The sequence below is a fragment of the Motacilla alba genome, chromosome 2, assembly GCF_015832195.1.
Source record: "Motacilla alba alba isolate MOTALB_02 chromosome 2, Motacilla_alba_V1.0_pri, whole genome shotgun sequence".
NCBI classification, from domain to species: Eukaryota; Metazoa; Chordata; class Aves; order Passeriformes; family Motacillidae; genus Motacilla; species Motacilla alba.
Genome location: NC_052017.1, coordinates 123,227,902 through 123,363,131, shown reverse-complemented (window position 1 = coordinate 123,363,131; position 135,230 = coordinate 123,227,902). Strand labels below are relative to the sequence as shown.

The window sequence follows — 135,230 nt, the reverse complement described above, 5'->3', positions numbered from 1 at the left end:
TTTGACACCCCTCACCAGAATTAATTCTGGTTGGTCTTTGGCTTTCCTGTGTCTTGCCTGCTTGGACAGCATCTCTATGTCCTCCACAGGTCTCCTGTCCCTGCTTTCACCCTCTGTAGACTTCATTTTTTTGTTTAAATCTTGCCAGAATCTCCTTGTTCATCCATGCAGGTCTCCTGGCATTTTTGCCTGACTTCCTACTCCTTAACATGGACTCCTGTTGACCTTGGAAGAAGTGAAGCTTGAATATCAATCAGCTTTCTTGGATCCCTCCAAAGCCTTATCCCTTTGGACTCTTTCAAGCAGATCCCATACAGCCACCTCATCCACCAAATAAGAGGATTTTTGCGGAAAAGTAATATTGTGACCTTATTTGCAATGACTTTAGTTGCTCGATGAGGTGAGGGGTTTTTGCCCACAGAAACTGTCTCAGTAGTTGTAAGCCTAACAAATAGGACAAACCTGTATGAAGTATGTGAAGGTATTTGTAAATCTGAGGTTTCTTTCCCTCCAGATTTTGCAGCTTAGGTAACACTTGAAGGTTTGGAACATGATTGAAAGATGTTGATTGCCACTTGTCTGTGACATGTCTGCAGCTGACACTATAAAGACTGATAAGTGGAAGGATAAGATGACAAGGATCCTGTCCTTTATAATTTGCAGCTAAAATACTCGTTGGGCAGATGAGTGCAAAGTGATGAGTGAGTGTAAAGTCCATTCTCTGCTGTTCGTTGTAATAGGTTTTTTATGATACTCTAAACAGTGAGATTACTTTTTTCCATGGCTCCCAAATTCCCACTAGGTCCTCCTATCTACAGTGTTCTCCAAAACACGTGGTGTCTGGCAAGCCTCCTAGCCCAGGCACAGCCTGCTTCTGCAGCTCATGTTACCAGAATATACAGTCAGCTCTGGCACGTGGGGTAACATCCCCTAAGCTGCCTCAGCACAGCTCCAGCCTTGCTCCTGGCAGGTCCAGCCCCAGGTGTCAGCTAAGGAGTCTGCACAGAACCACACAAGCCCATGGAGCTCGTGTGTCTCTGCACCAGCACTGCAGTTTGACCACAGCCTACATAATTACCCCACAAAAGGGAGATAAATAGGTGGGTGTATTTCTTTCACTACGTGTATGCATGCATGTCAAGGGGAGAGGAGAAGAAAGAGCATCACAGGTTTGAGATGACATAACTTCCCTTGTCAAAGCTCCTTATGCACCTTTCCAGTTGGAATTGTCTGAGCAATGCCCCTGTAGTGAAAATTGGCCAGAAACTCAAGACAGAAAGATTTCAGGTTGTTTGTGGTCAGTTGTGTGGTTCACAGAACAAGAGAGTTTGGAGGTGAGAACTCTCCCACTGGAAATGCGTGAGCTGGAGGCAAGACCACCATGAGGTGCCATGCCACAGCAAGAGGAACCCCTTCAAGAAGAGAACATGGCCTGGAGGTTATCCTGCACCTTTCAGCCACATATATGACAAAATGAAAGCCAAAATTATTGTCTTGGTGCCTGGGGTGGCTGTACAAGCATGTTCTTAATAAATTAAGTAATTAAAGACTCCTTCAAAATACAAATTATTCTTTTTGGACCCAAGCTGAGTACCTTTCTGTTTGCTTTCAAAAAAAAAAAAATCCCAAAACACTTTAACATGTATGGAGGATACTTGTGAGGCTATTATAGCCCTAGATGGTTACCACAAAGTAAGAGCTGAGTGTTTGGGTCCCCTGCAGCACTAAGGGAGTCAGGTAACTTCAAAGGAGTCTCCAACAGGCAATCTACTGAGAACAAACTGCTTGAGGTAGTCACTGAGGAACACAGAGATGATATTAAGGGTTTGCTCACACAACGTAGGATAGGCAGGTACTTCCTGGCAGTCATCTTTCACAGACACAAAACATTCCAGTATGTTCTGACAGCTTGTGTCTTGAAACCTGTGTGTTGGGTGAGACGATGACAACTACTATTTGTAGCATGAAAAAATTAGCCCGAAGAAATACTTCACACATGTTCTCTTCTGGAGAAGTGCAATATGAACTCATTCAGAGCCTAAGCAACCACGACCGCATCCGTATGGGGAGCACATGTCCTTTCAGCTAAACACAGCTCTATTTGTGCACCATTGCCCTCTTGGCAAATCTGCATAAATCCAACACCTTAAAGCGTGTGTCATCTCCATTACAGTATGGTGGGAAATACGAAGTGCTGGGTACACTTTAGGCTGCACTCAGAACTGATTTAGAGGAGTGCTTGAACTCATTTGAGATCAATATCTGGTCAGACAAGGACATCTCTCATGGATAACACTGATGTCCAGATTTCCTTTTGCTATTTCAGAAATAACCACAGAAACTGAATCTGGAGGGATTTGTCTCCAGTGATGGACATGCAATTTTCATACTGCAGGAAGAAGAAAGTTGCAGCACTGATAGCCACACGGTGCCATTCGAAGTGTAGTTAATTCATGATTAGCTAATTCATTTGTTCCTCTGTAAAGTACATTTGCAACAAAGGAAAAGAATGAGAATGCTATCACATCACAATGGGTTCTTGCTACTTATTCTTCACTGACACAGAGCCAGTTTAAGGTAGGCAAAAAAATTACAGGAATTTTCATTAGACAGACTTTGCCAACATCTGCCATGATACTACATCCAGCTTGCAGATTTGACACCAAAGGCCTATTAAGTAAGTGCTCTTGCATGTTTGCTTTTCCTCATCATACATAAAATGTTCTCTTTTTCCTAGAAAGCTGCAAGCCCTTGGCATGATTGGCTCTGAATCCATCAGTGGTCTCCACAGGTTCCAGAACTTCAAATGCTCTTCTTCCTTGCATGCAGGTTTCGGGGCCCTCTCCTAGCTTTTCTCAGGGCTGTTTAATTTATGAATTGTACTCCCTGTTAGGGCAGAAATAAAAACCTTGCCATTAAGTTGCCCAATTCCCTAACTCATTTCTGTCTCTGATGAACAGATTCAGTAGCAAAAGGATGTGAAGAGAGGCAATCCCCAGAATCCATGGGCTTGGACAGCTTTAGCATATACTTACTCTTTGTACAACATGCATCCACTTGTAGGAAGAGCCACTAGTGAACAACTTTTGTTCCTGCTCATTTTACTGGGTAATATTTGTTCTGGAAGGGATATGCCCCTCACTCTAGTGACCACAAAAGGAGGCATGTGTCCCAGAGACAATTTTGGGCCAGCATGGGTATCCAGGAAGATTGCCAAGTGTTCTGTTCCTAATGGGAAGAAGGTGGGTTCTGCAGGGTACAAGAAACTCTACTGTTTGTGCCTGATGGGGTGGAAGAACCAGAAGGGGAAGAGAAATGATGGGAGACAGAATGCAGTTGGGATAATTTTCATTTCTAAGACTGCAAAGCTAAATTTCATTCTTGGGTTCTGGCAGATACGCAGGGCAGCAAGCACCCTCCATACAGATGTCTCAGAGTTCCGGGAGGTTTTAAGTTCAAAACAGTGACTTCAGCATTCAATAGCCCTGGCAAGCATTAAGAGGAAAAAATTGGCATGTGTTAAGGATCTCAAAGAGAGGGGGAGGGAGACTGCTGCCAAAAGCTCTCCATTTTGAACTTCGTTTTTCTCAGAAACTCAGTTTCTACTGCTGTTCATTAAAGCTGCAATTTCTATACCTGAGGGGAAAAAAATGAGGTAAAGGATAGGGAGCGAAAGAGGCTCTTAATTTTGAACAACTGTTCACTTCTTGCATTCCCACCCTTAGGTTTTTGACAGTATATTCTTAATTGAAATAATTATTGACTGTGCTTCCCAACTTGAGTTTGGTTTAGGCAGTAACAAAGGCATTTTTGGCAATTAGGCTTAATCTAGAAACTGAAAACAAAGCTCAGTGTTTCTTAAAAACAAACAAGGTTCTTATTGTTTGTTAAGGGAGATTGTTTTTTTTTCTTCTGGTGCTATTTTGAGTTCTAACATGTCTATTGTACACAGGCTGGAGCGTTCACTCTGGTTGTTTACAACAATTTTGCTGGTGTTGCCAGGCTTTTCTTCTATGAAGCATAATTTTGTAGGCAATGTACAAAACAAGCTGCAGTGTAAATAAACGAAATATGTGTGAAAAGTGTTGGCTCAACACCCCTCAAATTTGTCTCTAGCCCTAAAACTGTCATGAGGTCATTAAACACTCATGACAAGTCGAAAGCACAGTAGGTACCTCCTTGGATTAAATTTTAAAGGAGTTTCACTTGTGCAAATTTGGAACTGAAAATATTTCTCTAATTTCCGTGTCTTTAGGGTAGACTTTGGCAGCTGTCCAGATTTCATTTTGGGTCTGCTGAGCTCACTTGAAAAAATTCAGCAGCTGTTGTTGCTACCAACATGCCTGAGACCACTGATTTTAGCACTGGAAGGAGACTTTTTTGGTGCAGTAGCTGGAAACTGTTTTTCTGGGGCAACCACATGTGGCTGACCACATCTGGGAGCTAACGGGACAGAAGCACTTTGTACCATTACATCTTCATGTTCCACACAAAAGGTCTCCCTCCTGTGCTTGATGCACATCTGAGAGGGCCACGTGGTTGTGGGACAAAACCAACGTCTTTTTGACTCTTATTAAACTATTGTGGGAATGGGTTAAACACTACAGCATCTTACTGTGATGTTGCTAGTGTGGAGAAACAAGCAAAAAGTGAAACAATGGGGAGTGCTCTTATTGTCAGTACCCTCACCCTCAAAGACGGCTTGGTACGTGGCTACAGCACAGCATCCCCCCAGCCATGTAATCCATCACACGCACGTCAGACAATTTGGCATGTGCATGCAAGTTTATATGCATAACATAAGGGAGACTCACAGAGAAAAACTTTGCACAAAATATTGAAAAAAATACTTAAAAGCACTGAATCATACAGTTATATTGCAAATTCTCCCCACTAGCTTCATGATCAAAATTACCTCCTCCTCAGAGGAGGAGCTTGTGTCACCCTGTGCTGTGTCCCTTTTCACAATTGTCACATGCTCATTCCTGCAAGCCTGGGGACAGCCATTGAAATCCTGGCTGATAGCTATGGCACAGACACATTTTCATTTCTTGTCATAACCAGACTGGTGTAAAAGTTAGCCAAGAAACACAGCTCTTGTGAATGGGTGTCTCATCTCTTCCACGTGCTAACGCACACCTTCCCAGCATCAGTGAAAAATCTGATTCAAATGCACCACCACAAGTGGACAAGAACTCTGTCACATTTTTAAGAGCTAGGAAATTAGTTACAAATCATGATTTAAAAAAAAAAAAGTTATTAACAAGGCTTATAAATTTCTCACTTGTATGGAGGCCACTGGTAAGGACTACCCCAGCCTGAGCAGACTCAGACTTCTCTGTGAGCAGTTTCTGATGCCCAAAAGTAGTCATTGCTGGAATTACCTTCCTCTGGATCTGCAACAATTAAGCTGGACCCCAAAATGGTTCAGTAACTCAGAAATGGTGTTTTGTTAGACATCATAGAATGTAAGATCCCTTCCTATTTATCAGTTGCTTAAGACATGGTTAATAACACTATCCAGTTTCCCCATGAGCTGCTGAAAAACTGTGTTCAGGACCTCTGAGGAGTGGCAGTTGTAGAGCATCTTACACTGCCTTAGGAAAGGTCAGCTGCACCGTGACACCTAACATTAGAAAGAATCAGGGCTGCTGCCCGTGGGATTTCTGAAATAGAACACGACCATGTGCAATGTGGAACACAGGCAAGATACATCCCAAACTTTATGGATTACTCAGATTTTCTGAAAGGCTGCAACAAATCCTGTGGTTCCTAGAGGTGTCAGAGGCATTGTGTGTGCCACATGGCTGATCCACCCATGTGCTAGATATAGATGAGTTTGACCAAAAGAAGAGTTGTTTTGTTTAACTCAAATTGACATGGACTTTTCAGTGCATGTTTTCTCATGTTGGTCCAGTTTCCTAAGCAGAATTCCACTCATCTCCCCAAATGAACACTGGAATTTACTTTCAATATGCACTTTTCCTCTTCTATGGAAAGCTAAGAAGGGTGCTTTGCTTCTGGAGAGGAGGAAGCTTTCCAGGAAGGAATTGCAGTGAATTGCTTGAGGAAGCCAGGGGCCTGCCAAACTGGGGATTTCAAAAGTGAAAGAGAAATGGATTCCTCCTCCTTCTCCTTTTTCCTTACTGCAAAGTCTAAACCAGAAAGTTCAAACCATAGTGAGACACATTTTAAGACTTATTTTAAGTCTATTTTTAAGCACTGAATCATTGTATTCTTTTTCAACTAAAAGAACTATTCAATTAGCAGAGACCTGGTAAAACAACTTTATTTCTCGAGGTAGCACTTGGTGCAGTTAAGCAATACAGTAAAACTGAGACTAATTTGCTGTGAATGCTGGAGCACTAGACCATGAGGCTCCGTGTCAGTAGAATGCTGCATGTGACACGCAGATTACAGGCTATTTTTATTGTCAAACTCAATTCTTCATTCAAACAAATACATTGTCAGAACCCTAATTATTTCTGTTAGAAGCATTGCAGCTTGTTATAAAGGGGCACAAAGTCTTTCTCTGCAGATTCTTGATCACCGCATTACAATTCCAAACCATTTGCGAAAAACATTTTGGTGAAATTTAATTTACAGCCTGTTTCTCTCTGTGTGGGCTCTGATTACAGAATCATCAATCATTATAGAGTATTAGCCCTGTGATGAACCATATGCTGGTTTGGTTGGTTTTTTTTTTTTTCACTCTGGTCTGAAATTAATGCCATTAGTTTTTTCCTCATTATCTCCTGTTCCTCATAATTGCTGATAGGCAAACTGGAAAATCTTGCCTTCTTTTCAATCATCTTGCTCTTTTCAGCAGTGGGAATTTTGGGCAGATACAGTAACAATTCTGGCTTCATCGAGTATTACAAAATTTCATGGACAGGTTTTTCAATTCTTCATTACATAGCAAATGCTCTGTGCATGCATTGGAAGCTGCTTACCTGACTGTAACTGTGCATGGAATTCAAGTTTGATCAATGGAAAAATTTCTACAGGCCTAGCACCTGTTGGTGCATGTCTATGTGCAAAACTTGTGGCTTATAATTATGGTTTGAGGGAAGAAACAGGGCAAAACAGTAATATTTTTTCCATTGCTGGCATCTTCAGGCCAGGTCAGAACACCGGAATCAAGGTGGTTGGAAGATGATTAGAACTCTAGGATTAGAGGGCTGTGGTTTTTTACGCAGAATGGAAATGCTGACAGCTGGAAGGTGTTTAAACTAAATCTAAATCAGCAAGGGTGATGGGATCCCTGTGGAACACAGCTGAAAATAGGTATGTGGAAACCCTGGATCTGGTAAAAAGAGCTGGAGGTGGCTACCTGAGAAGAAAAGACCAGGGTCACACTGCAGCAAAATGTCTATTTGAGTACAAAAACAAGAGTCAGTTTTTTTAACATTTTATAACAATACAAATCCCACCAAGCAAGATTTACTAAATCCCTGGGCAAGTAATGATGCAGGGTGACCTCACATTGCTGGGTGGCAGTTTGGACACCACCTTCAGTGAAACCTTGCCCTAGATTTAATAGCCTGAGGCCAGGTATCTTTGTTGACCAACATCATGAACAGCAGGTGGAAGTGATCAGAGGCTTACAGCTCAGGCTGATCTGCAACTTGGGCCAAGAGAAGTGACACCAATTCTTTCAGGCAGGCTGCTCCCCCTAAACGCAATCTTTGGGGCTTATTCCTGTGAGTGTAGCACAGCACTGGCACAGCTTTCTTGAAAGGTTTTCATGCCACCCGTTTTGGTTTTGTGTTGCTGATGGGTGTTATGTATAGACGCAGAGGCCCTGGCTGATCCACTGGATTCATCAGGTTGAATTTGTAATTTAGAGGACAGTACTGGCCTTTGGAACACAGGTAAAGATACTGAGTAGGACAAACCTTCAAAGATTCACATAGAAAAAGTTTCTGAAATACTATGAATAATTTATATCCTTTGGTGTGCATGGACTGGGAGTACAACAGCCAAATCCTGAACAAGGAGCAACTTCATTGTAGAGAAACTACCACCAAGATAGGTCTATTTAGATTTCTTCAGCCTTTCTTAATACTTCTCTTACCTATTTAATGTCTGTGTTGGTTGATCTGAATTTTCTGTTAACTGAGCTCTGAACACTTTTGTTTTTACTCTTTTAAGGAAGTCAGTTTAGTAAATTTCTTTAGTTTAATAAGAAATTCACTGTGCTCATCCCTTTTCTGAAACCAAACCCAGCTTTGGAGATTAATTGCTGTTTTCCTGGAACAACTAAAAGAGAAGTCTACTGCTTGATCTGGCAGCAACACAAGGCTTTTGGAATCTGTTCACTTCTGGAAAATTTAACCCAGTAAAGGTTAATCACTTTCTGTCTTGTATATCATGATAAAGTAATACTCCTTGTCTTAAGAAATTTTCAGGAAAGAGAAAAAGACTGACCAACAGTCTTGGAGAAAATGTTTAATTTGTGATTTCTGGATCCTGCTGTATTATACAAGGTTTTGTCCAATTCATTGACAGAAGCAATATGATAAACATCAATATAAGACATTGTTTAGCCACAAGGTATTTCTTAGTAATAAGAATGACACTAAACCCCAAATTGCAAATAAAAGCCAAGAGGTGAAGGAGAGTTGTATTCAAGGATTAAAACCACAAACAAATCTGTTTATGTATCTCAAAGCAACAGCATATGAGTAAAGAGAAGCTTTGAATTTAAACCCTTCTGAATGAAATGGAGAATCTAATAGCAACGGGAAGCAGAACTGCTAAGGTATTATCCATTCAAAGGCAGGAACATGCATGAAAATTACTACTAAATCCATTGTCACAAATGTCTTTGAGATCAGTGAAGCAGAGATATTTAGTGACTTGGCATTGCTCAAAACCCACTAATCTCCATGAGCAGACTGAGATTCAAAGCAGACCAGAGAGCAAGCCTTTGTTCATCATAATAAAGAATTTGCTGTATTCAAATGAAGTCACAACAAAGTGGATGGGTGCCAGTGCAGCACCAGTGTTCCAAGAGAAAGGCAAGCTAGGAAATTATAGACCCTTCATCTCAATGTCTGCAATTTGCAAAATAAAGGGTACAACCAGGAGAACATTTGCAAAATGCATGTGCAAAGGAGTATCATTCTCTGTAATCTACTTGTAGATAACTAGCAAGATGGGTGGTGTCAGTTAACTAATCTCCTTTTTTGAAAGAACTGTGTTACTATGTGTTACTTTAGTTACTAAAATTAAAACACTTGAAATAATAATTCATGTATCAGGCTGTTCACCTAATGCTCTGTGGCAGAAGAGGTTAATTCTCCTCTAAAATCAGTGCTGTTATTCTATAAGAACTTGACCAAAATGGTAATCTAGGTCCCAAGTCTCCTAAATTTGGGTTTTGCACACAGCTGAACTGAGCAGCACAAAGAGCAATGTTACCACGAAATAGAGACACAAAAGGAAAACTTTTAACAACAACAACAAACTTTTAACAACAGCTGTATCAGGTATCTTCAGTACACTTACCCGTGTCATGTGTAATTATCCCAAGCCTCTTTCACAAGGGTGTCTAGTCCTCTTCTTCTCTGTCCCAGTAAGCTGTCCATCAAGAAAAGTTGTGTTCAAGGAGAAATTGTGAGTAAATAAGTATTAGAAACAAAATTCTTGGCTTCATACACATCTCTGCTATTATACACTGCCTTGGGGCTAGCCTCCCATTCCTACTACTCAATTCCCCTGCCCTTCCACTCTTCTTCTACTGTCCTTCCTCTGTGACTAGAACCATCCATTCCCATTCCTTCTTTTCTTTTTTGTGCTTCCCTGAGCTGCTTCACTCTGCCTTTGTTTTCCACTTTTGTGTTTATCCAAGTAACATGTTCCAAATTACTAACTCAGACAAGGCAGTAGATGCTTCACTAGCTCTAGCTCAAGTGAATTTTTTTTATCTTGCCATCTACACCAAACTTGTGCATTGTGTTAGCACCTTTTGGCCAAATATCTTCAATACCAACAAGACAAAAAGCCTCCAGGAAGACTCGTGCTGGCTTCTCCTTCTGCTCTGCTCCTTCCTGCTGCTCCACTCCTCCCACAATAAAGCCTGACTTGACAGTTCATTTAAATGTGAAAAAAATACACAAATAAGTTTGTTCTATAAACACTTGAATCCTTTGTATTTAGTGACACGTTAGTACCTGCAAGGCTTTCTTTTTGCTTACATAAATCATAGATTAAAATACAACACACCTCTACCCAAGGAAGCCAGCAGAAGAGAAGAGCTGAGTGTTTCTAAACAAAGCCCAACCATTTAGAGACCAAAAACTGAATTCAAAAGATTTAGAAATTCAAGCCAAAACATTGAACTTGAAAAGATAACCACCAAAAAAAAAAAAAAAAACAACCAAAAAAAAAAAAAAAAACCAACAACCCCAAAACAATACAATAAAAAACACCCAAACCCAAAAACTAAACCAAAAAAAAAAATCCCCATAAACTTAAGCCACTACCACTTTAAAATTCAGTTTTGGTTTTACAACATCTTCCCTTTGAAAACAAAGCCAAAGCCCTAATCTCCCGGAAGAGAAATGAGTGAGATGTAGATGGAATTTAAGACCTTTTCTTGTTTCCCAGGGGGGTTGCTGCAGTTGAATTGAACTCGCCACAGCTATTAGCTGCGACCTTGACTGCATTTCGCATCATGTGTCTTGCACCCAAATCCCACCGCGTGTTCAGTCGTACACGCTCACACGTGTACTGTGCCTGTAAAGCAGGCAACTGCTGGAGTATGAACTGTCCCAGCCGCGCTCATGTCGCAGGGTCCCCGGTCATCAATTTCAGCTCTACAATCATGAGGTGTGACAGATCCAAGTTTGGATCGTTTTACACGTTTGCCGATTTCTGAGCTCCGGTATAAAAGTTTCTGAACTTTTTTTTCCCCCTCACAGAGGAAGAGTATAATGGCTTTATTTGGATATTTTTTAAGGAAGCCGAAAGTCTTACACAACCCTCCGACGTGAAAGCAGCGCGAGCTTTACGGCGTTTATTTATAGCCCGCTGTGGCACCGATTATTGCAGAGCCCGAACCGCACGGGGCCACGGAGAAGGGCAGAGCGGAGGCGGCTGCGGGCGGGAGCCGCTCGGAGCCGGGACCGGCGCCCGCCCCCGCCACGGCGTAAGAAACACACAGCAGCCACCGCTGCCGGGACACGGCCCCTTCCCTCCCGGGGGCCCGGCCCTCGGGCCGCCCCTGCCGGGACACGGCCCCTTCCCTCCCGGGGGCCCGGCCCTCGGGCCGCCCCTTCCGAGGCCCGGGCGGGGCGGGGGGCGTCCCTCCCGCGCGGCGCCGGGCGGCGCGGCGGCCCTGCAGCGCGTGTTTACGCGCCGCGCTCCGCCGGCAGGAGCAGCAGGAATCCGAGGCAAAAGCCGAACAGGATCGCGGGCGGGAGCATGGAGCGGCGGCTGCCGCGGCTCGGCCGGCCCTCAGCACCCGGGGGCGGTGCGGAGAGCGGCCCGTCAGCAGCGGCGTGACAGCGAGGGGCATGGACCTGGCGGGGACAGCCCGCTTCCATGCCAGTCCGCTTCTGTTGTGCCTGTCCGGCTCCGAGCTGGGTGACTTGTTTGTTTACTCGGGATTTTTCTTAATGGAGGAGAGCAGGGTGGGAGAGGCGGGAAGAGGTCGGCCGCGTTTCCACTTGGAGAACGGGACAGCTTGATCCCGAAGGAGGATGGATGAGTAAAGCGGAACAAACAGTCTGGTGGGGTCTCGTTCAGCCTTTCAGGGAAAAACGGGCCATCAAAACTGTCCATATTTCTGGACACTCCCAAGGAGTTGACTGAGGAGTTACTCCAGAGTAGCTGCCATTTTTTTAGGGAGCTTCCCTGAAAAAACACCAGAACAACCAAACTCAACCAAACAAAAAACTCCACCAGCACCAAAAATTAACTTTTAGGAAGCACTGCACTCACTAGAAAACAAGGACATGTTCAACACAGAAAATGTCTCCTACCTCTCCGGCTAGTGAACTGGCTTGCAGCTGATTGATGTTGGAATCTTTGATGCGATCCTCAAGTTATCTGGCTATTTGGTGTTTCCCTTAAATTTTGGTTTGTGGTGTTTACTTGGAGCCTTATCAGTGTGGTATGCAAGTAAAAAAATGTGGAGTACCTTTTTTCAAAGGAAAGTATTCATCTCCAAGAAAAAGAATTTATGCAAATAAAACAATTCAATCTTATAATAGGTAGAAAGATGATAAAAATAAAATTGTACCCATTGCTAATTTATTGGTGTAAATATTTTTATTGCTGGTGTTGATTTGGACTTATGTAACATATCTTTTTTTTCTTGCTTCCACAAGATTTATGAAGGAGTTTCCATGTAAAGAGTGAGTCTAAAAGAAGTTTTATGGGTCCTGTAATATTTATATTTTTCTCTGTGCCTGATCTAATTTGTTCATTTTGAAAGGAAAAGCTAGTTATTTTCTTTGTAATTGCTACCTCTGCAAATTCAGCTTTGACTTTCAGAATCAATCTGAACTCTTTGACACTTCACTAAGAGAGAGGAAGTTGACATGTTAATTTGCAGGGGAAGTTCCACCTGAATTAAAACAAATAATGAATACATTTGCTTAAAATAGCATTTCAATTATCATCTTTCATTTCCTATATCCTTCCTTTAATTCTGGTGTAATTTCAGGGATTGTTATTCACACACATTGCTGTTACCCCACATGAATGAGTACAAACAACACGGAAACTGCCTCAAATAGCTTTGTGTGTGCATGTGTGTCTGAGTATAAGAAAACACCAACTACAAATATATGGTTATTTCTGTTTTGTGCTCGAGCATTTGCATTTCAGAGGCCTGTGTGTCTTGTGTGTCTGCCCTCAGTGTAGACTGAGTTTTTTGCTCCTCCACTGCTTTTGTTCAGAAAGTGTTTTCTCTCTCTGCTGGCTTTCTTTTTCATGTTTAGTAAGCTAATTTAGTAGGAAAATGTTAGTCTTACCTTTTTCAAGTTCATCCCTTTGTTTTCCTCAGTCTAGTTAATTTGTAAAAAGGGGAACCACAGTCATTGTATTAGCACTAGCCTGAAACTCCAGCGAGCTTCTTTTTTCCGGGGAGGAACAAAACCTTTTAAGAGACATAAACACATAAATCACGTTAAAGTACTAATGGCAACAGGAAGACTTCTGGGGAGGGGTTTTTAGAAAGCCGTGCAGGTCTGTTTTATCCTTTCACAGTCCAAGGATGGACTGTCTAGAATTCCTTTCATTTCTGTACCAGTAAGGTTATTCAGACCTAGTCAGTATTTCAGGGTGGTAACTGAAAAGTAACATGTAATGTCTGGTGAATTTTTCCACTTCATTCCAACACATGGCTGGCACTGGGACCTCCTTCACGCAGCAGGCACAGCCTTGTCTGCAGGGTGGCATTTTACTGCACAACAGGCAGACGCAGAAATGACCCCGTGCTCCCCACTCAGCTGACAAGTGGGGCAGAGGCGTGTCACAGAAGCGATGATTTCACGTACTGAGAAAGGGGTCGGAAGGTTGCCACCTCTCTTTTTGAGCAGCATCTGGTAGACAATTTTCTGCCTAATATTGTCAATCATTCCCTTGTTCTTGAAGGTGCCTGGCTGTCCTCCCAGCTGGAGTGAGAACTTCAATGATCACTAGAAAGCAAAACAAATGCAAAGTTTACAAAGGGAGTGTGGAGAAGGCAGGTCCCCGAATAAAGAAGTTGGCAGGGGCTCAAATGCCTGGGATTATGAGGAAAGTGGAACACACACACAGTTAATGCACATGCTGCTTTGAATACCAGAGCTCAAACAAATGCATTTGTTGCACACTAAAAAGTGAAAAGTGAATGACTCCTTGATTAGGTTATATTTGAAAAAAAAAGTGATTAAATGTGCAGTAAATAGAGGGTTTCTTTGGTTTGTATTGCTGCTAGATTTTTTAAAGGCAAGAACTGAAGCATAGCATCAGTCTGGGAAAAGGCAGGAGCAGGGGCGATCTTGCCTCTAGTGATAAAAAGCTGGCATTCATGGACAAGGGAAAAAATATTCAGATATTAAAGAAAATAACAAGAAATGTATTCTTTCATTGAAGGCATGGGAAAAAAAAGAGAGTAAAAGAGGAAAAAAAAAAGGAGAGCTAGCTGAGGCAGGATTTGGGGTGGTCCAATAAAATGCCTGCTGTGATGTAGCCACCTGCTCCTATGAGGCAAACTAAAGCACACCCATACCAGTGCTTATTGGCTGTGGCTAGTGCTCATCCCTGCTGGAAGCTGCATTGCTGAGTGATGGTCCCTGGTGGAAGCAGTTCTGAGACCAGCAAGCAGGGAGGTTACAGAGTAGTGCCTTCTTCAGCATTACAGAAAAATCTCTGCTTTTTGAAGTAGAAGGAACTTGTTCCCTTGATGTGATGTCAGGCAATCTTTGCCTGCAGTCATGATCACAGTAGCAGCTGCTGAATAGAACAAAATGTCAAGCAGATCAGTAAATAATTATATTAAAAATTCGAGGAATACTTAACAATGGACTAAATTAAATGTTTGTGAAAAAGATGTATCATAAGACAACTCCACCTGATGTTAAACAGCACAGAGTAGTTAAAGCAGTGATAGGGAAAGCCAGATTTTTTTTCTGTGGCTAGTGCAAAGGGCTGGGGTATACTGAAAGAAGTTAGACAATAATCATTCAAGATGAACTGAAAAGCTGTCAGTGTAATTCAGCTTCACTTGCTCTAGAAGAACTTCTAGAGGGAGATATATATGCTTATAGTACTTATTCAAATTGTCTCATATGTCTTTAGAGAGAAATTTCAGTTTTGGAAGTATGAACTAATTGTTAAGGTTACAGGCAAAGAAGCATCTGAAACATTTCTGCTGTGTTGGAGAGCTGTGTACACAAAGGGAGTGTGGATGTGCACATTAACTTTTAATAAGCTTGGAAATCATTGACATGCAAACAGCTCCTATTCCAGCCAGAGCCTGTACTTGCTTTAGAGGCATATTATGCTGTGGTACAATCATGAGATATCTCTGTTGAGCTAAGTGATACCATATTACCCCATATATCACAAGAATTTACTTGATATCAGGCCATGGCTATGGGCCAGAATTGTTCAGCAGATCACCCCAAGAGTGCAAAGACTGAGTCTTGGGCAAAAAATGTTGATGTGTGATAGTGGATTATGACCTGTGTTTAACTCTTAACTGTATGTGAATGTAAAGATATAGAAGAAGACTGTATCTAGGACTCCCTGACTTCCTCCATAATTTAGCTCCCCTGGGAAGCACTGGAAGGACAGCAAGGGTTCAGCTTCAGCTCCATTCATACTGCAAGTCAGGCAGACTGGAAGAAATGGAGCGAACAGTCATTTCTATCTTTTGTTTGTATCAAATATTGTGAGAGAAGTTATTCCTACTGCAGCTCCAATCTGGCTCGCCTGAGAAGTGCTAGAAATCTTTAACCAATCTGTTGTAGCATTGTCAACACCGGCTTCTCATTGCATTTGATAACCCAACGGGAGTAAAAAACATTAGCAGCTCAGATTACTAATGGAAAGTCAGTCTTCTCTAAACCCCTTCCTGGGACTGACCTGGCCATCAGCCTAGTGAAATCTGGATTGTCATTCCCTCTGGATCCCAAAACTATTTTGGCACCTCTCCCTCCACCAGAATTTGGTTACACTTTTCCTCTGTCACCCTGACCAACTCTTGTAGGGCTCACATGCTGTCCTGCTCTGCTTTGAGATCTAATGAGCCATGATCTGGTAGAGTCCTGTGGAGAAGAGGCAGCATTTTGGGGGATGGAGAATCCTCCTGCAGGCTCCCAAACCAGAGAACCCAGCTAAGTAATTCTTGAAACAGTTGTTGAACTGACATCTAAAAGCCTGATAATTGGTTAACAAGCTCTGTTTTTATATTCACCCACCAAACCTCAGGGCAAGAGGTGTTAAGTTAGCTGTACCTTACCGCAAATCCCGGAACAAACCTGGCAGAAAAGGCTGAATAGGGAGTTCAAAGAGAGGCTGAAGTGTGAGCTGTCATGGGAGTTAACAGATGTGTCTGTACAAGCCTAGCTATCCTTTATCACCACCGTTTTCTGCAAGAGATCCTTTGGTTTCCATTCTGTTATTTGTGGTGTTCATGCTAGCACATATAATCCAAACATATAACATATTACTGTTATTCAGTAATAACACACTTGCTGCATATAGTTTCTACATTTGTTTCTTGTTTTGCTGCAATTTAAACATACAGGACTTTGAAAAAGTTAAGGAAGTCTCTTAGAATATACCCCAGCATGTGGCAGATAGGAATGGGATCCTTAGTAACACAATTATAATTCAGATAACTGTGAACACAGGGCACTAGAAAAGATCACAATTAGATTCAGGTGGTGTTCAAATGACAGAAAACATTTCAAATAATTTGAAGACTAGCAGTATTGGAATGATTATATTTCCATGCCTTTAAGGTATAAAGAACTATGACTATCATTGAAATTCATGTTAAAATTAATGTTTAAGGTAAAACCTAAGCATAAAAGGAACTATGACTGTCATTGAAATTCATGATGAAATTCATGTTAAAATTAATGTTTAAGATACAACCTAAGCATAACTTAATTATGTCAAATCTAAGCTCTAAATATGAACATTCAGCTCAGGAATAAAACCAGAAAAGCATTTATCTCTCTTTTTTTTTTTTTTTTTTTTCTTCCACAGATCTCTCCTTTACACAACATCAGCTTCAAAAAACTATGACTGATCCACTCAGCCAGCTGTCAAGAAGCTAAGTACACATGTAGTGGCAGGGAAAAAGACAGAACATCTTGTGGCAGCATGTACCAGGAGTTTTGGCTGCTGTTCTGCTGAGATGGGCAGAGCAGACAGTGCAATGCAGCTGGTCAAAGCACTGGCAAAACATCTGGAAAAGGCACTTTTGGAGGGGTGGGGAAATACTGGAAGCCCTGATATGCCAGAATTTGCCAGCAATTTTGTTGCAGATCTTGACCCAGATCTGTGGGAACCTTGAAATAGTGAATGCAAACAACTGCTTTGTGGGTTGGGTTGAGAGAATTCAAACAACTTACAGAGTTGGACATGAAAAGTAACTTCAGTATTTCTTTAAGAATGGGTACTGTATTATGCATAATTTCTTGCCTAAAAAATGCTGTATGCTATATTCCAGCATAAAAAATACCATTACTTTTTGAAAGGGATGAATTAACCTAGGGTGAAGCTTGGCACCATGCTGACAATATGTGTACATTTGGCCTGTTGGCAGGTCTCTAGAACAGAATGTGCAGGGAGAAAAGCACTCAACACTGAGAAGGGAATGACTGTAATTTACTTGTAGATGGAAAAGATTTTACATATGGCTCAAAAATAACATGTTAATGTAGACTTAAGACTTATAGAGGAAGAGTTTAGGAAAAGCATGTGACAACCTTAAGTATAATTCAATCTCAGGAGGCATTAATGAATGGCATAGAAGCCTGTAGCAAATTTAAATGCTGGCCACAGTAACTTCAGACTGTTTGGAAACTATTTTAATTTTTTTAAAAGCTTTTCAGAAAGGTATTTTAAAACTTAAAGCACATAATTTAAACCAGAAAATACTTTCCTAACTGTCCCAGATGATTTTCTTCTCAACAGGGTATAGATATCACTGCTTCAGTTATTGATCTTGAAAAAAACAAATTTCTTCATTTCGGGTTTTTATTTTTTTCCTTCAAAAGTTCCATTTCCCCCCCATTTATCTTTTTTGGGGGTGGGGGGAGAAGTGAAATAATTTTATTTTACTGAGGCCCGAGAAATCTGGCAGCCTGTCCTGCAGGTGGAGGTTGTTACAGAATCCATTAGGTTGGAAAAGACCTTCGAGATCATTGAATCTGACGTATGACTGAACACCCCCGTGTCAACTAAATTATAGTATCAAGTGCCATCTCCAGTCTTTCCTTAAGCACCTCCAGGGACGGTGACTCCCTCCACCACCTCCCGTGCGCAGCTCAGTCCCATGTCTAACACCCTTTCTGTGAAAGAATTCCTTCTGATGTCCAACCCAAACCTACCCTGGCGTAGCTTAAGACTTAATCCTCTCGTCCTGTCACTGCTTATCTGAGGGGAAAAACCACCCTCTACCTGGCTACAAACTCCTCTCAGGGACTTCACTAAGGTCCCTCCTGAGCCTCCTTTTCTCCAGGCTAAACAACTCCAGCTCCCTCAGCCACTCCTCACAGGACTTGTGCTCCAGACCCTTCTCCAGCTTTGTTGCCCTTCTCTGGACACGCTGCAGCACCGCAATGTCCGGTCGGGCGCCCCTGGCCCTCCTGCCGTGTGAGCAGAGCCCAGGCGGGCAGGGCCGGCCCGGCGCGCCGCTCCCCCGGCAGGGCGCACCCGGGCGAGGCGGGCGGGCGGCGGGGGCCGGCCCGCCCGGCAGCGAAATCCGCCCGCGGCTCCCGGCGAAGGCAGCGCGGCCCCAGCGCCCCGCGCCTGGCGGAGCCGCGGCCGGAGGGAATCCAGTCCGGGTTTTGGCGCCGGGGACCGGCGGCGGCGAGGAAGGGCGAGCGGGAGGGGACCGCGCGCTGCGCCCGACAGCCGGGCCGGGCCGGGCCGGGCCGGGCGGACAGCCGGCGGAGAAGGAGAGCGCCGGGAGCAGGTGGGCGAGCGGCGGGGCGGCCACGCCGGCTGCGGGCCCGCCTGGCCGCGGTCGCGGGCCCCCATGGCCGCGGCGCGCCCGCCGCACACACCCACCGCCGCCCCCCGGTGAGCGCCGCCGCCGCCCCTTGGGCACCTCGGCGGGGCCGCTGCCCGCGGCCGGGGCTGAACGCGGCGGGAGGCGGCCGGGCCGGGCCGGCCGGGCGGAGGCACCATGCAGGCGCGGCGCTTGGCCAAGCGCTCCAGCATGGGCAGCCGGCGGCTGAGCGCGGCCGCGCCGCAGGTGGACGCGGTCCGGCCCCCCAAGCCCGAGAGCGCCTGGAGGCCGCCCCGGCGGGAAGGCTCCGCTGCGGCGCTGGAGGAAGAGGACGAAGACGAGGACGTGGTGGTTGAGGTGGAGGAGGAAGAGGAGGAGGAGGAGGGCGGCCTGGGGAGCGCCCCCCCGGCGCTGGCCGGCCACGGCAAGGGCCCCCTCCGGGGGAGCCTTAAGGTGCGTCCCGCGAGGGAGCGGGACGGGGGCGGTGGAGGGGCCCGGGCCGGGGTGCAGGGCCAGTGAGGCGCGCCGGGCCGGGCCGGCGAGCGCCGGGGGTGGCCTGGGGCTGGCGGCGGGGCTGGGAGCGGGCTGGCACTGGGAGGCTGCGGGGGACTCCGACGCCGGGCGGGCGGGCCGGCCGGCCCTCCGCAAGTCCCAGGCGAAGCGGGCGGCGGGGTCGGCTTGCTAAAAGCGGGCGGGGGGCGTGGAGAGCCCCCGGGTCTGAAGGAGTTGGAGCACTGGGAGCGGAGACTTGGCTGGGTGAAGCGCGCTGCTGGCAGGGTTGAAGGATGTTCAAGGCGGCCGTGTGCGCAGAGGTGCTCGGAGAACCGTGCCTGCGGGGCGTGCGGGCTGCCGGGGCCGGACAGGGCTCCTGCGAGCGCGGGTGGCCGCGGTCAGGAGGCCTGGGTGGGCGACCTGTGGAAAGTTTAGGAATGCAGTCCTGTGCAGAGGCCCGGTTCAAATCCCATCGAAGCGTGCGCGGGCAGTGCGCTGAAATCGGTGCGGTTTGGAACAACCTGATGAACACACCCACTGGCTGAGTTCCCGCAGATTTAGGCTTAATGATTTTATTATGAAGCGTTTTCTGTAATTATTTTTCTCTTGGGATAACCCGGGTAGTAGCATTAAGTATATGTATAGTAGTGTAGAGGATTCGTGTGATAGATGTGCACTGGTTATGGAAAATAAATGTGTATGAAAGTTTAAAGGGTACCCATTTGAATTGATTTTTATTTTTTCCAATCTAGGTAAGAATTCTTACTTAATAAGAGTTCGGGGTTGGATAGTTAGGAGTGCTGTATTACCACTGGGGTCTTTCTTGAAGGAAACAAATCCAAAACAAACAGTACAGAAAGGAAAATAGCAGCAGAAATGTACGTTATCCCCATATTACTTCAGAGCAATTTTGTTACAGCACTGAGAAAATCAGTCTGGCACAGCTGGATCATCGGACTGTAGCCCTTCACTGAGTCTGTCAAATGCCATGAGTTGTGGTTATGGTGTCTGGGTCAGACCATCCATGGTACTGAGGCCTGACAGGCTGAAACAACTTTGTTGCTACAGAACCAGCTCTTGACACTTGAGTGGTAACCTTAGGATGAAGAGCACCATGATGGGCTTCTGGTCCCATCATTCTCCCCTTCGTAATGAAAGTCTTAAGTGGTAGAAGAGGCTTAGAGGAACTTCCTGGGTGTACCTAATAGGAAACAAGAGTGAAATTCTCAAGTGGAGCACAATGAACTGAAATATAACTGCATTACATAGGTATAATCTGCATATAATATGGGAATGTACTGTCCTCTTTGTCATCCCTCAACATGCTTTCAAGTAGCAGAACTGTTAGAGGTTGCTGGTATTTCTGCCTTACACCTAGGAGTATGCGTACATACGAAAATATTGTGCTTGCATGTATTTACTTCCTTGAATAGTAAACCTGCCTCATAGGTGAGATTAGTGTAGTAATGCCTATTAGGCTACATTTAGTGTACATAATAAACTGTCGAGTCGCTGTTGATAACCAGGTGCACATATTTACCCTCTGGAGGAATGTTTCTAACTGTCATTACCTGCTCGGTTTCTGCTTTCTCTGTTTATACTTTTGAGTATTATAAACTACTAAGGCTTAAAATTTAACATTGTAAATAAATTACCTTTGGTTTCTGTGTATTTCTTTAGAGATTGTGAGTGTGGGAGTTCTCAAAGCTTAATGGGAGGGTTCTTCCAAGTAATTTTTAAGCAACAGATTAAACTTCTCTGCCTTTGGCATTGTGTTCCTGAGTGCTTTTAAGCCTGAAGTGACTGAACTGCAGAGGTGCTTCCCAAAAGTAGCTCCAGCTATATGGCCCCGAGTGTGTCAGAAGGTGGGTTTTCCAAGAAGGTTGTGTTTCTATTAATGAGAGAATCAGGCATAAAATGAATACTGAGGTTCAACTGCAAGGCACTGGGAGGGTAATAGAACTGGTGCAATCTGGTTGTGGCTTGTCAGCTGGAATTCCTTCCAAATGGAGAAGTGGCATGGAGTCAGCAGCATTTGACTCCCAGACACAGACTTCTGAACCGGGGACTGGGAGCAAAGTATATTGAAGGGGTGTCCACTCCTGAGAGATGGCATAAATTGTTGCATTGACCAATACTTCATAATAAGAGAAATCCTAAAGAGCTTCAATTTATTTGGACTTGAAAGCAAAGTGATCTGGGTTTTGCAGTGTATCCAGTTTGCAGTCTGGATAATGCAATTAATAAGCATCACACGGTGTTCTGGTGTGTACTCACATGTACACTTGATGTCTGTGTCCTTGGGTGGAATGGCACTTCAAAGCTAGAGGTTTCAGGGGCTTGTGACAAAGTCACTTCTGTGGACTGCCTGTGATACATGGATGAAAGCACCATAGGGTCAGCAATGGAATTAATATTGTTAAAAGGTGCCTGAGAATTTGTTCCACTAGTCAAAATCAGCAAAGTACTGGCTCTGTCAGGTCTTACAGCCATATTCTCTGCTTCAGAAAGAAGTCCACTGTGTGGCTGCGCCTTTGCTAGTCTAGTGACCCTCACTCTTAAGCATGGGGATAGAGAGGATGAAGCACCTTATAAAGATAAATATTATTTCTCCAATTTCCAAAGTCATGGAAAGAGAGAACACATATGACAAGAAAGAGAGACTGGTGGTCATGGGGAAGATACAAAAATTGTGTCTTTATGTTGCTGTAGCTGTGTAGCTGTCCAGGGGGAGAACACTGGAGAACGTTTTTGTTGCTTGTTCTCCCCTGTCTACTACCATGCTGGAAGAGGCACAAGTATGCTCTGTGTTGCTGGTGGGTTATGGCAGAATAGCCAATAGAGTCTTGGAGAGCCTGTAAAGCCTTGTTGAGAAGTGCTGTGTTTTCTTACTTTGTCAGAACTAGTTCATTAATCTCTGTATGGAAAGGAGTTACACCAAGGTGCTGATTATGCAGACTCATTTTGCACGTGAAACCCTTTTTGTGCAGCCCATATTTGCTTTGGCTGCATTTGGATTTTCAGCCATTTAAAATTAGATGAAAAAGTATAAATAGTGTAATTGCTAGTACTTTGTCTTGAAGCGTGGGTTAATTTGCAGTCCTGTTTAATTCATCTTTTGTATGCAGCCTAGTTCAGATATCACAGCCACGTTAATACCATGCTGGGGTTGATGTAGTCTGTGGAAACTGCTGAGTTTGATGATGGGAAAAGGAGTTTTGAAGTAGGGTCCATCAGCAGTCTCCAATGCTGACTTTATCAGATACTTAGAAGAAAACCCCACTGCAAGTAGCAGAATTATGCTAATTTGTCTGTAAACCATCAGAGTGCTATGATTGAGAATGTGGGCTAGTAGTGAACATGGGCTTGTGATAACATGCCAACATGTTGCAATATTTTCTCTGCTGTTATGAACAGTAAAGGGGTTGGTGATTTCTTCTGTTCAGCCCAGTTGAGTTGCCAGTTTATTTCCAGCCCAGTTTCTGTCCCTAGGCTGAGAGTATGGACACAGGACATTTCCTAATCCAGCTGACTATGGGTGCTGCATCTAGTCCTCACCCATGGAACTACCAGTTCCAGATATTGGCTTGTTTGTGAGCACCTCTGCATAGTTCAGAAGGATGAATTTTCCACAAGTGGATTTGATCCCGCTCCAAAATTATGGAAGATGATCAGATGAAGAGTCTGAAAACTAAAGGCCCAGAGAGCTGTGCAGTGATGGTAGAGGAATACAAAAGCCCAAGCAGTGTAAGCAAGACTTTAACTACATGCTTACACTAACATTTGGTTTAGTTTCACCCATCTTGTGAAGTGAAATTTATGACAGGTGCAAAGTAAGGAGCATGTACAAGTCTGATCCAGAGGTTTCAGAGTGGAGATGTCACACATTGGTTGGAGTTCATGAAAAATTTTTGTGGTTTGTTAGGTTTTGGGTTGATTCCCCCCCCCCTTTTTTTTTTTTTTGTTTGTTTATTTGTTGTGTTTGGGTTTTTTTTTTGTTTTTTAAAGATAAAGACATCTGTGTGATATCTGGGATGCAGAAGAATCCTTAGAGCTTGTGTGGAAGAAATCAGTTGCCTTTTAGTTATGTGTTGTTCAGCTGCATTGAATTCACTCTCTTCTCTTTTGCTCCTTCTTTCTAAAGGCAGGTGTGAATTCATTACTGTCCTTTAAATCAGACTTTCAGCTTTGCTGTTTGAATGGGCTATATACTGATTTTGGACAAAAAAAGTGGGTTTTCCTGCTTGATTAGCAAGTGTTATTTCATTTAGCTTTTGTGTGTGTGTGCAGATGTATTTTCAGAGGCAATTTGCAAAATACAAGCTTCAAATACCAAATTTGCTTACTGAAGGAGAGACCTTGCAAGACACATTAGGAACTTAAGAGGAAAATAAAATGTTTCCTTTCAGACTAATGATAATAATGTTATTTTTATAAATACTGCTAGTTATTAGAACACCAGAGCTCATGTCCTGAACTTGGAGCCTGTTAGGCTAAGCTGTGTACAAACTCAGAACAAGCATCATCCTGGTGTGCCCAGTTCTGCAAAGAGTAACACGAGACATGAATGGACACTGATGGACTGTGAGGAACAACTAAAGCGTGAGATGAGAGAGGCAGATAAACACCAGCAGCTTAGCCATATTTTAGTAAGTAGATAAAGTTAATTAATTTTTAAATTTCAAACTTTGTTCAGTTTCTTGTTCTTGAGTGAAAACCTGTAAAGTGAAGTTGGTGTGGGAAATTCATGGCTAGACTTGGGATTTTTTTCTTTTCTTACTTTTGAAAAAAGTTTAAAGTTTATAATACATGATACAGATTACTGGGGGCAGAGAGAAAAGACTGGTGAGACTGGTGAGAAAATAAGATAGTATTTTTTTTCTCCACTCTCCCCTAATAAAGAATGAATGGGACTAATTTGCTGGGGATTTTTTTTCATGTAATTTTGTTGTTGTTGTTTGGACACAAACCAAACAACCACTTTGCCTCTAAAAGGAATTGTATTAGAAAACTGTAACTATGTAAAAGTGAAGCCACTAACAGTTCTGATCTTTATATGCCATATTCTTTTTGGTCTAGAATGAGGTCAGTTGAGAGTGATCAGTTGACAGCCTTCAGGTATTCAGTATGTACCAGTGGATAGAGATGTGCTTCTCAGTCTCTGTCATAGAATGTTTGAGTTGGGAGGGGACCCTTGGAGATCACCTGGCCCAACCCCCCGGCTCCAGTAGGGTCATGTAGAGCTGATTGCCCAGGACCATGTCCAGATGGGTTTTGAATATCTTCAGGTAGGGAGACTCCATGGCCTGTTTCGGCAACCTGTGCCACTGCTGGGTCACCCTCACAATGAAGAAGTGTTTCCTGATGTTCAGAGAGAACCTCCTGTGTTTCAGTGTGTGACCATCACCTCTGGTCCTGGCACTGGGCACCACTGAGAAGAGCCTGGCTCTCTGTTCTCTCTATTCCTTCCGTTTCTAGACATTTTTAAGATTCCCCTAAGCCCTCTCTTCTCCTGGCTGAAGAGTCCCACCTCTCCTCACAGGAGATAATCCAGTCTCTTAATCACAGAATCATAGACCAGTTTGGAATGGAAAACACCTTAAAGATAATTTAGTTCCAAGCCTCTTGCCGTGGACAAGGATGTCACTCACTGACTAGACCAGGTTGCTCACAGCTCCATCCAACCTGGCCTTGAACACTTCAGGGCTGGGGCATCCACCACTTCTCTCGGCACCTGTTCCAGTGCTTCACCACCCTCTGAGTAAAGAATTTCTTCCTAACAGCTACTCTAAAAATGCCCTCTTTTCATTTAAAAACCATTGCTTTTTGTCCTGTCACTATCTGCCCATATAAAAAGTCCCTCTCCTTCCTTTGTACCTTGGAAGTACTGGAAGGCTGTAATAAGGTTTCTCCAAAGCCTTTTCTTTTCCATGTTGAAATCGTTCTGGTGGCCTTTTGCTGCACTTTCTTTGGTGTGTCCATGTCTTTCCTGTATTTGGGATCCCAGAACTGAACTCGTCATTCCAGGTGTGGCCTCTCCAGTGCCTTAGTAGGGGGGGCAGGATCGCCTCCCTCCACCTGCTGTCAATACTTTGTCTAATGCAGTGCAGGACATGGTTCAGCTTTTTGCCACAAGGACTCAGTGCTGGCTTATGTTCAACTTCGTGTCCTGGGAGCCCAGGACCTTTTCTACAAAACTGTTTTCCAACTGGGTGGCCTCCAGCACAAACTAGTACCTGGGATTGTCCCTCCCTGGGATTGTCCTTCCCCATGTCCAGGACTTCACATTTCCTCTGGTTTGGTTTCCTGAGGTTCCTGTTGGCTCATTTCTCTAATCTGTCAAGGTTTTTCTGGGTGGCAGCATGACTGTCAGGTCTATTACCCACTCCTCCCTGTCTTGTGATCCCTTCCCAGGGATCAAGGTGAGGATGACCAGCCAGCCTATTGTTCCCCGGTTCTTCCTTGGAGATAGAAGTGACATTTTTTTTCATCTTAAAACTAAGTATTGAGAAAGTGCTTTTCATGGGCTGGTAATTAACATTTGTAATGTGTCCTGTGACAAGTGCAGATGCACAGACCATCTGTGCCTTTGTTGATCCTGTGCTCTTCCAAGCTTTCTTCAGACCCAAAGTTACGGAGAAGTCTAAGAATCCTGTAAATCAGCTTTGAACCCTCAAGTCCTACTCTATTTTTCCAGCTGCTAAATTAGAAATTCCATTGTTACATGAGCACCAGAGAGGTCTTAGTAGACTGTGGGATAAATCGGTGCCTCAAAGATGAGAGTTTGGCTGCTTGGCCAGCCAGGAGCATGCTGGTCCTTGCTGGTGTCTGCTTTGTAAATACTGTGTGGATTGAGCAATGATTTTTTTGTTTTTTTTTTTTTAATTCTCTCAGAATGAGTCCACATTGGCTTTATAATACTTTCAAGTGATTTATTGAATTGCTTATTTCTAAAAATAGTGAGCAGCTTGACTAATACTGCAGCTTAAGGCCAGCCCAAAGACTACAGAAGGACAATAGGTCAAAAGAGAAACTCTTAAGTGTTTTTATTTATTTACAAAAATTGAACAGGAAATAGAAGGTGAATGAAAAGAACGTTCATTAGCTCCTCTGGGAATCAGCTTTAATTTCATGAACTTGTGTTCATGTTTTTCACTGTAGCATGTTGCCAAGCAGAGCACACAGGAATTTAATGTTACCACTGCTGCTGCTGAACAATCTGTGATAGGATCACTTTCACTACTCTGGCACCTTGCCAAACTTTCCAATCTCAAATGATTATTGCAGTGACATTTGTCGTATTGTATTAAAAAGTACATGTGTGGGTGGTATTTGTTGTTTGACAACAAAACTAATGAAGACAGGAAACTGAGCAACTTCTGTTGCTTGGACTTTGAATAAAAATACAGATCTTTTTATTTGTGTTTTTCAAAACATACAGAGTCTAATTTCCATAAAATCCTGACCCAGCTGAAGTAGATGGAAAAGTCCTGCTAGCTTAAGCAGATTTAGGATTTCAGCCCAATTAATTGAACACAAGTATAAATCTACTAGGACTAAAACCATTTCATAGTGGTCCTAATTATTGTAAAAGACTGTTATGATCACTAAACACAGAATCAGAGGGAAGGTAAAATGCCCCAGTGATCAGATACTGATGTGTGAAATTATGTAGCTCAGTGTTTTACCATCTTTCATGCATTTTTTTACATGGTGGATAAAAGATTGTTTGAACTTTAGACGGGCAGTGCTGTTAAAACAAGCAGTCAAGATTGGATGGTTACTTAAATTTTATTTTGTGCTTCAGCACATGAGGTGACTGATTCCTGCATCATACTGACATAGAGAGCAAATTGTAGAATCACAATTGTAGAATCACTTCTAGAAACTGGACTTTGTAAAGCTGGCAAGATAAACATTTGAGCCCGCCTGATCTTTTATGTATGTATGCATATACCTTTTAAATGGTATTAAAAAACTCTCATTGGATCCAAAATGCTTTTTACCTCATATTTCTCAACAGTTTTCTTTCTATAATGCAGTGATGAGAAATGTGAGTACCTCCAGAGGAAAAAATCCGATTTTTCTACTTTAAAATACTTTAAAGAGAACACTGTGATGCAGTCCTTGCTGGTCTAGGTCAGTGGTGATCCATAAGGCCATGGACAGCCGTTCACATCTGGTTTACCAAGCTATTCAGAAGAAGCAGTGAAATGAATAAGGGTGAATTGGTGGTTGCTAAGGATTTACAGTGATATTTTGTTTCAATATGTGTTACCAACACTGTTTCAGACAATTGTCCCTACTTTTTCAGAGCAGGAAAGAAGTGCTTGGTCTTGCAGGTGTTTCTTTCTCCATGCTGGTAGGTCCATCTGCTGGAGCAGCAACATGGGTAGCATAGAGCACTTTGTGCCTGGGCACTGGATGTGCCACAAACTGGAGTTTGTGGAGTTTATGTTTCATCAGTTCCAAAAAGGGTAAATTATTCCTTTCCTCCAGCTCCCTGTTACTCACAAGCAGCTTTGTGGTTGTGCCAGAATTCATTATGTGCTTTTGTGGGTTACTGAAACAGTGGAAAATACGTGCAGCAGTGTCTGTAGACTCTGTGGTGTCCTTCAGTTATGGTGGATCAAGGAAGGGCTTGCCAAGCATCTTGATAGAGCAGAGGAAAAGATGGGATATCACAGCTAGGACAGGCATATGGAGGAAAGAGAAGGTTAGAAATGGAGCAAGCCTTCATCCTTTAGAGGACAGAGGCCCTGTGGAAGTTGGACTGTACTTTACTTTGAGCCTGGTGGTCCTTCAGGTTCTTTGTGAAGGCTTTTCTCCTGTGAGATATTGCATCCCTGTAGTGGTTTGATAGAGGGCTATTTTCTGGAGCAGCTGGAGAGGGTGGCCTTTCACCTCTGCATGTTTTTACTGGTGTTATTCTGTTGCTTCCAGGGGTAATGAGTTGTAACTCTGTGATACTGTTTATTGTGTAGTCAGACACAAAAATAAACTCATTTTTTGGGCACCTCTCCTAATCTGAACCGAAAAACTGCTACATGATTTTGTCTCGAGCTGAACCCAGACTTGGGAGAATCTTCTACTGGAAGCAGTGTTTCTTGCTTGTTCTACTCCGCTGAGGGATCGTGCTTTCTACTTCCAGGCTCAAGATCTGTTAGAGGAGATAAGGACTTGTGCTTAATTTTAGTCTTGTAATATCTCCTCCAGGCTTTCACCATCAGGGATCAGCATTGGCCCTTTCGTTCACAGCACCTATTTCATTCAGAAGTTAAAACAGTTGCATACATCTGTGAACTCCCTTGGTTTAATTTCACTGAAATGCTGTAATTTAAACAAACAAATAAAAAAGAGCAAAGTTTCAGGATGTAAAGGCAAATGGATTGCATTTCCATACCCTTTTAAGTGATCTAAGATCTGCAGTATCTCAGCTGGCTGCTTTCAAAGTCATACAATAACTTTTGACCTCAGAAATCTCACACCTCTGTATCTTAATTGCAAGAGATCTTGAAAATAAAGCCAACTTGGTTTCCTTTTCTCTAAAAATATCCTACTATATATTTCTGTCCAGTCAAGAGGAGGAAGGAGGGCTTTCAAGAGGATGAAGGAGGGCAGATGTACCAATCAAGGGTTTTTTTGCTGAGGAGCAGTGAGGCAACATTTACAAAACCTTCTGCTAGGTGTGGGGAGTTCCCCACTGGCTCTATAGTTTGATTTTTGTGAGCTCTTCATTACTTGATCCTGAATGAGATTATAGAAGTGGTAGTATTTCTTTCAGCTGCTGCCGTCCTTGCTGATCCCAGACCACCAGCAGATGAAGAGAGAAACAGGTGGAGTGTCTTGTACATCTTCAGCGATGGTCTTGAAATAGTTAAAAGATATTTTATTTGCACATGAAATTCAGCTAGTGAAGGCCATATTGATATATCAGTAAGATAGTCCATACACACAGCTGTATTAAGCTACATAAGTTGTTGTGTACAGACAACAGCTAGACAATCTAGACAATCAAAATTAGGGGCAGCAAAGACAGTAGGTACTTTACCACTGGGTTCTAGGACTCTTTTTGCATCTCTTACAAGTAAAATCACCATTTCATGGAAAACAGATATTCATAGGCATACTATAAAAAATACCCTGACCTGAGGATTCAGAACTTCAGTCAGTGCACTGGGAACACCTGGTTTGATGTTGCTCACTACTTGCAGCTTGTAAGTACACCTAGTAATGCAACAGAAATAAGAACAGAATTCCCTACTACCCCACATTAGCATGCTTGGGTTTTTTTATCCTATTCCAGGGTTTTTTAAACTTCCCCAAAGGTGACCAGCAAGACCCAAGTGTATCCTCCTCTTTTCTCCTGTTCTTCTTGACCAGCCCAGGGCACACATTTCCAGGCCCTCATCTGTTCTCTGTGTGGCCAGAGGCTGCTCTGGTGGCACTGGACATTGCTTTCACTGCAGGAGAGATGAGAGAAACCTTCTGCCTGGCAGGAACCCTTCCTTCCCACTTGCAGGGGCAGGCACGTAGGTCCTTGTGAGAAAAAACTATGTGATAATTGGTTTAGTTAATTTTAAATTCGCTTTTTGTGCAACCAGTAATTGGGAAGGCAGTTATGACTGCCTGTTCCTGGCCTGCAAGTCCTGCTAAAAGCATGGTGGAGTAGCAAGCACTCAGTGGTGAGCATGCTTGGCAAAGATTGTAGCAACAGAATTCCTAAATAAAAAATTAACCTGGTTTTTGCAACTGTGACCCTCCACTTTCCTCCTGTTTAAGGCTTTCCAAGGTAGCATCTATATTTTTAGATGCTTAGAGATGGTGTGTTTCTCAGGCACTTGTTTTATTTAAGAAAAGGAAAACAGGGCAGAAATAGCTCTGTTGAGATCCATTGATGCCAAGCCTGGGGGCCAATGTCCAGCTGGAACCCAGGTAGCCGAGTTTGCAGGGTGGTCACTGCAGGTCACACCCCTGTGTGTACAGCATAGCCAGAACACAGAACACAGAGTTATTTCTTTGAGACTTAAACATTGCAAACAAATTTTGAATATGCACGCTTTCAGTAATTAGTATTAAAATTTGGTAACTGTTACTGATTGGTGTCTGATAATGTTAGAAGTTATGTCATGTACTTTTCTGTGAGGAACGTACTGTGCCTGCATATGGGATGGGAAAGAAAGCTACCATGCTTCTACATCTTCATTCATTTGTTGATGTGGTAGAGAGAAAAAGGCACAAATATCTCTGAATAATTTTTGTTCAGACCTGAAAATGCTTTATGGGAAGGACCATGAATTCCCAGTGTTCCTTGCTGTCTCCCCTTGTAATCTTAGTAAGACTTTTCTGTCCAGTTTTAATAACATTTATGCTTCCTGTGCCAGTTAGTGCAGTATTTCAGATGTCAGAAGTTGGTTGTTTTTTGGTGTATAACAAGTACCTGGCTGGGTACTGGATTTCAAATGTGGAGTGAAAGTTTCTGTCATTGATCTGGGTAGATTCTCTATAACTCAGAAACACCTTAAACTGGTACTGGGATATGTGGGTTTTGTAGATGAGTTAGGTTTACCCAGGTGGGTGCTGACATACACATGAGGATGATGGGAGGGTAGAAACTGCTTGCTGACTCCAGTTCTTGCTGCGTAACACTGTATTGTGAATCCAGGCAACTTAACATGCTTAGAATTGTGGTTTAATACATAGAAAATATATTCTATGGATGATTTTCTATGTTTGGTCTAATGAAGACAGGGACTTTGTCCTAGCCTGGTTGAAGATTAATAGTATATTACTGTACATTAATGTGTACTATATATTGTAAAGAACACTTACAGTGACCTTAAAATGCATTATGTTCTATATTGTTAGAGACCAACAATTTATAAATGCTTAGAGTGATTAGATTGACGTGATTTATGTGTAATGAGCAACTGCTGGTGAAGCAAGTAATTAAATGCAAAGTATACTCGAAAATGTAATAATACATTGAAATTCAGGGCAGATTATTTCCAAGCATCATTATGAGAATCTGTCTTATCTCTTTGTGTTCCAGTATGAATAGAGATTTCTGGCAAAATGGAAATTTGATGCATTCTTTCCTTCCAGTGAGGACACTGTTTTTGAATGTCAAAAATTAGAGCCTTTTAATGTAAAAAAAACCCCTCTGTTACAGGAACCTGAACTGGAAATATTGTACAAAGCAATATGAGTGAACCAAAATCTTTGTCCTTCCAGGGCTTTAATTTAAATATTTTTTACTTGCATTTAATTTTGGTAGCAGGTTTGGTGTTTCTCATTTTTGCTTGTTGTGTTTTGTTGTGAACTTCATTCCTGATTTCTTTCTTGTTGAGAAAAGTGGCTTATGTCTGTCCCTAGAGCTTCACCTGGCTGTTCAGGCTGGCCTGAAAAGGGCCTTGCATTTATTGAGCCCTTGTTTTGGCTGAACATTTTAAATGTATGTCATGTTACATATACACATCTCATTCTTGTTTCCCATTAACATGCTAGGCTGAAATATATTGATTCCTTCTTTCACTTCCCCATTGAGCTGCCTGTTTGTTCTGTAATGGATCAAAAATGTTGCTAAAGCCTTGTTTAATTAAAAAATCCTGGAACTTTTGTTTTCTTACCAGTTGGGAGTTTTATTGGCAGTCCCAAGCACTTAGGATGATTACATCTATTTCAGAAAATGGAAAGAGGTGGTCACAAAGCCAGAATCAAAAAACTCTTTATGAAAAGCAGCAGAATTATACAGCAGGTTGGCTGGTGCTAAGCCATCTCATAGCTAATCTGTCTAATCTGGTGTTTTTTAATTGGTGTTTAATCTAAAGAGTTTTTTGATGGAATTAGATCAGCTGATTACATCATAAATCGGATGGAAATCAAAAATCCACGTCCGAAATTGTGTCTTCTTTATCAGCTATGTAGTGTTAACATTGTGCATAGGCCTAGGACTCACTGTTAAAGTTTTTTATCTATTGACAATGCAAATAGCCAGAATTGGAGCAGTGAGTTGGGTGATTGCTGCTGGAGTGGGGTTTTTTGATATGTGTTTTTTAATTAGCATGCTACACCCCCACACACATACCACCACCCCTCAACCCTGCCTCTCCCACTCTGGAAAACAGCCTAGTGTGGCTTGTGAGGGATCCTGTTGTTTTTGGAATGAAGTGAAACTGGAGTTAAGTCCAGTTAGAGTGGTGTGTAGGTGAGGTAAAGGAAATACAGCTTTATGGATTGAGGGAGAAAAAGAAGTTTGTACAAAAATGAATACCTGACAATGGCTTCAGGATTATTAAGATAACAGTGGGATTACTCTGAGCTAGCTTCCCAAAATGTATTTCTACTAGTGTGTTTGTTTATAGAGAACTTGATGCAGTCAGGTTTTCTACAGATACTTGCCTTGTAAAATAGTTTTATTGGTTTTTAGAGGTACTTCTTTGCTTTCATTGTAAAATTAGCTTTGTTATCTCTATGAACAAAACATAATGGCACAAAATAGGCCACAGTTGGAAGATTGTTTCCTTTACACAATCCTCTAGGATTCAAAGTGTGTGTGGAAGGGACATGCTCAGCTTTCTCATATGTCTTAGTCCTTCCAGATGCCAGCAGACATTATGAGGAGAAGTAGAAGTTATCCAGTGTCCCCCCAGAAGGTTAAGGGGGCCTGCTGGGCTCTCACTGCTGTGCTGCCTGGCAGTGAGCTGCCAGTCTCTCTCTGCCGAGGCTGTGGTTGCAGGCCTGTTTCTTGGCAGGCAGATGCAGTCACACTTGTGATAGGATCTTCTTCATCTGGTGTAAATCGGCGTTGCTTTGTGGAAGGTGCTTCATCGAGTCACAGGAGTGGGAGGCAGTGCTCTCTTGTGCTGGGCAGCTGCCACGTGGAAATCAACCCTTGAGATGTTTAATAAAACTGTCAGCAAAGTAGGCATGGTATGTGGTGTGTCAATTCTTTCAATGGTTTGTTGTATTTCCATCTGTCTATGTAGTCTGTTACAAAGCCTGCTAAAAACTATGTTTCTCTTCCTGCTGTGCCCACCTGAATCCACAGGTACTGCACCAAAAAAAAAAAAAAATAGGAAATTTGAAAGAACATCGGTAGGAGTCAGTTTTCACATTTGAAAAATGTATTTCCATACAGTTGGGTCACAGTGCTAGTATTCTTGGGAGTTCAGTGCCTTCCATTGTATCGGAAACACAGACATCTTAATGCCTGTTAAATGCTAGTGAGCTATTTGAAAATAAATAACTCCAGTTTTTAAGCAGCAGTGTATCATAAGCAAGGGAAGATGATAAAGTCCAGTGAGGTTGTACTCAAGGGGTGACATACATGATATGTCAAATCTGAGTCTCTGTGTTTCCATATAAATGTGATAGGTCTACTGATTCTAGTGTTCGCCGATCCTTTGAATAGGCAATTCAGTGCCTGAATTGTCTTTTTGATCAATAATTTTTTGCTGTTCAGGGTAAAATGCAAGCTGAAATTTAACTGAAATTGGAGGAGACTGAGGTTTGACTGCAATGTCAGCGTCTTATCAGGATGTGCTCTTGGGTAGGGCAGAAATTGACTGCACATAAGTTAAGACGTAAACTACTAAAAAATTGCAGCCTGCACATCATTTGTAAGGAATAGTGAAACGCTTCTGTAAATTCCTCTGTTTGTGTCAGTGTCAAGCATGCTTAATAATTTTATATTGCTTAATAATTTTTAATATTAATGCTTAATAATTTTTAATATTAATAATTAATAATTTTGGACGGGACTTCCATTGCAACACGTCGTCTTGGTGAGGAGTTCAGGACCAGCAGTTTGGTTATGACAAAATACCACCACATAAAACTGTCCATAGGCAGGTTAAGATAGGGTTTGCAATGAAAAATTATTAATATACTGCTGAAAATAGTAACTGTGCTAATAACTTAGCTGCCACATGGATTATTAAACTTTGACGTTTAATAATAATGAATCAAGCTTTAAAGTAAAACCCTTAACTTAAAAGTAAAACCCTCAATCTAAATGTATATGATTGTCTTGACGACTTCGAAACAGAAATTGAAAGGCTTTCTTAATAAAGTTTTTACTTAGAAACCAAAGCTAGAAATGGTTTTCAGTTTTTGCAGGATGATTACTGAAGGAGTAATGCCACATCAGACCTCAGTTCTGGCACTGCCCCATGCTTGAGCTCCAGTGGGGAAGACTTGGGTAATACGGTTGTGTCCAAGAAGCACGGTATCAAAAGCCTCTCTTGCCCAATAGTGATGGAGGGGAAATTGACAAAGATGGAGGTAACTGCAGGTGGAGGTAACTGCAGAGAGAAACAAAACTAGTTTTTTTTTAATTTACAGTGGTTTATAGCTCCTGTTTCTGTGACTGAACTTCCAAGTGATGTGGTTGCCTGAGGCCAGGTTTTTAAGAACTCTGTTGAAAGTAAGCTGAAGGTTGCTAATGGCTTAAGGGTGAAAATACACAGTGAATTGCATAGAAAAACAGCCTATTATCAAGTGGCTTTTATGAGTGATAATTCATCAAGTGCATGAAAAGGACAGAAATTTTACCAGTAGTTGATACTGGAGGCAATTATATGGCAAATTTGGAGGGCAAGAAAAGCTGAACCATTCGGGAATAATGTAATCATGGAATTTGAGAACAGCAAAGGATGGAGAAATGTGAAGTATTGGAAGTAAGCTGAAATAAAATGGTATCAAAGTCTTACGTTCTGTCTGTCTGTGAGACAGGCCTAGGCAGGTTCGACTAGATCTTCCACAGAATTTTTGCTGAAACGTTCTGGACTTGAAGGACCACCACAAGACTCAAGTAGGTTAACGAATATTAAGGATCTATTAAAAAAAATAAAGTTACTGATAAAATATGACAGAACAGTTAACTGTCTGGAAAGATGTATTGGAAGTTATTTGTGTTATCTCTGAACTATGAGTGCTGGTGAAGCAGAGCTTGAAATCTGAGGTGTCCTGGTCATTAATCACTGTTTGCCAGGGAGTGAGGAACCTGATCATTCAAATGACTGTGGCCCTCAGCACTTCCTCACATCAATGGCTGCTTGTGTAGGTGGTTGGATTTCCAGCAAAAGACACCATACACTTCCAGACAGGTGTCTCAGGGGGAAGTGGCTTCCACAGACATTAAAATACAAAAATTGCACGTGGAGTAGGAGAAAGCTACTGGAGAAAGCCCACCAAAGTCTTGGCTTTCTCTCATGATCACCTGCTTCTAAAGCAGAGAAGATTCTTTACATGTAGTCACTGTCAAGGGAAAGTTTGGAAAGAAGTTAGTATTTCCAAGCATCTGTTGAAAACAGAAGGTGAGGAAGAGAATTAGTCTAAGCGTTGGATTTGGTCTTCTGCTTTTTCTGGCCATTGGCTGAAGAACCTGAGCTGCTTCTGCAACCTGAGCATTTGCTCTGTGGTTTTTGTCTTTCCTCACTTCCATATGCATGCATGGGGCTGACTATTAATTGTGGCATATTGGCATATGAAATGTGTTTGAACTGGATGTGGATAAATTTGATATATAAGAACAGATTACCTGGTATCACAGTGAAAGTATTCTGCTGTTTTTGGTTTTGGCTTTATGTTACAGCTGTAGTCTGAGCCTGTAACTTTCTGATGTCACTGCTTAGGTCTGTAAAGAAAACTCAGCAATGTATGGCACAATGTATTTGCTGAAACTGAGTAAAATCCTAAAATTTCATAAATAGAAGACAAAAATACCTTTTTTTTTCTTTGGTACAGTCATGCACTTAGTCCATTAAAAGATTAATTAAAATCATCCTGATGAAAACTGAGTTCTGTCTGGCATTTCAGAGTAGGAAATAAAGGAGGCTGTCCCTCTCCTGTGCTCTCATTTTCCACATTAAGGGTTGTAGAGGGTAAGGAGGCAACTGCTGGTGCTGCCCAGTACTTGGGCACATCAGCACCCCTGCCATGCACAGCGGGGGGAGCTGCTCCTGCCCTGCACAGAAGCCTCCTCTGCAGTGGGATGAGATGGAAATCCTGGGCACGGAAGAAGGGAAGTGTGGTCACGTAAGGGAAGAACATGCTGCAGTGGAGGGGATGGAAATCAAGTCTTATGTATACCCTTGTTTGGCGTTACATAATTTCTAGGGGCTGGATATTGGAACGTGGGTATTTTCAGGCTTTTTTGTTACTTCAGTGCATTGCTTGCAAGTCAGTTTTAATGAAAATTGAAGGCAACTCAGCATTTCAGTGATTCTCAGGCACTCAAAAAACAGCTTATTGTAAATCTAAGAAGTTTTTTTAAAAAATCATTAAATCAGAATTCAATTTGTGTTGTTTATATGTCTTCTCCTAATTCTGTGTGATCACATGCTGACTGTTTTGTCTTCCAGGCAGATTTTCTTGGTAATGTGTCATCTGTTTGTGTGTGAAGAAGTGTAAAGTGTCTAATTCTTTCTACTGTTTACATTCATAGAATAATAACTCTTGTTTTGTTCTTGAAGCAACTGCTAAAAGCCCCTTAGTGGAAGCACTAGAAACAATTAAATCATCAGTCCTAAATAGTTACGCATTAATGATGTGATACCCTTACAGAATACAGCAAAACTACTGTGGCAAGTATCTTTCCTGTGAACTTAAAATTGCTTGCACCATTTTTGTAACTGCCAAGGTTTGAAATTTACAGAGATCTGTGGAGAGAGGAATATATTTTACTGCATAAATATATTCACAAATACATTGATTATTTTTTTGGATGATGAAAAGGAGGAATAAGTTGGAAGAGTTGACATAGGAATTTCAGTTTAATGGTGCTGAGTACTATCCAATACAGCTTGGATATCTCCAATATGAAGATCTGCAATAATTTACAAATATTTTAAAATCCAGTTTGCCAGCTCTAGAAGGCACCTGGTTTTCTCTGAGCAAGTGCCTGTGGTGTGGAAGTACCTATGCTCAAGGCAGGAGAAGTGCCACTTTGTTGGGCCATATTTTGCTTGGTTGTTTGGGTTGGTTAGAGGGGTCATCTCACAAATAGGTCTGCCCCCGTGAAACTGTAGCTGGCCAGGGAAGTGTAACTAGCCAGGGAATGGATTTCACAGGAAAATCTAGGTCCTGTGCTTTGTTTTGCTTGCTGGGAAGATGGAGTGGGTTGGTTCTGATGAGTTTTCAGGGTCTTCCCTGCAACCCTGCAATAGTTTGCTTTGTAAACACCAGCACATTGTATTCCAGAGTGGTAATGTATTTGTTAAGACACCTGTTTGCTTGGGAAGTCTTTGCTTGTGGGAGGTGGCAGACCAGAAGATCTGGGAAGTGCTGGCAAAGAGACTACCTGGAGTTGCTCCTGGGTGTGTGTCCCTCTTCTGTGATGGCTCCTCACAGAGATCCTGCTGCCATCACTTGCTCCCTTTGCCTTCTGGCAGATGAATTGGATCACAGCAAATTATTTTTCTGCTCCTGGAAAACCCCTCATTTACAAATACAGCTTTTAAAGAATCCAGTATGTGGCTGTAGGAAGCGCTTTAATTTTTTGGTTATGTTTAATCTGAAAAAATTCTGACTTTATTTCCTTCAATTTTAGGAGAAAGGCAGCTAGTATTTCTTTTGCACAGATGTGTGTGCATTAAAGATATATTGTTTATAATCTGGTTTCTGACATTCTGATACAAATACCTTTTTGATTTAACATAAAGAGATTGATAGCTTTATCAAATGGACAAAAATTGCTTATTTTCCTGGCTAGTCTTCTTCTTCACATTTTTGAGAAATTGATGGCAGTTTCAGAATTTATGAAGGACAAAGAAATGGTATTCACTAATTCAAATAATTAATTAGAAGCAAATGCCTGTGGGTAGTGGGTTGTTTTCCCATTTTAGGCGAATTAAAGGAAAATTTAATAATTGCTTTCAATTTTTCAGGCAGCCAACATCAAGCGTGAAATGACCTTCCATGCATTTCAACAGGAGGATGTAAAAAGTGACATCAGTCGAAAACTGCCCGACCAACAGTTTCTCCTGTTCACCACAAAGGAGGAAGATTTAAAAACAGCAGAGACCAAAAAACTTAACAGAGCTCATGAGCATGAAAAGGAAAACACTCGTTCTGTTTGTCTTCTGGAACAGAAGCGCAAGGTTGTTTCTTCAAATATTGATGTGCCTCCAGCAAGGTGAGTTTGATTTTTTTGTTGTGTTTTGTTTTAAGCTTTATTCCTGTTTCTTCCCTGCATTTTTTAATGGGACATTAGATACAAGTTTGGTAAACTTTAGCACTATGAACTGCTAAGTCTAGTGTTTATGCCCAGGCAGTCAGAAGCCAAGCACAACCTTCCTATTTGAGAGATTTGCTAGGAAATTAAAAACACCAGTAGCAGAAAATGAGAGCATGTGCAGAGTAGGACTTGCTAGTGCTTTTGCATTGTTTTTCCTTTTAGAATGTGCTGCAGCTGAGGTACTTGGAGAAAAGGATGTGTCTTAAGAGGAGGAGATTGTTGACTCAGCTTTATCTTGAGAAGTAATCTTCTAAATTAGATACAAAATCATCTTACCTGCTAGCAATTTATTTTTCAAATCTTTTACTGTCATACTTGCAGACACTTTATACTCATTGGGTATTCTGTGTTGCAAGATGACAAGTGCTTTTTCTTTTTCTTGTTCATGTTAGTATCAGTCTGTCTGTAAAGATTTCTGCTTAATCTGCCTGGTAAATTTACTTGCACGTAATTCAGTAAAAGGCCTTTCAAGTTTATGATGCTATTTAAAAAAATTGTTGTCAAAACAGGTGGTTAGTTTGCTTTCTGAAAACCAACATAACCAGCAGGTTCTACCACATCATCCCTAACAGATTCACTTGATGTTTTTCTCTGGCTGTCATAGATGTCACTTGCACTGAGTCCATATATATGTAGTAAAATGCTATGTATTACAGCCTTGAAAATGTTAAGATACTTATTTGAGATTTTCACTAGTAATCAACCTTGCAATGTCTGAGTGCCCTTCGCATTCATCAAAGCAAATAGGATCACAAGAACATGTAGGTCAGGAGGTACCTCAGGAAGTCACCTAGGCTGACCTTCTGCTCAAGCCATATGTCGGCATTTCCACTTAACAACTCAGGCTGCTAAGGTACAGGGTTTAAGTGCATTTTTGTGTGACTTCATGCAGATAATCCACTTGAAGTAGTAGTCAAGCCCCCATTTTCTGTAGCTACAAGATCATCCTTCCTTGGAGGGATGGATATTTTTTCCCCAATGAGCTGGAAAAGAGGATGAATAAACATCTTTAATGCCTTCTTAAGGCTAATTTTGACACCAGTTGTGAGCACAGGATACTTAAGATGATAGGAAATAAGTTCACTTACAAAGATGTCTTCTAAAGTTGTTCTTACCATCTGCATGTATTTTGTTGAGAGCATAAAAATTACTGTGTTATGTTGTTGTGTCTTTTCAGACATGCAGGTTGAGCTCCGGCATTAGCAGAACTAAAGAATGAAGTAGGAAAGAAACCTGGAATTTATTTTCAATAGCATAATAAACATTTTGGTCATTCTTGCTACATATTTCCAGTCAAGCTCAAGTTTTGCTTTGAAACTGGGGTAAATTATTGGGCCATTTGTCCACAACTGACGGGAAGAACACTTAAACCTTTGCTTGGAGATCTTCCTAAATATTTGCTGTTGTAATGAAGGGGAGCGCCCAGTCTCTCTTCCTCAGCCGCACAGTTTGATCTCCAAGTCTCCAAGAAGACTCCATGCATTTCTTGCCTCTTTCGAGGCCCCTTCCAGTCTTCTGTCTAGAACTGTGCTGAGAGAGGTGCATGTTCCACAGAGGTTCCTTGTTCCTTTTCCTCCTGGCAGCACTCATTGGGTCAACTGTCCTCTCTTCTGTTGAGAAAATCCACCCCCCTTTGCAGATTTGTTATACCCAGTTGTGGAAGGTCATCTTGAATTAATCAGATAATGTTTACAATTATGTGGGACAAATAAGGGGTTTAGTATGGTCTTAGTTTCTTATTGCTACATATACCCTCTTTACAAAAAAACCCCAATTTTTTATTTTGTAAAGAGGGTGTATGTAGTAATAAGTGAAAGTGAAGCTTGTTATTTATTTTGTTTTAAAACCTTAGTAGAACTGAGCAGAACCCATTTCACTTCAGATGCCAAAGTGAAAGATAACATTTTGCAGTATCCAACTAAACCCATGACAATATTTAAGTGATTTTGAGACAGAAGTTTATCAAAGCTTTGGATTCATTACTAGCAAGGTCATATGAGTATGTCCAAAAGAGCTCTGAAAAAATGTTAAGAGGTGGATAAATTTACTTCACTTTTTCCACAAAATGAAACAAAGGCCATCCTTTCTTAACTGTTTTAAGGATCTCAATGAATAAGAATGGAAATCTTAGTGAGGTGCTGTATCTAAAGTAACTAACAGTTCAGCAAAACACCACCATAATGTTTCTTGGAGGCATTCAGCTTCAGGGCTTTCATTATTGCTTATGGACTCTGACATTTTAGAAATGTTAAAATCTCTTAACTGAGTCCTAGTGTTTTGTGCGCCTGGTAGTCAGGTGCATGGAAATTATAGTAAAATAAATATTTCATTGGATGCAGAATTTCTAAGTCTGTTGTTTACATTTTTATTTCATCTTGTGAAAATACTACAGATGTTTCTCTCTATGTTATGTCTTGTACTGGAAGTGTCTTTTGGATTAAGACAGGAGGAGATCGTGACATTTTCATAATGATTTTTATTTTTGGAATGCAAGAAATTAAATGACAGTTAACAGCATTAATTCTTCCCTTTTCAGATTTCTTCATTTGGTCATTTTGAACAAAATTTATCTGAGCTAAATTGTGTTCCTTCTTCTGAAAGGCAGATAAGCATAAATGAAACTGTTCAGCTTGAGCAAATGAATTATTTGAAATAATGAGGAAACTTGAATTCTTTATTTTTCCTTTAAATATTGAATTTATTGTTAGTTTTTATGCATTAAGAACTGCAGTCTTGGAAAAAGTGGTCTGGCTTTGAACTGCAGTTATCTCTGAGATGAGATGTTATCTGTAGAAGAGAGAAAAATACACTTTTGATTGTTCTCCAGTTCAAGCAGCAGCAATCAAACACATGGATCTGAGTAGTGAAAGGCCATTTTGTAAAGAGAGAGTGGTATCACTGTGGGACTAATCACCTTGTCTAGTGGGCAGAAGCAAGCCCAAGTTTGCCAGTATTTCAGACAGCTATGTCTGTAGAGGTCAAATGTAATCAGAGAGGTAGGCAGAGGTGTGGAAGTTAGCAGGACCTTCTTGCTCATTTGTATTTTCTTCAGTTACTTATCATCATGGACACAGAGTTCCGAAGCATGTCAAAAAGAAAGACATGAAAGAGCCTGGACTGCTGATACAGTGGGTGTGAGGATGGGAGGAGGGACCCAGTGCAGGCCAGGTACACAGGGAATGGCTTCTCCCTCTTGCAAGAAGGAGGATAGAAGGGTGGGTGGTGGAGAGCAGGGGATGAAGTTTCCTTTTTTAGGGTGAGATGTGAGAATAAATGTCAGAAAATGGTGGTGGTGTTAAAAGCCTTTTAAGACTGAAGTGTTTTGACCAATGGTAGCTGGAAACCCTTCAGAACTTAAATGCAGTAGTGTCAGAGGGGTGGTCCTTTCAGGTGTTCCCGAAGGTACTAGGCATGCATCACTTCTACCCCTCTGATGGGAAGGTGCATTTGAATAAATCAACAGATTTTCTTTTATTAGTCTTCTGCTAGATGACCTCAAAATATTGTGAAATTTGTATTATCTTCTTGATACATCATCCTCGTTTTCCCCAGCCCTCCTGTACTCTCTTGTCCCTGAAGAAAAGAACAAAAGATAAATTTTCTAACTGCCTAACTTTTTCTACATAGTTTCTGCTGCTAAAGGACAAGCCATAGCTAAACATCAGTTGCTTAAACACTTCCTTATAGTGTTAAAATAGTTATTGTGCAATAAACCCTAGCTGCTATGCTCTTCGGTTTCACTGCTGTTAAGCAGTGACATTTGCCATGACAGTAATATATTGGATTTTACTATCTTCTCATGCTTTTATATTAAAAAAGCTGTTCTATTACTGTGAAATTAATTTTTATTCCTGTACCTATATTTTATCTACTAATTAGTTTATAATTTAATGGAAAAATATATTAAATAATTGAAATAAAGTAAATTAAATACCTCTAGGAATTCTCTCCAACATTGTCTCTTTAGATCTTTGTTGAATAGCTACAGAAAGCTGGGGCAAAATGAATTTCAGCCATGTTTCCTGACCATCATTATAAAGAAATAGTACAGATGGTGATGTATTTTCATCCCTAAATGATTTTCTTGCCTAGTCTCTCCAGGAACATAGCTCTGGGCAGCCTTCTGATTAGAGTGTGATGTTGATTTGTAAGGCCTGCTGGGCATGATTGATTATGCACCATGCATTCCAATGGAAACATTTGCATATTTTCATAGCCAAAACTCTCCAGGAGCCTGACTTCAAGATCAAAAGCAGTATCTGTTTAACTATGATAACCTCACTGGAAGGACTTCCCAATCTGCTTGTAGAGGGAAAAACCTGCCGATCAAGTTGTGCTTTTCTGTTTATCCAGAGGTGGTGTTTATTCAGAGATTGTCTTCTGTTATTTTTCTCCATCTGTTTTAGACTAGTCCTCAGTTTTCTTGGGGGAGCTTCTTTCTTGCATCTCTCACAATTTTTGCTGAGGGGATTGATGGGTCAGCTTCAGAGGACATCAACTATTTGTTGGCTGCTGAGGATTTTCAGCTTAATTGAGTGAAAACAAAAGTCTATGAAACCAGGCTGTGCTTCAGAGTTACTAACTGTAGCTCTGTGAGCTTCTGAGCCCTCTAAATTTCCCTGCTAGCCCAACAGCTATTCATGTAGGTGTGATATTTTCTCCTATTTTTTCACAATACTGTAGGTTGAGTGCTCCTGTTTCTTAAGTTTCCTTTTCTGTACTCATGCTACTTAGAAACTTTGATATCAGTTGTTTTTATATAACAAAAACTATTCCCAACGTCATTCCTGTAATTCAGAGCTTCTGTAAAAAATCTGATAATTGGCAATACCACGCATTTAAAAATAGCTTCTCCAAACATATACACCAGTGAATTATGGAAAGAGTAAACTGTTGCTTTGTTTACTACACTTGTTTAGTTAAATATGTGTGCAGCTTGATTGAATTTTACCCAATCAGTCAGTAAAGCTTATTATCTTTGATATTGATGGTAGTAAACTGCTTGTCATGGTCTGCTACAAAATGGTGTGGTGCCTTCTAGGATCAAACTGTTGGAAGGCCATCTTCAGGTTAGTTGCCTAGGTGTGCATAGTGTTTGTTGCCATGATAGCTGAGCCAGCTTCTCATGATGTTGATACAGATGACAGCTTGCAAAATGCTGGAAACTCATCTTTCAAGTGGTGAGATGCATCAAGTCTCAAACGTGCTGGGGAGCAGAGTAGGGCTGTCCCATTTTAGGTGTGGCTGACCATTGGGAGGGTTAATCTTCCTATAAATAAGCTTGTATTTCCTAGCTGGTGGTATGGACTCAGGCATTACCGTTCAGAGTTCCCCACTGCCAGAGCGCCACAGCAATATGCTGGACAGGATTGTTTCTTAAAAGAAGTGTAGCATTCCTTGCTGTAGAAAAATTTGCTCTGAAATTGTGCATAATGTATCTTTATTTTTAGTGGACCTTTGTCAGTTTCCCCATTTCTCTCCTTTGAGCTGTGCTGTGTGCAGATTTGACACTTTCAAGGTATTTCATACTTGACTGTGTTACTGATGTCCCCACGACCATCATGTTCAATCAGTTACAGCTTCTAGAGGAACCAGTTACCTGACCAGTACAATTTATTTTCATCACTTGTCTTGGATATGCTGATGGGCCTATCCAGCAGGATTTTACCAGCAAAACTTTCTTGTCAAAGCACAGATTTTGGATTAGTTAACATTTCTCTCGAGGTATTTTTTTTCCAGTAATGTTTAAAGCAGAAGGAGTATTAATCTTCTGAATAAAGAAACATGCTCTTGCTATTCTTTACTTGAAATGTTTCATATTTGATAATGATTCTCACACAATGGGGCATAATGGCAACTATGTGTGATTGTGGGCCTGGTTTACCATAATTGATTCTGTGAGAGCAGGATGTGATTTAACAGGAATAGACCTAACAAGCTGAAGCTTACTTCTCATGAAAAAGTGACTCTCTTTGGTGGGACCTTTTGTAGCACCTGGTCATCCTTTCTGAGTTCATTGTTCCCAGGTTTCCATAGTATTAATGTTACAAGAGGGAACTTTAACACCAGCTGGTGACTTTGGCAATCTGGCTTTTTGGCCAGTGTTACTTTCCATTTTTTAACTGTGGACTTGCTATGCAGTGAAAAATACAATGTGTGAAAATTTGATGTTTCAATTAAGTGTGGTAAAGCTAAGTTGTTCTACAGCCTGACATTGGAGTCTGTATTACTTTAGGCAATTATTATCTTCAGATGGAGGCTTTGCTTGTGCATGTGTATATGTATATATATATACGTATAAATAAGTTTCCCATTTCTCTAGGAAATCCTGTATTCAAAGCACTGCTTTGAAGATCTGTCTTCATCTGTTGAAGTACACCTCCTTCTCCTAAAAACCTTCTTCCACTGGTAGTACAAAAGGCTACATAATTTTATCTGTGTGATGGAAATTGCCAACAGACAGTGATCTCATTACGAGGCAAATTTCAATGAATTCCTCAAAAGTGGCACAGAGGAAAAATGTGTCCCTAATCTGCAGCGAGTGTTAGGCGCTGGTTGGTGAAGAGCTGCATTCAGTCAGCCCTGCTGCTCTCTGTGTTAGCCATTGATGTGAATGCACGGCTTGTTCTCAGCTCTTCAGTTCCCTTAAAAAATGGAGTGTAATTTCAAAACACTCCTCAACAGCAGGCAATATTCAATAAGAGTAATTTCTTTGTGGTTTGTGTTAGCTGTGGCACAAAAAAATTCCTCTTGAAATGCCATCTGTGCTGAGAAAAAGAAAAAAGTCAATGAGTACATGGTTTGTAACTTGTGTATCTGTGAAAACCGTGCAAGAATGGGGCTACTTTATATATGGTTACACAGATTACACACATCATAGCTATGTTCATAGCTATAATTTTATTGAAATGCTGTAAAATTAAAATATTCTAGTTTTTTCAGTGGTATTTAATGTTGCATCACTGAGGTCTTCAAAAACACAAAGCCTCTCTTTCTGAGAGAAGTCATATCACTGACAGTTATTTGTAAAATATATTTAGAAGTTTTTGTCTTAACTCAATAAGCATCATAAGCATGAAAACGTTCATTTTACACATTTTGAAAAAAGGAAAGTGTTGCTTTTCTCCATTTATAGTAATATGCTTGCATTGTGTGTATGAGGAATTATAAATATTTTGTTTATATCCCTAAGACAACTACACTACAATGAAACTCCTATGACTCTTATTCATGTGGTGTGTTAGCTGTATAAGTGGTTTGTATAGAAGAAAGGCTATTTTAAGATGTCTTTTATTAATAACTATAAGAAATATAGATTATTTATATGCATCAGATACCTGTTTTGTCTAGTGCTACTTCAAGTTTTGTGGCAAAAAGGGTGTTGTCAAAGAAGAGAGCACTTAATTACTTAAAAATATCAGTATCTAAATTAGTTTTTTCTAAAGGGCTGTTTTTATTTGAAGCAGAACTCCATCTTCTTGTGGTTTTACTAATCTGCATAGTTTAATATAGTCTGTAACTCTTTCCTCTCAAATGCCTGATCATTTTGAGATCATGGTGAAACAGAACCTCTGCATAAAGCCTCTACCAGTTTTTATCAGCTGGTAGTCTTTCAAAAAAGATACAGTCTGATCTTGTTACTGAAGGAGCACTGCGTTACATGGTATTGCACCACACCTGTGCTACATGTGGAAAGCCTAGCTCCATACCTGGCTACACAGCTGCTCTTTGGAAGCTTGCAAAAGTTTAACCTGATCACAGTTTTGTCGAGCCAACCATAAAAAAATAGTTTCTGTTCTTCAAGTATGATAGTCAAGCTCAATACATAAACAGCTTTGCAATTTTGCGTGGGTCTCTATTTTATATTCTGCCATAAGAATTCCTGCAGGTGATTTGATACTGTGACCTCAGCCCATCTGTGCTTGGTACCCAGTGACCAGAACAGAGGTAGTAGCATCTTCAGATGGACTGGGGGAAACTGTGCTTATAATATGAATTTCTGCTACTAGTTGTCCCAGCAAAGAAGGTTCATCCCAAAGTACTTTGCTCTTCCATCAAATGAGTAAAATGAAATTAGATTAGAAATTTTGCTAAAAATACTTAATATTCCCAAGCAAATGTATTTTTACACTCTGCATAAAACCAATGTTTAGAAACATTTATTTGTTCTCATTTTGGGATAAAACATTCTCTCTTAGTGGCTGCATATGAGATAGCCTCCTTGGGGAACTGAGGGGAAGAGCAAAGAATAAAATTGCCAAAATACAGCAGCAGAGTTTCCTTAATTATACATTATACTAAATTCTAAGTATCTGAGTGTTGTCCTTCCTTTTCTCCAGGGGCCTAACCAGAAGCCCACAAATGGCTGGACAACCGAGCTGTGTTATCCTGTGGAAATAGTTGTCCACTGCAGCGTCAACCCCAGCACACTGCACTGAGGCTGCTGCTCTGTTGACATATGTATTTTTTATAGTAATGGCAATATTCCAGATGGTAAATGGAGTCAACAGCCAATTGATGCTTTTAGTAAATTATTCTCATATTGTAAGTTGTTGCAACTGCTGCTCCTAATTTGATTTGGTTTGTTACCCAAAACTTAATGTCATGGCTCTTTGTTTGAGGAAGAACAGAGGGTGATATTTCCACAAGTAGCAGATGTACTGTCATTATCATCAGCTTTATAATGCAGGGTAGAGCATGTGTTTAGGTAATGCTTTCCCCAGGAAAACCTCTTGTTACATACTTTGTAGTCTTAATCTTGTACGTGAAGGACATTTTTCATCCCATCCTGTGTTCCCAAGCTTATGCTCCCTGCTGTGTATGTTAATTTGGATCATGTCTTTTGTTTTCATTGTGTATATCCAGTTGGTTCCTCCCTTGAAGGCAAGCAGTGACATAAGGTGTTAAAAAAGGCACTTAGTACTTTCCTATAGACACACACAGTGCCACATACTGTGCTGTCACTGATGGCTTGGTGTGAGGAGATTCCTCACTTGGCTAGATGAGGAGGGAGGAGATGATGAAGGTGGTGTGCTGGGCTTATTTTGAAATTTCTTTGTAAAGAAAAGTGTCTGTGAAAAAAAGGTTTGATGTCACTTCCTTACAAGCCTGTGCTGATGCTTTAGAAAGAATGTTTTGGCTGCTCTTTCCTAGCTTAACTCCTCACGACTGCATCCTGAAGTCATGGACAGTTGTCAGTGCCCTCTTGGACTAAATGATTTGTTCTTTTCTCTCTAACAGAGAGGCTATTAGTATGAGGAGTGTTTCTGTTATCTCTTGCTTCCCAGTGTAGCTTAATTTATTTTGTATAATGGTGGTTGCTTTTGTGGGGTTCACTGGGCCCTTGGCTCCAAGATTACAGATGAATAGTTCTCACAGTAAGTGAAGAGTAGCTATTAAATATGTTTATGAATGTGTATACACACACACCTTTTTAATTGGGGGTAAGCATTTGTTTGGTGACATACTTGTGTGCTCATCTCTAGTATCTAGAGAAATGTCTTCCTGATATTTAATCTTTTGAAATTAATGTCGCTACTTCAAGTACCTATCTAGAGTACTTTTAGATCACAAGAATAATAACAGCAGTAATAAAGATCTAATCAATGTTGAAATTCCTTTAAAATATGCCATATAAAAAGGCTTGTGGTTATACTTATTGTATTTTGTGGTATATATTTGATGATTATGTTGACAGAAATCCAGAGTATTATAAAGGAAGATACATTACTCTCTTGCTAATCTCTGAATAAATTATTTGCAAGGGAATGCACAATTTTGGCATTTTATTATGTTCTGATCTCAGTAAGAAGCTTGAAGAGAAAATCTGCATTGAATGTATAGGATGGGTCTTACCAAACTAGATACGTATTGCGTGTATAATAAATCATTAACATTAAAGCAGTTCAAAACTAAGCTTTCACATCTTGATTTAAGACATAGTAAACATGTCTTTTATTGGTCCTACAGTTGGAAGCTTTGAATTACATTATGCAACAAACGTTCTTAGTTATCTTTGGTTGGTTTTTTTTTCCCCTTGGGACTTCTTATTTGGCAACCTGTTGTGCAGACATCCAAATTGCTCACAGTGTTAACTGAGTTCGCCTGTCATTATTATGGCAGAGGAATATGAGAGACAGCATTTCTTCAGTGAGGAGTTGGATTTGAGAGCCAGGGAAAAATACAGTTGTTGTGAAAGAAACCATGACGACTCAGTAGATGTCCCACCTACCAGTGCTACCCATCTGTCTGTGGCTTCATTCTTTGGAACAAGGATGGAGGTCTCAGCTGCTGCCCCTCAGTCATGGCTGCAGCTAAGCCTCCAGAGCAGTTGGAGATGTTGGCCTCATTTCACCCCCCGAAGATGGAGGGGCTGCTTGGGTACAGCTGGGGAGACTGGCTCCTAGGTAGTTTTTATTGCATATGCCCAGTAAAATACAGCCCTTATAACAGGGCTGCAGTTCATCACAGTTCTTCAGTGTCATTAGTATCTTTGAAAGAAATGTTGACCCTCGTTACTTGCCTCTCAGTGGTCTTAGAAGGATGGCTTGCTTACTTGGTACAAATGTATCAGAAACAGGAAATATAGAAGATAAAATCTTCAGTTGGACTTCAAAACTGAGAACAAGCTGTCCTTCAGTTCATTCCTATACTGGGGACAAATACTTAGCCATTCTCTGTGTTTCTGCCTTTCTTACCTACTTTTTAAAATTAAAGCTTGTCTGAGCTAAATGTATCCCTTGATATCATGGGAATTTAGAAAGCATCTGGCCTAGAGTGTCCTCCTGCTCTGTAAGATCGGGCTCACTGTGCTCTGCAGCCTCCCACCTTTTGCTGTGTATTCTCCTCATCCCACTTGCTCTGCCCAGGTTCCATCTGTGGGTATCCTTCTTCCCTAGCTATCCCTTAAGACCACCACTGACTCTCTAAACCTCAACTTCTTTGAAACACTTGACATTTTTCATGATCACTCTTCTGAAGCATTCCCTTCAGTTCCAGTAAGGAAAAAAATTTTCTTCCACTTCAAAAGATACACCTCAAATAATCTTATGCTTCTGTGATGTATTCTATAAACCATGTATGGAATACATTTATTATGCTCATTAAGGAATTACATAGTTCCCATATTTTGCACTAACTGTATTTGTGTGCCTGGAAAAATATCCAAGCAACCTTTCCCTGCCTCACCACATTGTGAAGGAAGGCTTCCGAGAGCTGTGCAAACTCATAGAGGGAAGGAAGTAGCTGGGAAAAAGCAGATCTGGCTAACTACATACATGAACCCAGACGTAATTTTTTTGCTACTATTTTCATGAAATAATTAACATTTGGGATATGAATATACCAAATTTTTATTTGGGAGAGAGCAGTGAACAACAGACAAAAGTTCAAAATTTGCTTTTGTTGGTGGGAAGTATCTTCATGTCTGTGAGCTAGCCAAAACTAACAGATTTTAATAAGCAAGGGCAGATGTGTATACATGCTAGGATATGTTTTTACACAACATTAAAACACCAACAGGATAATTAAAATTTGCTGAGTAACACCTGTGGTGAGACCACAAACAACATGCACATTATTTTCTTTATGTAAGCAGTGAGGGACAAATTGTTTCTCATTTCTGTAAACAGTACAACCTAAAGAAAACACGTGCCTTTGAAGAAGCTTATCCTTCTAACTACAAATAAACACAACGAATATAAAAAAACCAACAGACTAAAAAATGCCAGACGCAAAATCCCAAGCCCCACAAGCCAAGTGAAGGATACACCGCCAAAAAGCCTGGAGAACAACCATTATGAACACATGGCTAATTTCCTCTGTTCCTAAACCAGTTTTCTCAGTATATATTGCTAAGTCTAATGAGTTGGGTTTCTTCACACTATACTTGAGACAAGACACACACGTTATCTCTAGACAATGACAGGAGCCTGCCAGTCTGCCAGTTCTGCACAAATGTGAGTGGGTATCTGTTATGGAAATTATGTTTTATGGGCTTAAAGGGTACCTTGCTTCCTCCCAGCACAACAAACTAGGCCCTTTTTGGGCTATTGGCAAGTGTTGTTCATTGTAACTCAGTTGGGCAGCGACCTGTGGAACACGGGCTGGAGATGGGAGTGAGTGTGCCACAGCGTACATGAAGTGGGCTGCTCTTGATCTGCTGAAGCAAATGGACTCTGCTGCTGTGCAGCCTCCGTAGTTGATTTCAGTGAAAGCAAGGTGTGACCATCATCTGCAGTACCCAACTTGCAGAGAAAGGTTATGGAATTGATAAAAGACTTTACAGAAATCCAGGTGGTAATTGATAAATATTTCCCTTGGAACATATTCATGTGTGTGTGCATAGAGTAAAGTCTTTATGTTAGAGTTTATCTTGGTGGCAAAATGGATATTCTGTCATTGCTGCAGAGCCTTGCCTTGTTGATAGAGAGAACTGATGTTGTTTTAATGGAAAATATTTGAACAGATTTTAACAACCTTAAACTCATACCATCTTCTGTTTAAAAAATATGCCCAAACTCTATTGCTTAGGATATGCATGACTGCATATTTTATTTCTGGTATATTGCCATATTTCCTGTATCATCAGCTATGCCAAATAATTGCTCACTTACTACACTGGTAGCTTAAATACTGTTGCCTCAGAGATGTGTTTAGAAGATATGATAGATACTGGCATAATATGATTTATAGCAGTGGAATAGAATAACCACAGGTTAAAAATCCTCCATGGGGCATATAGATCATGCAAGATAAGTAATATTTCCTCCTTTTGATAACTGTTTGTCTAATCTGTTATTCAAAGTCTGTACCTGTTGGCATGTCATCATTAGGAAGGGTAGTCAGTTCCAGGATTTAAATATTTTTTCTGTTGTAATTTTTTTCCCATTATGGCTAAAACCTTCATTGTTTTTGCATGCATTGCCTCTTCCCCATGCCCCAGTGGGCATGAAAACAATATAACCTTCTCTATTTATTTATTTTCTCTGCCATTGTTTCACATATTGGAAGTGACACCATATATCCAATTGCTGTTAAATATAGGTTGCATGAATAAAGTTGAAAATGAGCATCCCATGGGTGATCATCCCATTTCATGGTGTCATAGATGTTCAGGCTCTGGCCTTCTGCCAAGGGCAAGGGATTGCAACACCCTCTGGGAAGCTGGGGTAGGTTGGGATGGGGATGGGTTGGAATGGGGATGAGACTGACACCAATCGGCACAGACACACAGTGGCAGAAACCCTTGAGCTCAAGCAGGAACCAAAGATGCCTGTGGTTTCTGTGTTGCTCATGAGGAATTTTGTTGGTCATGCCTTTTAAGCATCTGTATTTTCTGTGGTTTTATTGTTCTTTTTCCCCCTCTGCCTATTTTCTCCAGTTTTAACACAGAAGGTAAAATAGTGGTGGAGAGGATTAGAGGAGCTCCAGGACTGGTTCAGTACCTGTGTGAGGTTAGTGAGTAGAATAACCAGGTGAGATTGATGGCATTTTAGTGTACTGATAAAAGTAACCTGTTCTGAAAACTGAATCCAGCACTTGTTTTTCCACATTGATGGATTGTACGGGCACAGCTTGGACCTGACCCAATCTGCTGTAGTTCATGTATGGTTGGAAGCCAAGAAAAGCACTTCTATCCACCAAAGAATGGCACGAGAACTAGTTTAGAGAAGGCATATTTGTTGTTCACTTGCAAAGCAGTAGTCTTATCGCCACTGCTAGCTCTGCAATTTAAACTGAGTAGTCTCTTTTTTATAATGCCTGGTGTGCTTCAGCTGTGCTTTCTGCCCCCACCTTCTTGCTTCTGTGCCCCCCAAAATGTATGTAGGCTCCCAACAGGAGAGGGCTGCTGGAGTGAGGGAGGCGTGCTTTGAGGATTCAGTGCTTTGAACACAGTTTGTTTACAGCAGGTATAAAGCAGAAGCATTATTTTACACTCTGGAGGAACAGGGAAGTTGGCAACCATCCATCTGTGCAGCTTTGAAACTTGATTACTATTTGTTTGAATAGCGATGCACTAGATAGGTTTTGACAAACTCAGATTGCAAACAGTGTTGATGAAGCATACGTTTATGTAAGCATGTATATGTGCGTATAGAATAGATCAATATATCTGCGTACCTGTAAAGCCTCGTGAACACGAATTCAAAAAGTCTCTGGTTTACATGAGTCTCGAGGGTCACTTCTGTTTTCCCCCCATCCAAAAATACTTTGATTGTCTTCTGTGGGAACTGCGTTGAAGTTAGACCTGGGAATGACTGAGCAGATGACCCACTGTTAAAAGTGAAGGACCATTACGCAGGTATTTTCAAGTGCATCATGCAGTTGAAACTCATGTCCTCCAGAAATTAATTGCTCTGAGAATGGCTGCTTTACTAACTACATTTGCTGCAAATCGTTTCCCATTTATTTTCCCTTGTGTGTGTCTGCACAGGGTTATGTACTGCAGCACAGCTAATTAATGTGTGTGTAATTTAGGAGAGATGATTTTTTGCTTTTTAACTGAACTTCAGACAGGCACAGAGAAATGACTGTTTTAGGGGGAAAGGTCTGCTTCGGTGTGTATAGGGTAGCAACTGTGCTGACAGTAAAAGTAATAGCTCTTGTACAGCATTTTTATGATTCGGTGCTGTACAGACACTAACGTGCTTGAAACTGGGAACACTAAGCAAAACCACTTTAAAGATGTTCAAGAAGCAATACAGCAGGAGGAAGTGGCTGCCCAGCAAGGCAGGGGCTGTACTAGGATTAGAAGTGGACACTTTCTGATGGCCAGCCCTGCTCTCCTCTTGCTTTTAATTCCCAACAGCCAGCTTCTCTTTCTGACTTTTATGCCCCATTTACACTTTCCATCTAAAGTCCATTTTCAAAATTCTGCCTCAAAGTTGACTTGAAAAATAGGGAAAAACCTCTGATCCAAACACAAAGCAAAATACCTTCTACTCCCTATGAGGTCTTACACACTTATAAAAAAAATCTGTGCCATTCCTGCCTTTATGCCAAATGATCTTGGAAAAGCACTTGGTTTCTCTTATGTGTTAAATTACTTTTTATTTTCTTGTATTTGGTTTCAAACAATGGTCAAAAGCATGTATTCTGAAAACATCTTTTATTTATTTAAAACCTTCTATTTTTGGGTGTTTACGCAAATTATGTAAAGTGTGGTTTTAAAGCAAGTGAGCATCCAGACTTGCAGTTGTCCCAGGCATTTTGTGGTGAGACTTGTACATGAGTTTATCAAACTGAATCATCCACTTTCAGAAAATGATGGGCTAAGTGAAGTGTCTAGATTGACACAAGAGAGTTGCTAGCCTTGGTAGTACATTCTGACTCTCTGTCCTGCTGCACCATTGCAATTTTAGGTTATTGCCAGTGTCTGTGATCAGTCCACACAAGGTGTTAAATAGCAAATTTTAACAGTGGTCTGGCAATAAAGAACTGAGATGTTTATGTTTTTATCTGGTTTAAAGCCCATTTTGCGGTGATATTGGTCTTCAAACAGAAGAGTGTGATTCATAGCAGTTGAGATTTAAAAGAATAAAAGCATCATTTATTCTTTCATTGCAGCTTACTTTATGGAGAGCTTAGCATCTGTGACACCATCCCTTGCACCTCACCCAAATATAAAAGTAAATAGCAGAGTGTACATTTTCTAGGGAAGAAAATACATGTTCATGCGTTTGATATTCTCTACAGCTCAAGCCACCGGAATGAGCTGCATGATTCCTCTGCCTCTATGAGATGGGGGGGTTCCAAGCCTGTGTACTGTTCTCAGCAGTTACCCACTTACCAACCTAGGCTACATGAAGAATTACTAGAAGTGGGGAAGTTAAAATGGGGTGCAGAGCATGTATGCATATTTTAAAAGTGTATATATATGCTTCCTATATAAATAAACAGTACTACAGAGAAATACATGTCAATCACAGTCACAGTGCTAGAAATGGCTCTGTTACAGCATCAGTGCTTCCTACACTGTATGTTGCTGGTCTCTTGCAGTGCTTTGCTTTTGTTCAGCAAGACTCTCCAAATTAAGCATCCCATCATAAGGATTGACTAGCATGAAAATGCTTAAAAGACTCTAATCTCATTAGATAAACTCATCATTTTTAGTCCACATAATGGAAGCTTCTGAGACAAAGAAAACAAAATTGTGTTTGAAATATGGCTGTCTGCTGTTGGACAGAAAAAAAAGGGATAAATCAGCTGAAGAAAACATGGTAAATGACTGATGTGATGGTCTGAAGTAGTGTATTAGTGTCCTGCAGTTGTTTATCTAGCAGCAGATATTATATTAAGTTTGGACTAATGGTGATCCCCCAAACAGAGTATTGCCTTATCTTATTGAAACTGGAAAAGCTGCATTTAACCAATATGAACCTTCTTTTACAGCTGTTAGGGACATGCAGAGCTTAGAAGAGCAGAGAAAGCTTTCTCCTGATTATAGTGATGCTATTTCACTAGAGAGTAAGCATATTTAGAACCAACAGTAACTTGATTGTGTTTTACATTGAGTAGAGCTGTGCTTTGGTGAACTGGTGATTTTCCCTGTTTAATCAGGCCAGCACAAGAACTGAGCTGATTTTCTCTTTGCTCTTTTATCAGTAATATTTAATAGTGCTTCATTAGCACATTGAAAAGAAACTGTATAGGCAGAAAAACGAAGTGTCTAGTGAGAAGGTGCAATTTTGTCTTTTCTGATGGTTTCTGAAATCCTGCACTAGCCAGGGAGCCCTTCTGCTCTGCCGATTGGCATTTTAGCACCTTTGCTGGGGCTTCCATGCCTCTAAGAGTTTTGTCCTACAGATTGCATGTTTTGTTTCCTGGGGATCTCTTCGTTCCCATTTTCACATCCCTAGTCCACTGGAACCTACACTGGAGTGAAAATTCTGTTCTCAGCCATGATTTTACTTCCACTTGGCACATAGCCCTTTCTCTGCTAATTATCCTTCTTTGTTGTCCACTTCTGCTTACATCTAACCATCATAGCTCTTGAAGTCTTTCTGGTTATTTCATCCAAAAATCCTTTTCTTGCATATTCTGTGTATATTTCCCTTCTACCCAGCTGTGTGTTTTCCATGGCTTGCACAACCAGATCTTACCAGAGATCTTTAGATATTCCTTGAAGTGCCACTTCTGCCTCATGTTACACCACACGGCTTTCCCTCTTCTGGTTTTGGACATGCCTCTTTTTTTGCAGTTGGTATTGATGCACCTGCCCATCTTGCACCTTGTGGATTAGATCCCTGCCTGCAAGAAACTGGCAGCAGTCCTTGGATCTGAGCTTGTGTTATGCAGATCAAAGAAATGTAAATTAACACATCCCATTATTTAAAAAGCCACGTAAGCAAGTTTTGCATGCAATTATGGTACTTCTGGAAGGTTTTTTTAAACCATCCCTTTAGCCACTGTAAGGTGCATTTGCCTGTACACAGTCTCCAGAAAAGATGCTTTATATTCCACAGATTTTCAGAATAACTTTTACAGAATTAGATTATTTTTAAAAGATTAATAACAAGTAATGAAAGTGCACCTAACATTTTGACTGTCCAACTTGATGTCATTCTGTATCTCCTTTGAAAGCCACAGGAATAAAAAGTCTTCTATGTCAACAGAATTTTTGCATATTGTAATTCTTTATGTATATATTTTCTGCTTGAAGAGACTTACCAAGTACTAAGGGCTAAACATTTTTGCCATTAGTCACAAGATTGCATTAAATACTTGCTTTGTGCAGATGGAAAGAAAATGTGAAGAGCTTAGGTTAAATGTTTTTTTTCTGAATTACAAATCTAAAATTTCTTTTTTTAAGCAGAGGCATTACTGGCACATTTTGTTACCATCTTCTGGGGCAGAGTGATAGCACAGAGAGATCAAACAATCTGTTGTTTCATCTAAACTTTCTAAAGTTTCTCATTAGACTTTGTCCAGGTTCCAAGCATCCAAATGGGAGCTGGGGGCAGGGGAGAAGCTTGGAGAAGGGAGAGGTACAAGCTGTTTGACATTATGAGTAATGGAAGGCATATGTATGTTTCCTCAAACTGAGGTAGAATAAAGCTACAGAATTTGGATCTGGGGGCTAATTGCCAAAGACTTTGATGCTAACATGGGAGATTTCCAATTCTTCATAATACAGAGTCTGTTTACAAGATTCAAAATCTGCACTTGGATCAGAAGGGATGTTTTGGCTTTTTTTCCTCTGCTAAAATCTCATTTTCTGAAATCTTGAGGATATCAATGTACGGCTGTTTACATAGGAATGCTAGGCAGGATTCTTTGGAATAGAGATGGAAGGAAGATCCTAAGCATTTGTGCAGGCACTGTTTTACAGCATCCTGTGTTTGTACATGTCCCAAAGTCTATAGCTAAAGTACGGGTTCATTAATGCATTTGTTATTTTCTGGCTGTGTGCATTTTGGGTTTCTTAATCTCGTGTCTGAAAATATAATTGGGACTTGTATTAGTTTGGAATTACAAGGTGTCCTGCTTGTTAATGGAAGAATTAGTTCACTGTTTATTGAGCAAAGAACCTCTTCAGTTTTGTTTTTCTGTTGGTATCTGAAAAGGGTTCTAGTCCAGAATGACACCACTGTATTCAACACTAAAAATGCCATGCAAAATTGTAGTACTGAAGTTCTCTAAGCTAGAAAAGTCCTCTAACCTTAGAGTTGGCCTTTTTTACTCCTCTGCTTTCACACTAGGCAGGTTGTGTCAAGCTGTAATGGTCCTTTGCCCCTCTGCAACTCCTCTCCAACCCTTCTCTAACCAATTCCTTTTGGTTTTTTTCAAGTGCTTCTCAAGCATTTCTGTCACTTTGGAAATATCCCAGTTGTGTTCCCTAGGGAGCAGCCATGATTCCTGCATGGCTGGGAGACCTCTCGTGTTGTGGCATATCTTTTATCTTTTATCTTGGCTTAGGCCACGTGGTAATGACTTCTGGGTGCATCCTGCTGCCTTGCATCCTTCATCACTATCAAGTGTGCTGCTTCTGCAGTTTGTCTGTGGTTGATTTCTTCTCATTTTCTATTTTTCCTGTGCATTTAAGAAGCTATACTCTTTTCCTTCAGAGACCTATTTCAATTCTCCTCTGTATTGCTGTCTGCAAAGCTCTTCAGACATCACTGAGAATCACTGTGTGCCTGGTTTCTTTCCTCAAACTATTGATATTAGAGAGCATAGTTCAACGGGCAACATGAGGCACAGAAAATCCAGGAGTTTGGAAATATAATTAGCGAACCTGTAAACCTCCTGCAGCCACATTCTGTCATTCTTACAGGAAGCAGAAACTTGGTTTTGGTCTGGACTAAAAGGTGACACCGCTTGTTAAAGCTAAATTACATAGCTTTGAGTATGTTGACTTCAGTTGTTACAAGGACTTTTTTAAAAGGGAGAAAGAAGTGAGATTTCAAAATTGCAGAAAGCATACTTTTTATGTGTTTTCTGAGGAATATGTGATGATAGGGTTTTAAAATTTGCCTAGATTATATTTCTTCCCTACTATATTCTCATATGGGAGTTTATATGGTATCTCCTTGGTGAGAAGAAAGAAACCTGATCTTGGCGTGGGCTGTTTACCAGACCAGTGGATGCTATGAGACTGAGAGGTGTTCCCAATTTAGTTTCATTGAGTGGTATGCTGGCTGCATCAGACAGCTGAGCTGGGCTTTCTACTGCAATCACTAATTTTATAAACTTCTCCAGTAAATAACGACTTTAATTATTGAAGAGTATGAAATAGACCCAAATGAGCTTGTTAATATTAATGCTTACTGTACTTTCTGAAGTTACTAAGCTTGTTATGGACCTCGGCTAACATATTCGTAAAAGTAAACAAATGCAGCTGGCCCTTCTGCTCATGGACAAATAGGAAAACACCTTGGATTTCTGCAGGTTTGTATCAAAATTGTTCCTGGACCGTTTCTTTCCCGTGCATTATTTCTGTGGGCTTTTTGTTAACTGTTCAGTTTATCTGTAACCCACTATTAATAGGTTGTGATTATTCATCTGTGTTGCGTATTTTTATATCTGTGCCTTAAGTGTCTGACGACAAAATGCAACAGGGTTAGAGAAATGAGAGATTCCAACAGCATGGCTGTATGAACATTTTCTTTTACAAATACATCTCTTTGAGACCTAGTTTTGATGGTGTTTTTGTGATCCAATGGTCATCTAATTGCATGCTCTATAAGAAAGCAAGTAGAAGTGGTACTCTGTGAAGTACTTGTAGATCTTCTTCAAAGGCATGTCTCTAATGTTTTTAAGTGGTTTTTTTCTGCTGGACTGATAAAGACGCAGTTTCATTCTTCTCTAAATAGAAAGATGTATCTTTCTTGTCTGTGCTGGACCTGTGACAGATATAAGAGAACAAACCCCAGGATTTTAATGCAGGTCCTCCAGCTTCTGTTCCTTCTGCCTGCTTATATCATTATAATGATCTTTCGGGGGAAAAAAGCTGTGTGAAAAAGTAGAAGAAATCCTGTGCGGGGAGGAGGAGACAGGAGCAGGGTGAGTGCACCCGCGGCTTGCAAGCATGATGTCATTCTAATTTGCACTGCTAGGGGATGAGCTCATCGGGGAGGGGCCTTGCAGATTTACAGCTGTGCCAATTCATCTCTGGTTTGATTAACATTCTCCAGGCTCCCTCCTTGAACTGAACAACAGGCACTGCATTATGAATTATTTAAAGACCTAGGAGAGCTTCTACTAAATAAAAACAAGCATCAGTGCAAAACAAAAGAGTGAACTCTCAGTTTTGCTTCCACGGTGTTGTTAGAGAATGGTGTGTCTGCCATTCCCAAAAGGATAAGCAGGTTGTTTTTTTCTCTCCCCATTCCTGCCACTTAACATTTTTGCACTACTAGTTTTCAGCAGCAATCTGAGTTACCTTTCTGTGGAAGGTGGGTAGTAGACCTAATGTGTGTATGTATTTATGTTTCTTGTTTAGATGCAGTGTAGCTCTGGCAAAGCTGCATTATTCCCCTCAATAACTGGGTTTTAATTTCTAATAGGAGTTTAAATCTAAAACTTGGGCTGTTAGAAAAGAACAAAGATATTCTATTTCTAGAGTGCATGTTAAGACTAATTATTTATTGAACTTTTTTTTAAATAACCCACAAGAAAGTACCTGAGAACTAAATAGATTTGCCTTTCACTATTTTAAGGAATTTGGTGGTGTTTAATATGGATAGGGTAAGCTTTTCTGTACAGAAATTTAAAAAAAAATAAAAATTCTAAATCCTAAAATGTCTCGCAGTCCATTCTGGGTGTTTATCAGAAACCATGTCATTTTGCAAATGGGTCAGAGCAGCTATTTGAAAATCAGTTAAAGTACCTGGGAACTGCATCAGCTGTACTCTGCCTCCTGCCTGGCTGCAGGCTAGAGTATTATTTGTGTACTTAGAATCAGTGAAATCCTCCTCAGAAATGCGTTTTAACAGATATTTCTAAAGATTAAGATGTTAGGTTTAGATGTCATTTTGAAAGGGTGAATTGTACCTAGCATCTGAAAATACTTCAGGACGTCTCTAAGAAGTAAGATAAATCCTCAGCATTACTTTGGTTTCTTCTCCCTTAATGCAACACCTGCCTTCTGAGTTGAGGATGGGGTGAACTGCTGTACTTCTAAACTCTAATTATTGCTGCTGTCTGCTGTCTGTAGCAGCTTTATAGGATTATTCATTCCTGATGTAAGGTGATTTAGCCACTTCTTGTAGACGCATCTGTCTTTGTAGCTGTAGGACAGCAAGCAACACAAATACAGAGAAATCTGAAATAAAATAGAGGTAAGCAGTGGGGTTTGCTCTAAAAGCACTGTGTCCCCCTTTCAGATTTGCGTTCAGGTTCTGGGGAGAGACTGAATGTACTGGAAGTGAAGAAAAAGATGAATTATTTGCTGGGCAATAATACTCAAACTTGGGGGAAATAACTCAGTCCAAAGGCCAAGCTTGTTTGTCAGTCAGTTCACCAAAAAGTGGCCCAGTAAGAAAATCATTGTTTTCTAAAAATTACTGCAGCCTGTTAGAGCATGGCAGTTCTGCACTGGCTGTCCTCTTCTCTGAAGGGAAAAGAATATTTTTTTGTACATGAAACAGGTATTTCTACCTTCAGGTAGGTTTTTAAAAGAATTCTGCTACTGAAGTTGTGGAACGACTTGGGGTAATTCTTGTAGACTCTATAACTTGAACAGATGAAGATGCAGGATACATTTCAACTTCATGAAAATACTCTAGGAGCATGGGCAGCAGGTAACAGCTCTTCAGCACCTATAAAATGTTTCACTGGGAGCCTGCTAGTGCTTCCTTTCCTTCTCCCATTCCAGGAGCATTAGGAAAGTCTAGAGAAAAGCAAACAGACTTGCAGTTTAAGTGCTGGCTTCCTTGTAGTCAGCTTTATCTGTGACAGACAAATTGTATACTATGCCAGCTTGTATATTTTCAAAATAGTAATCTTTTAATTTCACACCATGAATGGGAGCAGTGCCAAAATACACTTATTCAGAAGTGAACTCAGAATGACTTCAGGACTAACAGCCCAGCATGTCCCTCTGTAAAATCTTCAATAAACACTTTTTAGTTTCCAGTATTTTACAGCATGTTTTGTACAGCTGTGTTCAAGGATGAACTTAATCTTCGCATTCAGAGACAAAAGCAAAAATAAGCCTGCTACACAGATGTAAACGTTTGGAGACAAGCCCACACCTTGATTTTGTGGAAGTAAAGTTTGATTAATTGTTTTGCTATGAAATGCTGTTGGTTCCAGGAGTAACAAAGGAGAGGGATCTGCTGTGGGTTTCACAACTGGATTGGTAGCACCAGCTGATTGTGGTGGCATAGCTGATGCTGAGCAAACTCCTTTGCTCTTCTGCCTTTCCATAAATAAAGTTAGGATATTTTGCTCTACTGGAAAAGCTAATTAAGAATGGAATCTTCCTTTCAGATGATTGAATAAAAGTCTTGTGTAAGCTTTTGTGGTCAGGATATCTCCTCAGTACAGAGGCCGTGGGAGATGGAGTTGGCCAGCACAAACATCCAGTGCCATGTTAGGGGCCATCAGGTGTTTGAGATGCCTGTGTGGAGCTCTGCGTGGCTCATGCAGCAGCTAATGACTCTGGTGGACAGGGGAGTATATGCCAGAGCATCTCAAAGATGCTGGATACCTAGATTTAGGCAAGCTCAAACTTAACCCTGCTGGTAGCATCTACCCTTGTGTTTTGCTAATTATTGTGACCAGGTTTCTGTTGACAATAACAGGAGTGCAGACATACAGCACCTGAATCCCACCCTGTCAGACAGCTTTGCATGTATTTCTAATGTGTCCTTTAACTGAAGCTCCATGTCATATATCCCATGTATTTTGGTTTTAAAAATCCTCAAAAGGACTATTTTAAACACACTTTGCTTATAGCGGTAGATTCTAAAACATAGTGATGCATTAAAGGCATTTTGTTTCCAAATGTGAAAAGGTTTCTGTGGAAGAAGAATTTCTTGAGAGAAACCAAGATTTTCAGTGCAGATCGTACAGCTGGAGCAGCCTTGGGTGCTACACCAACAAGCACACAGTTCTAAGCACTGAGAATAAAATGTGGAGCTTTCAGCAGGGGGGTGCAGAGGAAGAGGTACTGCTGCTTTCCTGCTAGCCGTGATAAAGATACAAATTGGTTTCAGAACTGTGACTAAAAAGCATCTTTCAATTACAGTAGTTAAGCATATGGAAACTACAAATCAAGTGTCATTGCATGTGGCTTGCGGGAGAGTGAGAATGCTCAGTGCTCTCAACCATACCCTTTTTGTACCCAGGAAGCTAAATAATCGAGCTGGAGGCAACATTTTACTACATTTAAAAGCTTAAACACGGGCATGGATGTCCTAGATTTGTTACCAAAGCCATCTGAATGTTTTTTTTCTGGGTTTTGCTGTATTTTTTAAGGTACTGCTGCGTATAGGTGCAGTGGGGGAAGATTGGTTTGAGGGTGGAAGGGGGGAAACCACCACTTGGTTTCATCTATTACCAAACTCAACAGGGTGCAGGTTTAAAATTCGGGGGCTGCGTTTTGATTTCCTGAAATGCAGCTGAGATTTCCAGATTCCTGCAGTTGTAAGATCTTTGACTGGAAGATAGGGGATGCAAGTTTGAACTTTATCTGCTGGCATTGTGCCCAGCGGTCCCTTGCCTGGGCCTACTCCTGAGTTGTCATGTTAATGGAAAGCAGCGGCGTTGTGCTGCCTTCTCCTCAGCACCAAACATCTTACTTAGGGGGACTTCAGCTTGTTAACTTGGAGCTGATTTGGGTGTCTGTGTGCATATAAATAAATAAATAAATAAATACTGTTATGCAGCTGTATTTTAATTTTGTGTTCCTATTTAGTTATTCTTTCAGGAGCTCACATTTTGAAAACAGCCGTTTCAGAGTGACCTGACATGCACGTTTGCATGTGGCCATTTCTAGTACTCGCTTTGCAGAATGGTGTTTTAAATTAATCGGAGCATTTTCTCCTGGTTCAGAAATGCATGGCAATTTATCCACTCAGCTGTTGCTTAATTCTGCATTTCATTTACCTAAATAGATAAATAAATAAATAAATTTGAAGTAGTTCATCAAACTCCCTTTTATAGGGCTTAAGTCACAATACTGATACATTTTAATCCTATAAGAAATGCCAAACAGGCATTTTCTGGGTTGATGGAGGTTCTGTTTTAGAGACCAAAAAAGGGGATTAATTTTGGTAGAATTCCTGGTGTGAACTAAATTTTGCAGGATTAGATCCTTGATATTTATGACTGCTTGAAGAAAATACATTGTTTTCATTAGCTGACTATTTGATTTTTTTAATTTGGGAACTTCTTGAGGCATTTCATGCAGTGCACCGCTGGTACCCTGTGTTTTGATTGTTTCCACAAGGCTTGGAATAGCCTGTCATGTGCAAAAACATTGATTTTAGCACATTTAACTTAAAAACAGCACAGGAAAAAGGATTGCTTGGGTAAAGGAGGCAAATATTTGTAGAAACTTCTTGTTGAATCTTTTGTGTTCCCTGCTGGGAGTTTCTCCGGTGGAAAATTAATGGAAATTAAATCAAGTAGCAGGTCACCAGAGCTGTCAGCTGATTTCTGAGTGGAGCAGGTATTTATTTGCAATTTCCATCAATAACTATATTCTTGTTCCCACTATAAATGGATTCTAAAAAGCATTATGCAATCAATTACAATTCTGCATTAGCAAGCTGAGGTTCACCTTGTTAAACTTCCCTTGTCAAATTCTATTTTAACTAAGAGAAGAAAAAGGCAACATATAACTTAATGGAATTTCTTGAGTGGAAGTATGGGGGCCAAAAAGAGTGCCCTTTTCATCATATGTGGTTTTTCTTCAGTATGGAGGACTGTAGGCTACTGAAACAAAATTTCAGCTACTGACTTCTCCCAGCAGTCTAATGTGGAAGAATGCAATCAGTAAATGTGCTGAAATCCTCTGGACTATGCGTGTATCTATTCGGTGTCATCTTCTAAGATGCATGATTTTCATCTGACAAAAACTTCCATGGGAAAAAAAAGTTGAAAAAATGGATACTCCAGAGCTGGATTTTAAAATACAGTAAAAATTCTGGCTGAAAAAAAGCTTCTCTAAATGTTTTTATTTTTTACAGATTTCTGTTCATACAAGTTGAAGCTGAAGTGAGGCTCAAGTTAACAAAAATAAATATTGACCCCACAGATTTTGTCCCTGAGGTTTAGCTCTGGGAACAGACGTTATGCAGATCCTTGCCAGAAATAATTAGATAAAGTCTCTCTCTCTCTTTAATAAGCAGTTTCTCTTCTACCACTTTTTGAAACAAATGCTGTTTTTTCTTGACTGTTATTGTAATAACCCCCAGCCCACTCATAACGACTCAGAAGTACTGGATATTACTTTTGCAAACATTTTGCAGTATTAGGGAATGTATTGCACACATTAAAGAAGTATGGTTCCATGTTAGTGAGCATACAGCCTTTACTTGCTGTATTTTACTCTAAACTTAAGTTACTTGTGAATGTTTATGTGAAGGCAACTCCTAAAGTCACATATTCTTTGATTCTAGTGAATCTTCTTTGATTCTTTCAATAATGGTATTTTTTTTAAAAATCAACTGAGGAATAAAAAATTAGGAGATTAGTCAAAAAACGAAGGCTATGATTACTTTGCTGATTACTGCATTCAATTGATCTGAAATCTTGGCTGTTCACCATGACGATAATGCCACAGCAGAATTGTGCAAGACATTTGGGCTTCCCTGAATAACTCAGATAGGCTGAAATGTGAAGCCAGCTTTACTTCTGCACTTTTTTGATTTAAGAGTGATGCATTAAGCTGTGTTGATCACATTGATTGCAACAACTGATTGCAAAGCCATTTTGTTTTTGCTTTTAACTTTTTTTGGAAAAGTTTTCACCTAAAGAGATTTCTGAAAAACTGGTCCTTACTATGTTGTGCTGGGTTGTGTGTCCCAAATTACTGTTTATTCTAGACGAAGCATGAGTGTGGGGACACATGCAACAGCACAGTTCTATTTTGCTTTAGATTTTCATTAGGTGTTTTGAAAAGATAATATTTTTGATAAAATGCCCACCATCAAGTGATTAAAGTGGTTCAGACATGGTCTTGAGTGGATACCAAAATAACATTTGTCTGCTGATGTTGACAGCAGAATATATTTAATATTAATATAAATATTTTAATATTGATGTTGACACATGAATGTGTTTAAACAGCCCAACACATGTAGCTTTGTGGTGCACATGTCTCTTCTCACATTTTAGATGTTTAAATTTGTCTCAGGTATGTTGCTTGGGAATGAGGTGTGCTGAAGGAAGGTGTGAATTACAGAAGTTGGCCAAAGCTTTTTACTTGTCTTTTTTTTTATTTGACTGTGTTTGCACCCAGCAATATCCAGTTGAAAGTCTTCAGCTTCTAATTATTCACCTTTGGCTAAAGTGTTGGTGTTACTTAGGAGTGTGTTTAGATAAACACCACTAAATTGGGGACAAATCTTAGCAGTTACCAGCAGTTCTGTTATCTGGGCAGAAAAACAGAAACCAGAGCAGTTCAAATGAGTGGGAGTCTTACCCATTCCCATGCTGGCATGCTTGGGCCACTGACAGACCAGTGGGAGCAGGAGGGATCAGCTTTCTCTTTCTCCTCCTGGCCTGGATCTGTGCTCAGCCAGAAACATGCTTGGTCATCAGATGTCAGCTTGGATGAAGACTCAGGTAGAATAAAATGCTCAGGGATGAAGCTGTTGCATTTTCACCTCCTGTTCTGTTGGGTGTTGTGGATTTTTTGCTGGGTTTCTGCTTTGGAAAGGCAGGATTTTCCCAGTTCCCAGAAATGCAGTCCCAGGGGACTGCAATTGGTGTTGTGCTGCCAGGATTCCATACATTACTCTTCACGAGCCAGGTATGGCAGCGAGGAGTCACACAAACGTCATCCTTGGAGTTATTTAAAGAACAAGGAGAGTCTTTACAAAGCAAGGCTGCTGACACTCTTGGCTTTCCTGAGGCGAGCAGTCAATGCCAGCAGAGGAACCACAGATGGACGCGTTGCATAACAGCCTTGCTGGTTGGCTGGTTGACGTATCTCTTGTGACAGAGCATCCCTTCAGCGCAGCAGTGGGCAGGGAGGGCAGGCAGGAGAGCAGGCGTACGGAAACTGTCACAAGCTGAATCTGCCCTTGAGTTTATCTTCACATCTTCAAAACAAGTCCCTGGTTGCAAACTGATACCAAGAGAAATCAGTCTGAAAGCATGTGTTATTGTTTTAATAATACTTTTGCTTGTGAAATGTTCTTTGGAGGCTGTGTTATTACAGATGCTTGCTTCTAAGTGATTTATCATGCTCTGCATATTGCTGTTTATAGCTGAATATCTTTTGTTAGGAAATCCATTTCTGGATCGTATTCAGAGACAAACACGTGACTATGATTTTTCTTCCAGCTTTGTAAGTTAGTGCTTATCTTTTTAAAATATTCCTTTAAAGTGAAGGATAAATATACATTGGGTGCATGATTCTTTATCTTATTTTATATATAATCAGTGAACAAAAAAAATTCAACTATAAGGGATTAGACAAGAGGATGGAATATGAAATGTAAAACAACAACAACAAAAAATTTGAGTCATAAAATTGTAGCTCTTTTAGTTTTATGTGCACATGCACATGTGCTCTTTTTTTTTTGTTCCCATTTTGCTCCAGTTTGATCATGTACATTATCTTGTACATTATCACAACATGAGTAAAAATGTCCAGCTATTGTAGTCAATGGCTGTGCCGTGTATTTCTTCACAGTTAGCAGTCATCCCTGAAGCACAGAAATACCTTTCTTTTTGCTGAATTTGTTTGTCACAAATATGATTTTAATCTGATTTAGTTGGCCAAGTTGCAAGACCCATGGTTCTCAAAGTTCCAAGTCAAGCAGTAGCAGTTTTAATAGTTGTGTCTGTATGGAGTAGTGCCTGAAGCATACAGATATTCTGGAAATGGATCTATGTGTGCTGTCCGAGATTAATACCTTTGTGACAATGCTGACCAAGGGATGAGTTGAACCTACTACTGAAGCTGCAGCCACAATGATCAGGGCTGTAAGAGTATCAGGCTGTAAGAGTATCATCATCTTTATTTGCAAACAGGAAACATCCTACTAAGATGCACTTGGTATCACTTGGGCTTCCTTACTCCCAGCATGCTCTAAAGAAAGATGCTGGCCTAAATTTCCTCATCTGCTTAGATCTGCAGTGCAAACAGTAAAATCCTGTCACATAAAGGATAGAGAGCATTTCCCACTGCCCAGGGGAGGAGCTCTTTGCTGTGCTAGTTGTCAGACACTTCTCCATAGTGACTCGTGTCAGATAGATCATACTGGGGATCCAGGAGTACTTTCCTACCTATGTCTTTTCCCTAACAGCATGTTATATGAGGACTTTGTGCTGGAGATGAAATAAGGCAAAAAGTACCTTAAGCTAGCCAGGGGAATTAGTGACCTGCCAAGTTCTGCTTGGTAGGGGAAGAGTCAAGGTTGTGTGTGGACAAGAAAAGATTGTTGAATGGAAGTAAGAGAGAAATAATATGGTTTATCTGCTTTTAAAAGCCAAAGGGTAATAGTAGAGATGAGACTGCTATCAGCTCCACTGGAGAGTTGAAGCTGCGTTGCAATTTTTACATCTGTATTGATATGTGTAATGGAGAAAGCATAAATTCAGTCACCTTCATTTTTCTATTGGGGAAAAACAACCAGAAATTATGGACGTTCTCAAGATGGCTTATTCTTTAAATAAAACTGGTAGATTTTCAAAATGCTGTAGTGTTCAGCAAAGATAGCGTATAGCTGCAGTGCTCCAGCTTGCACAAAATACAGTGTATCTGCAGGATAGTAATGTAATCCCCTGTGGAAGTGCTCATGTTTGTATTGTATTAAAACCTGCTGTCAGGTGAATGCTGCTTTCAGTAACTCATGAAGAAGTAACTCATTCTTCATGAAGGGTGTCTCTTTTGTCCAAAGCAGCTAACACACTAATTGGGGGCTCCACAGAGAGCAGGAAGGAGGAGGCTGTGGCTGTCCAGGACTTCATGAAAGCAGATGTTAAGCAGGCACCTGCCAGCTGCTCACAGGCTGAAGCTTCTTCTTTTCATCTGTTTTATGAAAAGATTTATTTATTTGTTAATGTCTTTATTTGCCTTATCCCTAGAATTTTCATTAAATCGTAGGGTTTTTTTCTCCCTGAAATTCTTTGATGGTTGTTGGAAAAGACAGGCATACTAGGGGCAGTCTGGTGTCAGGAAGAAAATGGAGTGTAAAAAGACTGGAGCAGAGCATCACAGAGGGACTAAGATGAGGGGCAAGGATGTTTGAATTTAAGAAAACTGTGGACAGTCCGCTTGAGAGTGTGCAGAGTGGGATGTGATTGCATTTACTGTTCTCCCAGCTTTCCAAGCCTGTGTTTCTAGTGGGTATAATTTTGAGAATAAACTAATAACAGTGCTCCTCTGAGACTCTATTCTGAAGGAAGAGGTGCTGTTGTTGCATATAGAAAAAAGTCCTTAAATAATTTAACTAAATGTTTAAATGTCAATGCCTCTCTGACTATAAATACTCTTAATTCATTAGTGGGGAACATTCCACATGCTTAGCCACTTCTACATTTGTGATCCGAAGACAAAGAAACTAGACCATTAGGCCATTGCAAATTGTATGAAAATAGAAAATAAAAGATGGGAAATGCTGTACTTTGTTGACTAATAGTGGAAAAGAGTCCAGCTCTTTTCTGAGAGGAAGAAGAGAATTTTGTAACAGAAAACTGTGCCTTCTTGTCATTAAAGTCTGTATTGTCTTTTATAGAGGGAACCAGAAATAAGGTTTGTAGTATCCAGTGTAACATGGATATTTCAGTAAGACTTTGGTAGATTTTTACAACATGCATCTGTAGTTTAATACAGAACACTGCTTGCATAGGACAGTATGGAAAGTGGTGAAGATGTTAATGAAGATCATGTTTTGTGTGATTTCTTTTGGTGACTGTTAGATTGCAGAAGTAACTTTATGGAAGTCTGAGAATGGATAACATGAGCATAATGCCAGACCCACAATAACTGACCAGCTGTTTTATATCGCTTGTAATATTTGTGAGAGCAGTGTTTTCCTAGATAAAAATAATAATGAAAAATAAAGGTGGTGAGCAGGTTTGCTACCTGATTTGAAAACTACCAGAACATATTCAGCCACTGAGTCTGTACAGCATTGTTGAATTTTGGCTTTCTAAACAGCTTCTAACACAAATACATACATTACCAAGGAAGTGTTTTTGTCTAGCAGACCAAACTGGGGAACAAGATGGACCTACTACTAACCAGAGGCTGGGTGGTGTATTCTCAATTTGCCTTTGTTACCTGCAGGCCACAGTTTTGGTAGTTTCTTGTAATGAAAAAAAGGTTGAATTCAGAGCAAGAGCACTAAAGATAACAGCAGAGTTAAGCCAGATGCATTCTTCAGCTACCACGTATTATGTCAGTGGTTTCATTCTTTTCAATACAAAGTATTCAAGTAATTAAAAAGCAAACAGAAACACAACAAAAAGCCCTGGACTCACAGAGCAAATATATTTCATAGCACAATGAATGTTTAATGTTAAAAGCATCTTGGAAAAGCATTCAGATCAAGAGTACTTATAAAGATTCCTGAAACCTCCCTTCAGTTTTATTCCATCTAAATTGACCATCTTGTACACTTACAATGCTTTATCAAAAATAAGTTTCATAGGACTTCTTAATCCATGTTTATTTTCGTATCTCCAGATTGTTTATGAAGCTCTGTGTTTATTTCACTCTAAATGTAAATATGTATTTTGGTTATTTCCTATAATGATATTACAGATCATAGGTAAATTGCTTGGAAACAAATGACAGGGAAGGCAATAATTTGCAGACTAATTTTTCCAAGTCTCCTACTGTCCCCATAGAACCATATGTGGTAATTGCTGCCTCCAGCTTTTTCTGCATCCTCTACCGCTTCAGAAGGTGTTTTCTGTATTGCACATTATTGAATATCAGCCTTCCTCTAGTCTCAGGTTGTGTGTTGTCCACCCTCTGCTTGACTGTGGAGCCTTTAATTGTTGATGATTTGGTATTGTTGTATTGCAGTTGTCTTTGTTACAAGGTCAGATTCTAACTTCAGGTCCAATTGTTTCCACCATGATTGTGTCATGTGTTTTGAGAACTTAACCAACATAGCTCTGAGCAACCTGGTCTAGTTAAAGATGTCCCTCCCTGTGGCAAGGGCACTGGAGCTAGATGATCTTTAGGGTCCCTTCCAACCCAGGCCATTCTATGATAAACTTTTTGGTTGGTTGGTTGGTTTGGTTTCTGGTGTTTTTCATTGACATCTCTCTCTAAAAGGGCAATATCTTCATTTCCCTAAAAGAAGGGAATCAAAGGTGAGAAACCAGAGTACTCTGGTTACTTAGTCACTGGGACTTAGTCACTTAATCACTTAGTCACTGGGACTAAGTGACTTCCTCGTAGCTTCAAAGAAAAACCACTGTGTATCCATAATTGTCACAAATCATCACTCATACTACTGGGTTTTGGGTGCTACAACTGTTTATAAGTGAATAAGTCTACTTAAATTGGTGGTGGTGGGATAAAAGGTGAGATGCAAATTTAATTTAAGGTAGATCTGAAGGTCTGATGTAGATACTATAATGTCACACAGTTTAAATGAACTGTGGCATCTTGCTTGATGGCCTTACTGCAGTGTAATGCAAAGTAGAAATGCGCGATACTGTTTTTCCTGCCATGACAAAGGTTTTCAGTTCATGCTATTACAGCAAGAATGATCATTCCCAGCTGCAGCATCATCAGATCTATGTGTGAAATATCTCTTTTCACACTGGGACTTGTACCCATGGATTAGTTTAAATCAAAGCTCTAGGTCTAGTGTTGGGGGTTTTAACTCTCATTATTTGGGATGCTGGACACAACAATACTACATGAATGAAAAAAAATTATGACTAATCTGCCTCCACTTCTCCTTGCAAACATCTATCAGTTAGAAAGTTGTACCCTAGGAGAACATCCTGAGCTGGGAAATACAGAACAATTTTATTTGTTTACAGGCTCAGGAGGGGCCTTGTACCTCAGAATATTTTAAACTCATCCTCAGTGGGGTTATTAAAGAGGAGCACCTTCAATGCAGTAGTTAGTGTTGAGTGGTGAAAAAACTTATATGGTCGTGAAGTCTAATACCTGCTATCAGTGAACACTGACTGCTGTCTAGATGGTCCATACTTCCTCGTTTTCTTGTTTATATTACTCTGCTGTACATAAATACATAAATTTTGGTGCAGTTATTATTGCCTGGGATTTCTTTGACAGTCACATGCACATGCTGTACGGTGTACATGCAGGGGACAGTGATCTTGGAACTCCACACACCAACTGTGCAGATGGCTTGCTCAGCCAAAAAGAAAAAAGAAAGCTGGCAACCATAGTGGTGCTTTAACATGGATGTGTAGGTAGTGTCAAGCACCTTTGGCTTGTGCCTGATAGGTCCTACTCTGCCCAGAAGCTTCAGTGGCATTTCCTTAATGTCCATTTTTCTCAGGTCTTGTTGTTTTGTAGTGTCTGTTTTCATATCCATCGTTTTTTAACCTCTCTTTAGTTCTTACCTGTTCAGAAAAAGTTTAACTCATGGGATGAGGAGATGGCTGTCTAAGAGGTTGTATTTGACTCCTTTGGAAGAAATTAAATTGTTTTGGACCTTCGAAAAGTTTGAAGAGTTGTTTAAAAAAGCAAGAAGAAAGATAGATGTTCGATTTAATGTATTTCTTCTTTATAGGAGAGATGGGTCAGTGAAGAGACGGCTTTGTGCCTTAATTGTTTCAAAGTCAGTTGCCCTTGTTAAAAACACTGTGTTGGTTAGGCTTGGAGATTATCTGGTGGCGAAACTTCACAGTTCAAAATGTTCAGTTGAAATTTCAAGTGCTAAGGAAACAACAGAAACCTCTCATGTGTAATTGTGAGGTGTTTTTTTTTTTTTGAAAAAGCAACCTATCTGAAAAATCTGAAAGACTTAGTGGTAAACTATGTGCCACCCAAAACAAGTTTATATGGTGTAGAGTGTATACAAGATGGTGATGCTTAGCGCACAATGTATTTTTAATGTGGTGGGATTTATTTCAGTCTGCAATCGAGCACTCTCTTTCCTAAAACAGGACGACTCAGGTCTCCTTTAGCTCTTCAACACATTGCAGTGTGTTGTCAGAATGTCAGTTTGTCTCTTGAGTCATCATGGCATAAAATTGGCGAAGGCAGTTTCTTGACACTGGAATAGCCTCGGGGGCTTCACTTGGTTTCTCTCGAGTGTAATTTGGAGGAACTGTGGGTTGCTACAAAGTACATCATTCACATCTCTGGCTGACTGAGACATTTTCATTCCGAAACTCCTTCCCGTCTCAGCATTAGTTCAGGGTGTATCCTGAACTGTGGCTTGATAAACATGGAAGGAGCTTGATGTAAAGAAGTGCTGAAGTTACTGGATATGCTCACATCAAAAAGGCAATTGATAGGAGATGATGTCATAACAAATAATGACGAGCTTGGAGCTTTTGCTCTCCATGTCTGGTAGCTTGAAAACAACAGAACAGTTGCAGAGGTAACTAAATCAAACCTGCTACAAGGCATTGTTTGTCTCCTGAATAATGTAACTAGATTTCTCTGCTCCCTGCCCTGGAATGTGACTGAAGCCCAGACATGAGGACAATATATGGAGGAGGGAGAAAATGAGGAAGAGTATAGCTGATAAAAGAAGAGCCATAGCTGATAGAATATGTATTGAAATATTTAGAATGTTCTTTTTGTGATTTTCAAATCTGGTTACAGAGTGAAAGGAAATTTGTCCATCATGGGGATAGGATGATACATCAATTGTGGGAATGTCCCTATTGCATCTTCCTTTGACACAGTCTGTGCTGGCTGCAGAGTACTGCAAGTGGTCTGTAGAGTCCCACATATAAGGTATGAGAGTTTATGTGTTATTGGTATTTGTACCATGCACCCTACTGCTCTACCTGAAAAGTATGTGGAAGTGCTGCTATCTCAATAATGATCTTTCCTGAGAAAATTAAAACCAAGAAAGGAAAAGCATTAAAATCTGGCCTGTAATTAGGCTGGGTGTAAAAATAAATGTCAGTTGTGTATGTTACTGTATTTAGAAGGAAACATTTTCATCACCTGTTCAAAACAATAAGTTCATTAGCCCCAAATAATTCCAACTTCATTAGTTGTAAACAAGTGATGAAGAGAACAGCAGTGGGGTTCTACTCTTCCTTACAGGTGACTGAGCTATCCTTGTGAGTCAAATCATAGATTTCAACAGGAACAGGAAAAAATGTCAACATCGTTCTTGTAGACGATGTTGACACGACTGTGTTAACAACACTTGGAGCGGCTTTGCTCATGATGAATGTACTCTTATTAAAAAGAGATGAACGCAGACTTGTAGGATGGTCAGGGAAATGGAAAGAGAACCCATCTGAGAGGTGGATGCTCTCCATGAATGTGTGCATAGACAAAATAGCTTTGAATAAGCTATCACAGGTACTGTAGTCCGTGTAGCTCTGCAGAACTTCCCCAAGGACAGGAGATGAAGGGAAGTCGGGACTGGAGAGGGCAAGATGAGCTAACTCTGTGCCTTCCCTGTTTGGAAGCAGGTTACTAATGGATGGAGAAGGACAGAAATACAGCCAGTTGTGAGGTGGGACTATAGTGTGTGTCTCCTGAATGCCTGCAATAACAAAGAAACACTGGAAGATAGTTTATGGTGCTGTGACTGTTTGGCTTGTGCATGCCATAGAAGCAATGGCTTAATGGTTCCACTCTTTGGGAGGTACAACCTCACTTTAGCAGGAAGCAGAGGATCCTCTCAGAGGTGTCTCTTGCCTGGAGTCTCCAGATCTCTTTCAGCAGTGCTGGCAGCTCTGTCCAGAGTCAGTGGCTTTTTATTTACAATTCTCTTTGCTTCCTGCTTGGAAAAAAAATTATTTCCAAATAATTGGAAAGCTCAGAAAGAATGTAAATATTAACATGTAAATATTAAAAATAAACAGAAACAACCCCTTGGGTCATTTTTGAGACTGGCTTGATTTCAGGAAAGTGTTCACATTAGTACCAGAACAACATTCCTATGCTCTTTGATTTGGTTAAATGAGGACTTGCAGATTTTATCAAGTGTTTCATCAATGTATATTTTATTAGAAAAAAATTATACTTTAATTTGTGGCAGAAAAAAAATGTTAAATATTATTTTAAACTTGACTTACAACAACTGTTTACAGACAAATTATGCTGGGCAAATTACCCATGTATGTGCATTAGGACTGTATATATGCAGTACTATTATAAAGCATATTTTGGGAATATTCATACAGTGTAGGAATCATACTGTTTACAATAGATAAGGAGGGAAGAAGGAAAAGCAAAACATTTTTGATCTTGCATTTTCTCTTTGGTAAAGACAAAGTTCCTGTAGCATGTGCTGTAAGGATATCTTCAGCTAATCATTCTTCTCAAAAATTAAGTAAGATTTATGGACTTTTTGTTTTGTTTCTTTTTCATCTTTTTTCATGTTCAACGTGGTAATTTTTATTGCACTGAGCAAGTGGTCCAGCCCTTTTCCCTGAGGAAAGCATCAGAAGTGTGAAGTTTTCTTTCTGTAAACAGTACCCTGTCAAAGTGATCTCATTTATGAGTGGGGATGTACCTGTGAACAAACTAGAACAGTAGCATAAGGCACAAGCAGGAAAGGGATGGAACATGAATATTTTGGATAAATTTGGAATAACTGGTCTGTTGCTTCAGGGCACTGTTGAGGCTTGGTTTGCAGATAGAGTTATTTGTTGCATCAGCAAGTGGCCTTTAAAGTAGAAAAAATGGAACAGAAAATCTTCCCAAAAATCCTCAAGATTTGTGGATGACCATAAGGGATAACCATTCTCTGCAGGGTTCTGTTATTCCTTTCTTAATTTAATTTTTGCTTTGCACTCATAATCTGTCAAGAGATTACTCTTTATTTGATTGCTCTGTTTTGAAGCAGACAATTTCTGTGTCATACTTCTACTTAATCTTCAGTCATTGCCCCAAGGGCTCTACACCAGATAAGTTTTCCTGATAGGTTGCAGCTGTTTGAAAAGTAAAAATTATTCATTGGATCAATCTTTTCAATATATAGAATAAATTGTTCCTGTAAACTGCAGCTTATCTCCCAGTGTGGAATTTGGCTTGCCTCACTGTTCCTGTTTATGCAGAGCATTTAAAACTGGAGATCTTATCACCAGCCAATAATGAGAGCAGTGTTTTACAACTCATCCTCTCCCTCCCTACTCTCAGCACACTGTATCCCATATTTTGTAAATCAGATAGTAAGATCTAGAGTTCAATCCTGTTTCCATATGGATAGGTTTGAAATTTCAGTTATCTTTAAGGAAGTCAGACAAGTTGCTCAAAAAGCAGTAATAAAAAGGTTTCTATGAAAAAGGCATTTTCCATCTGTTTTGCAAAACTTAAGCAAACTTTTCTGGTGAGCCTTAGGGGGCAAAGCAGCTGTTCCTGCCACTGGTCTGCAGAGGGGGCAGCAGGAGCATGTCCATGGGATCTGTTTACATCAGAAATCACAGGAAATTGGACATCCTTTTTATTGCTTATGCAGCTCTGCCAGCCCTCACAGATGCCTGGTGTGGCGGTAGCCTCCGTGGCAGCCTAGGTATCATCACTGGACTGTACCTCCTCAGGGGGGAGAGGGCACTGGGAAAGGGTGCTCCAGGTCCTCCTGGGGACATACTGGCTTGGGAAGGCATCTTGCTTGAGGGGGTGGCTGGAGCAGCACAGGGAGAGACAAGGGAGAGCCCAGTGTGTGGGAGAGTACATCAGCCAACCTTTGGAACAAAATACTGCAATTTCTTGGATGTCTACATCTACAAATTGGTAGTAAAAATGAATGGATTCTCTTCTGTCAAGTTTCAATGGTTTTAGTGAAAATGTAGACAATAGAGAAATAGGTGTTTGTAAAACCAGGTCCATTCTTTGTGGAGCAGTGCTAGATGCAAGTTCAAATAAAGCACTTTGAGAAACCTGCCTGTGTGGTACACCACTTACTCTTCAGTTCTGTTAAACTGTATTTTCTACTCCAGGATACTGGGAACCACTCTGTGAATGTCCCCCATCTCTTAGGACTGATGTGCAGAGACTTTTTATTGTCTTTAAGCCATTACAGTCCGAATGGAAAGTCAATGTCTCAGTTACTGAGGACTCTTGTCAAGTGCTCTCAGGCTCTAATACACCAGCCAGACTTCCAAAGGCCCTTTGGATAACTGAACCACAAAATCCATTAGCTTGGCCAGGAGGAGATGGAGAACTTTGAGGTGGTCTTTGATGCATTTTTCTTTTTTATCTTGAGATGTTCAGGTATATATATTTTTGAAGAAGAAAAGTTCTTATATTTGTATTTTCATCTGAATTAATTCTAGTCACTATCAGTATAAAAAAAAATTTGCTTATGTATAACAAGGACAGCAGAAATAAAGAAAAGGCCTTCATTCTGCAAATGAATGAGTCTGCAAATATAAAGTTAGCGTGGAAAATGTTAATTTTATGTTTGACCAAAATGAACAAAGGCAGAAATCCCTAACTTCTGCTTGGTGCATTATTAGTGTATCTCTGTTTTAAATATCAAACACCAGTTCTCTTTTTAAATGTGTAAACAGTAATGCTCTCAGTGTTCTGAGATACATCATTCTAGTAACATGTTGATTTAATGTAATATTTGGATATCTTTACCTTTGCTTTTTGCTTTATTGTGAAAGTTATGGCTTTTACTAAAGAATGCTGAAGACCTTGGACTATTTGTATGGACCATTCTCTCTGTAATTTTTGGGTTTTTGTTTGGCAAGTGAGCAGTTTTTGATCTCAACCAAATAATCAGCAACCAAACACAAGAGCAAAAAGTAAGAAAATTTATCTGTACTGTCAGTATTTTGAGTTGTTACATGGTAACCAAATATTATGGGAAATGCAAAGTATTGTATGGACTAAGAATATTTTGCAGCATAATGTAGATATTTACTTTATAGAAGAATGGTTGTAGTTACTTAAGATACATAGAGTCACAGCCATGTACATGGATTTTCTTGTTGGTTTTCTGTTAGGATGTTGTTTTTTTTCATTTAATGACGAACTGAAGAAAATATTTTTATTTCACCTGTAAAATGTAATTTAGGATTTTTACTTCGGAAGTGCTTCTGTTATTACTAGTATACTAATTACAATGATTCATTGTAGGATGAATCATATTTTTGGTGTCAAAAGCTTCTAACATCATGTTTATCAGTATTGATGCAGTGCTCAGTGTGACATTATCAGTGTAATGTGGCTATAGTCAAGCAACCATACTCAGGTTTCAGAAGTCCTTTTATGAGAATTTAGCACATGTAAGTATGGGAGGGAGAGAGCAATTTAAATATAGTGTTATTTTGTCCCAGTTATAGCTTATTAAAGCACACATATTTGTATTGTACTTCTTACAAAAGGTCCAGGTGTTTTGTGAACCACTGTCATAAGCTGAATTTTGGCTGGAGGACAGTAGACAGTTAACATGGAATAATAACATTTTTGTGCTTGACTGCTTCTCTTCTTATCAATCCTAGTTAATGATTTTTTTTTTCTTTGCTTCAAGTAAACTTGGTTGTGCTCTTCAATAGGGTCAATTTTACCAAAAGCATCTGCTACCACTACTACTTTCTCTGCTCTGAGAATATTCTCCAGTACCCTTAAAATATGGTTAGGTAAAGTACTGACTTAAAATGCAGTCTCTCCAAGAGGAAGGACTGCAGGCTTTTTGATCTAAGCCAGGCAAGTAATAAAGAATAGTCTAAAGACTGAAAAATTAGAATAAAATTTGTATTTCTAAAGATTTATTTGAGAGCAAGCTTGAAGAATAGAAAAAAAAAATAGAACTGTCATATAGGTGTGTTCAGATGGGAATAATATTTAGTAGGGAGTTTGAAGGTAACAGTGGCCAAGAGTTGGCAGAAGAAATGTAGGAGATTGGACGTTGCATCGATTTGGAACACTTGCATAGCCTCAGACTTGTCTGGGACCTTCTTTTTCTCATCTCTTGGAGCTTAAACCCAGCCTTTCCTTGTAGAGAGTTTTGAGTGGGGAAACTGTGATGGGTGGTTAAGATCGATAAATTATTATCAAAAAAGCAATAAATTCATCAGCAAAATCAGAGAAAGGATTGATCATCAGTAAGTGTAGTAACCAAGTCTGATTGGCCTTGACTGTTAAAGAAAAGGACACTTAATTGCCAGGGTGGCTAGAGCAGTGTGTTGCAGGGATCCAGTGAAACCACTCCCCCTGCTGAGGAAGCAGGGAGATGTGAAACAAAGACACCTGGGGTGGTGGTAAAAGGTCTGCCTCCAAGGACCTGTAACTTCTACTGCTAGTATCTTAGCTGATTTGTTGTAATTTGGCTATTTCATGTGTTTGGATTTACAAACACTTGGAAGGAAAGGACTTCCAAAACTGCTTGGTTCTCAAATGCAAGTTGGGCTGACACAGATACATCCATCCAGAAGATGGAAGATGGAATTTGGAGACTGGGATGTGAGGTTAGAGAAAAGAAATCTTCATAGTTGATGTAGTAGATGATCTTACAACTGATTTAAATTTCATTGCACCTAATAACAGTAACATCAGGGCTTATGATTTCATTCCACAGAAAATCGCCTTAGCAATGGTGAGATAAATGCTTTGGGAACAATTGATGCGTAACAAGTTATTCTCCCTTCTGAGTCCAAATAGTGTTGAACAGCTGTGTGCAGGTTCAGCTTTCCAGTAGAGAAAGCTGGAAAATACTGGGGAAATCTTAAGGCATGAACTCACATGTGATGCTGACTAAATGCAGATGGCTTTAGTGGTTGCTATCTTCAGTTTTATGCCTTGCCTGTATCTCAAAGGCTGCTGCTGCTGCTGCAGTACTGGCTGAATGATATGTGAAATATGTGTGTTTACATTTATGAGCCAAACTGTAAAAATGGAACAGAGTCACATAAGCGAACACTTGTAGCTGCTAAAATTCTTGTGGCTGGGAAGTATGAGCAGTGTTCTTGCTTGCTGGATGCAGTTGAGGAGCAGTAAATAGTAAAAATGACTGTAATTCAGAACAGGCAGAGAGAAAGTCCAAAGTTCGTTTTATTTGGGCTGTTATCCTGGTAAATTGGATCAGGAAGAAAAAAGGATTCCCGTAATTGCAAGAGTGTGGTTTAGCATGGCTAGAAATGACAAGGATTCTCATGACTATTCCTATTCTTTGTCTGCTTGTGAAAACTTCCACCTTAAGCACAGATGCCAGTGCTGACAATTTTGGGACATTGTAAAATTATTTGGAGCAAGGGCTAGATTTTCAGGACAGCAGTGCTTATCATTGTAGAGGGGAGAAGAAAATCAAAATAACTAGAAGAAGTTAATTATAAACTGCTTGGAGAAACTTTGTGATTAGCTCCGGGTCTAGACTCTGACATCCTGACACCAACTTGGCAAACAATTGCAACAACTGCTGTAGTGAGATTTTGCAATTCTTGAGAGGCCTGGATGGGAACATGTTAGTCCTGTTGCCACACAGACAGAAGAGCTTTGTTGGAAGGCTGGTTGCAAACACTAGGGATCAGCTTCTCCATCTTATCAGGAACTTTTGCTCATTTTGTCCTCATATGTTCCAGAAATGCAGATAGTAATGGTTCATTCACAACTGGATAGTCACAGGGACAGTTGGTGTAGTCTGGCAGGAATAGGCTACAGAGCAAGTGAAGCCTTCTCAGAAACTAGATTTTCATACTGGGATATTAGGTAATTGGAAAATCATCTGGCAGTGTTGGTCTTGAGAAAGTGTAGCATCTCCATGTCAACCCCAAGGAAGGGTCTTCTGAGCCCAGAGGAATTTGGCATTCTGAGTGAAACACTCCTCTGCAGGCACAAGGAGCTAATGGGTGACAGATTAAGAATTCAGCTGATTATAGCAAACATCCAAGACCTTTCCAGTACTTGATGATGACCATATGGCTGCTGTGCTCTTTGCAGAAGCCTTGGCTGGAGGAAAGAAGGGTTTCTACAGATATAATCAGAATGCAGCAGGAACTATCATCAGTGTTTCAGCTCCAGGCACTGATGTGTTGCAAAAGACAGTTGTGAGAGTTAAGCTGTTGTGCGGCGTGGGAGAGTGTTCATCAGCATCTGTGTGGGTCCCTGCATCAGCCAGAAAGCAGCTGTGAACCTTTTCATGGGCAAGTTCAAGGTTTGCTCACTAAAATATCAAGAGCCTTTGACTGTAGTATAGTTTGCAGTTAATGAACCTTGCACCTGATGAGTGAGATAGGATTCCAGAAAAGGGAGTGCACCCAGCACATCCTGTTCCTCTTGGTGTCTTACTGACCAACAGTTGATGGGAAACAGCAGGTAGCTGACCACTTATTATCTTGGGCTTTAAATTAGACTCAACCTGATCTGTTCAGTAGAGCTCCTGACAAGGCACAGAGATATCTCCAGAGATCCAGAAAGCAGAATACGGGAGAAATGTCCTTTTGTAAGAACGAAATTAACGTGATCTCTAGGACTTGAGAAGATGATTTTGGATGATCAGTCATATGTTTGAAAGCAAACGTTTTCAAAAACTTGTCTGTTTTGATTCCACCCACAAGGCGGAAATCCCACAAGGATTTCCAGCCCACGAGGGTGGAAAGCAAAAGTCTGCTAAATGTAGTGGGTTTGGTAGTTTTATTTTGGTGCATTGACTTCTCAGAAATTTTACATTGTGAGAGAGTTACTCTTGGGTAAAAAAGAAAGAATATAATTTGTACAAACAAAAAAAAAAATCCTTCCTTGCCTAAAAAACCCCCCATGACTCCTTGAGCAATGGATCACTGAATCCTGGTTCCTGGTGGCATTTGCCATTGTCCAAATCTTCTCTTCCTTTCCCTGAAAAGCTGGCTGCTCTCCTTCCCCTTATTACTCCTTCGCCATGTCCTCTCCTCTGACTTACACAGGTTCTCATGGAGACCAGGCTGAGGCAGCAGTGGGCCCCTGTGCCATCATGCTGGTTCAGGCACCCATCACACCTGCAAAACAACCTCCTCTCCCTCTCTCCCTCCCTCTCTCCCTCTCTCCCTTTCTCTCCCCTACCCTCCTACCCTTCCTGCACCATTTTTATGCCAGTTTCCTAATTACTTAAAATATTTGCTTTTCAATCTGACCAGGAAAAATTTAGTATCAATCTTCTGGAGAGAGTATGGGAATGTTAATAGTGTTAAGCACAAGCAACAAACTCACATCCCTTAGTTCCAGTTCACAGTTTTTCTTTACGCTACAGAGACTAACATATGTTGATAATGTTGCTAGTAATCTCTCCCAGTTTTGCATCTCTGTCTTCATCGAGGAAAACCACCTTAAGAACACACTTTGCTCTAAGAATATGAAAGCTGAAATTCTGAAAAATAAAAAAAGAACAAAGTCAAAGTTACAGTCACAGTAATCCTGAAAATTTTATACAAAGATGTATTCTTTTTTCCCACTTCTTTTCCTACTAACACTGAGTTAGTTTGCTTATAGAAGCCTCTTGATATGCTCAGGTTGCCAGAAGACCAATGCTTGGAGAACTCTGTGCAGTGGCTTGTTGTTGTTGCTGTGCTGTGCTGGCTTAGGATTTGGGCTGGTATTAAAAAAAAAAAAAAAAAAAAAAAAAAAAAAACCACTAAAAAAAATTAAATTTTTGTTGATGTGTTTCCTGCCTCCCACTCACTGTGTTTCAGGAAATCTTCGGAAGAAGTGGACATGGATAAAGTAACAGCAGCCATGGTACTCACCAGTTTATCCACCAGCCCTTTGGTCCGCAGCCCTCCTGTCCGACCCAACGGTAAGCCTTTAGAGCCAGGGGCTGCAGGAAGGGGTGCCAGGGCCCTTTGTCGGGGGGGGCTTGTTTCTGGGAGTTGTGGCCGTGGTGAAGAACAAATGGTGAGTGGCTATCTTCTGGTATGTTGGGGATCATACTGAGCTTTGCTCCAACCTAGTCAAAGTCTTTGGTGCAGCACTGGCAGAAATGAAAAGAGACATTTTCTGTAACTGTAGAGCAGCTCTAGTTTATGAAATGGGAGATGCCCATTCCATAAATGGGATGATATGAGTTCTTCAAAATGTCACTGAAACACTTAATTTTTCAAAGAGTTTGTTTGCATTTGCACACATACAGTCCTAGAATTGTAGAGTAGTTAGGATTGGAAAAGACCTCTAAGCTCACCAAGTCCAACCATCAACCTGGCACCACCACCATGTTCACCTCTAAACCATGTCCTGAGTGCCATATCCAGGTAGCAGCTGTTCTTGTCGTCCACTCCATGGAAATGAGATCAGATTTTACCCAAAGCCACAGTAAGGCAAAGCACTTCCAGATCACAGCCCTTGGCTGAGACACCAAGGTAGCATCTGCAGGAGCAATCTGCACAGCAAGCAGTCTGCTTCTCTCTGCACCTCCAGTTCCTGTGCTATGTGTAACTCTTTGATGGTCTTCCATCAATCAAATCCGTAATCCTTTTGAAGGCTACTTCATTCATGGTATAGCAGAAGACACAGAAATACACAGATAAAAAGAAATATAAAAAGTTTCAGGTAATAAAGAGATCGATTATGAAATATAATTGATCTACGCAAGATTGACTGGAGTTACAATAAATTTTTAGGAGTGTTTTATTTTAAGGAATAATTTGTATTAGGATACCCTTGTTAGGGTACCTCAGCATTGTTTGTATGACTGACTTTTCTTACTCACTTGTAACTGCTAAAAAACCACTAGATGCTCTCCTACTGTCAGTAATTGGAAGATTGAGAAATACTTGCTTTTCTTCATGGAAACAGGCATGATCTACAGTATGATGTTCTTAAAGGAATTCATAGCAAATGTCAATGCTGTGGTTTTTCCATTTGTTTTCAGAAAATGTAAGTTCTATCCATTTAGTTGGAATTCTGGCCATGAACACCCATGGCCTTTGTTCCTGTGCTTTCCAGTGTTGAAAGCCAGAAGTGTTTATTGGAGTGCCACTGCTCTGAGGAGCCCTGGGAAACCTCAGGCAGTGACATCCCTGGTGACTGCCATGCCTCAGGACCAGATGTTGCCAGCCCCTGGGAAAGGCCAGCAGAAGGGTAAAAGCACACCTGCTCTCCAGCTGCTCAGCTCACAGACAGAACCACAGCTGAGGATGGATCTGTGCTTGATATGGCAGGCAGGGATTTGGTGTGGCCAAGACATACACATATCCCCGCTGCATCCCTGTCCTGGGGAGCTGCTCTGCTGTGGGTGAAGCAGTATCTGCCACCTTAGACAGTCTGAGCAGGTGACACTTGTCAGGAGCAGCAGTGCACTTGCTGCAGCTGTCGATTGGAAAGATCTTCCAAACAAGCCCTTTTGAATTGCTAATGGTGGCTGTTTAACTGCCTTTGATATTTCTCAACATAGTCTGAGTGCTCTTTGATATTTCTTCATCTGGCTTGTCTGCTTGTTTCCCACAATCTGGGAAGACTAGCCTGAAAATGTAATTCGCGTGTTTTCAATAATCACAGACAAGATTTTGAAGCTGGTTTTGGACACCTTCTCCCTGAATAGCTCAGTTTTGCCTTAGTCAAGGCTTACTAAAAACTTGAATAGAAGTGTAAAGACTGGATAATTTAAAGCTTATTTGGTGTTGCAAGGCTAGGCTCTGATCCTAGTAATACAAGCAACAAATGTTTTAGTGATTAGTTTTTTTCTACATGCTTTTCCAAAAAAGGGCAATAAGTAGCAGTATAATTAAAGGACCATTTGTTAAAACAAATGGAATTTTGCCTAGAAGTAAAAAAAAAAAATAACATTAGCGTTAATATTAAAGTCAGATCCATGCTGGAATTCCTGGGAGTGATCTCCCATGAAAACTGGATCAGAGTTTGGCCCTTGTTTCTCTGCAGTTGAATAATATTTGGTCTGGTTCTCTTTCACGCAACTCCAGCAGTGTGAAAAGAGCCCCAAAATAAGAGTAAGTTGCATTTATTTATATATTAAACTTCTTTATATTAACAAATTTGTTAGTATGAATGAGAACCAGTCTTTGGTTTTTTTCCTTTTGTTAACCTCATTCAGTCTTTTCCATGCTACTTAAAAAATGCTCTTGATTTACATCTCTTTCTCAGCCAGGTGAGGAGAAGCTGTACACACTGAGAATACAAATAGCACCATAACTGTTTCAGAAGGTAGTAGTTGAAAGAATGTTCCTTTGTTTTTCAGAAGACATGGAAATTTTAAGCTATGCTAAGGTCACAAGTTGATACCAGATGTAATTTTTGGCTTTGGCACAAGACTGAAGTACCAAATATATAAAAGAAACAAAACCCACCTTCATTACAGTCACATGAAGGTTGTAATCATGAAACAAAACATGACATTTTCATGTGTTAACTTTGGAGCTGCCAGAATGTGCATGTTTATCTTTTTCCAAAGAAGAATTGGGCAGGGTGGAGGGAGAGGATCAATTCCATTTATGCTGTGTGGTCCTGATCAGTAAATAGTACTACTGTAGCAGCTGCCTACTCAAGGAGGCACTGCGTTCTGTTTTTTTGAGCAGCTGATGTTAGTCATTAAGGATTTTGTCCAAAACCGACTGAATTAGGAGAAAAAAACCCAAAAATTCACTGGTTTGGTGGTAAGCTTTTGATAGCTCACTTTCTTGCCAATATCATTAGTTAAATTTATCTGTAAGAAATTGAGAAGGAATAAAGTAGTGACTTCAGCAGATCTTTTAAAGACAGGCACTGGCTTGAAAGGACTTGTCTCACACTTAAATACTGTTTCATGAAGAGATAAGATGTTGTTTGCTTGCCAGTTCCAAAGTCAGGTGTTACACAATACTCAGGCACCTACAGTGTCATTGGGAAAAGCTTCCAATGCCCGAGTTAGGGAGAAGCTGCACCTAAACAGTCCCTGCACATTTGCCCAAGGGCTGTGAGAACCTGAAGGCTCTGGCAGAGCCACCTGTGGCTGCACCCTGGATGTGCTTGGGCCATGCCTCCTCTGAGCTGATGAGCTGCATACTCCTCTGCTGCCAGCAGCCCTTTAGGGACAGCGAGAGTGACATGCCGGCGTCTAAAGCCTGAGGACCTCTGCATGTGAAGCGTGGCTCAAGCTGTGCCTCAGACTGCACAGGCAGAGCTGTTACTCCCAGCCATGGTGCTGCAGAGTGTAAGCTGTTAGTGCAAGTGTCTTAGCGTGTAGTGGGTGGGGAGCTGCAGCACTGAGGAGGCAGTTCCTCTGGCGAGTGGGTGTGGAGGTGATCCAGTGTCTGTGTGTTACACTTCTGAAACCAGATGTCTGCACACCTGTGTATCCCAAGGGATACATACCACCTCATGTAGAGATTCAGATTAGTCAGAGGCAGGTGTATTGAGAGATTGTAAGAACACAGAGTGTAACTATGGTTTTCTTTGGTGTTTTAGTGCTGGGAAGATGGTCATGTTTTTGTGGATCCGCTTAGTGTTTTGGGGCTCAGAGTGTGTGTCCCCTTCCCAGGGGATCTCCTGTTGGCAGTTCAGTGGCTTGGAGCTTGCTTTGGTGCCGCACCACAGTTGTGTGTTTCTGTTGAAAGTTGAGGATGTATTTAGAATCATAGAGGTCAATTTAAAGGTCAATTTAAATATTTTCTGTAAATCATGCGTGCAATATATGACAGTTTATCGCTGTTTATGCTTCAGAACAGGTTATCTTTTCATATACAACATTTCTTTTTAGAAAAATACTTTGCTGGCTTTTGTTTGTTTTGTTTTAAATAAAATAAAAATCAAGTGTGGAATATGTAATTTGTGTGCAGTGGGTTAAATATGGTTGTCCTCTACATCCAGTGCTTTCACATTCCTTTACTGAATTTGCATTTAATTACCAACATGGCATCTACACCTTAGGAAAAAGAGCTCCTTAGCTCTCTCATGATGATAGTCTTGTAATAATAGCTTTTGTTGTTCTTGACAGAATCCCTGAATGGATCTTGGAAAGAAGGAGGATTTGTGCCTTCTAGTACCAGCAGCAGTGGATACTGGAGCTGGAACGCTCCCAGTGACCAGTCCAACCCATCCACCCCATCTCCACCTCTGTCAGCTGATAGCTTCAAAGCTTTTCGGACACCTTCCCAGCCAGATGATGGTATTGATGAAGGTGAAACAAGCAACCTTCTCTTCGATGAACCCATTCCTAGGAAGAGAAAGGTTAGCCTTATGTTAAATTTCACATCCATGGATAGATAGAATGTTGGTAGGCTTATTTTGTTGTGAGAAAGGAACAGGTCACCCAAATACCTCTTCTTTGTATCCTCCCTTGGCATGCATTTAACATAGGGACTTCACGTAGTCACTGTGTCTCATTCAACGTGGTCACCTCCTGCACATACATGCTGCTATCAGCACCACATATTTCCTGGCAGATGGTGAGGTGCTACAGAGCCTCCTGCTCAGAAAACACTAGAGGGATTTCCAGAAGGTGTTGCCTCTGGCCATTCAAGGGTTTTCTGTCCTACTTTGACAAATTCTCTGTGCAACAGGCAGCAACAGGCAGCCTTTACGTGTCATCACAAAAACTGACTATGGCCTTAATACTCCTTGTTCCCTGAAAGTGCTGTTTGTCTGACAGCATGTCAGATACCTTAATACTGTGAAGGTTTCTCTGCACAAACATATGGAGTGAAAATGGAGAGAGAGAGCTCAAACCCGATGGCTTTCAATACAGTATTCGCATTAGCCAAATTTATCCTCAGTTGGAGTGCAAAACCAGGCTAAATAAAACATGACATTAAAAAAAAGGTCCAAAACTAACCCAAAAAAGCACCATTGCTAGCCAGCAAGCTTCTCTGGAAGAAAAAGAAAACAAAGAGATGGCACTAGTCCAAGTTTTCTTCCCTCTCAACACAACAGGACAGATTTTACATAGCAAGATGTAAAAGGGCTTTTTGTAAGGAGAAAAAACAGAGAATTTATTCCCTTAGTGAGACAGTTAATTGCTTCATCACCAGCAGGAAGAAGTTTTAATGATTGTTTAAACCTGTTCAGATTTATCCTATTGCTCCAGAAGCTGTTTGTTTGCTGACCCATGCAATTGTTCCCTTATTCATGGGAAAGGGGTGAAAATGTTTGTGCATCTTGCTAAGAGGAAAAAAGTATTTTGGAGGACACCTTTGTTATAATAAATTAAAAGTTGGAGCTGAGCATTGCACTAAACAGAGAGACAATTTGGGGGCATGTGGGGCTGGAGGAGTAGAAGTGCAAAAGTGTCCTGGTTTGCCTTTTACTTCTCAGTTAACCTTCATCTTATTAGCACCACTCTTACTGCTCAGCTGTGATGAGACAGATGGGTTTGCAGCTGCCATCATTATTGTTTTCTAAGTTGCTTTCAAATATTTCTATTTGTGTACCCACCATAGGTCTATTTCACTATCTGTTCTGGTTCACAAGGATTTTGCTTTGTATGGCAAATATTTTATTTAGATAAACAGTAACATTCCATGCCAAATTTGGTTTTATAAATGAACTTGCTTTCCTGCAGGATTTTTTCTTTATTCTGGTTCCAGCATGGTATTTGATCTGAGTACAGGTTAGCACCTTTAGAAGCTGAAACAGAAATGTTCAGGTTATTTCTTCTTCAGGGCTGCAAAAGTCAGAAGGAGTAAACCTGGAAATAGAGTAATTCGTAATCTTACTATTTGCTTAAAAGTTTCCTCTAAGGTAGTTATTCCTCACCAAACCATTTATGTTCCATTATTTTCTTAAATAAAACATTAAACCTGAATAGTAGTTTTTGGAAAGGAAATGGAAGAAATGTAAGCATATTCTTTATTTCTGCTGAGTGAGCTTTCACTTGATTATGTTAAAAGTGCGTGGGTTTTTGCAAACTCCTACCAGTGACAATAAATCCAAAACCACAGTGGAGCTAAGGAGACTGATTTTATCATCAAACTGGGGATGGATGTTAAACCATTCTGTGTTCAGAAAGATGCATATGGTGTTTATGATGTCATATTGGAATTCCTAGGATGTCAGTTATAAACATGGCCTTCATCTTGTTGACATAGTTGGTGGTTGGTTGTGTGGTTTTGAGCTGATAATAGTATTTAGTATTATATTATGGAAGTAAGAAAAGTATGAGTCAGAATTGCTAGATAGATTATATTTAATTTGAGAAAAGAAAGAGTTCTGTATCTGTTTGACTGATAGTTGTATTATCAAATTTTAAAAAATGGGCAATTTATGTGCAATTTATTCCAAAGCAGAAGTTTTTCATACAACCAGTATGATCAGGTACCTCAAATCTCAAAGCCCTGAGCATTCATTCTTTAAAACAGGAGATGTTAGACTGCAGAGAACTATGAGAACATGCTACTACAATCGACTTGTATTTTAAAAAGCCCATCCACTGAGATTAATATAACTGAGAAGTTATATACTAATCATCATCTTTCTAGCAAATGCTGAAACCATCTACTGGCATGCAGTTCCAAAGGGTCCAAATTGAAGAAAGCACCAAGTCAGTTTTTGTTCAAGGCACAGTGAAATGTACTTAACCCTAAGGATGTGCTTGTTCTCCCCCCCTTTTTTTTAATTGAGTTTTATATAAATATATTAATTTAATCTCACATGTAACAGAAATTATAGAATAATGATGCAGTATTTTGATGCTCTTCCTCCTGTTAATAACGTGTTCTGTAATAATAGAGAAAATTATTTCTAAGAATTGCAAGCTATTTAGAATTATTTTTTTTTTTAACTGTACAAAATCAGTTTCATTTTGGGGTAAAATTAGCTTTTAAATACCTCTAGAGATTGTAACATCTATGTTGTTTTAAGACTACTTTTCTCCAGAGTCTTCAAAATGTTGAAGATTGGCCTTGTAATAGCCTTGTTGGGTGTGCTCTAAATCAATGATAACTCAGTGGGGATCAATGAAGTTATATTAAAGAATATTAAAAAAATGTTTAAATGAGATTATACCTGTATTTTTAAAATATTGAACACAAACTTTAAAATATTGAACTTCTCACTCTCTAGTCTGGGTAAGGTCCACAGCAGCTTCTGAGTGAAACAAAAGTAGATTGCACCCGCTCATGGTGAAAATGGACATTACAGAAGCTGTGTTTTTCTGGCACAATATTTTTTTGTGCTGCAAATATCATGAGCAGAAACATTCACAAGAGCTTGCTTTGGAAAGACCTTAATTTAAGAAGGTCCTTGGATGAAGTAAGAAGTCCTCATCAGGGTTTTTTTGAAAGAAGTATAGGAAGTTTTTATATCATCTACCTCCCTTAGTGGAGGAACTGAAACTTAAACATGGAAAAGTGTTGCCAATGAACAGAGAGTGGTTAAGTTTTGTCACAAGCTGCTCCTGCAGCTTTTCACTGGATTCTCTTGAATTCAGTAGGGTGATATATTTGACAAGAGACTATTAGTTCATTATGAATTTGAGTCAAAGGCTCTTGAGTCTTCACAGGGTTTTGTAACTGTTTATCTGGTTTGGGTAGTTTGGGGTTTTTTCTACCTTCACAGAATTACAGAATCACAGAAGTTTTCAGCACTTAACCCAGCACTGCCAAGTCCAGCATTAAACCAACATCTACAACTCCTATTTCAACTAGGCAACATCTACAAGTCCTTTAAGTACCTCCAGGATTGGTGACTCAGCCATTTCTCTGGGCAACCTGTTCCAATGCTTGACAGCCCTTTCAGGGAAGAAATTTTTCCTAATATCCCTACAACTTCCATACAACTAATGTTGTTTTACTCATAATTTTCAGAACTCCATGAAGGTGATGTTCAAATGCCTGTGGAAGAACTGTGGGAAGGTACTGAGCACAGCTGCAGGGATTCAGAAACACATACGGACCATTCACCTTGGGTAAGAGAGCAGTCTTTTTGGGAGTCTAAAGGATTTGGTATAGAAGAGGAGCAATTGCCCTTGGCTGGAGACATGAACTGGATTGACCTTGGCTTCTTTGTCTCATATCCCTATGTTTCTGAGGAAATTGCAGAATAGTGCATCAAAGTGAATGTGCACTTATTCCAACAGCGAGGCACTTTCTTTCCTGAAATTCTGTCAGCTTTGCTAGAAGGTCACATGGAGCTCGAGGTTACACTGCACTTCCCTCTCAGCTGCGCAGCTCAGTGCCATTACATCATATGTGCTGTCTGCACATCATGTCTGGGATGACACTCTGTGGTAGACAGGTTCAGGGTCTTGCATGAATACTTTTCAGCTTTGTTTCACATCAGGTCAGGTGCTTGTGCCAGTTCTGAGTTGAATTTATGCCAAAAAAAATATTAATGCCAAAAACCCCACCAAAACCACAAACCACGTAAGAAACCTAAAAATAAAAGGAAACTGAGCTGCATGTTGGCATGGTTTAAAGTACCACAAAGCTGTTCACTCACTATCCCCTTCCTGCCCTGGAAGAATCAAAGGAATAAAGAGTTAGACCTCATGGGCTGAGGCAAGAACAGTTTAATGGCTTAAACAAAATAAAACACTGATGACGATGATAACAGTAATACTAACTCTAATACTTTTAAGGAAAGGGAGAGAGAGAGAAACAAAACTGGAGAGAAACATGCACATTACAGTTTCTCACCACCTGCTGACCAATGCCCAGCCTGTCCGAAGTAGTGATCAGCACCTCCCAGCTAGCTCCCTGCAGTGTATTTACTGAACATGACATCCTATGGTATGGAATATCCCTTTGTCCTGGCCGTGCTTCCTCCCAGCCTCTGGTGCCCCTGCTCACTGGCAGAGCATAGGAAACAGAAAAGTTCTTGATGTAGAGTAAGCACTGCTCAGCATCAACTAAAACATCAGTGTGTTATCAACACTCTTCTCATCCTAAATCCAAAAGACATCTCTGGGCCAGCTACTTGGAAGAAAATTTACTCCAGCCCAGACAAAACCAGGACACACATGTATGTTACGTGGACAAGAAGCAAAAGCAAATTGATCTTTTAGGAGACAAGTTTGTCTCAGAGCTGTAGTTTGCAACTGAACTCTCCCAGGTAATTCACTGAGTGATGTACCTGTCTCATTTATAATTACAGTTGGGACTCACGGTCTTCATCTGTTAGGTGAAAATACATCTCTGTTCTGTAGGTCTGTGTGACCCACAGCTTAAAAATTAAAGCCATTACAAGAAAGATCAGGAGCTCAGGATGGTCTTGAAGAGATCAACAATTACCATTGGGCTTAAGAGTAAGGCTGTGGGAAACAGAAAATCTCTCTCAAAATGCAGTTAGGAATGTTGATTTGTGCTTTATATTATGGGGATATGTGGTATGGGAGAGGCAGAAATAAACAGCAAAACCTTTCTGGAATTTGCTGGAGCTAGAAGCTTTTCTGGAAAGAGTAGTTTAAGTGAATGACTGGCTGCATTCTGATGGATGGTACCTCTGGTAGAACCTTTCAAACCTGCTGGACCTACGTTCTCTCAACAAGTTCTGGTTTGGACTTCAAGATAGCGTGTAGTCCACTGGGAGCTACTGCTTTGACTGGGTTGCTTCACTGTTAGCACTTAAGCTCAAATGCACATCAGATCAAACTTTAAGGCAATTAAACCTCCTACATGCCCTCCTTCAATAAGTCTGCCTCTGGAGAGCAGGACCAGAAAGTCCTAGCTTGGCAAGCCAGCCCATATGAGTGCTTTCCCTGTGTCTGAGTGAGTTGCATGGTGAGACTGTTTTCTAGCAAATTCTTCCGTTTTGTTACAGAAAGTTACAGTGAACAGCAGCTGTAAGTATATTTGGTATAATTAAGTAACTTCTGATAAGATTGCATATTGTTTGCTGTAACATGAGTGAAGTGTATCTTGCCTGTGTCTGTTATCTTGGCTGTCACTTTCAAAGACAGTATGTTGAGATTCTTGTTAACTTTACAATAGTTACAAATGAGAAGCTGATACTTGATCTCAGAGAGTCAAACATCTACTCCAAGGTGAAAGAATTGGTCAAGAATAACATAGAGAGGGGAAAAAATAATTCCTACTCCTTTTGCCTTCAGATTAGATGATTTTCCTCCTCCCGTTACTTACAGTCAGAATGCAGATGAAGTAGGAAGGGTTGAAACTGCAAATATTAATTTATTGACAATATGAATATATTCATTCATGCATCTAGAACTTAAAATTTACCTCAGGGTTCTTGCTTTCAATCAGTTCTTCTTTTTTTTGATACAGACGTGTAGGAGAGTCTGACTACAGTGATGGAGAGGAGGATTTTTACTATACAGAAATCAGGCTCAACACGGACTCAGTAGCTGATGGCTTAAGCAGTCTTTCCCCAGTATCTCCATCTTTAGCATCTCCTCCTTCCTTTTCCACCCAAGACGCAATCCGTCCTGAAACTTCCTGTGCCAAAAGCGAGACTAAAGTGATGACACCTCTGAGCCGCTCAGCTCCTACCAACCTCTACCTCGTACACACGGACCATGCTTACCAGGTAACATCAGTGGTATGAGCTCCAGTGATTACACTTATGTCACTAATGTGTAGGGAAATGTCACATCACAGTGTTTGGGTTTTAAGGGGCTGAAAGATTTTCAGAGCAGTCAAAGGCATTGTTTTTATTTAAACTGAGATGTATTCTTCTGAGCTCATGGTTTGTTTACATGCCCACCACAGCCGGTGGATTTTGGGCTGCTGTTTATCCAGCCACACACAGGTACATACCTCAGGTTGAGAAGAATTGATTTGTGTATCCCACTGCCTACATCAGTTCAATTTTCACTGACCATTAGGAGAACCCTAGGTGATGTGCTAAGATGGGGTTTCCAGCATTGTAAAAATTCCCATCCAGTCAGCTGAATCCCTCCCAGAGTCTTCATTTCAGCTTTGTTTTTATTGAATAAGTACAAGCTCTGCTTGAAGTGTCAACAAGTGTAAGACTGATCTCAAGGATGCCAGGAACAATTCATTTCCTGTTTTTGTACAGTGTGAGATGTCAGTTTGCAGTTGTAAAGTAGAGCAGGAAGAATGAAAAAGCAAATATGGTACCTTCCTATTTTTGGAGGTGATGCTTTTCACATGGCAAAAACTGCTGTCCTAGAACATTCCAGCTAAGTTTTGACAGAAAGCATTAATTATACAACTGCACTAAAACTTGACATGTTTTGGTCTGAATACCATAAGATAAAAGAGGAATAGAGGCTTTGAAGTAGTGTAGTTCATGACCTGCGTATGCACTGGAGAACTGAACTCTGTTAAATTTATCAGATTCAATAATTATCATATATAGCATAGTGCAGATAAAAGGTCTGTCATGTGTTTGGAGCACACCTACTAAAAGGTCAGAGGGACCTGTAGAATTCACAGGCTTGTTTTAGACTTGTGTGCTTCTTGAAAAGCATGGGTGGAAGCTTGGCATCGCAGGTGAAAGCTGCATCAGGTAGCATGCCAGCCTGGGAACTGATGGAACCAGCTAGGAGAAAGACTTGCTTCTCAGTGTAGCTTAAGCCCTGCCTCAGAGAGTGAGGCAACAAGTTTAGATGATGACAAGCTTTGCTTCATTTGGGATTTGCAGTCATGACAGTCTGCCCTGCTGTTTGGAGACCCACTCAACCCTTTTTTACAAGCAGCCTCTGAGTAAAGCACTTGGCTAATTCAAGTGTTTAAAGTCCTTGAATTGGATTTGAATTGATGTATTCCATGACACAAGACTACAAGTGCCTGAGCCCCGTGGGCTTTTCAGGTTGCTCTGGTTTCAATGCTTAATTTCATCAGTGAGGGGTGACACAGTCCATACTGTTCACAGCTTGCTAATTGGAAGCAGGAGGCAGGGTCCCTGCTCAAGCATTCAGGCTGTCCTGGCAAAGGAAGCAGCTTCCGTAGAGAAGGTCAGTGGCATCCTCTGCCAAGATCCCTTCTGCCCTGAAAGAAGGGCCAGGAGGCAGAGTGGAGATTCAGATCTCACCAGCCAGAGGAGAAGGTGGAGATTACTTCACTGGGAGGAGCTCGAGGAACTTGCATAAGGGAGGCTGAATATTGTTCATCACAGGATTCCTGTTAAAAAAAGAGGAAAAAATACAGAACCCAAAGTTTGGTCGCAAGAATCCTAAAGAAATCTGTTAATTGCCATTTCCTTTATCACTGGCAAACATCAAATAGACTACTTGTAGTGAGAAAGATATGAGGAAACTGAGGAAAGTCCTGATGCTCTTCCCTGACCCTGTCCTATGGGTGAGAAATTATTTAGAAAAATAATTGAAGAAATTCTGGAAAGTACAGCAGTTGAGACAAACTGTTCTGGGGGAGCCCCGGAGGAAGATGATGCTAGAACAATAGAGGAAGGAAAAGAACAAATCCCTCGATTCAAGGAGATCATTGGATCTTAAAACATATAGGCAGTATTTGTTAAGCAAGAGATTAAATTTAGCTTAGGAGAAGGAGCTGGAAAGTCACAGAGAACAGCAATGAGTTATTTTGAAAGGCCCTTTGAATGTCATCAGTGGAGTTAAATGAAAAGCTGTTCTTGGCCCTGATCTCACTTTCATTAAATCATTTTGGTAATACACAAATACTATTATAAACTTCACTGATAACAAATTTGGGAGACATCACCAGTAAGGGAGTTACAGATCAGGCTTGCGTGACTGGGTGATCTTAAGAATAATAGGTTTTGGATGCAGTTTAATGTCAGAACGTGCAAAGTCCTGCATCTATGGAACTAATGAGATTTTTCTGCTATAAACTAGGGTAGTTAGAAAATTATGTAAGAAGGAAGCCTATGTTCATTAATCAAGCACAGAATGACCGTGAGCCAACAACAACAGAGCTGTGAAGGGGGAAAAATAGTTGTCAGCTCTCTTGGATAAGAGATACCTGGGAGAGGGAGGGGTTTTTAATGCCATTATACAAGACCCCATATAACTTCACCTGAAATCCTGAGTTAGAATTCTGGTCAGCCAAATTTGATGTAATGGGCTCCAACCAGAAGAAGAAGAAAGAGGGCTTAGTGGACATGGGTGGCCTCTCCAGCCCTAGGACTGATACCTCAGGCAAAGCAAGGGACAAGAAGAGGATGGAATTGCTGCCTGGGGAGAAAGTGAAAGGACAGGCATGAGAGAGACAGAGGATGAGCATGGGCTATTTCAGATATAAGGGTGATGTTAGCACAAATAAATGCAAATTATTCATTAACATATCTTGATTGGCAATTAGATGGAGGTCTCTAAGCAAATTAAAGTTTGGGTATAGAAATTCTTCAGTTGGTTGTAATGTTGTAGTTGCTTACCTTATGGAAGAGATTGACTAAAATGTTAGCCTGAAAAAGCGGACTGTGCTTGATAAGCAAAGATGCACATCTGGGAAATAAGTGAACAAGGTGATTGAGTATCTAAGTCTGATCATGTCTGAGGTAGATATTTAGGCACTGAGAAAAAGGATTTGAGCACTATGGTATTTTATGCAACTGCCAATTGCATCAGTTTTAAACTTCATGTTTCTTTACAAAACTATTGCCTGTACCTGTTACATTTAACTACAGAGGAGCTACAGGCAGGCTCTTTCAGCACCTGGGATTTCCCTTCCAGGTCTTACTCAAATACCTGAGGAAGTTGCTGAGCTGACCCTGGGTTTGAGCTGCCATCCCTCTGGGATGCTAAGCAGAGGCAGTGCTGCCTCCCTGCTCATCCAGGTCTCTCCAGTTCTTTCTGTCTGGAGCTCTGTGGTCATTCACTCCTTCACATTTGAACAACTACTGGTACCATCTGAAGTTGCCAAATCGTTCTTGACACCTTCCAGAGGTTTTTATATTTTGTGGAGCTCAGTGGATGTTTGCTTTGCATGTCTGTGTGGATTTTCTTGGAGCTGTCAGCAGCTTGGCAGCCCACAGAGCATCGCTGTCATACACAGAGGCATCTGGTGGTCTCACCTTCCTTTTCCTGGAAAGGCTGTAGGGGATTGCTTCAGCCCTTGTTTACTTGTAAGATTATCTGTAATGGGGACTATCAGGTTGTAGTTTGTCATCATTCCTCTCTGCTTGGTGGCTCAAGGAAGGACTCTCTTCCTGAACCAGTGAGACAATCTCAGCAGCCCCAAACACAAACACTGTTTAAATGAGTGTATCGTGTTATTGTCACGTACTGTCAACTGAAAGGCAGAAGTGAAAACTCATTTTAGCAAATTCTTTGTAAGTTTAAACCAAGGAGGGTTCTTTTTTGTGGTGACAGCTTGAGATTCAAGGGTCAAAGTGAGCCTTTGTTCATGCCGGCTGCTCACGCTTCTGCTAGGCAGGGTAGCTACGCAACTATGAATTTCATGATTCTGAAAATTAAATGGGATTTAAAAAGAGGCAAGGAAGAATTCATGGAAATTCATAACCCAGTGAGAAAACCAAAGGAAAGGCACAAGATGAAAAATGCTCAACAGTCTAAGCTCAGGTTATCGCCCTTGTACCCCAGGGCAGCACTGGGTATTACAGCCCAGATGGGAAGAACATGAGTTCAATAAGCCCAAATATCTGCTTCAGTTTAGTACTTCAAGAGCTGTTTTTCTGAATCCAAAGGATGGTTTACAGCTCCTTGTTCTTAATAGGAAAAACTGTTTTAATGGGGATGACTCTAAACATTTTTCTGATAAATGAGAAATGGCCAACACTTACTGTTCATCACTTCCATCCAAGAAGCCTTGCTATCCACACTGAAATTGTGTAAAACAACTGCCGTGAGTTAAAGTATGGCCTTGTTTTATCGCTGTGGAACAGGTGGTCATCTGGGAAGTAGTTTTTGCTTCTTGCTGGCATTCCTTTAAAAGTTACTTGTGTGTGACATGTGATTTTGTCTGTTTTTTTAACAGATCTAGCTCTTAAAGGTTTCTGTGGATTCTTTTGAGAGCAATCATCTTTCTCTAAACAAGGTTGAGGAACAGTGGTGTATATATAGCTCTGTCCCTTCCTTACTAGCTTATCCATGATTATCCCTCTCACAAGGGTAAAATGCTTGTCACCATGGAGTTTTTTTATACCTTGGAAAATCTCTCACATATTTACCATTTCAAGGAATGAAAGATCCTTTGGAAGAGGAATGGTTCTTCTCGCTGGAATAATACTTTCTTTTCACACAGGCCACTCCTCCGGTGAACATTCCAGGGTCAGCAAAATTCACTCCCAATGGCAGTAGCTTTAGCATCTCTTGGCAGTCACCTCCAGTTACCTTCACCGGCATTCCAGTAAGTGCACATCAAAAAAGGAAAGAAGGGGAGAAAAAAGGTTTTTTAGATCTTTTTGCTTTGTTTCACAGTGTGTAATTATGGAATTAAATGCGACACTGCAGATACCAAAAGGAAACAAATTAAACATGTGCCTGAATTGGCCAGCATAGCTGTTTTTAACACCTTTGTAACTCTCTTTATCAATGCAGTTAGGTTATTTTTGCATCAGTATCTGTAAGCAGACAATTGAATCTATAGTATCTATAGTATATATATTTTTTAAACTATATGCTTACAAAAGAACATTCTGGTAGGTGCAGAGCTTGGCACTATGTGCTTCTTTTTTGTGCCACTAAGAGATTTCTTAAAAAACTAGATGGAAAATCAGCCTTGTGATGGTTATGCTAACAGGCCAGTTGGATTCAGCAGCATTTAGGTGCTGTTACCTAAGTGAACTCTGAAGGTGAAGCATTTTTGAAAGGCAGCTGAAAGAAACAATAAAATAAAATGCAGAGTCCCATTTTAGGAGGCTACAAGTATGTAGCCCCTACTAATAGCAGTAAAATGTTGTTTTATACAGAAAACATGTTCAGTATCTATTGCATTTTTGTTATTAATACATATTGCAGTTTGATAGCTTTGTAATGAGGATGTATTAGATGGAAATTCAACTCTGACCCTTTCTTCAAAAATGCTGGCATACAAGGCCTAATTCTATGAACAGTGATGCTAAAATCCCAAGGCATCAACAGGACTGCAGAAATGTGACATTTGCTAAAACAGAGAATTGCAATGATTCCAAACGTGTAGTACACCACAGTGTAGGCATGGTACTGTGGGGGGAGTGAAAAACCTTCATGAAGAGTTGCAAGGGATTCAGCTTGTAGTGTCTGGTGTGGAGACTGCTGAAAGTAAATGCAAATCCCTGTTTGTGAGTAATGGGAAATCTTCTCTATTATTAATATAAATAAATATTAATGTAAAGTATCTTCATTTATTGGAAAGCTCCGTTTTCGTGATGAATTGATATTCTCTAATCATAAACCTTTCTGATATCATAACATCTCATTTAATATTACACTTTATGAATTTATGAATTTTTAAAGTGTGTTATATGAGGCACATTGCTCATCCAAAGAACCATATAGCTTTTTTTTCTCCTGACAGTGAATATTAGACAAGGCGATAAGAGATACTATTTCCCTCCCTTCTCTTCACCAAGTGAATCTCCAAAGCTTCTTACTGTCAACCTTTGGCAAATCTTGGAGATTTTCTGCAGAGGCTGTGGCATCCTGCAGAGCTGATAAAAATGAAAGTGACTGAATCAATTACACTGCACTCTGCCAATGAATATTTATTAAATTCCATCAAGGAACAACTAACAGTGAAAGACATCATGCTGGCAGCAATTTCAACAAGAGTGCCTCGACAGAGTGTGCTATCCACAAAGTTCCCTGAGAATTTGATTTCCCAACAATGGGGTTGATACGGAGTAATTATGAAACTGGCTCCTTTTGTGAAGTAGCAGAAACTGGTGCCAGGAGTGTTGGGGATCTAAAAATGCAATTAGTCACATTGTAAATCAGACACTTAAGAGGACAGGATTAGACACGTATGCGTCGAGTTTACTTGTTCAGGCAACAACACCAATCTGTGGCTGTAGAGTGGAGAGTTCTCAATAGAATTTGAAAAATGCTAAATCACTTTCTGAGAATTTGATGGAGATGGCAATGATTTAAGTACAATTTGAAAGTAATCCCAGTACAGAAACCTGGGGAAGCAGTGATGCAGAGCTATAAACTGCTCAGGGAACTGTTTGAACTGCCGTTACAGCTCTAACAACATTTATAAGGCTGTTTAACAAAGAAAAAAAATAGTAATAAGAAAAGAATCTTCCAGGTTTGCACACATTTGACTACTTTGTCATCAGTGTTATCATTTATGAATTACAAAGGCTTGTCTGCAGTGAAAAATTATGTCCAGTAAGTGATGGTACAAATGCAAATGTATGTTAAATACCTGTATATTAAATTAAAGTTTTATTTCTGTTTCAAACTCAATTAGATATTGCTTTACAAAATCAGGGGTCTGCCAATTCCCACCCGTACACTGAGTGTAGGTACTTCACCTACATTCAGACTTTCTCTTTCTCTGATGGGGTTTATTTAAGACCAGACTATATGACAGAGCCAGCATAACAAGCTCCCACAATTGTGACATACATGGTCTCTGAGATGAGACACAAATCTGTAGCACCCAAGGGAACCTCAGAGAGTAAGTCCAAACCTTTACTTTTTGTCTGACCCTAATATTTGGGCAAGCAGTTTTCTAAAATGACTTTGGAATACTTTTCTGGCCTGGACAAACCACTGAAGAGGAAAAGGTTAGGTACAGATTTGAAAAATTGCATATATTGGACATATTTCCAATATAGTCTCCTTTCACGTTTATTTTTTGACACATACTGTTTCCCCCTTTCATTCCTGTGGACATTGAATTTCAATGACATTGAGCACTTCCTGCTTTCTCTCCTGGGAAATGGGGTGTTCAAACACCAGGAGTTGCATTAAGTCCTTATTTTCTGAAAGTCTTGAGCAGAACAGCACTGAAAGGCTTTTGTGAATATGGGTGTACTTACCAGCAAGTAACTGAGCACTTCTAAAGAACGCATACATACTGCTGGACCAGTTGGGCTCAGTACGTGGCTGCTCTAGGCTCAGGAGTGTTCACAACATCTAAACACAGGCATTTATTTAGACATCTTGTAGTCACAAGGGAAGAGAAGTGGCCAAGGTCACTTGGTCTGTTCATCCTGGAGAAGAGGAGAACTGAGGGGAGACCTCATTGCAATCTACATCTTCCTTGTGAGGGGAAGAGGAGGGGCAGGTACTGGTCTCTACTCTGTGGTGACCAGGGACAGGACCAGAGAGAATGGCCTGAAGGTGTGTCAAAGGAGGTTTAGGTTGGATATTAGAAAAAGATTCTTCCCCCAGAGGGTGTTTGGGCACTGAACAGGCTCCCCAGGGAAGTGGTCACAGCACCAGCCTGGCAGAGTTCAAGAAGTATTTGGACAGTGCTGTCAGGTACATGGTGTGACTCTTGGGGATGTTCTGTGCAGGGCCAGGAGTTGGACTCGATGGTCCTTGTGGGTCCCTTCCAACTCAGGTTATTCTGTGGTTCTGTCATTAGGGGAATCTCCAAAGCCCTTTGTGCTCTGAATCATGCATGGGTTAGATTCCAAGGCAGATGGGAAATACACTTTTTCGTAGCATTTTTCTAAGATAACTTTGCAGGTGAAAGGTTGAATGTTGGAACAGTTATGAGCCATTGTGAGGTGTTGTTCTTTGCATGAAGCAGAAAGGACAGACTGATTGTTCTACCAATGGAGGCTGAATTAGGAGAATAAATCAGCCACACCCTAGGGATGTGTGAGGAGAGTGAATTAAATAATGCAAATGGGATGAGCCATGGTGAAGTCCATATGTCTTGGTATTGGAGGACTTAGCATAATGACTATGTACTTCCACTTCTATATAATGTATGGTAAAAGTCTTCCTGAATGTCAGTATGATCTCCACTGTCTTATACTTACTTACACCTGCCTGCTGTAAGACCCAAAAAGGTTGAACAGGCAAGATCCTTGATAATCTGAGGTTTACAGATGACAAATCTTCTCTGTAACCACAGTTCCCCCCTGCCCAAGGAGTTGTAACTGGAAACTCCTGGTCCTTGCTTCAAACAAGCAGCATTATTTCACTCTGCATTAGACAGCGCTTCAGAGATGAAAAGCCTCCAAGGGCAAGGATTGCCTTCTCAGGGCTTGCTCCTAATCTGCTCCTAGTGTTCTCCCTACAGAGAGCACCTGACTGGTATTGTTCAGACCTGCTGCAAAGCCTCTCAAAACACACTAAAGCTCAGCCTCAGTGCTGTGTAGCTGCCTTGGTGTGCCAGTCTGCAGAACCATCGTGCAGAGACCCTCTCAGGAGAATGCAAGGGAGGAGTCTGCATGCTGCAATTACTGCTCCAGCCTGATCTCTGTTTGGGAGTAAGCAAGATAATTGCTTATAACATAGGAGGCCATCCAAGTACTCTTCTGTTCAATGACAAGCAGCTAATATATCGAGTGTCAGTTACTAGTGGTAGACATAGAATAATATCTGTTTTTTAAAATGTTTCTGAACCCTAGCACAATGACTGGAGATCTCTGATTACTGGTAACGACTGGAAGACTGTACAGTGTCTGGTGAATGGCAAATACTACAAAAGTGATCTTGCTTTGCATTTTATCTTTGGGGTTTCAATCATTCTTAGGTAAAACAAGGAAAGGGGTTGATAAAAATTTGGAAAAAAGTAGAGAACAAGCTGCCTGTGGTATTCTGGAGGGATAGAACAAAATGTGGTCTTTGGATGTACAAAACATGGTAAGCTGGCAGAGTGAGAAGACATTTCTTCCAAGTTTTGCAGGTACATTTTGTATATCAGGAATGGCCTAAGTTTGTTCAGAGATCCACATACGCAATTAAATCAAAAATTTCTCTTCCTACTAGCCAAGAGTAAAAGTTGAAAGAATGTCTGCACTCAATTACAAGCATTAGTTTTTTGCTACTGTGGAGTAGGTTTTAAATTGACTTTGTATCAAAAATCAAAGCACTTGCAGTAATTCTCTTCAAGTGAGGTCAGCCAGTTCCCTCTCTTCCAGATATTATAAAACTTGAAAAGGGCAGGAGGGAAAAGTCATAGCAGTGCAGAGAACTATGAGCATATCTGCAGTTCCTGGCAGCAGGAGGCTGACTGTGCACTAGATGAAACATTCAATATACAACAAAAAAAAAAGTGTTCAGAATTTTTTTCTGGTATTTTAGATGTAAACTGGCTGTGGCCTCCACACAGGAGCAAAATAAGATCATAGTAAAATAATTTAGGTATAATTGAAGGTCAAGCTTTATGCCGTGTGATCACTTGAATGATGCCAAGCCCTGTGCTCATGTAGGAGACTTCTTTGGAAAGTCTCAGAAGACCAAACTACCCCCTTCCCTTGGAAACATTCACCAAGAGGACACCTGCTGAGACGGTTTACTGTGTGGGGTAAGGAGATACATCTTGTTAGCAACTTTGATCAGAAGCTGCATTGTGCTCCCTGCTTGTTAAACCTCGAGGGGCCCCACTGTGAGTGCTCTTCAGCAAACCCTCTTCTCCGAGGGTGTCTCTCTACAAAGAGTGCCAAGTGACAGACAGGAGCAGTAAATGAAATCCCTTTATTTCATAGGAGATTATTGGTATTGATCTCACCACAGGACAGAGTTTATTTTTCCAGTTATTTTCTTTGCTTAAATAGGAGAAAATTTTCATAAGAGCTATTCAGAGTTTTTAAATGAGAATGAATGTGTTTCTTATCTTTTCCAAAACCTTCAGTGATGCTGATCTGTATTTTGGATTGCTCTAGGAGGATGACTGGAAATACAGGGAAACAAAGAGAAGCTAATGTAATGTACCTAATGCTAAATTAACTTTTCACTTAATTATGTTTGTATGTTGTATAGTCACCTTTCCTTGTCACCATGCAGCATAATTTGGATTTTCTTGGAAAAAGTATTTATACTGCATTCATATGTGTATGTTCTTTGTAAGCAGCTTTTTTGTCTGTATTGACAGGTCTCACCAACCCATAATCGTCCTGCAGGGAGTGGAGAGCAGAAACAGTCCCACACAGTTCTTTCATCACCGCCTAGAGTAGCATTTGGCTTGAGGTATGGGACCATTAGCTCCTGCTGACACTACAGCCTCACAACCTGGAGGTATTCAGTAAATAAGTTGTCAGTGGCCAGAGAATCAGAAAAAGCCCACCTCCAACCCTGATTGCACTGTCAGGCAGGTTCTTGCTAGAGCTCTTCAAAGTAAGCGTTCAGAACCTATTTTTCTTTTCTCTACCATCAAAGGTAAAGTTCAGCTGCACTGTCTGGCTTTGCACTTTTCCCTGAAAGTCTTACGTGTTTATCACCACTCAGTCAGAATGGCATTTGGCTTTGATTGAACTATAAGAAGCCCTGTCTTACAATAAATTAGATTAAGGCAAAGCTTTTTATGCCTTGTCTTCCTAGACATAAGCTGCATTCATTACCACTAAATCTAACTGATATTTGACCAGAATCTACTTTTAAAGTGTTCAAAAAGTTAGGTTAAAAAAAAATCAGACTGTAATGCTAAATTGCTTACAGTAAAAAACTCCTTATTTCTTACAGTCCTAAAGGTGACTGTACCCTAAAATGAGGCAAAAAGATTTCATGCTTTTCATTTTCTTCATGACTCTCAGATCATTGCATATGCTACAAACCAAACTTGGGATCTTCCCAAGTCATTGATTGTGCCCATTAATTAATGTTCAGTAATCAGAAAATATGTGGGTATGCAAGAAAGGAATCCCATGTGTGCCATGCAACATGTAAAACAGGTATTAAACAGTTCTGTTGCTACAATTACTTTATTTAAAGTTTCTGGGACAGGTGGCATTGCAGTAGTGAACGTTGGATTGCTTGGTGCAGCATTGCTCCTAAGGTTTGCTGTCTTGCTGTGTGTTGAATTAAAAAAAACATTTTAACACTCACTTGGATCATTTTCTAAACTTGTGATCTTTTGAATGTGGTTGTAAGACGGAAAACAGGACAATTGTTACAGCTTTAAAAGCAGGTGCTGCCCACCCTGCTGACTTTGGGGACCACAGAGAAGGTGCACACAAGAATGTGCTGTGAGTGAGAGCAAGGGTTAAAACTCCCCACTCACTTTGTTGTTTTTCAGTCAATGAGCTCAGAGTAAACTGCAGGAAGAACCAGCAAGGTTAGGAGCTGGTAGCTTTTCTCTGCTTTGTCATAGCTGATACCTGTTGATGGTCAAGGTCTGCTGCTCTGAGCTATTCTAAATATTTTAGCACAGCTCTGCAGCACTTAAGCCTGACATGGCCTAGCCTGTATTGTGGAACAGCTATGACTGCCCGTTACAGCTTGGCACTTCATGTGGCTAAAGTATCATTTACTAAGTCCAGGTTTAGTTACTGGCTAAAGTCAGGGCAGTATGTTGCTGGGATCATCCCAGGAGCAGAGGAGCAGGCTCAGCAGCTGCTGCAGAAGCTGTAGAAGCCAGGCAAGGAGAAGGCCTGGTTCTCTGAGAGTGATGGAGTCACGGCCATACATGTGTCTGTCACTTCAGCAGCTCCCAGCTGGAATGAAACCAGCCCAAACCCCATGAAAAGCCACGGGTTCTCTGCCTCCTGCACTCCATTGAGTTTGTTGTCCTGGTCTTAGGGTGAAAAGCAAAACTACTAAAGCATCTCGTTAACGAGCTTCCCTTTCTTTCTGACAGGAAGCCTAGAGGGGAGGGGAAAAAGTGTCGGAAGGTCTATGGGATGGAGAACAGAGATATGTGGTGCACTGCCTGCCGATGGAAGAAGGCCTGCCAAAGGTTCATCGACTAATGATTGAAATTATACAGAGGATTTGGGGAGGGGGAGGACAACAGCAGAAGCAGATTGCTGCAGCTGCACTGTATCACTTCCCATTTTCCCCTCCAGTGATGTGGTGTTGGGGGTTTTGGTTTTTTGGGGTTTTTTTCATTTGTTTGTTTGTTTTGGGATTTTTTGTTTTTTTTAAGAGCTTTGTATTTCAAAATGAAGCACTTGTAGCCAAGGAGAAGCACTAATTAAAACCTGTGTGGAGCAATAGAGAAAAAAAAAAAGCAAAACCAAGACCACACAACAAAATCTGTCTCAGTAAGTGTGGAAACCAGAGCAGCTATTAGTGTTCTTCTGTAAAAGAAAGGAAAATGTTAATTATTTTGCTAACTCTGTGAGCTGCTTGCTCCCTAGGATCATTTTTAACCATTTCAGTCTTTCTGCTGTGAACGTCTGTATTTGCTAAACTGAACAATTTTTCTTTTCCTGAAACAAAGATCTCTTTTTGAAAGCTTTCTAATAAACACTTCAGAGTCATATAAGCTACAGTTTTCTCAACAAAAGCTGTACTAAGACTGGAGACTGCTAAATAATTCGCCTGATACAAATGATCGTGATTATATTTTTGAAAAGGGTATGTGGGGAAGAGTTGGGATTTTCATTCGATTGTTTATAGGAGAAAAGCAAAGCTGATTTTGCAAGAAGGACAAGCAGCACTCCTGGAAGTTTTTTAAAAGAGGCACAGACCAGTGGAGTGGAACAAAGTAATTTAAGTACCAAATTGGATTTTGATCCTCTAGAGGAAGAAAAGCAGCAATGGCAAGTCACCAGCAGATACTGTCACGAGAAGTCTGAGGGAAGAAATACGATGATGCTTGATTGAAACCCACAAGGATATAAGGGGGCTCCAGTAGCTTTTCTTACTACTCTCCCCTTTCTGGGGGGGGTGAACAGTTGGACCAGCACAGCTGTTGCTGCAGGAGGCCTGTGAAGAACTGGTAAATGCAGCCACTAGGATTATATGTAATACCTAATTCAGGGAAACGATCCAGCCCAGCAGTTCTGCTTTTGCTTCCTTTTCTCTTATTTCAGAGATTGTTGTTAAGATAAGGGTTCGTTCAGCTTTTTCTTTTAAAGTTACTAGGATTTATTTGATGCAAAAAAATTGATAGAGAAAAGAAAATACCCTCTTTCCACAACATCATCTCAGAAAAAGAAGTACAACAGCAAAGGAGCAACATTTTTGTGGTAAAAGACCATTTCTTAACTCATTTTCATAGATGAATTAATGAGTTTCTGTATTTGCAGTACTTGGATTGATTTGGGTATTTCAGTTTCTCTGTCCATTAGGAAGTATACACTGGAATGCTGCAACCTGGTGTTCTGTGTCCACTTGTATCAAATTACTGTTAATCAATGATTATTTCAATGCAAAAATAAAGGAAGGATTTACTAGGAAGTGAATGTATATGGCGAAATAATACTTGCCTGTTAAAGAAAACAAGACATCTTAAAAAATCAAAGACACAGAAGCAAAACTTTGCCTATTAATAGAGCCTGAAGGGCCACAAATGCCTGGGTTATTTTTTTTTTTAATAATATTTGAACCAATTGAAATTAGACCAAATATTTTTCTTTTTTTTTTTTTTAATTGTCTAAGCTGGCTCATTCTCATAAGAGGACTTTTAAGTATCTAAACAACTTTCTAAAATCTGGTCCAAAGTTCACTTGATAGCTTTATTAAGTGTGCAGCACTGCTTGTGTCTGTGTAAAAGCACAAAATAACAATGCAGCTGTTTGGAATATACACTGTGGATTCCATAGGGTAGCAGTGAAAAGAAGAATCTATAATAGGAGCTACTGAAGGTTATCATCTGATTTTCTGGGAACAAGTTAATTGGGCAATCAGGTGCCTAATTTGAGCATGCTATTTCTGAAGTTATTTACAAATTGTGTAATTTACATGCACAAGTGGCAAGATACACTTGCATGCATGCAATTACTTGATTTTTTTGCCCAATTGTGTTCTCTAAGTCACCAAAAAAAAAAATAAGAAAAACAGACTCTGAAATCCAGTAAGACCCTGAGATGTATACACATATGAATGTGTATGAGTATTTTTGTATGTGTGTGTGTATACACATGTAAAACTATATATATTATATAGTTTTATATGTGTATATAAAACTGAAATTAACAGGAAGAGAAAGATTGTTTTCTTTACAAATAGAAAAAAGGCACTAAGGGTCAGTGGGTATACATAGACACTGTATTATCTTCTTTTCTCTTAGTAAAACATGGATTTTCTTTACATGTTGTATTTTTTCAATTTCCATGGTTAAATACCTCATAGTAATTCACAGACATTTCATCTTCAAACACTGGGCTTGTTGATGGTGTACTTACTTTGATAAAACTTAAAAAATTTGGGACTTCCCCAAGATATTCCTGCCAATTTGTTCCCATTTGCCTCCCATTTTAAAGGCACTCCAAGACTATAAAGCGTTCCGTAATTCGACTGTTGTTGAGCTAACAGTATTTGCCTATATATTTGTTGTTCACCTCCTTTTTGCTTTGGAGGATTTTTTTGAAAATAATGTATCAGATTGTATATTGTTTCTATAATGTCACAGCATTGTGAGCGACTTTCTCGAGGGCACTTTAGGAATTATTGTAATAAGATTATTCTTTATAAATTTCTGCACAGAAGAATGGTTTTGTTGCCAGACCAGATTGCCCTCTGGTACAAATTGAATATGGATTATATAAAGGACTAAAGCCACAAACCATCAAAGCTGGAGAGAACGTTGGTGTTAACGAGCCAGAAGGTATTGATAAATCCTGCAGGACAAAGCTAAATTACCGATATTTTTACTCAACCTTTAATCAGTGGTTTATATTAAATCAGTTTTGGATCTTACAGCTGTGGCATTTTGATTCATAAGTAGGCACCTGTCGAGGTACCGTGTCGGAGGCAAGGCCGGCGATAGCACGACAGCCCGGCGTGCACAGAGCGCTCTGCAGTCACTTTGTGCTGTGAGCTCCAGTTAACTCATGTTGCACGAGCAGTTCAGCTCCTGCCGAGATCCCCTTTGTGATCCTCACCCAGCCAGCAGGAACGGAAATGTCAGCTAAGCCTTCCTTCTGCTGGCAGTACTGATCATAATCTGGAGTAATCACTTCCATTTTTCAGTCTCTCGCTTCTGTTTTGCTTTGGGCTGTGTTGCTGTCCTCGTAACACCTGATTTCTCTCACACTTCTGCACTGACCAGTCCAGAACAGTCAGATTTCTTTGTTCTCTTGAGGAGGGGCTAGCCTGAGTACTGTGGTCATTTATTCTCATCACTTCATGCCAGCTCCAGTTTTTGGTTTCTCTGTGGGAGGTAGGTCATTGTCTCTGACGCCCCAGAGATGTCAGAAGGAATGTCTTGAACACATCATGCAGTGTCTGTGTGCTACAGGGAATTGGATGGATCTATGTCAAGAATCAGAACTTGATATAAAAATTTAAGGATCTGTTTATTGTTCATATTTTTGACATTGGTAACAGAAATGCCAGCATCAGTATCAGAGTGGAGATCAACCATACTCATTCCAAGTATTTTTCTTTAGGAGTTTCAATGTTAAAACAAAGCTATTTCCCAATTACCTGTTCCCCAAAAGATCTGGAAAATGAGTTAATTTTAGAAGTGGGAAATTTTAATGGCAGTTTTTAATACTGACTGTGCTCCAGCTGCTCCTCTATGAAGATATGGAACATTAAAACTCAGATCATCTTAGTCATAAAAGGGTTTCCACACAAAACAATGTGCCTGATTCTCTAGTGCCTTGCACAAACGCAACAGGATATACAAGATGCAAAGTGAGTAAAACTTCTGTTCTAGGTTGCAAGTTTACACTTTCAACCAATACCAGTCTTCACCTAGCACGTACCTGTTGGCAGGTCAGCCCTGCTTGTGTGAGTAAGCTGAGCAGAATGCCTCTCTGTCAGATTACTTTTCCCATATCCTTAGCCTGGTATGAATGTTAGCTCTCTAATTATCTAAAAGTTCCTTGTAGTCAATGGCTATCTCTATTCCTTGTCCCTTTTGTTTTTCACAATAATGACTCGATAAGCAGCACAACAGCAGGTAAAGCTTTAGCCAAAAGCTCTTGTAGAACCTGCACGAGAGATTCCAGCACTATGCAATGTCCCAGATGTTCCTGGCACTAATTTCATTTTGTCATTCATTCTGATCCAGTACATTGGGGTGGTTCTCTATTGCTTGCTGTGGTCTGGGACCAGCTAAAATGGCCCTGTTGAGAATCCAGGACAATTACTGTAAGTGTTGCACTGCAAAGTGATTTCTTTCTTCTCCTGCCTGTAAATGTGTTGGAACATGATCTTAGAAGCAGGACATGGAATTAGAGGCTTGCTAGCCATTTGCAGAGATGTTGGAGGTTGCCAGTGAGGCCTCCTTCTATTGGTTCAAAGTTAGAGGCATCTGCTGGAGAAAGTTGTGCTGCGCCTTTTCTTAGAAATAATTTGATACAGAAACATTTGTAAAGCTTCATCTTGTTCTTATATTTATATTTTATTCAATCTTCCTGTGAGGTGGTAGCACTGGAACTGAGAGCAGTATGGAGTTTGGGCTTTAATCTGCATTTGTCAGGTTTTTCTAGTACATAGCTAGGCAGGTGTAAGGTATCGTAGTGTAGATTTTATTCAGCAGAATTTTATGGCACCTTTGGAAAGTACCTGGAAGGAAGCCACGGACAGAAATCAAGCTGAGCATTTAAATACACTGTCTGTCTGCTGGATGGGAGCAACCTTTCTTTGCATCCATATGGAGCTGGAAAATCTTAACAGCCAATGTACACCTACACTTGAGAGTGCCCACTTGAACTGCTCTTTCCATCTTGGACTACAGTGCTTTCACACTGACCATGCTCTCAGTTCTATCCAAATGTGGGATTTAAGGAGATGGGTGTCTCCACTTGCAACTTTTTGAGCTTATTCCTCAATACAGAAAGCACCCATCATGTTCTTTGTGCTTCACACAGACCATTTGTAAAAGCAATGCAGAAAGACTCTGGGAACAGGGAAATCAACCTGTTTCTGATGGCAGCAGCCAGAAGAAAGTACAGGTTGCTCTGGTGTTTCCTCACATTCACAGCAAGAATTTTTTCAGCGGATGAAACAGAAGAGAATAGATAAATTTAGTAACAAGCTGGTGTTCTGCTGGTTTTTGACACATCTTGACACCTAGAATTTTCTCCTTATGTATTTGAATCTGAATGTGAGATCTCTCATATACCCTTGAGGGAAATAAATTTAGCAATATATAAATGCTCTTTCAGCATTAAATCTGAATTCTTTATGGAATTAAAATCTAAAGATGAACTTGAACATTCTAAAATGTTTGAGTGTTGGTATTAACTGCTTGCCAATCCTCTTAAAGATTCAGGTTTGATTCTAAAGTCCTTATACATAGTATGTGATACCCAGCATCAATTAATATATGATGTTTAATGGCAGTGGCCAGATAAACAAAAGTTACTGAAATGTTTGTAAAAAGCTGTCTCTGGAAGACAGGAAAAAAGAAAACAGTTGAAACAGATTTCCTCAGGGAACGTGAGAGGGCTGTAAAGGCAGGATGCGAGTTTGTTTGAATGGAAGATGTCTAAGAGAATGATTTTTTTTCTATTTTAGGCAAAATAAAAAAAGCAATATGTCACTACTTGAATTATTAAAATTAGAATGAAGCACTAATTGATGAACATGATCTTACTAATGCTGTAGCTTAGGAAGTTCCAAATACAAAAAAAAAAACCATAAAAATACAGAAAATTATCTTAAAACATAACCTAATTTTAATGTAAATCTATAAATTTGTGTAAATCTTTTCAGGATCTAGTGTAAATATAAGGGCTTCTTGTCTACAAAGTTGCTTGGTTAAAACATGCTTTGTCTGTAATTGAATTATTTCTTACCAAATGACTTCAGCAAGCAAAAAAGCAGTATGTCAGCATGATATCCTGGAGAGTTGTGTACTGCACTTTGCAAAGGGCTAGTTCTACGTGAAATTAAAAGAAAACATGTCATCACATATTTTTTTTGTCATATCTGCAGAGGTATCAGCTTCAGTAAACCCAAGGTTTTGAATTGGGCTGTCTAGGATTTTGAAATTCCACAAGTTTTGCAAATTCTCAATTTTGCTTTATTTTTATACAGAAAAATCCTATTCGATCCATAATAAGCTTTTCCTAACAATTCTTTCTCCTGTGTCCAGGCACTCTGTTTTGCAACTACCCAAATGTGTATAATGAAGTGAATAAAAATCAGCATCCTCAGTATTAGGAACTGCAAATGTAAATAGCATTTACATGGTATCAGAATTTTCAGTATCAGTTTTTGACTGTAGTAATTAATTCTTAAAGTGATGTCAACAAATCTTTCAGGGAAGGGGAGCACATAGTCTGTGAATTACAAATTACAGCTGCAGAGACATAGAGCTGCTGGTATTACAAGAATAAAATGTAGGCTTAGGTTCATCAGAGCACTCGAGCATGTGTTTACCTCCACTTGTGGAGTTTGTTGATGAGACTCCTTCTGCTCCTCAGGTTTGGCACACATTTTTGAGCTCTTCTGAAATCAGGCCTTGGCAAGAGCAGATACTCCTATAGCTTTGTCTGAAATATGCACTTTGTGGGACAATCTACCTTTTCCTGGATTTATGCAATTTATCTTGTGTTTGGAGGACCAGACAAATTTACAGAATTTTTTTATTAGGGTTTTTTGCATTGCAGAAGGGAAGGTGAGAAAGAGACAAGTTCAGCTGTACATTTCACCCTGTGAAAGCATTGGTTAAGTTTGTAAAAGGTGTGTATTTGACATCAAGCTCAAAGAAATCTACTTGAGCTCACTGAAAAAAAAAATAAAACATGATACACAGGTCACATTAAATAAATTTCTCTTGTTCCATCTGTATTTCCTGTACACTCAATATTCCTCCAGGCAACTGGAGGCATAGGAGCTCTGAGTATGCAAGGAAATAAATGAGTTTACCTAAAAACTTTAGGAATACTATGTTTTTAAGCCACAAATGATGTTGCCTATGTGTAATTTTTAGTGTTAGAAGAAAATAGACAGTAGCCTTATTAACCAGGTGCAATACTTACAAAGGGCTAAATTAGGGAAACAAGTGATGTGTGTTTGTACATCACTGCAAGCATGCACTCTTTGAAAATGGACTTTTATAGCACTGGGATCTTAATACCTCTCTGAAATTATAATGTTGGTATAATTTTATAACTGCTTATTATACGTCATGAAACAGGATTTGGGAATTCCTAAGAACCAAAAGGAGGAGGGAGAAATTGTAAATCACATAGACTAATAGTATGCTATTTTCCATGACAAAAGTAAACTTAAAACACCTTTACAAAGCCATACAAATTCTGGATTATTGAAAGAAAAAAAAATATACTTCCCTTGGTTACAGAGATAGTTTAGTCTGAAATTTCCCTTGATTTGTGTCTTGCATTTTCTCAAAGTTTTGGGGTTTTTTTGTATTCTGATGGTGAAAACATCCCTAAATTACCAGCATTTGGCTTGAATGGTATCATTTTGAAAAAACTTTTAAAATTGAGTTCTTCGTGATACTGTACAGTCTGAATGAGATCATGCAACATGATCTGCTCCAGCTTAAGTAGAGAGTTCACACAAGCAGAAGATTACAGGAAAAGATTGCATTGAGCATTCATTGTTCAGTCATGAGAAAGATCTGAACAAAGAGACTAAAATCTTCGCTCACATATTTCTTCTCTCCATCTGCATTGCAGGGTTGGTGGAAAACAGGCTGCCACATACAGTGTATCTGGCTATCTCACCCTTGTTTGGGGATTTTTTTTGCTGATAAATAATGAAATACAGATCATCTTCCCATCTCTCTTGCTGTTTTCGTCTTGTTCTGCGAGTCCAGAATTAACTGAAAGACATAATAATCTGATCTGATGAACAGAGACTGTTTGGTTCTTTCCCTGTTTGACAGACTTGTAACAAAGGGCCAAAGTACAAATGCAGAGACATTAGTCAAAAGGGGCTTGAGCCTGTCAGAGAAGACCTGAAAAAAATTGCTCAGAATTGGATCCCAGTAGGAGGAAACTAGTCTTAAGCAGTCAATTACAGAAGTTCTGTGGTTGAATTTTGGTGTTTTGGGGTTTTTTTTTGTGAATTACACATCTGGTAAAAAGTCGTATTACACAGTTAAGAGCAGAATGCAGATCACACTGTAACATGCAGAGCCCTCACAGCAGTACAGGTTTTCTCAGGAAAGTTCAGTTACTCCCATGAATAACTTCACTGACCAGGGCTGTTCTCACGGGTCATGGCTGTAGAACAAAGGCACGTGGGTTTTCCTCTGTGTATTTTCTACTAGGATTGGGAGTGTGAAATTGTGAATCTCCCTTTCTGAGGGCTTGAGAATTGTGCATTCAGCTTTGTGAGAGGGATGGATACAGCGGATACCTCTGCACATGTGCAGGGCTCTTGGAAGAGTTTCTAGTCATACCAAAGTGGCAGCACTCTGGATGTGTTACCTGGTGACAGATTGAAGAGCTGTTAGGCTGGTGGTATTCAGCCTGTAATCTATCCTACTGATCCCAGTCCCAGGGAGAAGAAGGGGGTTTCCCAGTATGGGATCCAGGATAGCCAGCCCTTTGTGAAAGGAGTCCACACCACCAGAGTCCCTGTGCTGTTGGCTCAAGTGTTGCCTTTGCTGTGTCCAGCTTGAGGGAGGTTGGTTATCCAGATGCATTCATGACGTGTTCATAGTACAGAACACTCTTTTGAAGAGAAAGAATCTCTTTTTCAGCTATTAAAATAAAACTGTGGGATAGCTTTTAAGTTACAGAAAGTTGCTGAATGAGTCACAGCATTGTCAGACATGGTTGTGTCCCTCCTTCCAGAGCCATGCTGCAGCTCCCCTGGGGGCTCTCACAGAGCCCTGGAACCTTAACCAAGTTTTTCCCAAACATTTGCTGGAACCCAGCACTGAGCTCTAAACCAAGTTAGACCCCCAGGTAAAGGAGGCTCTTCCCAGCTCTCTCCCAACTCTTTCCCAACTCTTAGACTATGTAAGTTAGTACTTCATCAGTAGACCTTTGTAAAGGGGACATTGCCCCATTGCTTGCCTTCGACAGCACCATCCACTGCTGCATTTGCAAAGAGCCAGACATCATCTTGGTCAGTCATGGAGTTTGGGGATATTATTTTAGATTTAGACCTCTGCATCCTGCGTCAGGCTGCAGTTCCACAGCAGGTTAAGGTGACATAAGCTTGTGCTGCTGTTGAAAAAGCTCTTCCTACCCTCAGCAGAGACATTTCTAGAGAGAAGTTTCCTGAGTTATGCTGGCTTGAGCCAGTCCTGTAAGTTTAGGTCTGTATAAAATGCTATGGCCTGCTGGGTCTGTGCCCCTGCTCTGTCATGGGACAGGCATGGTTATACTGCCTTCTTCCCACTCTTGTCTTCTCTGGAGTCTCATTAAAGACCTGAACTTGCACATACCCCACAGCATTAAACTCAGGAGAGTTCCACCTAGGGCTGGTGGCATTGATTTTGATATGAAATTAAATATATGGTGGAAAAGAGAGGAATTAGATCAATATCTTTAAGTCCAGTGTGTCTTAAGACTGTGTCTTAACTGCACCATGATTTTGCTAAGCAGATATTGGAGGAGTTAAGGGATGTGAAGAACATTACTGGATCCTGTTCCTCCCTGGAACCAGTCAGGAATTATTCACAGTAATCTCAGGCAAGGTTCATTAAGGGGCTGGGAAGTCATGACCTCTGTAAATCTCTGGGCTACAGAGAACCAGGGTATACTTCTTACCCAGACATGGTATCAACTGGGAATGATCCTCAGCTGCTTTGCTAGTGCAGAGTTTTAGCCTCTTTTTACTACCGCTTCAGTTTAATAGTGATGGGAATGCTGGGCAAGAGGTAAAGGGTCATCAGGTAACTGAAGAAAGAGGAACCATCAGCATCAATTGCACTGTGGGTTTTTTTAACTCTCTGAAACAGCAAGCATGTTTTCTTGTCACTTGCTGTTCGTGTTGTCTCATGTAAGAAAAGTATTTCCACCATAGAAGGGGGTAAATTTAGCACAGGGTAAGCAGCTGTAGGAAACTAAAAACCCAACTGCCTAGTTTTTATGAGTAAGGGATTTCTAAAACATTCTTCTTGCCGAAGACTGCAGTATTTATAGCCACACATCCTTTTTTCTTGCTTCAGTCACAAAAGGGAAATACCTGCCTGCATACATTGTTCTTCCTTTGTTTCCTATCAAATCTTGTTTCAGAGAGTATAAAGTAAGTTCAAGTTCTTTTTTAAAAAACATTTTTTCTAAATTATTATTTTTAGAACCAGAGCATTTCCTCTTCCACTTCAGTGTAAAATTACGGAGCTTTAATTCGCTCTGCATTGCACTTTATATATTTTTTTTCACTTTTTGGGCCATGTATTTTTGATACACAGAACAATAAAGGTTTTATTAATCTAGTTTTAACTTGAAATTAACTGTGAAACTAAGATGTTTTTATAAAAAATGCAAATTCCCTAAAATACAGTAAATAATCTGTTTGGGTCAGAGACATTTTTTAATGATACACTGAGAAATATTATAGCTTCTGAAATTATTTATCATTTTGTAAATTCAATACATTAATGGATATCATGCTTTAAAGTGGAATGTGAATGAGAAGGACACAAAGTTCACAAAGTTCTAGATGATAGATTTCCTTATATGCAAAACCTGCATTAGTTTAACTGATAAGGATTTAAAAAAATAGCCTAATCTAGTTTAAAGAAGTGTGAAACTTAAATAGGCACGTTTAAAATGCCAAGAGCTCATAGAAATTTGGAAATGAGTTTTAAGTTAAGCACCCAGGAGCCATTTCTCCCCATGCTGTGCAGTGGGCGGCCTGTGAAGCCCCTGGGCTCTGCAGGCGGTGAACTCATGCTGGCACAAGGCAGCAGCAGAAGCCGTAGGAGAGTTCAGATTTTCCTGCTTTAAACAGCTGCTCTCACAACTTGCAGGGCCACTGCCGGGTTGGCAGTAGTATTTCCATTTGGTTTTTCCTGACATCATCCCCACTAGTTTTGGGAACTAGTGTCCTAAAGACAATCCTTTTGTTCCTAAGTGAATTAATGAACTCATCTTCCCTCTGGTTTTGGTGTTAAGCTTGCAGCACTCACACTATTGCACATAGTTTGTCTTAATTTGTAGATGCCAGTTTCAGCATTTTAAACAACAGCTACTCTGCCCCAGCAAAGAATCCTTTTAAATCTTATGGAGCATGCTGAAAAATAAAGACCTTTTTGACTTTTACTTTGTCCAAACTCTTTATTCCAAATCACACAAAATGGGGAAAACAAGGCACGTGGCAGTGAAGAGGGGAGAGAGAGACAGCGATGCTCATTTCCTTCCCAGGGTGAATCACTCCTGGGCTCCCCTCTCCCAGGCTGAGCGTGTGTGCGCATGGACCATGCACAGCTTGGAAGTCATGTAAAATCCATCCTTGTAACAGCTCTTAGTTGGCCACCTCCCAGAGACCCCAGCTCCTTTTCAGAGGCTTCCAGACATTCTGCTCATTTCTACATCCATAGGTAAAAGTAAAAGCTGCCTGCTGCTCCAATAGCCTGGGTATAGTTTCCCCTTGGACTGCAAATGTATCACCTTGCCATTTTTAATCAAGCTGCAGTTCTTCCTGCAAAAGATGGGCATGATCTAGGTATTTGTATGTGCTGCAAAGCTGTTGTGTCCTTCCAGGGACCGCCGGGAGTGCCTGGAGCGAGGCAAGCACACTGCCAGTGGTGTGCAAGCCTTGTGCATTCTGTGCTCCGGGGGCAGCCTATGGGCTGGCACAGCACATTTAGATAAGGGGCTTCCACTAACAGTGACTTAGACATAGCAAAAAAATGTTTCTTGTAAGAAGCAGGTGCTTTTCTCATTCTTACAACATTAAAAACACACAACAAAATGCCACCATACAGACCTCTGTCAAATTCTCACAGTCTCCTGTAGCACCAGCAGCTGGGAAGAACTCAAGGATTCAGAGGACCTTGGCCATAACTCATCAAAAGGCCTCTGCAGTCCATTGCCATTGAAAATGATTTAGTGCCGGATCAAAGCCACCCAGACTTGGGCTCTGCAAAATTCCTCTGAGAACTTTGCTGTTATTTCATATGAAGTGTTAAAATCTTTGTCTCAGCACATGAGTCAATTCTGCCTGCTGAACCAAGAGTACTTCCAATGGACTTCAGATATCTTAGGAATCATTCTCAGTACAAGTCAGGACACTCCAAACATTTCAGTTGTTTTTCTTGAATCAAAAACATTTGCAAAATTAGCAATATGCATATTAATGCCTAAAAGTTGATAAAAATAATTGAGTTAAGGTACTGAGAAGTATTTGCTTGCACCTGAAACTTTAAAGAATGACTGCTGAATTTGTGATGTGCTAAGCACGAGCTTCTGAGTTTCATCAACGCAGTAAACCAGCTTTGTACATAGTAATTTTATAAAAATTTAGAAGGTTTTTTTTTTCTCAAGTTACTCAAGTAGTTCAGGTAATGAATAATTTGTTTCTGATCAATGCATTTTAGAATGAGCAAATCTTATCCTCTTGTGCCTCTAAAATTCATTGTTTGTATGGAAAGAAACCTTTACTACTTTTCCATTTCCCAGTGAAGGATCAGTTCACTAAGCCACAGGCAATGTTTCTTGACTTTAGATGGCAAAATATGCTTAGATAATTTTACTCTCTTCCATGTGAATCTTTTTTTTATGAGATTCTTAGTTTTTTCTAGCCTTCAAAAATGCCTTTGTGCAATTTCCATAGATACGGTTGAATAAAAATTGCAAGAATCTAAGTCAAATGCTAAGTAAAAATCACGTACATGAAACAAACATGAAGATAAAGTCTCATGAGAAAAGTCAATCCATTGCTGAATTTATATTTATAGAACACATTGATTAGCAGAGAGTACTGATCTTTGTTAAAATTACATTTAGAAGCAGATCACTGTGTTTTAGTGTCACAAGTGACAACAGAGTTTTTCTTCAGGAAAAGTGCAAACGGAAAAAAAAACATTAAAACAGATCATTTAGACCAGGATTTTCTCAATTTAGGCTCATCCTGCCTGTTACATTACTGTTGTATGTTCAGGAATGCTCAGGACAACAGACATTCCTCACGGGAAGCAGCTAGGTTCCAAAGCGTCAACTAAATAAAAAGAAAGTGAGCAAACTCATAGGATTTTCTTAGTACTAGCTCAGCTGTTGCAAAAAAAAGGACCAAAAACAAAACAGCAAAAAAACACTACTCACTTCTGAACTAGAATTTCAGCAGTTTAAAAGAACCATATTTTGATCTAGTTCCCACACCTTAGCTAAACCCAGGTTACTGTTGGTTTGCTTGTTTGTCTTTTGGGGTTTTTACTTCTTAACAACCCTCAAAACAGGGTTTTGTCTCTGTCATTGCTGAGATGGTTGAATAGGAATCTCTTGAAATCCTAAAACACGTGATTAGAGAAACAACATACTTCTAATGAAAAAACTGCTTTAAAATTATCTGAAAAAGGCAAAAAGAAAAGTTAGCTCTGTAGTTGGGAAATGCCGTTCAGCTACCATTAACTCCTAGGTTGTGTGTTTAACTGACATCCTGTAGCTTTGTCAGCTCACGTTTTTGTTAAAAGCAGATGGTGATTAAACTACATAGCAAAGGACCTTCCTTTGGTCTTTGTAAATGAATGTATACATACAAACTATGCATTTTCACACAGCTGCATACTGTATCTTGAATCACTTCAACCTTTCCCCTAGCTTAGAAACCCCCAAACTTAAGGAGCAGAAGGTGTTCCCACCTCCTTTGGCAGATATTTGTCTCCTGTCTTGTTTCTGCTCTCCAAAAACCTTAGATGCAGGACAGAGCAATGCTGAGCTGCACAGCCCAAGGAGCAGAGGGGCTGGGGGCCTGTCACCGAGTCAAGGACCTGGCATGCCCTGGGGGACCAGTTTGGGCTCCCAGGCCAGTGTGGCCAAACAGAGGTGCGGTGTCTGTGCTCCCTGAGCCAGAGCTGCTCCAGCCCCAGCACCTCTGCACTCTGGATCAGCATCCTGGGCGCTGGGGCGGCCAAGGGGGGCCAGCAGCTGCTCTCACCCGGGCTCAGGAGGAGTTTGCAGCCACACTCAGCCCAGCTGTGCCAAGGAGAGGCCACTGCCCCTGGGCTTGCAGGCACCATCCTCCCCTTGGGACAGCCTTTCCAGCCATCCCAGCAGCCCGGGTTCCTTCTGACCATCACTTCCCCACCGTGGGAGGCAGGGATGGCTCCTCAGGGGTGTGCTCCTCTCACTGCTGACACCTGCCCCAGGTGATGCAGTGCCCAAAGTGCTCAGCCCTTCATCCTAATCACTGGCGGACTTCAGGCTGGGGTGTGCAAGGAACAAAGGATCAGAGCTTGGGTTTAGTGTACCTTCTGTTGGAAGGGAGCAGGAAAGATGGAAAATGGATGTCTTGTTCTTGTAGCTGCAGTAATTAAATGTGGGGAAAAGATACTGCATGCAACATTTCTTACTTAAATTTTGGGTTGTCGCTGTAATATACATCAGCCCAGTCTACTCAATGAAGTGTGTTTCTTATGCTTTATCCTACAGGAAGAAAGACCAAAAAAGTAGAAGTAATAAGAATATCCTTGCTTTAGACTAAAGCAAGCATGGACTCAACAACAAAGAAAGATTTTGTTTATATGCAAACTGTTTAAATATTTGATACCAGTATGAAGGTAGTCATATTCTTATGTATCTAGAGATTTGCACTCATCTAGGTTATGTTAATTAAAAATATTTTTGCGGTATGTATTTGTATTTGAATTTGAGGGGCCAAGTCTTTAATTTTATATTCTTTACGAGAATTAGTGTGGCGATTATGTTCTTCCATTTATCGAGCTGCCTGCCCACCCATGCTGGTTGTTCATTTGCATAAAGAATATTTCCACTACTTCGGAGGTTTTTGGGTGGTTGTTTTCGAAGGGAACCTGCCCCAGAGAGTTCCACAGGATTGTCCAGCATGAGTGGGAAGCTCTCTGGAGCAGCAGGTCACCCTTACCAGGACGTGGCCTGTCATTGCAGCAGACACACGTGGATTCATTTCCCTGCAATCTGCAACTGCCCTGTGGGCCTGGGGTAGCTCCAGCTGCAGTCCCTCAAATCAAAGCTCTGACTGACCCTGTCAGTCCTTTGCTGTCACTTACTATCACAAAGTTAACTTTTTACAACGAGGAAGAGCTTCCAATTCTGGCACTGATGGAAATACTGAATACTTTTAATATATATATATATATATATATTTGGAAGTATTTGAACAGTGTTTTGTCTTTTTTTATACAACTTTTAGCCAAATAGAAAAATTCTGATTATTACTTCTGTGGACACCTGTCCACCTGTAAATAAACTCATATATTCAGGTACATGAACCTGAAGAAAAAAATAATAAAGACTGTTCAGGGGCTATGCGCTTTGCTAGCTCCTGGTTCCTTTGTACATAAGAGGTAACTGTTTAAATGTTGGGTGGGGTTTTTTTAATTTACCTGTTGTTCCTCTAAAGAAAGAAGAAAAAAAACTTTTGACTTCGTTTTCTCTTTTCTGAGTTAATACAAAGATTTTCTAACTTTTTACTGCAGAAATGGATAAATACCTGGTGCTAAGTGAATGTGAGTCAAACTGGCCATAGCAGACACACCAGTGAGAATGCACTTTTCCTGTGGCACACAATGTATTTTCTCAGAAGGGACCTTCAAAGGACTGTCAGATGTTTACATTTCTTCTTGTTGCCCCAAATAGTTTTGAATATTCAAATAACTTCCAAAAAAAAAGTCACGGTCCATTACTGATGCAACAAATCCTTACATTTAAGTATCTACAACAGCTTTGTACAAATACCATTTTAGAGATAGTTGAAATATTGGGCTTTCATACTTTGTAATGCTTTGATGTGACAATAAATATGCTGTTGCTATCTAGTCTAACCTATTGTAGACCTGTAACTCCCTGTTTCTGGTTATGTCATGAATTGCACTGGCTTGAATACAGCCAAATACTGACTGTTCAGCTGAAATATTCCGACTGTTATGATGTCCACAAAACATGAATTAAATGCACTTGTATCTGACTACCATGGAGTATGTCAAATTATTCATGTAATAAATCCCTTGTGTATAACTTCTGTTAGCTCTTTATGTGAACCTCAGTTCTTTCACAGCCATGAATGCCTGTGCCTCAACCAAGGACCTGCTGGAGTCAGCCAGTGATAACCTTTGCATTGACTTTGTTAGGAGCAGGGCTGATTCCCTTCCCTTTCATCAGAGGGCTGATGTTTACACACTGTGAGCAAAGACACACAGGACAGGGATGTTGAATTCTAAGTTTTGCCCCTGTCAATTTGAAGTTCAGCCTTTAGCTGGTGACTGTGGTGTCCCGCTGCCAGGCTCACGCTGCTCCTCCTGATGCATTCTGCAAACAACTTCCCCTGTCCTGCTCCTGCCTGGCAGCCTCCCTGTGCACAGCAAGGAGCAATCATGACAGCAAAGGACTGTTTGGCCAAGATACACCTTTGCCATAGGAAAGCTGATGAAGCTGCTGCTTGAAGCTTGCAAGCTGGAGGGGCATCCCTGAAAAAAGGAGTAGTTTCTTGAAAAGGGAGTAGTTTCTTAGAAAAAAAAAAAGTATAAACTAATACTGTTTCTGTCCAAAGTCTTGACTCTTCTTCCAGCTTTGTTAGGTCATATTTAGATTTTCCTTTGGCTAATGCGTTCCTACCTACTGCTGCAATGCCAAGTCCAATATAAATAGCAGGGCTATTAAACTGAATGAGTGGTTTAATCACTCTTCTTGCATTTTCCTCCCTTCAAGCAGCACCTCCCCACCACACACCTGCGCGCTCGGTCACCTCTCCAGCAAAGGAAATCCGTGAACAAACCTGTTCTCTGAGCCAGAGGCGGAACAGCTCTGGCCAGAAGGCGCCGTCCTGTTGCCCCACAAGAGGTCTCGGTCCCGGTCCCGGTCCCGGTCCCTGCCGCTGGGCGTGTCCCACATCCCTCCGCACCCATCCTGCACATCCAGGCGCTGCTGGGCGAGCGGCGCTCCTTGCAGCTGCTGCTGGAGGAGCCGGCTCTCTCCACAGCCCCGTCCCTGCACACGGGTACTCAGAGCTGTCTGACTTGTGTCATTAGAGTGGGGAATCCCACGGCTGACTCCTGTAGATATAAAAAGAAAGGGATTAGAAGTCGTTTAATTACCAAAGAAGCATTTAAGTGATATTTCAGACTAAATTCTTCTAATTAAATGCCACTTTAAGAGATAATAATCTCTGCTGTAATAGATGTTTCTGAAGACAGATGGGCTGTCTTCAGAATTAGAGTTCTTGTTTCTACATTAAAGAGGTTCCATTTTAGACCAAAATTCAATTCTTGTGCTTCCCTTCCTCCACTTGTGCACAGGCTTTGTCTCTTTTTTGTCTCATGTACTTCCCAGAGAAAATTTTGAGATAGAATGATTCAGTCTCTATCTGCATCAGTAACTTCCTCTAACCTCATTCCTTGTGGTAAAAGAATTCAGTAGATTCAAATTTATATTATCTTAGCTGCAAGAAAACAATTTCTGTTTCAATGACCCGTGCATTTTGTACTGTGCATGCTGCCATCATCCTGCTTTATGCTACTATATTTGAGACCTGTTCTCCAAATGTGGCCTTACAGAATCATTATGTTATAATATTGCTTCTGATGTGAGGTCCTCATGGAAATCTGCTGCACCAGAAGCAACTTTTTAGCAAAGCAAATACAGCTTAGAGAACAATAATATTATTTTGGTGCCCTTAACCGAACATATTATTTTCCAGTTTATTTGCTTAAACTGCCAACTTTTTTCTCCCTCTCCCACACACTCATCTCTATGATGCCAAGAAAAATATTTATGTTATAAAAATTGTTTGAAGACTAAGCTACACTTCTCTTTCTGGCTTACAAAATAAAAAGCAAACATTATGCTAAGATTTATGTTCTAAAATTAACTTTGGAGAGGAAAAAAAATTTGCACCTTCCTGAATTATATTTTGCCTGTTTATCCCCTGAAGATACCACTGTGAAGAGACACAGCTCCTTTTTTGTTTCTTTTATAATTTCTGGGGAAGGAGAAGAGTTTTCAAACACATTTATTTCAATGCAAGGCAAATGACAAGCAAATTTCTCATTACTCTGTCTAAACTTTGCCTTGTGATACCGATAGTAAAGTCTTGCTCTGAGACAAGACTTCACTCATTTTTTTTCCAAGTTGTAAAAAGCCAGAAGCTACGGGTGGTGAGAAAGGGGGGAACCACTACCAAGGACTGGATTAACCAAGCAAGGGCCATAGCTCCAAGTGTCTTGTCTGACTCTGACAATCACCAGTCCACCAGACATTCATTTCAGTATTTTTCAGTAATGTGTGAACATTCCCCTTTGGCTATTGGCTAAAAGCAAACTTACCCATCCTTCCCAGGCTTTCAAACTGTTAGCTTCGTAGGCTTTTTAACTCTCCTTCAAAATACTCTAAGCAGTATATCTGTAAAAGATACATGTGATAATATGTGTGTGTATATACATATTTCAGAGATGCTTTTCACAAAATTAGTTTTCATGGTGACAACATTCAGAAAAAAGGGGTAAAAACTATAAACTTGCCCTTTTTAGAAAAGATGAGAATAAAAATATGTGCAGCCTAAAACTATACGACATACAAGTGATACCAAAAGCAACACGACGTTTGTTGAAGCAGGTGGGAACTGCACAGGCTCGGCATCGAGACACATTTTTTCCACGCATTCAGTGGAAGTAAAAACTTATCCCGTGCTGACCTCCTGTGGTACGTAAGGAATCTGCAGTCGCCAAAAGTAGTAGCCAGAAGTCAAGAGCACGGCGAGGTCGGAGAAATACGGATAGGCTGGTCCTCCATTCCCAGGCTGGGAACGCAGGGAACACAAGGAACACATCCCAGGGGACACACATCCCACACCCTTTAAACCCTGCTGTTTAACTCTCATGTGCACAAAATCCTACATCTTACCCAATGCTTAAACACAGCGAACTAATCAGGTAAAAACAGTTCCTAAATTTGAGAAGGATTGCTCTAAATTCCTTGCAAAGAGATATGAGCAGCTTTAGCTTGGAATCTTGTCCTTATCCTTGCCGGTCAGAGCTGTGTTTGTGTCATCACCAACATCGTGCTATCTCACTGAGTACAAGGCATGGAGCATTCCTCTCTCACTACTTGTGATTGAGAACATTTGACTAATTCATCTGTGGAAGGCCGAGTCTTTTGTCTCACTTCTGATACCTTTGCTGTTGTTCCATTCCCCACCAGCATGGTGCACACCATGCATGATGTCCAAGGGAGGTGACACACATGCTCTGCAGCTCAATATTCACTCCTCTAAGGGCTTGCTCACATCATTCAAATCCCTCATTCCCTTTAGGCTCCAGAGGATCAGAAAATGAGTCAGTAAGTGGGAACCCAAATATATTTAACACCATCCCTCAGTAGTGAGCCCATTTAAGGGCACAGGAAGCAGACACTACTAGCTCTGCCAGGGGTGAACTGTCAAAGCCTGAGGGCTGGGACAAGACCAGGACTATCATATTCTTACCCCACCCTGAAGTCCAGTTGCACTAGGAACCTTTCATTTTGGTACACCTCTACCTGTCCCACTAGGCCTGCTTCCCTGCCCCTGGGATACATCCCACCTACTCTCCAGAGGATGCAGGGCATTCCCTTCCCTCACAGACACAAGGCTCTGACCAACAGTGCCCATACAAGTGTTCAGTAAGAAGGGAGCTCTGAGTCCTACCTCAGAAAAGGGAACAAATGTATTCCTGCAGCCTTGCTCCTTTGTCATGGGCAGAAGCAGCACTGTGAATACAGCAGGCCTTCCCAGTGCACCCTCTGAAAGCAGAGCACACCGAGGATGCCTTCATCTTACCACACAGCTGGAACTGCTACTCAAACACAAACACAAAATCCTTCTAGCTGCAGATCCTGTGCTTTCAAGTCCCACCCCCGCACAGTGAGCAAGCCACCCCCAGAAATCACTGCCAGAGATGCTTTTAAGTCTTTTTCAGGCCATCAACACACCTTCTAGCCATCGTAGAGGAGAAACTGGCACTTTATCTTTGCTTCTCAGTATTTGTCCTCTCTTCTCTGCTCTGGCGTCCATCAGCATCCCCGCAGTTGTTTCCCGTCGTGCCTGCGCCATGAAGTCAGTGAAGCGGTGACTCACGGAACCAAGTTTAGCCTGAGTTTTTAGCCAGGGCTGACCAGGCTTTCTACAGTGCTGTAGGGCAGAGATTACTGTTTGGAGACTTAAATGACATCCTCTTTAGAAAAGGGCTGGTTCCTTCCTTCTGGTCACAGACCTCTTGACCTATGAAACTAAACAGGATATAGAAAAAGGGAAGGAAGGAGGAAGGAAAATGTTTTTTACTTCCGTAGCTTTGGTAAAAAACAGAAATTTTCAAAAATATTTGTGAAATCCCACTCCCAGGCTGCTTCTTTCTTGGGTTATCCTTTCTTTAAATATTTGTGTTTTCCCTCAGAACAGTGGTGAGGGGTTTTGGCATTTCAGGCCTGAAATTAGACCATTTGGCTCACTACATGTGCTCACTTTCTGCATTCCTCCCCCTGCCAGCTTTGTTGCTTCCCAAAGTCAGCAGCAAAATGAGAAGTACAATCCCTCACTGAAGATGTTTCGTATTTAGAATCGGCACTTTATAATAAAGAGACATCCTGCACTGCACTGCTACCAGACATGTGGAGAGAGGCAGAGTGGGTATGGTGTCAGGGCAGGGGAACTAGAAAGCTATCAGAGGCAAGCAAGATGAAAGTGGAAGGGAAATGAAGTAAGTGGGTGATAAAATAATTCTGTTATATAGGAGCAAGCCAGAAGGATCAAAGGATCTCTTATATTTGCATTTTATCCTCATTTCTGTTCCTTGCCATTTCCTTCCTCTGCTGTATATTATTATCACCTCTATTATAAAACTTTCTGGTTGCTTGCAATTATCCCCCCTTTAATCTCATGCTAGGCTCTTCCTCTTTGATCCATGCCTTCTTGCCATATGAGTGATTGTGTGACTGCTGCGTGTATATGTAAAAACGTACATTTACTTCAACTTCATTTCCCATTGTGTCTCCAGTTAAGTTGTGTGTCCTTCCACAATCCTTTCTGCTTACCTCAGTTAGGCTTGATTCAGCTCCTGATGCCTAAAAGGCTGCCTAGAACAGAGGCTAGACAGAGTTAAAGGAATAAAGGAGGCATTTATTAAAGCAATAAAGTAGGTATTTAATAAAAAGGCTTTCAAAGGATACACCCTGGGCAGTACAAAAGCCCAGCTGTGGCTCCACCCAAGACGGACTCTGACACACGAGTTTTCACACTTTTATAAGTTTTGATCCATTTACATATTGGGGTTAATTGTCTAATTGCAGCTTCAGGTTATGAAGTCCCATCTTCCTAGTTTGCTCTTGTCAATTCACTGTTGTTTATACTCTTTGGGCCAGAAGCTGCAAAGGTGTCCTTGGTTCTCAGGCTGGCAAAGGATTGGTTTGTCTGACTAAACTGCAAAGAGAGCTTGCTAACACTTTATATGAAGTTCAGAGTTAAATATTAATGCAGCACAGAATCTGAAAAACATGAAAGCTAAAACATAAGGCATCACTCCCAGTAAAAATGTTGCAAATGGAAAGCTCCTTCTAATGTCTTCATTTTATTTTTGCACAAGTTACAGTTACAATTTTATACAATAGAAGAAAATCTACAGAGAGGAACACCTAAGTATGCTCTTCATGGCAAGGTTAAGCAGAGAAAATAAAGAAACAAACCTGTGACTGGCAGCCCCTTGATTCTTTCTTTTTTTTTAGCTTCTGAAAAAAAAACCCACCTCTTTTTTCTGTTCATGCTCTTGCCTCCCTTCTACCAGCCTCTCCTGGGACCCCCTCCTTCCCCTGTCCCTGCAGACCAGGCTTGCAGGCAGGGCTGAAGCATTCCCTGAGACGACAGGGAGTTGAGCAGAATAGTCGGAAGTGTCAGAATAGAGCAGAGTCAGCTGGAAAGTCCATAGGGAAGATGCTCCTTCTCCCAAGGACAAGCCAGGGCCGCCTCCTCTGGTGGGAAGCAGAAGGCAAAGCAGAGCTGCCCAGCCTGGGCTGGCCCCATCCCTCTGCAGGGGTAGGGCAGCTCCCACACACCAGAGCAGCCTCTCTCTCACAGGGCTGACACCAGGCAAGAACACCTGAAGCCCTGTGCACATTTTCTCTCCTTCTCACTGGTTTTAAGTAACATCATTTTAGCTGTGGTAAATCCTTTTGAGTGCATAAAACACATTGGCCCTGGATGGCAAGAAAATCTTGTCTTCGTTCTTCTCTAAAGGAAACATTACCGGAATGGCCTGGATAGTCTGAAAGAGTCAACTGCATGTATGTATTCTAGACTTATGAATGTGATAAGGAGTGTTAAAAAATACCAAACTCCACAAAATATTTAAGAAGCTTGTAGCATAAATACTGTTAATTAAACCTCTTGATTTTAAAAGAAACAAAACATGATGGAAAAATTCTTCTTTCTCTTGATCACTGAATTCCTGACAAGCACCTACAATAAGCACCCCAAGAGCTCAGGGAAAAAAAGAGCCACTGTAAGGAGCCACAGAAAGGAACTAGGAGAACACCTAAACTGTAATTTCCATCCTGACCTACAAAAATCTTCTATGAAGCAACACATCTTCTAGAAAAATCAAGCTTGTATTCTCTGTGGCTTCGTGTCCTCCAGAGTACCAGCCCCATGCTGTCCTCACTATCCCCTTCCTTGGGAAGAGAGTTATTTGAGATTCTGGAAGAGCAACAAGTGATTTCATTTTGTTCTCCTTCATGTGAGCTTTGTGCTAACAAGCACTGAACAAAGCATCTGCGGAGATGAGAGTGACAAAATGCATTTAAGTTTTTAGCTTTAAGCTCTTACACATGCAGCACTGCCTCTCTGGAATTAAATGGGACCATGGTTGTTTCTTACACTGTTCTGTATTCAAATAAATCCATTAGTAAGATGGATTTATTTGAATACAGAGCAGTATAAGATGCAGCACCTCATTGTTTTGTATTCTTAGATCACAACATGACCTTGAACATGTTTCCACTGCCACCCTTACAGGCTACACTGCAGACACACAAATGATTTGCATGTTATTGCATTAAAAAGAGACCTCAGGATGTTGCTACCTCACATCCTTCACCTACACTACTCTCCTCAACACGCCATCAGATCTCATGTGATGCAGCTCAGCCTTCTCTCTCTCTTAAAATCTTTAACAACAGCGAGTTAATTGATGCCCCTGTGTTCCCTGCTGATCAATTACAATTAATCACAAAAGCCCCACTCTCCAGCCCCAGTGATTAATTATACTTCCCTCTCAGGAATATACTTCATATATTGCTGAAGATTAGAGCAAGAAACTGGATCTTGCTCTGAAGAACTGAAAAGCCCTGCACTAAAACACCTTTTGCAGCTGTGACTATCAACACCCACTCACCACGCTGCATTTTCAACCTTCTCTTTAGTAAGGTGCATTAGTCAGACTCCTGAAATAAGCACCTTCAGGGCTTATTTTCTGTTCTTGTGGTTCTTCTTTGAACTCAAGCCAGCCTTGAGTGCCTTCCCAAAACATTAACAACTGTGGTAATAAATACATCTGATAAGAGTTCACAGAGCATTAGCATCAGCAAGCCAACAAATGGCTACCAAGTGTTGGAGAGCGTTATGTGCTGGGGATATGTCACAGACCAAGGAGGCTCTTTGAGACCTCCAAAGGGCAGCTGCCCTCCTGAGGGGTGCAGATGGACACAGCTGACATGAAATGACTCACAGGGCTGTGTGTCCCAGCCTCAAAGACTTCAAAAGCTTCTAGTTTGGGAGAGTTATATGTTGCTCGTCTTGGTGATTCAAGTTTCTTATGATTCCCCAGAAAGAGATAGAAAAGCCTGACTGACTCTGATTTGGTTGGATTTGTTTGTTTGTTCATGTTTTTGTTTGTTTTCTTCGTGTTTTGTTTTTGTTTTGTTTGGGTTTTTTGTTTGTTTGGTTGGTTGGTTGGGTTTTGGTTTTTTTTTTTTGTTTTGTTGGTTTTTTTTTTGCTGGGCAGTGGTGTTCTGACTTCCTAGGCTTTAAAAGAGAAATGGTGTTTTATGTGTATGGCTACTGAAATAACAATGGTAACAGTTATCTCAGTGGGCTGGTGAGAGATGTGTTGAGCAGTCAGTCTGCTAGCTCACAGCATGAACAAGAAGATGTGGACAGATGGTGCAGCTGGACCCAGAATTTGCAGAGCACTGATGAAATGTGAGTGCAAATGTGCTCTTTGTCTGATGTGGTGATGTGCTTGACACCCACAGAGGAGAGGCAGAAAGGTTAGGGGTACCTTCTGCTTTTGTTTCCATGAGATGTGGGCTCTGGGGTTCTCTGCTTAGCCTGCACTGTGTTACCAGTACAAAGCAGAAGGGCTCCCTCTCTCTCCCTCTCTCTTTCTCTCTTAGCCATTCTGGCAGCTTGAATTTCCTGGGGAGTCAGAACTTCCTGGGCAGCCTCCTGCCACCAGGAGCCCCAAGTTGTGAAGCATTAGCTGCAGAGGTCTGACTCGGGTTTTGATGTTTTTCTCCTCTGATCTTAAGGTGTGATCCAGAGTGTGCGGTGCGTGTTTCATCAGGAATCAGGTTTCAGGAGCAGATGTAAGGGCTTTTCTTTTTTCATAGACTAAAGACTCAAGGCTGTGCTCAGTCTGTTCAGGTGCTGTTTATCTTTCATCAGATACACAAAGGCTATCCACTATCTTCTTGCTATCTCAATCACCCAAGAAACTACATGGCAAGCTCTAGTGGGAAGTGAATTGTGCACTGTGTCTAGTTAAATCTGCAGAGGGGATACAGACAAACAGTGTAATTATCCAAAGTGGAAGCTGGACAGAACTCGAGTCTATGACACCTCCTTGTTACTCCAGGTTTCATCAGGGGGAAGGGGAGAGTGTGCAGGCAACAGCAATCCCTCAGTCCAGAAAGGAGGCTCTGCAGTGTGTACTGTTCACTTGCTGACTTCAAACACTGCGTCAGAGCACAGGTACACAGGCTATGGGGGAGAAGGACGCACGTGGACTTCAGAGGAAACACTTGACTACCACAGCTCTTCAGACAGACAGATGGGAAGAATTTTTGAATTCTCATTGTGGGGATCTTAACTGCAGGTGTCACTGGGAAATTTAGTGCAGCTGTCTTAAGGCACAGGCAAAGACAAATCAAACTAGAAAAGCGATACCTCCAACTGAGGTACAGTCAGCAGTGAGATTCTCTGAACAGGAACTGACATTTCTAATGACTTGTGACAGAAAATGAAAATGCAGGTTTTATGTAGTGAAAGCCGCAGTATTGAGCACTTCAGCTTCAATTTCACCCAACGTTTCCCTGCCATTTGGTCTATTTTTGACTAATTTGGCTTCTCGCATCTTCTGAATGGTGTTCTTCAACCTCAGCCCTTTTTCTGGGACTATATTTTTATTCTGAGCTGACAATTTGTGGCCAATCTGATTTTTTTCTTTCACAACAGAGCTCTTTTGCTTGTACTGCAGGCAGTACTCATTGACTGGAGGGGATTATCAACACTGGGGGGAGAATCAAGTTGGAAGCGACATTTCTGTCTAGGTAAAATATAGTAGAGATTAATCCAATTTATAGTAGTACTGTTTAGTAAACATCTGAATACATTCGTTCCTAACCAAAACTTTGAAGAGTTGAATCTGGATTTCTTTAGTCTACATTAAGGTCCATAAGTAAGAGGATAATTGTCAAATATATCACATTTTATAGCTGCTTTAAAACTTGCATCAAAACAATTTTTTATAGGAAAATGCAACTGTGAAGAAGCTGACTTTTTTCCTAGAAGAATGAGCTATTTGATCAATGACTCTCTCATCTTAATTCAAACATGAATTGTTGGAACATACAAACAACAAGTTTGGGATGGTGGTTCTCGACAAGGTGGGTTTTTTTCACCTCACTGCATTCTATTTTCTGGCTGAAAAGCAGCAAAACCACCTGTAAGGATACATCTCCATGTGAAACAAAGCCAAAATGAACTAGTTTGAAATGGAAGGTTTCAAAATTAAACTTTCCACATGAGAACATTTCTACATATTTCACTGGGGGGTGGGGGTAATTTTTTTCTGTTTTCTTCCTGAACATGAGACAAAAACATTTTGTTGAAATACTAGGACTGAACATGTTATTTCTCAAGATTACTTGTTCAGCACAGCAAAGGCCAGCATGCATGTAAACCATTTCTGAGGATATCAGAATCCTGGCCTGGCAGGTTACAGCAAGCAGAGACTTTTGTGTTTTAAACTGAGCAAACTACTATCTCTGAGGACAAGCCACCAGACATTTTAAGTTTCTGTTTTTAAACAAAAAACTAGGTCTTTCTAAATTCTGTCAAAGACGTCTGGTGGCAACTTCTTTGATCTGTCCCTGATCAAACACAATTCGAGGTGTTGAATTAAGTCTAGATGGGAGGCAATGGATGGTGTTAGGTGGTGCAGATAAGGAGGACCAGGGTTACATGTCCAAGGTGCCTATCTTGTTTGTTCAGGTAATCACAATTACTACTCTGAGAACACTTCTCTTCATTACTTGTGCTATTCATATGAATGTAATTCACATCTTAGTACAATTTAAAATTCTCAGTTTGCTTAGGAGGAGAAGGAGGCACCCTTTGGTTGGCCCTGCTTAACAAAAGGCTGGTGCTTGTTGGCCTGCTGTAAAGATAAACTTCTGAGTCCTTCTAATGTACTTCATTACACCTTAATAGCTGGATCCTGTTTTTGGCACAAGATGAGGAAGAAAATTGAAAAATGGGCTTGTAGTGACAGCCACAGGGAAGGAACAGAAAAATGACAGGACAGTCTGTACTCATCAAGAGCTGTGCTTAGATGCAGTGGAGATGTTTTAAACTGGCAACAATTTCTCCTTTCATCTGCCAACGTACAGTTGAGGGAAATGTAAGAAGAGAGGCTTCAAAACTGGAGGTATTCTAATGTAGTAATTTCTAAAATATTTTAAAAGTATCTGAGAGACATGGTCAGACTCAGAAGGGTAAAGAGCTAGAAGGTAGTGGATATCTAACAAGCACCGTGTGTGGAGTAAAGGGAAGAGAGAGGAGGAACTTTCCAAGGGGGTGCAGGTGAAGGAGGGAAGGGCAGTGAAATCTTTGGCAATGTCAGTGAGTAGGATGGAAGCCAAGATTTTTTAAGGGTCTGGCTGACGAACTCTCTAAAGCGCTGCCACAAAACCTAGCATTGTAAAGTAGGCACACGAGTGCTTTGCTGAAAGGGTCTTAAAATAGTTTTCTGTTGGTTTGGTTTTTTTCTTTCTTCAGCCATTCTGTACCATCTTTAGCCATCTTCTATATATGTTGGCTACGTAGTGCACTGTAGTTTTTCCCTTTACCATGTTCAGACCTTCTGTCCTTGTCACTCCCTTTCACGTGTCGTGAGACTCCACAGAAAGAGTTTAACAAGTTCAGTCCACTGGCCTTTTAAAAGAGGGATGGGAGAGGTTGCTATTGCCTAAAATGTGGGCTGTTCCAAGGGGCTGGTGGCCCAGCCCCACGATGTAAAGGAGAGTTATTTCTGTAAAGGACAGAAGGAATTGACCCAGGTCTGAAAGAAGTCAGCAAATAAACAAGATAAACAAAGCACAAGTATCATTTAGTTTCTTTCAATTCAGTGCCTAATACACTAATTTCACCACAAAATACAAGCTGCTGCAATTACCCCAGGAATTAAGAAAAAGGAGAAACAGGGGTGTTTTCTTTTAGAAGTGGTTTTCATGTGAAGTTACAAAGATGAAGTGCATTTCTAGCTACTGATTAGCTTTAAAACTATACTATTCAAAAATCCACTCAAATTTTCTGTAAGATATTCTTTAACTTCATAAACAGATCCTTCTACTGTTTTCATATTTGATTACTATAACTGCTTTGGGAAATGGAACCATATTTCTGTACTCTGAAGTTCTGAGAAAAGACTGAAATAAAAAGGAGAACAGAGAGTTATGTGGCTGCAGACTTTAGGCTGGAGGCTTATAAGGCCAGGCACAGAAAGCATTCCACTTAAGAGCAATGCAAAAGCAGTGACAACTCATTTCTGAAGCACTGAAAGTTTCTTTGGGTCAAGTCAAGGATGGCTCTGCTTGTAAGATAAAGAGTAGTATCAACAAATATTTCAGGGTGCTTTTCTTCCTCCACGCTAATGAGGAAAGCCTAGTACCTTTAAATCCAATTTACAACACAGCACTTGGAGTTGTTCAAGAATCATAGAATGGTTTGGGTTGGAAGAGACCAAAAGACTATTTAATTCCAACCCCACTGCTGTCCAGGGACACCTTCCACTAGACCAGATTGCTCGACACCCCACTGAAACTGGCCTTGAACATTCCCAGGGATGTGGCATTACACCATTCTTGCTGAAATGCTGCACAGCTATGGGGGCTGGGACCACACACTGGCATTGCTTTGTGTCATAGAATTATTACTCAGAATCTCTGAGCTCTTCTCTTTGGGCCTTAACAGTACTTAAGCACCCTGGTACCACTGCAGATTGAATACCTAAATCCAAGAGGCACCTTTGGCCATTTGAAACTCCCCAAAAAAAGGTGTATGTGAATTCAGCACATTATCTGTGCAAACCTGGACTGCTACATCCTGATTCCACACACATCCAACTCTGTGCTGGAAATAGCTCTCCTTCACTATGGTATGCATAGAGTCATAGAATATCATCAGTTGGAAGGGACCCACAGGGATCATCAAGCCCAATTCCTGGCCCTGCACAGAACTATCCTCAAGAGTCACACCCTGTGCCTGAGAGCATTGTCCAAACACTTCTTGAATTCTGTCAAGCTTGGTGCTGTGACCACTTTCCTGGGGAGCCTGTTCCAGTGCCCAAACATCCTCTGGGGGAAGAATCTTTTTCTAATATCCAATCTAAACCTCCCCTGACACAGCTTCAGGCCATTCCCTTGGGTCCTGTCACTGGTCACCACAGAGAACAGATCAGTGCCCCTCCCTCCTCTTCCCTTCACAATGAAGCTCTAAACTGAAATGAGGTCTCCCCTCAGTCTCCTCTTCTCCATGCTGAACAGACCAAGTGTCCTCAGCTGCTCATGGCCCTCAAGGCCCTTCACCATCATCACAGCTCTCTTTTGGATGCTCTGGAACAGCTTGTTTATACTGTGGTGCCCCAAACTGCACACAATACTTCATGCATATTACCTTTTCTTTAACATTTGTATTTTCCCTGCCTTAAAAAAGACCTATCTTAAGTATGTAGCAGGTGAGCTTGTTACTTGATTTTAAAGGCTTGTCAACTGTACGACCCACCTGGCGTTCTACAGAGAGCTGCTGCAGGCTATAAGGATACTGCTCTGATGAAGCTTCAGGTCATCAACACACGTATCCAGGGAAACTCTGTGATTTAAAGTCCCCCGGTATTCATACAGCCTAACAGGAGGAGCAAAGAGCAAAACATCAGGGATTTTAAGGCACAATAATTTTACAAGTGAGAGGCACAATTTCAGGCACAATTATTTTACAAGTGAGAGCTTGCCTTCACTGTCTTGTTTTTAAGGAAGGCAGTTTTAAAGGTGCACACGGGTCCTCATGTTCTGTTTCCCAGTTCAACTGGACTTTATTGTTTTCAGACATGACAACCCATGGATCAGACTAACTAAATGTTTTGAAGTTAACTCCATAGGCAGACTTTATGCCTAAATGTGGTCTTAGCCCCGTGAAAATGTCAGTAATTGCTTGCAGTCTTAAGTGATGTGATAGCTCAGGATGAAGCACTGCCTGGCTTTTCCCTGACACTCTGCTCAGGCTACTTAGTAAAAGGGCAGCTCTAGGTGAGGCCTCTACTCTCCTCTGCTCTTTTTTTCCATTCCCTATTTCTGTTCTTATTATCACAAAGCACTGAAGGAACACAGTCATTCCTACAAAATTACTGTGGTAGTGGAAACTTTGCAAATAACCTAAATGGGTGACCACAGACATTATTTAGGGAGAACCCAGGGGGCTTGGGGAGTGAGAGGAAGGGAAGCTGGAATTTTGTTGTTTTACAGCTAAATCCCTAAGTTTAGTGACTGAATAGCTGAAGTGACATGCTGAAGGCAATAGGTTCCTGACATCTCCTTTCTCCTTCCAATTGGTCTCTCACAGAGAAATGCTGGCAGGCTTAGCAGTAATGTCTGAGGCATGGAAGTGCCCAGCTGACATGACACTCACTGCCAGAGGTTACAGACTTGTAGTAGGAGAAGAAAACACAAATTACATCCATTTTATTTCTCCCTTTACCTTGTAGTTTATATTTCACAGCCTAGGAGAAACACACATTTTTTTGATGAAGACTCCTCAG

At 40.7% G+C, this 135,230-nt stretch overlaps 1 protein-coding gene across 2 annotated transcripts; it reads left to right on the top strand.

The window, feature by feature from the left end:
• The first annotated feature begins 18,834 nt into the window (after positions 1-18,834).
• Positions 18,835-120,868, top strand: ZNF704 (zinc finger protein 704). 2 transcript variants are annotated; one of them, XM_038127725.1, is made up of 9 exons: positions 18,835-19,141; positions 38,071-38,318; positions 81,795-81,898; positions 86,027-86,259; positions 89,832-89,932; positions 92,250-92,511; positions 97,131-97,235; positions 102,870-102,964; positions 104,571-120,868. In XM_038127725.1, the coding sequence occupies exons 1-9, from the start codon at positions 18,866-18,868 to the stop codon at positions 104,680-104,682; spliced, it is 1,536 nt and encodes a 511-aa protein (XP_037983653.1). In that variant the 5' UTR covers positions 18,835-18,865; the 3' UTR covers positions 104,683-120,868. The 2 variants fall into 2 exon arrangements, with proteins under 2 accessions (XP_037983653.1, XP_037983654.1); XM_038127726.1 differs by lacking the exon at positions 97,131-97,235.
• The last annotated feature ends 14,362 nt before the right edge of the window (positions 120,869-135,230 follow it).

Bases quoted from the DNA above. Each gene is read 5' to 3' on its own strand.
- ZNF704 (XM_038127725.1), top strand. From the start codon at position 18,866: ATGCAGGCGCGGCGCTTGGCCAAGCGCTCCAGCATGGGCAGCCGGCGG. The intron at 89,933-92,249 runs GTAAGAGAGCAG...TTTTTGATACAG, and splicing joins ATACGGACCATTCACCTTGG to ACGTGTAGGAGAGTCTGACT. The intron at 102,965-104,570 runs GTATGGGACCAT...TCTTTCTGACAG, and splicing joins AGAGTAGCATTTGGCTTGAG to GAAGCCTAGAGGGGAGGGGA.